The sequence below is a fragment of the Erithacus rubecula genome (assembly GCF_903797595.1).
Source record: "Erithacus rubecula genome assembly, chromosome: 20".
In the NCBI taxonomy this organism is placed as follows: domain Eukaryota; kingdom Metazoa; phylum Chordata; class Aves; order Passeriformes; family Muscicapidae; genus Erithacus; species Erithacus rubecula.
Genome location: NC_136672.1, coordinates 4,513,585 through 4,644,838, shown reverse-complemented (window position 1 = coordinate 4,644,838; position 131,254 = coordinate 4,513,585). Strand labels below are relative to the sequence as shown.

Genomic DNA, 131,254 nt, shown 5'->3' with positions numbered 1-131,254 from the left:
AAGAAAATACATTTGTCAATTAATGAAAAGGATTTATAATAAACAGCAGAAAAAGTCCCACCTATTTTGGGCTGGGAATGCCCCTGGCAGCAAAGTCCGCGGATGATCTCTTGGTGTTTAGTGAGAGAAGGGGATATTCAACAGGAATGTGGGTTTCTGGTGGTTGTTCCCCAAGGAGAGGGCTGGTCAGAGAGGGGCTGGCAGTGGCCCCCAGGCCAGCGGGGGGCAGAGGGGGCTCCTGCCCGGCGCCCCTGGGTTCAGGTGTCCGGAGCATCCCGGTGCCTTGGGCGCTGCATCCCCGGCGGTGCTGGGGGTGGCTGGGCTGGGCTGGGGGCTGCTGGCCATGCCCCCCACCCCACTGTGTCCCTGGAACCTTGGGGACAGCTCCTGTTCATGGGGAAAGAATGGTTTCACAATCTCCCCCTCCCTGGAATCCCAGCTTTTGCTCAGCCACCCTCCTGCTCCTCTCCCCATCCTCCCTCTGCCCCCGGCTTTGCTCTCCCTTAAGAGTGCCTGCGAGAAGAAAAACCCGGCTGTAAATTAACCGGGCGGATTTTTCAGTCTGAGATGTGCACTTCCCCTCTTTCTCCCCCCCGCAGCGCTGTTATTTCATCTCGGCTGCCAAACTCCCGGGAATTAATCCCGGCCGGCGCTGACAGCGTTTACATTCGGCGCTGCTCAGATAAACCATATCAGCCGCCGCAGCTGAAGAGGAGCCGGCCGAGGAAGGAAGGGCTGCCTCCTGCTCTGTGTCAGCCCCCCTGGGCTGCCAGGGGATTTTCCTGCCTTTTTTCTCCTCCCTGGGGGCTTTGCTCAGAGCAAGGTGCCACCAAAACCCCCACACTGGTGAGGGTGGCCGTGGTGGGGTTCATACAGTGGAGCCTGGAGCTCCTGGCTCTTATCCTGTGCAGATAACAGTGGAAGAAGGGACGTGTCCTTCCAGCTGGTGGGAATCCGCAAGCTCTGTCTCCCAAGGCTTCTCACCCTGTGCCACCCCACAGCCATGGGAGCATTTCTCCTTACTGCCAGCTTCCATGGGATGGGGTTTCACAGGAATTTCAGTAGCCATATTAAAAACTGCAGTGTAGTTATTGCATATTCTCTTTCTAGATCTCCTCCCTGCATTTCTGCCTGTCCCTCACAGTGATCTCCTGGCCCTTCCCTCAGCTGTCACCAGGTGCCAGCAGGATACAAACACATGTGCAGATGTGTCACCCCTGATCCCACACCAGCACGAGGGTGATAGAGCCACCATTCCCCCAGCTTGTGACTGGTTTGGGCAGGAGCACTGCACCCTGTGGCCAGTGGTGTGGATGGAGTGGTTTTCCTGGAGCTGGAGCATGGCAAGTGGACTAGGAGCACACCCTGTGCCATGCCTTAGATACCAAATTCCTCCTCCCCTCCATCTCCCAGCCCACAGAACATCACTGGGGCCATCAAGGTGCTTTCTCAGAGCTGGATCTCCATCAGCTCCCTTGGGTGAAGGGCGGCTCCTGGAGAGCAGCATGCCCAGGTTGGGACACTTGGGAACAAGGTGGGTTTAGCACTCCACAAGCACAGTGCAGTGAGGTGTGAGCCATTGTCCCAGCCCTGGGCCAAATTTCCAGTGTGGTGTGAACCTCAGCCTCCCACTGTGTCCCTTTCCACCAGCACTGGCGAGGCCACTGGGTCTGGGTCAGGGTGATCGTCACAGCCACCCTGACGTGACAGGATCTGGGGGTAAATATTAGTATGAAGTGAAGGGCTGTGTACATATTTTCTCCCTGCAAGGTAATGCTGAAATTCCCTGCTCCTTTTCAAGAAGCTGTTGGAAAAAAAAGCCCCATTTTAGCACCCTCTGGCCACTGCTGATCCTGGCTGCTCTCAGCTCAGTGTGCAGAGATCTGAGAGCTTTGGGTCCCCACTCAGCCTCCCCTCTGCAGAGCTGAATCCTTTAGCTCGTGGTTTCCCAGCTGATGTTTCCCATCTGGAGCAGAGCAGTGTGCAGGCTTTGCTGACTGTTCACTTCCGCCTGGAATCGTGTACAGGATGTGGCAGAGACTCCAAGGATGGCTTATTAATCACATTAACAACACCAAGTGGTTTTCTACCCCACAAGAAAAGACACTGCAGGACAAGACAGATTGAACCAGGCAGTTTTCCCCCTCCCCACATGAGCAGGCTCTGGATCCCTTCTCTGGGGTGGCCATGGCTTGTTGGGTTCAGTTCTGTGAAGCTGTAGGCAAAGAAAAAGGTTCCCCTTGCAAGGCCACCCTTGCAATTGTGGCTTGGGGATTTCAGAGTAGCTCAAGTGCCTGCCCATGCAAAACTGCACCACTCAATTGCTGGTTTTTTTCCAATGTGAAGGGCTGGAGAACAGCACTGTTGACCTCAGCCCAACAGGATAAGTTGGCACTGGGCTCCCCAAGACCCTGAGCAGCCTCCAAGGCACCAATCTTTGTCCTGTCCCTCTTGGAACTGTGTCCCCCCAGCCTCAGTCCAAAACTGGGATTGCTCCCCTTAAAATTGCTTGTGGGCAGTTGCTGGTATTTTCTACCTCCCTGGTGGGATGGGTTTTCCCATCCCTGAAAGACTGTTCTGCACTGGGGATAAAGAGAAGCACAATAAACAGGATGGCTTGAATTTGTTTTCCAAGTCTTGTATCCCACAGCAATGGAGTTTATGGGACCACAGCACGAGTCTGTCTGTTTGTCCATCCATCCTCTGCTAACAGCTTTGGAGAGGTTGGCCAGTGTCAACTGAACTTGAGAGGGCCTGTTCTGCAAATGAGGGAGCTGCAAAGACCCATGGGGGGAAACCACAGTGACCCAACCCTTCTGGGACCCATCCCCTGCAACGGGATCCAGCCTCAGCCAGAGGCACAGGAGGAGCCACCAGGGACTGAGACGTGGAAAACTGGGCTGCTGCTGCCCAGGGAGCTGTTTGTTATTTTTACAGGCTGGGAACAGTCTCACAGTCCTTGGTGGTTGTGGTTGCTGCATGCTGTGGCCATCAGTGAGCATTTTGGACTGGCTGGGCTGCCAAAGGCACGTGAATAACTCCTGATCCAGGTTCACACAACATACCTGCAAGCCAAGTGAAGAGCCTGGAGGATTGGCAAACCCTTCCCTCCCCACCTGGGTGAACTGCTAAGATGCCTCCAGCCACTTCTACCACCCTTGGTGGGCACATCCACTCCCTTTGTTGCTTTCCAGCCAAAAAGCTTCCTCAGAGTGAGCAGGAAACTCACACAACCATGAGGCAGCCCCCCAACAGCCTCTCACCTTCCAGCCACCCCCTCAGAAAGAGACCAAGCAGAGCTGGAGGGGGTTTGATCGATTTATCCACTGAAGATACAAGTTTCAGTTTAATAACACCATTTTGTCCGGTTACAAACATACTAAAAACCTACAAAAAGAAAAAACAAGTTACACCCAGAAACACGGAACGCAGGTATAAAACCAGCACGGAAGCGCCGAGGAACACGAGACATGAACAGGATCAGCAGCAGGAACAGAAAAGACACGGAGTTACAGCAGAGCCTGCACGGCTCTGGGGCACGCTGGGGCTGCTTCAGACATACTCACAATTAGACACAACTTCAGCTATGGAAAGTAATTAGTGCTGCAGCCTGGCAAAGAGGTCAGAGCCAGGCAGGTGGTTTTGTCCCTCCCTTTCCCTAAGCTGGTCCAAGCTCAGCACGTGGGTTTGTTTCCCTTTTTTCCCTCTGTCTGGCATGGATGGTGCTGCCCCCGAGCAGCCCTTGCTCCAACATCCCTGCACCAGGGCAGCAAGGGGCAGGCAAGGCTGAGTCCTGGAACCAGAGTGCAGCCAGGTGAAATCTGGTCCCCTCTGAAGTCACTGAGCATCTCCTCAGAGAGTGAGGACATCCTGGGACCTCTTTGCTGGGACAAAGTGGCAGAGATGTGAGAGGACTCCCTTGGGAGAGCTCAGTCTCGGCTGCCTTGGGGATTTGTCACCCCCCAAGAGAAGATGAGGTTGGTGGCACAAGGCTCACAAGGGGTCTGGTGGTGTTGGGGGGTTTCTCTAGCTGGGTGCCTGCAGAGCTGAACCTGCCATAGATGTTGGCCATAGGAGGGGGAGAGATGGTTGGGGTCTGTGCCCCCTCCCAGCCCAGTGCCTCCCCTTCCCTCCAGTGCTCAGCTCCCTCTGACCTTCAGGGGAGGTGACAAGGGTTTGTTGAAATGAGCAGGTGCTGCCAAAGAGCCAGGATGAGGTGCTCAAGGGGGACCCTGCCCCAGGGTCTGAATGCCCCCCTCACTCAGCATTTCTCTACCTCTGGCAGGGGACACAAAGGCTTTCCCACCTGGATCACAGCTCCAAGCCCAGCCCTGATAATAATGCCAAGGTGCTGGCTGAGCCAGGGGTTGGCTGGGCCTGGGGGCACAGGGATCCTCCACAGGGCAGGAGAGAGACTAGCCAGCCCCCAATGTGTACTGGCAATGATGCCCCAAGCCTCAGCTTCTCACCTGTGAGTTTTGGGGAAAAGACTTTGCAGGTTGGTCCTTACCTGCCACCACCAAGGAGAGTAAAGCTCAACCCAAAGTGCCCTTAGCTCAGCCTAAGTGTGCCAGGAAGTGAAAGATCAAGGCCCAGAGAGCAAGGCCTGAACAAAACAGGGATAAAGGGGCCCCCAGTGAGCTGTGGAGGGGGGAAGCAATGGGCTGGCAGTGACAGGGAATGGCTGTGCATGGCTGTGTGTGTGCAGAGCCACGCACAGAGCCAGGACATGGCCGCTCTTTCTGCTCTTCCACATGGCATTTATCAGCCCTGTCACTCTGGAATGGTACTTTTTCCTTACTGTGTTATCTTCATCTCTCCCCAGATGAGAATGTTCCTGGGCTGGAGCAGTGCCTCCCGTGCTGCAGGCACCAAAGGGGGGGCGTTCGTTTTATCTCCGTCCCCTCCCCAGCTCTGCCCCGGCCTCATGTCACTTCCTACGAAGCTGATAAAAATAAACATGTTTTTGTTTGCATCTATTGGAGTGGCCTGCAATTTGGCTGATGGGGGTGCTCCTCGAGGGACAGCAGCTGCACACATCTGGATCTGCTTTAGGAAAAAGTGCCTGGAAAAAACCCCAAGCCCGGCACACGCACACGTAGGCGCATGAGGCAGAGGTTCAGCTTTTCTAGGGATGTAAAAGAAGAAAGGAGAAACCAAAGCACTGGTTAATGAGGTGGGGGAACCTCCCTGCTGCTGCTCCCCAAAAGCCAAGGCACACGGGTAGGTTGGGTATGAACATGGAGAATTTCCAGACACTCCAAAGTGGCTTCTCTGTGGACTGGGAGCCCAGTTTTGGTTGTGGGAAGGGAGGGGAAGAGTTTGCTCTGCAAAAATAAAATTCCCACCTGGAGATTATTAACCTCAAAGGTTAATGTGCAAATTTTGTCTAAAGATGAAACATCCCTGTAGGGAAATATCCCTGGCCCAGCATCCACAGAGCACAGGGAGTACATGAACTCCCCAGAAATATGTGGTGCTGGCCTCAAGGCCCTGGCAGGAATCAGCAGAGCTGTGCTCGTGAGAGTCCCGTGATGTGCACACACACAAATATCATCTAACAGTCTTGATCCAAGAGATCCCTCTCCAGTCCTGCACTGGAGGGAAGTCAATGGCTGAACAGGTTTTACCCACCCATCCCTGCCCCAGGCAGCAGCAGCCTTTGGGAGATGCCTCCACTGACCCTTGAGGGATGAGCAGCTGCTGTGACACTCCAGACTGAGCTGGAGGGAGCAGATCCTGGCACCTTCACCAGTGCAGGCTGCTGGGCTGAGTTTTGGGGATGCTGACTCTGACAGCCCACCCCATGAGCAAAGCAGCATCATTGTCACCCTGTGCCTGTCCCTTCCTTTTACAAGCCCTGGATCCTGCACGCTGCCATGCCCAGGGCAGCTGTGCCCCAGCTGTTATTGCCACCCAGCTCTCTGTGGATGCCCAGGAGGTGCCACTGCTCCAGGCTCCACTGCTCCTCTCCATCACTGGTAATGTGGGATGTAGGAAAGGCATAACTGCAAGGCCAGAGTGGCTGTAGTGACATTAGTGGAGTCCTGGGGCTATTTTGAGACATAATAAACCTGTTCCTGGGGATGATTAAAAGCACAGGTGAGCAAAGCAGGAGTTCCTATCTATCTGTTTGCTCTGGAGGAGGGGGGCCAGCCTGGGGGAGTGACCATGTCCCCTCCAGCAGTGTCCCCACAGTGGAGGGATGTCCCCAAGGTGGCTGTAGGGATCCCAGTTGGAACTGTGGGCTTGTTGCCTGTCCAGCTGGCATCCAGGAGAGGAGCTGGTCTCTCTCAGGAAGCTGCCAGCTCTCCAGGACAGCGGTGGAGCCAGGCCAGAGGAAACCTCAGGAGGGAACCCTCCTCCCACTTCAACAGATAACATTGCCCTTAATGCTAGAGCTCTAAAAATAGCAGAGGCCTTTAGGGAAATATTGGGTGGCAAGGATTCCAAAGCTTCCCAGCACATCTGACATTTCATCCTCAATCCTTTGCCATTCAGTTCCCAGAAATCTTATAAATCCAGCCACATGTAGGCAGGAGGCAACAGGGCTGCTCCTCCTCCCTTTTTCATAACTGCAGGGGAAACTGAGGCACAAACCAGGCAGACTCACCCAGAGGTTCAGGAGGAGTTGGTGCTGGAGAGGGGATGAGTGCTCCAAGCCCTGCAGCCACGTTTTGGGGGGAGTGGGAGAAGCCTTTGTCAGGCACAGGCAGGAGCACTGCTGTCCCCAGGAGGGACACAGCTCCTGCATGGGCTGATTTCTTCCAGGCACTTTATTTGGAGGAACCCGGTTTTACCACGAGGGCAGGAATATGTTCTATACAAGGTATTTATTAATTTTAACAGAGAAGGGACCTTTCCTCACACCCAGAAATCCCTCCTGATATGTCTGTGCCATCTTTCCTCCTCCTGGCCACAGCCTGATCCCCGTTCTCATGGAGAGGGCACAGCTGGCAGATAGACCCACACACATCATGTGCCATCCAAGCCCATCCTCAGGGAGCTGAAGGGCAGTGGGTGGACTCACCAGCTCCCCACATACGGCACAGGGATCCCACCTACACACCATGCTCTGAGCCATGAGGGGAGGCAGCCCAAAGGCATCCTCCTCCTCCTCCCCACTCTGCTGTGGGAGCGCTTCTCTCCCACCCCAGGAGGGTTTGCAGCAGCCAGCCAAGGACAGGACTGTGGGTGACAGGAGAGCTGAGGGCTGCTGCCCACCTGGAGCCCAGGGTGGAGGGCACCCAGCGTGGCTCTGGCTGCCAGCCCTGCCAGGTGATATAGAAAGTGCAAAGCAAAGCATTCTTGGTGCCAGTCAGAGGCTCCACGTGTGCCCCCAAGAGCCAGGTCTACCCAGGGGCTTTGCATGGAGAATGAGGGTTGTGTTGTTCGTCAGTGAACAGGGCAGCAGCACTTGTACAAGGGACTTTGAGATGGTGCAAGTGAGGTGCAGGATTTGGGAGGTGGTGATGGACAGGCCAGGACAGGAAGATGGAACCAACAACCAAAGCTCTCCCCTCGCCCTCTGCATCCCCTTCCAGCGTCCCCTGCAACTGCTTCACCCCAACCCACCCACACCCTTCGTGCTTCTGTGATTTCTTTTGCTTATTTAGTTTGTTTTTAAACCCCATGGAGATCAAATTGTGACTTGGCAGCTGACAGAACTGGCCCTACCGGGCTCCCCAAACCTAGCAAAGATCTTGAGAAGAGACCAGAGTGAAGTCCTGGGGTGAGCGAAGCCCTCCCTGCCCCTCTGGTGGCCCCCTGGGCGCTCACAGGGTGGCAGTGGGGTACTGAGCCCAGCCCACCTCCTTGTAGGCTGCTGTCACATGGGTGTAGATGAGGGTCTTCATCTTGGTCCAGGCTCCGTGTGCCTCCGGGGTGAAGTCGTTGGGGTATTCCTCAGCAATGACCTCCAGCATGACACCAGTGAGTTTCTGAGGGGAGGCAGACAGCAAGCAAGGGGTTAATCACTCTGCAGGGAGCTGCTCACAGCAAATTCAGCTTTTCCCTACAGAAAGACTCGAATGCTGTTGCTGTCTGTAGGACACAGGTGTCCTGGAGGGAGCAGGACAGGTCTCCAGCCTGCCCAGGCAGCAGGACAGAGACCCAGGCATGAGGAGGGAGCTGCTTGCAGGCTGGAGCATCTCCCTAGTCTGGGCACCTGAAGGTATTTACAGGGTCACAGAATATTCCAAGCTGGAAGGAATCATCAAGCCCAACTCTTAAGTGAATGGCCATGTGGGGATCAAACCTGTAATTTCCAAGAGAAGGGGAACATGGGCACTGCCAGGTGGGTTTCCTGGGCAGGGGGAGGCACTGGCTGCTCTGGCACTGGCTGTGTGTGGGGATGGGGGTCTGCACAGGACAGTGCCACAGTGGGACACTGCAGCTGTGAGGGAGCAGCCCCACATCCTGCCAAGTTTCTCCAGCTGGGACAGGCAGCACCAGCTCACTACAGCTGCCTCTCCCCTGCCCTCTTCCAAAAACAGCCCACAGGTTATTTTGCTCCCATCCTTTACCTTAAAGTAGATGGGCTCCACTTTGTGCTTGAGGGCGTGGGCCTTGCCCACCAGGGCCAGGACAGAGGAGACCTTTTCAGAGTCGTTGAGGTTCTCCACCACAGTGTTGATGGCCCCCATGACCCTCCGGGCGTGCTTGCGCAGCTGCAGGCTCCTCTCCATCTCCAGAGGGTCCTCCATGTGCTTAAACTGGCTGAAGTACTGCTTGGCTGAGGGGAAGTTCACAAAAAACCTTCCAGAGAGAACAGACATGAAATGCCATCGGAGGGGGAGAGCAGGCAGAGGGGTTAAGCAAAGCACAGGGGATGGAGATGCAGGAACCCACACCCTGTGTCTCACACAGCCAGGGCTCATTTTCCTATCAAATTCTCCAGGAGCTGCAGCATTCAGCTGTCTGAAAACCAGCAGGTTGATGCCTTTTTCCCAAACCCCATCTGCTACAAGGTCATCACAGCTGGATATTAATTCTCAAAGCAGAAGCAAGACTGAGTTCTCGATGCCCAGAGATGCCACCCAGGCATGCCAGATGCTGGGTACGTGCCCACATATATCAAAACAACACATCCTGCCTCTGAGAGCTGGAGATGAGCCTGAAAACCTCTCTTTATCCCATCCAGCCTCTCCTTGCTCCTCTTCCTTGCAACCATGGGCTTTATTTCTGCAGTGCCACCCAGAATAGTCTCCCCTTCTGCAAGTTGCCCCACTTTTCATGGATCAACCCCACCAGAGTCTCCAGTGGAACCTAAAGCCTGAGCTGATGTCACTGCTCATTTGTGATATTTTCCCACCACAAGGGTATTCCAAAAACTCACCAGCCCCTCTGGAGGGGAGGCTAGGGATCCTCTTTTGTGCAGGATTAAATCAACCCCAATAAAATGCAGCTGAAAAAATGAAGTGTGGTCACAGTTTATATACTGAGCTCCCCAGGGAGGCTGAAGGCTGGAGAGGGCATGGAGTTTAAGGGCACAGGGTAACAGGGACCAGGACTGGAGCCACCAATGCCAACACCACCCATGCCAGGATTGCAGCTGGGGCTGACACTTGAGTCACATTAACCACCCCCTTCCACCTAATTTATGCAGGAGAGCACCACGCCAGTGTTTGTTCCCTGCTTTCACCCAGCTCCCTCCCTCCTCCGGGGCTCTCCCTGGCTCCTGGACTGCTGAAGGATGCTCAGGAGGTAGCAGAGTGCTCCCAGGCTGTCCCCCATGGTTCCTGGCTCCAGGCAGACTGCCTGCTCCCCTCCCTACCATGGGAACCTGAACCCATCCCACCTCTCTCTCCAACCATCACTACTCCTCTCCAGAACCAGGTGGGATCCTCTTCCCCACTCACCACTCCATGAATAATCACAATATTGAGTACCAGGCTCTTTTACCAATTTGTGATCTTCCTTTCCCCTCCCTTCCTTCCCCCTCTCCTTGGCTGGTGAGAGCTTGGGGGCATTGCCAAGGAAGCGGCGTGAAGCAGCGCCTGGAGTGCACCACCACTTCTGCTGCTTCCCCAAGGCATCTGGGATTCATCAGATAGCCCAAAATAGGGTTTGGAGGTGTGAAGAGTGTGCAGCAGGAGGGGTGGGGGAGGAGGGAAGGTGGAAGGGGGAGATAAGGTGTTGCTTTTAAAACCCAGAGGGGACCCATGACCAAACTCCTCTTGTTGTGGTGCAGCCTCCTCCCCCCAGCACAGCTCCTCCTGGCACATCTGGTCCCTGTCGGGAGAAATCTCTCCCAGGCCTGGCTGTCTCCAGCTCCTGCTGCCTCAGTCCTTCAGCCCAGAGCTGTCAGAGAGGTGCTGGGGTATGGAGCTGGGCTATATGGATAACATCACTCCCAGGGTTTAAGGCTTCTGCCCCGAGCATTTCCCCACAGAAGGGCAAATATTCCACTCTGGCTTAATGAAACCATTTTTTCCAGCTGGACTCAGCATCCCTCTGCCCCCATCCCATTTGTCCCCATCCCTGTATTCAAGCTGTTGCAGCTCCAGTCGCCCAGCAAATCCCTCCAGCTCCAACAAGGATCACCCTGCTGGGGTCAGAGTAAGGTTTTACCATTACTGCCAGTGGATTTTTCTCTTTTACAGGCTCCCCCCAGGCACTAGGAGCAGGGGATGTCACTGGGAGTGGGACCTGCTGCCCCAGCCAGGGGATGGCAGCTGCCAGCTGGTCCCTGCAAGCCTCAGCTTCTGAACCCCAAACCATGGGAAGCTCCCTGAAAAGCTGTATTTTATCTCAGCTGAAGGGCAGGATATTCTGAAGGCATAGGAAATGAGTTGAGAAAAATTCCTGGTCTGCACCAGGAAGGGAATAGCAAGGGGGGACTGACCTTTGCATCATGAGGATTTACAGAGTGTCCCCAACAAGAGAAGGGCCAAAAGGAGACCCTGGGACCATCACCTCCACCTCTCCCCACTTTTGGCCAGATATACCAGGAGCAAAGACTGGTTAAACCCTCAAAATACCCAACCTGTGTGAGCCCAGACCAATGAAGGATCCAAGTCCTCGATTTCCAGCCTTTCCCTGCTTTGCAGCCCCTCAGGCTGTTGCCCCCATGGGAGCTGAGCCCAGCAGCTTTCCCAGGGTTCTGCCATCAGGACAGCAGCAGTGCTGGGGCTGGAAAACCAGCAAACCCTCAGCTCATGTGCTCAATCCTGTGTCTGCTGGATTTCCTTAGTGGAGAACTGAGAGGAGCCCTAAAACATCTCCCCTTCAAGCAAAGCCATGGATGGCCAGAGACCTGCAGCCACCTCTCCTCAGAGAGCAGCAAGAGCTCCTGCCTGGGGCAAATATTTGAGCTGTCAAACCACAAAGAAGGGGGAAGGAGGTTCACTCAGTGCTAGTTGTTAATAAACAGAGAAGATTAATTTAACACAAAGGTTAAATATAACCAGAGGAAAGGAGGAAAAAAAAAAAAGAAATTAAATAACTCCAACAATAGTGAGTTAGAAGAGGTGTCAGTTGGGGTTTTTCCATCTACAGGAAATTTTGAGAGCTCAAACCTCTTGGGCTGTGGAAGTTTTTTGGATCATTATGCATGTGCATGTGTGGTTTGGGCTTTTTTTCTCCATCAGAGTCATTAAAAGATGATATTTACCATTGCATATCACACAAAATGATGATTGATAGGAACCAGATGCCTGCATACGATCTCATTAAATTTCTTTTTAAGCGATTCCATTCTCCACCCGCTAATTTGTACTCTGCCAGCTACATCTGGACCCAGTGGACAGGATGTCAGGATTGCTTTTCCTCTCTCTTTTGCCCTTATAACAACTTTAAGGACACAACCATTCCCAGTAGCAGAGCCAAAGGAAATAATTAAGGTGCAAACCCACTGCAGTGACTGGAAACCTGTTTTCTGTTAGGGAGGAGCAGCATCTCCTCCATCTCCCCACCTTCCTCCCTCTCCCCAGAGTATGCAGAACAAATCCTGCAAGGAGGAAGCCATGCCCAGCCACTCCTTGTCTCTCCAGCTGGAAAGAGGACACCTGGATGCTCTCTGGTCCCCCTAAGCACCTAAACTCTTGATACTTCACCTACAAACTGTGGAGTGAAAATGCTCATGAGCGCTCAGATCTGCTGGGAGGCTTCAGCTGAACCCCCAGCCCAACTTGGACACTGCTTTTTTTTAGATTTCCAAAGAATCATTTAGGTTGGAAGACACCTTTAAGATCACCAAGTCCAACTCTTAACCCAGCAGTGCCAAGCCCACCACTAAAACATGTCCCCAAGTGCCACATCGACACATCTCTTCAATCCCTCCAGGGTTGGTGACTCAACCTACCAATGCTTTCATGTTTTCTCTCGCCTCGTCCCTCTACGTGGGAGAAACTCTAAGGCAGCCTGGAGCCTCTCATGTCCCTTTTCCTCTCCTTCCAGCTCCTCTCTGGGGTGCCTACAAAGCAGCTGATAATGGGTAGGCAGGTGGTGTGTGATGCTGCTATTTATTATATCAAGGGCTGTCTCACTGCTTCCCCTGCACATTCCCCCTGCTCCTCCCTAACACCTGTAGCCCACCATCCCCTTTCCAGCCTGGGGAAAGGCTGCTGGTGCTGCCTGGGTGTTTACCCAGCCCAGAGTGAAAAAGGTCTCAGCTGTGTCAATGCCAGAGCTCAGCAAGACACAAAAAGGCAAATCTAATCACTGAGGAGAGGATGGTGCTCACCTGCGCCTGTGTGCTCTCCCTGAGAGCTGCTGGACAGGTGGAGGTCGTAGTGGGCAACATCTCCAGCTCTGTCATGGGAGTGCTGGAGGAAAAGCCCCCCATCCACACACTAATGCTAAATTCAGCTTCTACAGCTGAGAGGAATGTGTAGCTGGCCTTCCTCCAGGTGAAGCCCACATCCAGCTGCAAAGCCTTGGGAGCAGAATCCAGCACAGCACTGTACTGTGCTCGAGGCTGTGATACCCCAATGCCCAAGGCAGAGGAACCAGGACACCCCAGTGAGGCTGGGAGTGGGCTCAGCAGAAAAGATTCCTCCAAATACATTTGGACACGAGCTAGAAACGCCCAGGAGCAGTGCTGTGTGCACAACTCACACCTCCAAGTCCTCATTGCAGCTGTTTTCCTCTACCACATATGTGGATTCAGCCCAAAGCCTCTTGGCTGCACGGATGAGCCTTTAGGGTAGGAGTAAGGACAGCTTTCATGACAAAAGTGAATTAACATCACCAAAGTGGCTTTTCCATGTGTGTGGAGATCTACCTCCCCTGGAGACGGAAGAAGATCCCACATCCACAAGGACACAGCCCGTGTTGTGCTAACCCTGAACCTGCGTGCTGCTGGTGCCCACCACCCTCTCTCCCCCACTACGTTCCCGTGGCGATTTCCAGCAGCCCCGGCTCAGCCTTGCCCGTGCTCGGGCAGGATTGCCAGCCTTCCCCAGGCACCCTCAGCGCTGCCAGCCTGGCCAGGGCTGTCCTGACATTTCCGTGCCGCTAATGAGCCCTGAAGCTGCGCAGGCGAGCGCTCGCCCAGCCGCGCCCGGGCGCGCCCGCTCCGCAGAGCAGCAGCATCAACGGGGCCGGTGGCACAGCCGAGCCCTGGCCCTGCCTCTGCAGGAGGGATTGCCACGGCTGCTCCCCAGCCATCCTCAGCCACAGCCAGGGAAACTGTCCGGGCAAGCTGCTCGCCCTCTGTGCCTTTGCTTGCCTTGGTCACGGATATTCTGGCAGCTCTCGGGGTGTTGAGTGGGGCTTTTGTACCCCCACGTGGCTTGCAAGTGATGCAAGGGCAGCACAGGGACGGGGACAAGGGACAGGCTCTTCTCTGGACATCCCAAGAGCTGCTGGCAGCCCTGAGGTCGTGGCTGGGATGTGCCACGGGCATCCCCACACAGCTGCCTTGGCCATGGAGAAGCCAAGGGCTGGTCCCAGGAGCTGTGATTCAGAGACAGCACAGTGTAGGAGAAGGGGCTGTTTTGAGACTGAGCTTATTAAACCCTCACTCGCCCCCTCACTGCTCATGGAATGATTGTTAGGTTGGGAAATGTCCCTTGTGTGTGCCTGTGACAGCAAAGCAGAGCCCTGCTGCTCCCTGGCTCTCCTTGTCCCCACAAAAACATCTCCCCAGCTTGACCACAACCATTTGTGAGCATGGGACAGGGACACTGCTGCTGGTCTTTTCACTGAGCCCTTATCAAAGAGAGATATTGCATCTCTCTGAGCAACTTTGCCCTGAATCGTGTCCTTCATCAGCTGGAAACAGAGCCCTTCCCTATGGATGCCTCTGCAAAACATGTTGGCAGCTGCAAAATCACTTCTTTAAATGCCATTTTTGGGTAGATTCAACCCATACCTTTTTGATTCAGCTGGGGGAAAAAAAGTAGGTTTATTGCATTGCCAGACTCATTACTCAGATTTTTTGCTATTTTAACCGTGAACTCACAATAAAGTCTGGCATCCAAGGAGTGCTTTCATATTTTAAAGCTCTTTGCAAACTTCTTTGAATCCAGGTGTGTTTGCTCAGACTAAGCAGCCATCAAAATCCAGGGGACTGATCCTGCCTTGGCAAAGCTTTTGCTTCCCCATCTACACCTCCTGAGAGGGAAAGTGCACATCAGGAGTGATGGAGAAATTGGAAATTTGGAAAGCTGATGGCTGTGAAGTGCAGACAGGGAACAGTGAAGGAGAAGCCCTGCAGAGGAGGCACAGCCAGTGGTGGCTGAGCCAGGTTGCATTGCCTGCCCTTGGCATGGCATGAACATTTAGTCCAGATTCTCCTGGGATCTAACAGAAACCGTCCCTGGGTTTTATCCCCTGATGGAATCCATAAAGTTTTGTGGTCTCAGATCTGTGACCATGGTACGTGTGTGTGGGTGTGGGAGCGAGTGCATGTGCTGGCCAGGACAGGCTGTGGTTTTAGCCCTGGGGTGCTGGGCTTAGTTGGAGTCTGCAAAGGACAGAGGGTCCCAAACCCCCTCTGGTGTTCACCTCTGGGTGCTCTCAGACCCCGTGTGCTGTGGCTGAGCTACCCCTGGGTGTTTGCATCCCCCCAGCTCTGTCTCATAGTATGGCAATAAACTATTGGAAAGAAAAAAGGGGGGGCCTGGGGAGGGACAGGACATGCTAGAGGGCTCCTGCACTGCACAACGAGAGCTGATGCAGGTTCTGAAAGCTGCCCTGCTCTCCTGTAAGCTCTGTGGTGAGGGAGGGCTCAGAAAGGACTATTTCTTAAACAACAAATGGGAAACTGAGGCACAGCAATGAGCCTGGGGAATGGGGAGGGTATGGAAGAGCTTCAACCCAGGACTCCCAGATGAACCACCTGGGAACCACCCAGCCAGGAGGCACAAACCCAGATGAGCAGCTCCAGGCTCCAGCTCCAGGCTCCAGCTCCAGCCCCAACTCCTGCTCCAGCAAGGGTTAAAGCAGCTGTGAGATGGAGCCTGCAGAGGCCCCTGAGCTCCCGAGGAGGAAGATGAGCGTGGTGAGGAGATCTGCTTCCTCCAGGGCGAGGCTCCCCACCGAGGAAACTGTCAATTAGCGACATAGTTTTAACCACAGAGCGCAGATTCCCAGGATCCGGTGGCTGCTCAGCCGTAGTCCCCATTATTCTTGTTTGTGTCCCCTGGGGTGCCAGAACTCTGTGAGATCAGGGACCCATCATGCTAGGGCAGGACCCTGGGGGCTTGTTGTGGGTTCAAGCACCAGCAGCAGCCACGAGGGATGGGAACATGATGCCCAGCTCTGTGCCTCAATTTCCCCATCTGTAAAGCATGGAAAGGCTGGGGAGGAGGGGTGGGGTGCTGGTTAGAGACAGAGGGAGCTGTGCTGGGTTCCTGCAGGATGGCAGCACTGCAGATCACCACAATCACTGCCTTTTGGTGGGCATTGCTGCCCCCCTGCCTCCACCCGTGGGGCACAGGATCAGGCCCCACATTAATTTCAGTGATGCTACAACCCCCTAGCCCTTCCCACATGGAAAATGCAATTCCCTGCCCTCAGCAGCTCTGAGGAGATGGAGAGAGGATGGAGCAGGTGAGCAGGACCCTGTGCCACCAGACACCGCCAAGTCCCTGGTCACAGAAGTGCTGACAGATTTACCTGCTCTCACTACTCTGCCCATGGGGGTTGCACCAGAGGGGGGATCCACAGCCACACGTCCCCCTTCCTTCTCCCTGGCCAGACCTCTGCAAACCCCTTTCTGCCTCAGTTTCCCTGGCAAGGAGAGCAGGAACTCCAGGCTGGCACTGACCGGGGCAGCTCCCAGCCCCGGCACTCTGTGTGTGTGCCCACTCAAAATGTGCTGGGCGGGTCACCCCGCACCGACCCCCCGCAGCACCCAGTGCCCCCCGCCCAGCCCCACCTCTGGAGCTGCTGAATCATGTCTTGGGCAGAGGCTGCGGCCGGCCCGCGCTGCCGGCGGCTCCAGGCGTGACCCACTTCTGGCGGTCGCTGCCAGCTGTGAGCACAGCTGGAGCAGCGGCAGCGCCCGCGCTCCCGGCCCGGCCGGGGCTGCCCCGCTTATCCCGGCACGTGCTTCCCCCGGGAGCTCGGGTGCAGCTCCGAGCAGCAGCAGCACAAAGACATCTCTGGGGACAGCTTTGTGACCAGGCTGTGCAGGTGCAGGTGGCTGTGCTGGAGGCGATGGTGCCTCTCCCACATTGCATCGCTGTCCCCAGGGCCGTGCACAAGGCCAGACCTCACTTGAAAGGTCCCAGGGAAGCTCTGGCTGAGTGAGCAGGTGGTGGGTTTGGTTGGGATGTGCCAGGGCACGTGCCATGACTAAGGATGTAAAAGCTCCTGAAGAGTCAGAGTTCACCCTAAAAGGCAATTCTGTCCTGCCCTGTTGTCACAGCAGGAGAAAACCTTCATCACAGTGCACAACTCTTCCTGGATTAAAAAAAGAACCAAACTGGACCAAAAACTTCAGCTGGGAAAGTCTGAGCTTAGACCAGAGCTCGGCCACCCCATCCCCACTGCCACACCTTGATTCCCCTCAAACCCAGCCCTGCTCCAAGCACCATGGGGACTCCAAAAGCAACGAATTGTCCTGGCTGAATCCCCCATGGCATTGCCATGAGTCCCTTGGTGCCAGCTGTGGGCACACAGCCACCCTCCCTGTGTCTGTGGGCAGTGGGCACCTGGAAGTGCTGGCAGATGGGGCCATGGCATGACCCAGATGCTGGGCAAGGGGCTGGCCATGCCTAGCTGGTGGCCAAATCCCGAGCTGAACCTCATGGGATGAGGCTGAGGAGAATCTTGTAACCCCCAGATTTCTGCCATTTCTGCTTCAAACCCAGCCTAGGTAGGTTTGGTGTCCCCAGCCACGGAGCTGTCACACCTCCTGACTGCCCTGACTGCCTACATAGAGTGGGGGCCATGGGGGAATGGGCTCAATTATCATCAGGCTCTGAGAGAAGGAAATGTTAGTGAAGGAGGCAGAGAGGGGGCTCCAATGTAATTTTGGAATCTGCAGAGGGGTCTTGGTCAGAAAATCCCATTGCAGTGCTGGCAGCGAGCCTGGAGGGGAGCTGGCTCTGCTCATTGTGATGTCCAGGGAGGCTCTGCTCCCTGCAGAACCCGTGGGCTCAGGGCTTTAGCTCAGTCAACTGGAAAACTTTCAGATGCTTATTAGTAAACAGCACATCCATCCAAGGAGTTCCCTGCACACCCACACTCCCCTGCTGCAGGAGAAAACAGGAAGGACAACTCAGTCTCAGGTCTCATACCTGGGGTGCCTGGTGTTTTGTCCAGCTGGGAGTCTGACAGGGCCATCCCAGCATTCCTGACCCCAGGGGTGAGCACTGTGGCTCTCTGGACAGGATCTTTGTTGTTTGCCAAAAGGTCATTGCAGGCATCTCGCCTGCCCCTCTCCTTGCCCTGCCCGTCCTCCCATCCCTTCTCAAATAAGGGAAAGGGCCTGTGGGTGCCATACCCCACTGCTATCCCAAACTCCCAGTGCCAGTGGGACCCTGTGGGATTTCCACTCGGCTCTTTCCTGGTGTACCTAGATACAGGTTTTCTCCCAGAGAACACAAGAACCCCTCCTGCCTCTGTCGCCCACCTCCAGAGCATCTCCCCTGCTCTGGCTGCAGGTGCAGAGCTTTGAGCTGCTCTCTGTGCCCCACTGCCATCGGGAGATGCTCTGCGCCCCCTCCCAGCCCTGCTGTCCCCCCCTGCCCTCCTGTCCCTCCTGTGCCCCCCACAGCCCCCTTCCACCGCCAACTTCAGCGCTCTCCTTCCCGCCGACGCTGCCGCCGGAGGGACAGATGGTGCCCTCGGAGACACACCTGCTTGGGTTTTATCTTGGCTCCCAACTTGCATTATTTCACCCGCCAGCCTGCTCCGGGCCCGTGCCATCCGCACGCTGTTCCCTGGGGGGGCCAAAAACCCCAGAGCCCCAAGGCACCCGAGCGGGGCTGAGCTGCCCCGCTCCGCCGCCCCCAGCCCCCGGCAGGTTAAGGTGACCTTTGCACGGCAGCAGCTCCCCCCGAAGTCCCCGGGGAGGCTCCCCCGCTCCCCGCGCCGCTGCCACCCGGCTCAAAGGTGTGGGAATCCGAGGAGCGCTGCGAATCCCTCCCTGCTCCCAAGGCAGCAAATACACCCAGCCAGCTCCCCACTCGCTGTCATTCATCTCCACTCAGTTCTATATATTGTTCTGCCTCTTCCTCAGCTATATAGAGATTCACTTGGTTTTGCTGCTTCCTTTTTTTTTTTTGGTTTGTTTTTTAAATACCTGATGAGTATGGAGACCCCAACGTCCTCGCAGTTTGCATATACTCTGCTCCATATCTCTTGAATAACCTTTTTTTCTGCGTCTGAAATCTCTTCACTTCTTTCCCATCTCTCAATCTCCATTTCTCCCTGGACTTTCTCCATGAAAAACAGCCGGCAGGATCCTCCGGGAAGCCAGGAGGAGATAAAGAGAGATGTGTGTGAGCGGGTATATCCTGCGAGAGGAGACAAGGTGTTTGCTCGGCGACTCTGCGACGTGTGGATGTGTGTGTGTGTGTGTGCGAGTGAGTGTGAGTGCAGCTGCCTGTCAGCGTGTTTAGATATGGAATTTAAAAAATATCCCGGAGGAATGATGCATGCGATTAGATGTGAGATCTCCTAGTGCTGTCCATGGCTGTAGTTAGCTTCAGCTCGCCTCGGATGTGTGTGGCTGACTGATGAGGAGCTGCCTAAAAGTAAAATATTCAAAGGCATTGCAAGACCAGCCTCTTCACCAATGTGTGAACGTGAGCTCACTTTCTCCCTCTCTCCTCCTCTCTCCCACTCCTCCCTCCTTTCCTTTTTTTTTTTTTTTTCTTTTTTTTTTTTCCTCTCCCTGCAAGGGAGGGATGAGAGAGATGTTCTGGGCAACATCAGGACGGGCTAGAGGGGGGAGGTAGTGCTGGAAGTTTTTTCTCCAGCCCTTTGTAAACAGCTCAGAGGAAATTCAGAATCCAGAGTGATGAGTTAAAGTTAGCCCAGCCGCCGAGTTCTGCCCCGGCTTTGCTCTTTGCACTCCCTGATTTTGCAGGAGCTGCTGTTTGGAAGCACAGACCCCTCACCTCCAATTCTTGGGCTGAGAGAGAGTCGGGTCGAGAGGGGAACACGAGGCTTCCCCACTGCGAGAATCTCTCTGCCCCCCAAAAGACATCACGGTCTGTCCCATAGGGACTTTATAAATGTTGAGAATTTTATCTCTTCTTGTGGCAGGACCCAGCCGAAAGGGATCCAGAGTTAAGGCACTCGTGAGATGAAGGTATTGTTGACAATTGCAGGGCTCCTGGCAGCGCCTTGGCAGGAACACCTCCACTCCCGGCTCCCCGCCGCCTCCGTGGGTGTGTGTGCTTTTGGGGCTGCTTTCACCCAAATGCCGTTCCCGGCTCCCTGACAATCCGGCACGTCTAACCCGCAGCACGGAGAGCAGGAAAATCCTACGGAGACTTGTAATAACCTCGAGTTCCCCGGGGGGGATCAGAAACCAGAGAGCAGCGGCTGTGCCCTCCCGCCGCCTCCCGCACCCCTGTGCACCCTGACGGACACACGGACAGACAGACAGACGGGCTGCGAGTGCCCCTCTGACATGCTATGGGGTGGCTGAGCCCCTTGAGGGGCTGGAGCTTTGTCATTGCAGAGCTGTCGAGGCTTTTTGCTGTATTTCTCCTCCAATCCAGCCTTGGCCACCTCCCCATTAGCAGCCGCCAGACTGGTGGTGTCAGCAGATTTGCTCTTGCAGAGCTAATGAGAGCTGGTGGGGAACATGCTGCCCACAGATCCCCCACTGTGGGGCCCCCAGGGAACATGTGCTGGGACAGACTAGGAGCCTCATGCATCTGTGAACCCCTTGGCTCGAGAGCAAAGCTCAGCTCGAGCTGCTGAACCCACCAGGGTGACCACAGAGCAGTGTGGCCAGCCTGACCCGGCTGGAGGTCAGGAATCGATCAATAACACCAGCAGCAGCTGCTGAATCATCAGATTTTCACCAAGTTTGGATTTGCATTATGCCCATTAGACACTGGGATGAGCAGCCATGAGCCCCAGTTCAAACATTAACTACAGTGGTGGTCATCAGGCAGCAGAGAAACCCCTCTGGACCTGGTTTGGCACAGCCAAGCTTATCACCCTCCCTTGAGGTGCAGGGGAAGAGGTGCTTTAGGCTTAGCTTAAACCCAGAGAGACCCAGCTTAAACTCAGAGCAAAATTGCAATGCAGTGCAAGTGCTTTTGAAAAGGGGAAAAATCAAATACTGCCCAATGTGAGCACTGGGGGGATAATCTGGGTCAAGCATGGGTTATCACTTACTGTGAGTTTATAGGTATCTTCAAGTTTTTGTTCCTGGTGTTTTAGTCCACTCTGGCTCACAGCCTGGCACATGGCTCCTGGGTGCAGCAGGTGCTTTTCCTCACTCCCTGGCACCTGGAGTCAAAATGTCTGGGCTCAAAAGTCTCCATTTAGAAATATTAAAATATTAGAAAACATTAGAAAAGTAAGTGAAAAATCCCCCAGCCTTTTCCAGTTTTCTGCCTCCCTCTCTGAGCTCATCACGTCTGGCCCTGGCTGGAGCCCAGCCCTGTTCCCTTGTGCCATCCTGCTCCTCAAAAGGAGATGGGGAGTGAAGCAGTGGTGATTGTCTGCTGCCTCGAAATCCCAAATGATCCCACCAGCCCTGCCTTTGTGGGACATAAATCAAGGGCAGGAGAGCAGGCACACGCTGTCACGTGCTGCCACTCGTTTCCATGGTTTCCCATGACTGTTGCTCTCAAGGGCTTGGGGTTAGGAGGCGACTTGTTCCAGGAGGAGGAAGATGCTGTGGTGACACCATTGCTGCCTGCTGGCCCAGGGGGGAGCTCAGCACGGTGCCTGCTGCTCAGTCCAGGACTCTGGGGCTCAGGGAGGGCACAGAGAACTTGGTCCCCATGGCCAGTGCAGAGACTGGGATGGGGTCAGCCTGCATAATCTGTACTGAAGAAATCAATCCATGTCTCTCAGATCTTGATTCAACACCCTGATCCCTCCTCCCTCACCAGCTGATCATCACAGCCCTCCTGCTTTCCATCTTCTCCCTGTGGACCAGCCCTCATGATGAGGTGACACCATGGTGCCCTGTCCCAGCTGAGCCTGAGCCTGCTTTTTCCAGAGCTTCTGCACAGCAGGAAGAGATCAAGTGCTTGTTCAATCCATCCTTCATCCCAGCTGCAGAGGGTGAGGATGGGTTTCCAGGCCCTCCAAGCCTCTGCTTGTGGGATGCCATGTTCCTGAGGGGTCTGCACCCACCTGCCCATCGCTTCTCCCACTCCTCCCGTCCCCTCCCACATTGCTTCTCCTCCTCCCATGTGCTGGGTGCAATGAGAAATGTACTTGGCTCCTAATCCTTGAGTGGGAGGTGAAGGCAAAAAAACCCAAGACTTCAGTTCCACAGCGTGTGGGATGTGGATGATGGCAGATCCCCACCTTTGACTTCTCCACTGTCTCTGGGGTGAAGGCAGACACCCCAAATCCAGACCTTAGGGTCTGAGTCCCCCCTTCCTGGTGCATGGGGACAGCCTTGTTATTGGATTCCTGGAGAATAACAGGTCACTTGTGTCCCTTCCAATGTCAGCTCCCTGGGACCTTCTGACAGACACCATTCCTTGGGGTGGTCCCAGGAGGATCATGAGATCCATCAGGGAGTGCTTTGGGAAGGAGCTGCAGGAGCTGCCCCACGGCCTTGGTGCTGGTGGGATTCCAGGGGTGCAGTGAGGATCCCTTCTCCAGACCCTCAAGACACCAACCTGGCCAGAACAGGAGCAGTCCTGAGATTCTGAGTGGAATGGGGCTGAAGGCACAGTCTGGTGCATGCCAGGCTGGGTGTTCCTCCTTCATTCTCCTCCCAGAGCCATTCCAGTCTGCTGCAGTATCTGACCTGGAGATATTGGATTGTCACCCTGACCTTTGCTGAAGCAAAGCCTCTGGTTGCCAGCCCAGCTCACCCAGCAATGCCCTCAGCAGGCCAGACCTCCCTCTCCCTTTTCCTAATCCAGCCCTGCTGCCAACTGCAAAGCCTCAGCCTGAAAAGGAATAACAAGACTTTAGGAAATGGCTTTGCAGTGCTGCTACCCAGAGAGGGAAGGATTTAGCCTAAAGCCTGTACAAATGCTCTGTGCTTATTGCAGGTTTCCTTCCCCCAGCTTCTCTGATCCCAGGAGATCTGTGTGCAATCCTGATGCTCTGTGCTGGCAGTACCTGTGGCCTGAGCCATCTCTGCAGGATCAGACTGGAGAGCAAAAGGGGCTGCAGGCAGCAGGACTCCCTAGATCCAGCTGGGGTTGAGTTGCTGCCTGAATCTCCATCCCCAGGTAGAGTGATCCCAGTTTAATCACACAGTCATTGTCCACACTGCTGGAAGGCTTGGTCACCAATTTACTGGGAAAGACCTGAAGTACCAAGAAACTGGGATTTCCTCAAGTACATATCTTCAGCTTGACTGGGAAGAAATGTGCCAGGGAAGTGACAATGAGGGGAGCTGCTGTCCCCTCCCAACCCTGGGCAGCTCTGTGATACCTGAGCTGTGGTGAGAGGCAAAGCTGGGAGCAAACATTCCTCTGCTGATGGAATCCAGACTGCAAGCAGTGCTGCTGGAGCTGTGGGGAATGTGCTTAAAGAACCAGCCCCTTCTAACACAGGACCAGGGCTCCTCTGCTCTGGGCTCCAAATCCAGCAAACGTGGCTTTATGCAGATTGAGGTGCCACCAGAGCAAACCTGCCCCAAGCCCCCAGCTCCCAGAGGGGACCACAGACCCTGCAGGCACTCCAGTCTCAGCTCAGCACCCCCATGTGTGGGAGCAGGGAGGTGTGGGGTGCTGGGGACTGGGACAGCAGCAGCACTGAGGGGATGCCTGGGAAGGGAATATGGGATGAAGACCCTTGGCAGCAGCAGGCAGGGTGGAGGCACTGGGTGGGATGGGAAAAGCACAACCTCCTCATGACCTTAAACCTTATGATAGTTTTTCTGGTTTCCTCCCCTAAAAATCCCTACCAACCCACACAATCTAAAAACCCCCAAGGATTAGGAAATCCAGGGGAATAGGAAGAAAGGAGCCCTGGAAGAGGAGCTGGTGCTGGCCTGGGCTCTCTGTCAGGACAGGGCAGGGCAGGGCAGAGCAGGGCAGGGCAGGGTGAGACACTGCTAAGATAGCCCTGGAGAATACTTCCAACCCAGACCAACCTGTTCCTGGACTGAGAATGTTGCAAAGACTCCCAGTTCCACACTGAGATTTGAAGAAACTGAAATGTTGTGATGCAACTGGGAGAGATGGAGCAAGAGATTCTCAGGAAGCAGATCCAGCACCACAGAGCTCCATGAACAAGGCATTAGTCAGCTGGTAAACTCCCCCAGATCCTGACCAGCCTCTGATGTCACCACCTCCTTCACCCGCAATGTCCAGCTTGTCCCCCCCAGACCCTTCAGTGGCAAGCAAGAATGACAGAGTTATTGGGAAACAAGTCAACACTTCCAAACTGATTCTCTTTGCTGCTCTTGTCCTTCCTAAGCTGGTCTGAGCATGGGGTTGCTCAGGAAAGCCAGTAAGCTAATATATTCATATCATCTCACATTTGGTGCCAGGACATGAAGTAAACACCGTCAGGGACTTTGCTCTGGTTCAAAGACAAGCCCTGATTCTTATTCTGATCACATTATCCGTGCTCCTTGTACAGCTTCATTGATTCATATCTCAAAAAGAAAAGCCTTCAAAACCCATTGTCTGCCCTGTCATTCCAGCCCTGCTCCCAAGGGCCAGGGCAAGAAGCATTAACTAATCTGCTCACATTACCTTGCCTTTGAGCCAAGCACCTCTCAGCATCACTCAAGAGGGTTTGGAGGTGATACGCTCCCGCATACGGGGCGAGTTTTGGCTGCCAAGGTCACCCAATGACCTCAGTGCCAAAGTCAATCAATTCCAGAAGATGTGTTTTGCATTACAGAGGTCATCCAAGTGAGTGCAGAGGCCAGCACTCATTCAGGTGCTGACTGATGCTCAGGCATTGCTCCTTACACCAGCCTGCCCTTCACACTCAGAGGTCACCCAGGGCTCACAGGTGAATGTTTGATGGTGTTCTGTTTGGTTAGAGAGAGCTGTGTGGTTATAAACAAGTAGAAGGAAAAAACTCAGGGCCTCAGGCAGCATCTGGGGTGCAAGAATGGGGACTTTGGTGGTGTCAGCCTGGCTGGGTCTTGGCGAGGGGAGGTTGCAAGCAGCAATGTCCTCCCCGGGATTACGAAAGCCAGGCTGCTGATTGCCAGGGAAAAGAAGGTCCTTCAGCCTCCTGGGCTTCAGCTCAGCCAGAAGCCGCAGTTTGTTTGGCTCCAGTGACTTCCCAGCATACCGGCCCGTGCTCCTGGGGGCTCAGCCTGCTCCAGGGCTGCTGGCTGGGACAGGGGCTTGGCCACCCCAGTGCTCCCCAGTGCCTTGCATAAGGCAGCTCCGCACCCTCCGTCCCGCCTGACTTATGCTCAGGAAGGAATTATTCACTCTTGTCTCCATCTGGCCGCAGAACACACTTGGGATGTTTCTTCCACCACTCTCACAAAGGTTTCCCATCCTGCTGGTGCCAGTAACGAGGCCAGGTCCGTCCCCTTTGCTCCCAGCTGACCCCCAAGTTCAGCGGTGGGGACTGTTTACTGGACAGCCTTAGAGGAATTTGGTTTTACTGACGTTTCAAGTGCTGCTTGAGACTTGTTTTCAGGGCTTGGAGTACTTTGGGAGGACATGTCCACCAGGAGATAATTAATCACAGCTGCTCCAGGCCCTGCCATGGCTGGACTTAGGGGACATCTCTGGTCCTGGTTGGATGGAGATGGAAAGCCAGGCTTCCCGGAAAGCTCAGTTTTGCTTTCTTTCAGACCCAACCACTGAATGAACCCAGACCCATCTAGGTTGTTTGGATTCAGTTCTGGTTTCAAAACCCTTTTGCAGGAGGAAGCTGTTTCCTGTCTGAGTCACGGGAATGCTCAGATTGGGGGCTTTTCTCAGCTGCCCTGCTGAGGCCAATGTCCATCCCATGTCAGCCCCTTTCTCATGTCCAGGGGTCAAAATGGAGCTGGGCATGGGGAGAACCCTCAGGGCTGTGTAAACAGCTCCAAAGGGAGACACATCCCAACTTTGATGAGCACCAGTGTTAGACTCCATGGATCAGAGTCCACTGCCACGGTGTCCATGTGGGACAAGCAGTGCTGGGGGTGGGGGAAGAGTGCATTCACTGGAGGAGCCTCATTGCAAAAACATGGGAGCAAAACCCCACAGCTACTGTCTGCAGCTCCCTGCCTGCTCCAGAGCTCTTCTCCAGGTCAGCACCATCACCACCATCAAGTCCATCCACAGATCTGCATGGCACACAGAGCTGTCTTCCCCCTGTCCCTGCTGCAGAGGTGCTTCCCAACTGTTCTCTTTAATCTAAACCCACAAAGTCACTACAGAACATGTTCTGCTTGGTAAAGGGCTGAGCTGAGACAAGATGTGTGAAGGCTGTGAAGAAAGGTGTGTGTGCTGCTGAGCCATGGGAGAGTAGGGAGGAGGAGGCAAACACAGCTCTGGTGAGGGAAGGATGCAGACAAGGTCTTGGGATCAGCTGGCTGAGATGAGTCCATGGGGAATTACAGGCAAGTCTGAGCCTGTCAGATTAGTGGAGCCAGGAAGGGGGGGAGCGGGTTGAGGCAGGTCTGGCAGGAGGAGGGATGGAGGAGCTGGAGGAAAAGAGAAGAGCAGGAGAAGGTGGGCACAGAGGAGAGGGAGGCACATGGGAAAGGGGGAAGAACAGGGGAGTACCCGGGGGCAGTACTGGGGGTACTGGTGGAGGTAGGTACTGGTACTGGTACTGTGCCCAGCACTGGGGTTGTTGAAGGCAGGAACACACGGGGTGCAATGGGTGGATGGGGTGGGAACCAGCTCATGGCACGTCACTCCCAGCACCCAGCTGGCCAAGGTGCCGGACTGGGACCAGCCAGAGCAGGAGCACCACACTCCAAAACCAATTAAATGCTCAAGGGGTCACTGACCAGCTCTGGGGCTCCCTCCAATCCAGAGGTCAGAGTAGAGCGTCCTCATTTGCTGCCTCTTAAATAATACATCTGATCCTGCCTTAATTCCTCCTAAAACCTTCCCTGAGACCTTTCAGGTGGCTGCTGAGGAGACGTGCCCATGAGGTGACAGGCCAGCCAGGCACGGGTGACAGCCCTGGGCTGAGCAGAGGCTCCAGAGGGACGTGAAGGGCTGTGGGCACTGGTGGTGATGGAGGAAGCGCCATGTGCACCACCATCCTGATCCTGGGTCCACTGGTCCTCCTGCTGCGGCGCCGCTTCTGCAACAAAGTTGAACCGTACGTCCTCTCCTGTCCTCTCCTGTCCCCTCCTATCCCCCTCCTGTCCCCTCAGGGCTCTGGGGCTGGGGATGGAAGGGTGAGGGGGGCCCTGGGGTGGCGGATCTCACTCGTCAACCTATTCATGGAGATGCTTGGGTTCCTTCTGGTTTTGGTTCTCTGGATGACACCAGGAGACATTCGCTTGAGCTGGGTAGAGGGGCCTTCTGTGATGTGCTGTCACCTCCTCTCTGATGCACCAGTGCCAGAAAGGAGGAAAGCAGGACTGGTCCTCCCGTTTGTCTGGTACAAAGGGCCAGGGATGGATCACTGGGATGCTTTAACATGCACTGATCGAGGTGTTTCCCAAATAGAGCAGTCCTGCTGCCTGGCTGTCTTCATGCCTCGGCTTGGGAGGAGATTGAGCAGTGATTTCAGCTGTGGGGACATCATCAGGCTGACATTGCCACTCAACGGGAGTTAAACAGCCCTGGGGAGGTCCCGCTCCATCCTTGTGGCTCCGGGAGGTTGGATGAGTGTCTGGCTGTGTGGAATGCTTGAGAGCATCAGCTAAACGTTGGCTCCCAAAAGAGCCAGCAGCCACCACCCCGCAGCCTGTTGCGCTGCGCTCCGTGTTCGCACACACGCTGACACTCATCCCGGCTCCAGGGCGAAGGCAGCGAGCAGATGGGAAGGGACTTGCTGCAGTCCCACACCGAGGCAATGACAAAGCTGCGACAGGAGGGCAGGGTCACCTCCCGCTCGGTGCATCCCCGCTGCGCCACGGGCACGGTGCCGGCGGCTGCGGCTTCCACTACCTGCAGCTCCCCGTGTCTTTCGGGAGGGAGTCCCGCTGCTGCTCAGCGCTCGCTCGGCTCCAGCTCGGTGGCAGCCCGAGCATCGCCCTCCTCGCTGTGCAGCCGCCTGCTCCAACAGCGGGCTCGGCTCGGGAGGTTTCCGCTGGAGACGCACAAATCTATTTACCAGCGGAGACTGGAGACATCTGAAAGTGGGGAGATCAAATTGGCACTTAATGAGCTGATTAAGTCAGGGGAGGGAGAAACAATACTCAAAGCAGGGAAGGCATCTCCTGGCCTCTGTGCCTCTGGCTGTCCTGTGCTACCTGCAGCACCGGCTGAATTAAACACTCATTAAGTGTCTGAGCAAATGAGCTGCAGAGGTGGGAGCTGTCTCTGGACAGAGGTTACAGGGGTGACTGGTGAGGCTGGCAGACTGCAGGTCCATCCCTTGGGAAGCTGCAGGAGGAATGAGCAGGTACCTGGCTGGGGGACAAGTCACCTGCAATGATGGCACCATAGCTGGCAGTGTGCAGACAGCCCAGTGGCCCAGCTGCACAAGCCCTGCCCTGAGGAGCAGTGTGCAGGGTCAGCTTCTTAGGAGCAAGCAGTGAATAAAGCACAAATCTGTGCACAAGGAGATAGGAAGGAGCCTGGAGCTCTAAAAGCTGGGGCTGGGACAGGCATGGTGCTGCCCTGGCTACTTCCACTCAACACTCCTTCCACCACATTTAAACTGTGGGCCTGTAGCCTGGTCAGTCCTTTCACCCAACTGCCTTCATTATCACCAGCAGCAGCAGCAGCAGCAGCAGCAGCACAGAAGAGGGAGAGAATGTGGCAAAAGCTGGAACGAGCACAAGAGCTCTCATCATGGCATGGACTTGGGAGCATGAGTGAGACTCAGAGCTGGATGGCCAGGAAAAATTTCCTCCAAGCCCTGCTGCAGTCTTCAGGCAGGCACCTGGTCTGGATGCAGCCCATAGAAAAGCTGTACACTCCTAGATTAGTTTTTTTGCTAATCAAAAGGTTATTCTCACTATTAAAGACCAGAGGCTATTAACAGCTTTTCTACTTGATCTGTTTTGGACATTCATCTACTCACCTTGCTTGGTGCTGGCATAAATCAGAGCTGTTCCACTGACAGCTTTACACCAAGAGAGATTCTGTTTCCAGACTTTCATGTCCTGGAAGAGAAAAGAAGCAGAAACAAGAGAAAAATGTGCTGCTGAGGAGAAGTAGTGCAGGAGACCAAGGTACAGTGGACCTTGTGAAGGGCAGATAGCATCCTCAAGACCAGAAACAGACCCAGCACCAGAGCCCACTGCTGTGTTGATCCAACTGGATTTTGGCCAGCTAGACAACCAGGCTTAGGCTGCTCAGGCACCAGGACCCCAAACAGTAACAAAGACCAGGATTTTCCATAGTGCACTGCTCTGGATGACTGCTGGATTAAAGACATCCCTGAGAAACAGCACATGCAAAGAAAAAGTCAGGAGCCCACATGTTCCATGGGATAAACCTGGCTGGGTGAAGGATCAACGCTCTGCCTCTGACGTCCCTGTGTGCGAAGCAGGGCGTGCACCCTGAGCAAAGGACACAAATGAACAGCACAGGCAAGATCAGATTATGTGAAATCCCCTGCTCACTTGACCTCCTTCACGTCCCTGTCTTCTATTTATATACCTTGGGGCTGCCAGGAGTGGCACAGGTTGTCCTTGGCCCACCCTCACAGTGCTGGGGGCTCAGCCATGGGATTAGTGTTGGCCACTGGAGCAGGCTGTCACCCTCAAATGAAGGGATTCATGCCAGCTGTAGGGTCTGTTATCCCCACCCCTTGCTGGAGTTGAAAAGCAAACTAGAACACTATCCTAAACTAACCTGCTGTCAAGAGACAGGAAGGTCAAGAGGGACTCCTTGGGCTCCAGTGCTTGGATTTCCTCAACAAGCAGTGATTTATTCTTTGTTTTGTGTGATATTTAACGAGAAGGTCCTGGCTAGGGGCCAGGGCTGGCTATGGATGTCTGCTCTGTTTGCCTTTCTCATGCTCTTCCTCTCCAGTCTCTTCCTGGCAGGAGCTGCTCACTGCCTGCTCCTGGGTTTGAGGAGGTAGAGATGCTGATGGTGTGGAACACGGGGTTTGCTCTTGATGCCAGTCCAGCACAGGTGATGCAGGGGACTGAGCACCCAAGGGAGTACAGGAGCACCCAGGGGGCACAGATCACACAAAGGAGCCTGTCTGTGAGATGTCCTCCATGGAGAGCTCTTGGAGAGGTCTCAGGCTTTGGTGGGGCAATGCTGGACTATAACAAAGCAAAGGAGGTGCTTTGGGAAGTGAAAAGTGGGTTTGCTTTATTGCTGTTTTTTGAATCCCCTCCCAAAAAGCTGGACATGAATCCCCTGGGCCCCAGAGGGGTTGTTTTCCTGGGACTGGGAGCCAGGGCCATGGAGAGAGGGAGTGTTTAGTGCCTGTGCTGATCTCCCCCAGAACATTCTCATTGTACCCCACAATCTGCACAAGGCAAGAGCAGACCCCCTGCACTTCAGGCTGGAGAAAGCAGAGCTGGTAGCCTGGCATCATCTAGATTAACCTCCCAGCTTATTTCCCTCTGGGAAGCAGGATGTGACCTCCTCATTTCCACTGGCCAGGCACGGCTGGCAGCCAGCAGCGGTGGCACACGGCTCTGCTTCTCCAGGCTGGAACAATCAGTGAGCAGCAGGCAGGCACAGGCAAGTGTCAGCCGAATTTCTGTACACTTTAAATGCATTAGCAAGGCCACAAACACAGCCCCAAAGTGCTGCAGGTGCAGGCGAGCTGGTAAATAAACCCCAAACCCACCAGCAAGGGAATACCCCTCTTTGCACAGGAGATAGGGCTCAGCACTGCTTTCCCCCCCATATGTGCACAGCAGCTGAGCAGATCCACTCTCTCCCTGGCTGGTTTCAATCCAGTACCAGAAGGGTCAATTCTGTGCCACTTCTGCGGAGTCATTATCCTGTTGGTTATATAAATGTCTGGGCATGCACAAAAGGCAGTGCTGATACAGTGGCTCTGACACCAACTCTCTCCAACACCTGCTTTTCAGCTGGGGAGAGAGCTGAGCACAAGAACATCTCGAGAGCTGTCACACAGAAAGCTGCTGTCTTTCAGGCTGAATGGAGGTCTAAATAGCTCTCACTTCTGCTTTAGAATCTCATTTCTAAATGCAATTAATACTGGCACATGCATAATGAGAGACTGACGAGTGAATACAGACTCTGGCAATAAAGAAGCCAGCCCCAAGTGCTATGTAAATATTACAAATCCTCACAGGGAGCTGACCTGGGGAAGACAGCTCTCTGATGATTAAACCCCAGTGACAATACGACTGCATTCCTACATCTGTCACAATACTACCTGCTGATACATAATGAGCCACGCTAAAAGAACTTGCTCTTGCTGCTCTTCAGTGCAGATAAAATGTCTATTTGTAGAATGTAATTAATCTCTTCTTCAAAATCAGGAACCTTAGTGTCCTTGGTAACAACATGCCAGTGACTCAGAGAGTGTCTCTGGTTTTTCCTTCTGATTTTGGAGCAAGTTACTGAAAGTGACCCCAAATTTTAGCACAGCAAAGGAGCATAAGTGGAAAAGCCAATGATGTCTGGAGGTAGGGATAGGTTTTACCCACCTTTCTAGTCTCTGCAGGGCTGCTTTGGCAGCTTGAGGAGGTACCATTTCAGCCATGTTTCCTGTGATGAGACAAGCTCTGTCCCAAGATCTGGTCCCCAGGCTGTTGAGAACAGATTCCCTTTTACCATGGGGTATAAGAGGGCAGAGAATAAACTGTCAGAAGAGCAGGGGCACAATCACAGGATGAAGCTGCCCCATCTTTTGCCTGGTTTCCCCAGCAGTAAGTGCTGTGTGCTCTGTGTGTGTGTGTCCATGCCTGCTCCCCCAGATGGCTTTCGAGCCTGCTGCCTTATTTCAGCCAAGTTTGGCAGGGCATGGAAGTTCAAAGACATCCAGCCCTTACCAGGTAGCAAACATGCAAAGCAAGGAGCACCAATGTGGCAGAGGGATGCAGGGAAGTGCTGCTGGCAGATCCCCTGGTCCCTCTGAGGGTTGTGCTTGGGCACAGCCTGCTCCTCCAGCCCATCCCAGGCTGGCTGAGATTTGTGCTGAAAAGGCAAAGTTGCTCCAAAGCAGCCAGGGGCCATAACTGCTTTCTATGAATTTCAGTGGGAAGAAGCAGTGCTGGATGTCGCTCACTGACCCAGTTCCAAGCCCCAGGGGAAGCATGGGCTGTGATACGGGGACAGCTGCCTGGAGAGGGGGTGATGGAAGACTTGCATGATTTATTTATTTCCTGGGAAATAAAAAGGAAGAAGAAAAGAATTGTTGGATAAAATCAGCATATTCCAGGCTAAATTGTGCTGCAGCAATTCCTTGTAGGGCTGGAGCTGAGCTGCTTGGTCCCCTGTAAGGGAGATTCATCCTTGCTGCTGCACAATGCTCTGCAGAGCCGGGAGGGTGTGGGGAGAAGAAGGGTTTGCTGTTACTGAGGGCTCTGCTCTTCAGTGCAAAAATGCCCTTTTACTGGAGCAAGTTATCACTCCCCTTTAGACAGGGGCTGCAATCAGCACCACTGCCCACAGCTCACCCCATCTCCTCTGTCCCCAGGTACTCGGAAGGAGAGGAAGAGATCAGGAGAGAGGCTGGCTCTGACCCTCACACCACGTAACAGCACTTTGGACTAAAGGCCAGGTGGGATGCAGCAGTTATCTGGGATGATGCAGCTCTGAGGAAAGTGGGGGAAGGACGTGCAAAAAGCCTGGTCTTCATCTTCAAGTATTTCAATGGTGATTTTTTTGTGTTTCACCCAAGATTTTATTGTTTTTCCTGCCTATTGGTGAGGCTGTGAAGTCTCAAGAAAAGTGTCTTGCTCTGGAGAAAGGAAATTAAACCTGGAATGGCTGGATTGGAAGGGAAAATCCCATTTTTTCCATTATTTTCAATAGCATTTCTGTTTCCAGGAGAGAGCACACCCAGCTGTTTCTCTGTGGCCTCCCACCTGCTGCCTGGATGCCAGAAGCATCTTGTGGGGGCAGAAAAGGCAGCAGAGCCAGTGGTGGTCCAGCTGGGATGGGGGGCAAGGGGTGGGTGCAGGTTGCCCAGAGAGGATGTGGGTGCCACACCCATGCAAGTGTTGATGGATGGGTTGGGTGGTGCTTTGAGGAACCTGGTCTAGTAGAAGAGGATTGGTACAAGATGGTCTTTAAGGTCCCTTCCAAGCTCAGTCATACTGTAGTTCCATGTGGGATTTGGGACTGGTGTGGCTTTGTGTCCTGTTCAGTGACCCCAGGTATTGAGGGCTGACTCTGGGGTGTTCCTGTGCAGCTCCCAGCAAAAGTTGGGTCACTCACATCTCCAGCCTTGGCTCTGGGAGGGAATCTTTAGCTCCAAGGGTGAGGGGACACTGGGTTGGGCTATGGGGAGAAAACGAGGTCAGAGCTGTCTTTCCTAATCCCCCCCTGGGCACTGCTGAATGCAGTGGACTCACCATGCCCTGCCTTTTCTTTGGCACATCCTCCAAGGCTTCTAACCTTGTCTGTCCCATCTCTCAACAAACAATTAACCACAATTCATCCATTAACCACAACTCCTTCTCATCCTGCAGCTCCCCTGCGCTCTGCAGCCGGCACCGAGCACATCCCAGCCTTGGCACCTGCTGAAACCCTGGCAAAACAACCCATGACAGCAACAAATCCACATCACCCAGCTGCCCTCCCACAGCTCAGAGAGGACCAGGCTCTGGGCTAAACACTGGGGCAGGAAGGAAATTTGCCTGGGTGAGGCTGAGCCCTGGGTGGTGGCCAGCAGCCCCAGCTGCAGGCACGGAGGGATCGGGGGTCCTGCTCCCTGCCATGGGGCTCTCGCGTGCTCCACAGCTTTCCCAGGGATGTAAATCCATTAATAAAAGATCAGTTTGCAGACACAGCTCGCTGTAGATGACAGCACTAGAGGCACATCAGCTTCTCCTAAGCACCAGTCTCGTGCTGGGTTTATTTGGTCCATTTGTGGCAGGGGAAGAGTTGCTTTCGGCATTCAGAGATGACTTGTGTCTGGAAGAAGTAGCAGGGTGAGATATATTTTTGGCTCTATTTAGCCACAAAAATTTGGGTTTAGAATAAAGAGAAATATTCCTGTTTGCTGCCAAACTGAGGCAGACAATCTCTTGTGCAAGCCTTCGTTTGTTTGAGGACTCGGTGTCCTGTTGTAAAAATAAATGTTCTGATGGGAAAAGTCTATTGGGTTGTGCTGATCAGTCATTGGGAGTGGTGGGCTCACAAACATCAGCTTCAACCCAGCTGGAAAAGCAGCTCCCAAAGCTTTTGCAAGTAGACATTAGACAGAAGGAGACAAGACTTTGGTTTTTTGGTGAGTGAGGCAGACACAAGCTGAATATTTCCATGGGCACAGTTGTGCTGGCCTCACCATGGCTGGCATGAATTTTCAGTGCCAAAAATTCAGTTTGCACCCAAAGCAGGCTGTTTGGTCCTTCTGAGAGCCACAGGAAGGGGGGAAGGAGAGACGCTGGTGGTGGGGAAGAAAACTAGGATGTGTCTCCTGCCCAGGATGTTCCTGGCTGATGTCAGCACCCTCTCCCCATCCTGTGGCTGTAGGGTCACCTCCCTGCCTCAGAGGTAAGGCCAGACATACAGGTAAGAGCTTCCAGCAGCTTGGTTCTCCATAATGAGAATTTCACAAATGTCTACAGAGTTTTCCTAATTGATTTTTTACCCTGTAAGTTTTAAAATTAAGCTTCATCAACCTCAACTCATGTTCAACACTTTTCTTCTTTTTGGCAAAAGAAGTATTATGATTAGGAGGAATAAAACTGGTTTTACCTGGAGCTACCTTCATTTTATAGCAGATAAAAAACAAGATACAGAGTCAATAATGCCAGGAAGGGGGGTCAGGGGATGAATATAATGCTGTGCTGAAGGCAGCACAGAAAAGATTGGAATCTGAAAAGACAAAGGCTTACCAAGATTGAGCCTCAAAAGCAAAATCAGCTTCTCTGATGATATGAATCACCTGGATTCCCCTGACATGCTGGTATTGCTGTAGAATGGCTTTTATGTATTGATTTAAGGGAAAATAAAGGTCAAGGGCTTAGTTGAGAGGTGCTGTTCAGTCTGTGTGGGCAGAAATGAGCAACAAGGAGGATCTGCAAGGTCAGAAACAGGATGGAGAGAAGTCTTAGGAGCAATAGGTGCCTGCTGGAGTTATGAGACCCCCAAAGACTGGAGCAGAGCCTCACTGAGGGGAGCCCACTGGAGCCCTGATCTGCAGGGTTAGCCCAGACACAGTCATTCTGGGCTTAGTGAAAATCCAGATTTCAGTCTGGACCTTTCCATCAATAACTCTGACCTTTCTCCCCATCTGGATTAGCACTCAAAAACTCCCAGGAAGGACAACATGGGGAGGACAACAGATGGAAATGGTGCCTGCAAATGTCACAGTGCTGCTGGGACAGGGTCACTGCCCTGCAAACCCGGGTGTGCAAACAGCACTTGCTAAATCAGCTGCAGGGGACTGGTGTAGATATGGGGGATAAAGGTTTCCTGAGCCATGAAAAGGCCAACTCTCTGCCTGGGGACCTCTGAGAGGGTGGATTTCATGAGAAATGTTCTTTATTCACACAGCCAGCAGCTGAGCTCAGGGTGGGTGAGTGGCTGCAGCCAGTGGCTGCCAAGGCTTGCTGGCCATGGTGAGGTGTTTGCTGTTTGCACCAAGATTTGGGATGGTCCCTGGGTGGGTGGGAGTGAGAATTGTTCATTGTGTCCTCTCTGCTGCCCAAAACGTTCATTGTGTCCTCTCTGCTGCCCAAAACCACTTCATGAGAAGTATGAAGGGGTGGTGGCAGCCCTCACAGGTCAGGAATGGTGTCACCAGTGTTTTTCTGAGGGATGCTGGAGGACATGGACCCCCATTGTGGTCCCACTGTTGTGATCCCACTGAGGAGATGTTGTTTATTGGAGGAGGAAGGAAGGATTGTGACATCTCTGCTCTTCTTCTTTCCATCTCTGTCCCCACTAAAATACAGTTTGGGAAAAACTAAAAAGGGAAATGAAACGTTGAGTGGCTGCTCCAGCTGGGGGGTGGAGGTGGTGTGGGACCAACAGTCCCACACATTCTGGAGGAGGGGCTGAAGCTGTGGGGCCTGGCTGGACCCAGCTCCCCGGGGTTTATCAGGCTGTCTGTTTTCATCATTTCTCTCTGAGAAGGGAAATGGACCACACAGCAGCAGAAAGTCCTGGAAATCTGTGAGGGAGGCTGTTCCCAGCAGCCTTCCCTCTGCTGTCGCCCCTGTATACAGTTGGCCATGGAGGATGTATGGCTCTGCACTGCTCCAACTCAGTGACATAATGCCTCGGAATTCAATTCCTTCCCAATTAAATTCCTAATCACAGCCAGCATGTGCACTTTCCCAGCTCTGACCCTCTTGTCTCAGTTGCACACGTGGTCTCTGACAAACCAAGTGGACCAGGACTGGAGTCACCTCATCTCAACTGCCCTGTCTGCTCCATCCCCTCCACATCAGACTCTGCTGTCTCTCCTCTGCTCCCACTCCTGAGGCATCCTAAAGGCTGTGTGTGGCCTATAACTTTTCCTTTTCTCAGAAAAAAACCAAAAAAAACCCCAAAACCAACCAAACAAAAGAAAACCAACCAAAAAACTACAGTAGAAGCAAGCAGAGGAAATTGCTTCAAGTTTCTTAACTATCTCATGGAACAAAAATGCTTCATGAGGCTGTTCAGGGAAAGAGAGGGTCAAATGTCCCTCATTAACGCTGATTTACTTACTGAGTGGGCTGGGAAGTGGAAGGGGGAGAGAGTCCAGCTGCCTGTCTCAGTGCACAGGGATGCTGGTCTGGGATCCAGGCTGGGATGGGAGGGCTGGATCCCCAATAAGATTGGGGTGGTGGGTTTACCAGCAGCAGGTACAGTGGGGTTCAGGCTGCCATGCACCCACACCCAGGGAAGACATGGTCTGCACCAGCATGGCAGAGATGCAGCACACAGCTCCCTCTGCTCATGTAGCAGTTTGGAAATTTCATGGCTTCCAGAGGAAAAGAGCAGAAGTTGAGTCCATTCAACCCAATTAAAACTCCAGAGGAAGTGCAGAGAGGCAGGATGTAATTACCCGTGCTGGAATCCCAGTTTGGAACAGGAGGCAGAGCTCTCCGGATCAAATTAATCCCTGGTGTAACTCTGCCGAAGTTACACCAGGGCTATAATTGGCCTGAAACATTTTAACTATCTCATTTAATGTTATTCATGCTCTGCTGGAGATGAGAATGTTTATCCTAAATGAGGGACTCTAATGCTCTGAAGCAATAATAGAGTGTGAGGCTTATGTGGTTTCTCATTTACAAGGATACTGGGGAGGCCAGATTGCCACAGAAGATGCAGTAAATCTGGATTCCCCAAATCTTTAGCAATTTCCACAGCTCCTGTGGTGGCTGGCTGTGCCATTGTCCTTCCTGCAGTGTGTTCACCCTCCCCACACCCAGGCTACTTTTCCATCTCTTGGAGATATTGGAGGCTTGTACCCCATACCCAGCCGGGGGCAGGAATAGCAGATGTAAAGTGATATGAGAGGGAATGGAAAGCACTGAGAGAGGCTTCCAAGATTAAAGCTTCTATAAATGAGCAGTGAGATTTCCCAGGGACAGACTTTGATTCCTGTGATACTAAAAGAGGGGATTTCCATCGAGGAGGGCTGGTTCCCTGAGTCACTCCAGGGAAGCAGCCTCCAACTCCTGCAGAAGGAGCAGGGTCAGTGCTGCAGGTAGCTCTGCAAGCACACAGAGCTCCACAGGACAGTCCCTGCTGCCAGCTGGACACCCCACAGACAGTGGTTCCAGCTGCCAGTGCTGGGCTATCCACCAGGATGATCCCTTGAGCTCCCACACCAGAAGAGACCTGAGCATGTTCTCCCCATGAGAGACAGCAAAGCAGTGCCACCCTCCATGAGGAACATCCCCCAGGAATCACAGCCTGTGGTGGCAATGCCATCAGTCAGCCCAAGCACACATCCTGCAGGTTCCATTCCTCCTTCACCCAGCTGTACTCTGGCTGTTGCCCTTCTGCCAGGGATGCCATTGGGCCCCAAATCTCTGCTGTGTGTCCTGAGTCCCCCCTGACCCAGCCCTGCAGGTACCACTCACTGTGGGCTCTGCATCATCATTACCAGGCTTTTGGAAATTGCAATTATCTGTCTTTAAATCACACTTCTAACCCCCAAGCTGCTTTTAAGCCAGACCCCTGGTCTTCCCCTCTGCTCTAATGCCAGTGGAAACCGCAGGAAAGGCAGATCTGTTTGTTCTGAAGCAATTTTTTAATGCCCTGTAGCTTAGAAGCTCAAGCATTACAATTCATTCCAGCTCTTCTCTGCTCCTCGGAGGATATTAGATCCTTCTTTTGATACTTCCTCACTCTTTGTAGATGTTACCCTAGTTTTAATTTTCAGGGCTTCCAGACTGTTTTAAACAGTGCTGAGCTTTCAAGTTGTTTCCTTCAAACTTTCTCCAGCCATGCTTTCTCAGAGCCTAAATAGCTTTGATTATTCCCAGATGTTTTTGGTTTGTTAACCCCAGAATAGTATTGTGTAACAGCTTGGAAAGAAGACTGGCAGCAGGGGTCCTGGGCTCTCTTTCCTTGTTCACCAAATCACTTCCCAAGCAGAACATCTATGGGATTTCACCCACAGAAGGAATTTTATTAGCAGCAACAGGACTGAGGCTGGCTGAAATCCTCTTGCTGATAAAGATAACCCTCTGAAAAGGCATGGCTCATTTTCTTCACCCAGTTCCTCCTGGTCCCCTGTGCTGAGATTTCCAAGCAGGATGACATGCTGGGCAACAAATCTGCAGGAAAGCCTTTGAGCAGGCATTCCTGAGCCTGCCAGGCTGCACTTGAAGGAAAATTGCTCACTCCAGGCCAGGCTGGGCTCAGGCTGTGGCCATTCCTACTCGCCAGCCACACGGCTCTGCTCTGCTGGGGCCAAGTTTTCCTTGGCTTGGGAGGATGCATGTGTGTGTCCTGACAGGCCAGAGAGTGGGGAGTGAGGAGTTTTACACAACTGGCTGTGCTCCTAACAGACCTCTGCAGCCCTCCTGACTCCAGCAACCCTGCCGCTCCCATGTTTGAGCCATTGCATTGCTAAACACTCATAAAAAACATCCCCATTCCCACTAGAAAAGAGCCAGGGTGTATCTGATCTGGCAGGAGATTCTTCTCAACCATCCATAAATCTTCCCAAGGTCACCCCAAATTCACCATATCTCTTGGTGCCTCCACCCACTCTGCTGGATCCTTGCACTTCCCCTTCTCAGCCCTGTGGTCAGCTCAGTGAAGCCCAAGCTTCCTGGGATGGATGTGAATACATCCTGTGGCATCTGCCTCCCATATGCAGAGGACCACACCTAGGCAGGGCAAGGAGCAATGAAAGAAAAAGGAAAGCAAGGATGGAAAAAGAATAAAAGCATCAAGAGAGAATATTTTTTTAGCAGAGGAAAAAGCTGAGGGATAAACCAACCTACCCTGGTACATCCCCATGACAGTGGTGTGGTACCCAGCCTTGCCACCAATACCAGCTGCAGCTGGGAAAGCAGGTGAGAAACAAACCACTACCATTCAGCCCTTGGACAGCCAAACTGACCTGCTGTAGGAAGACACTGCCCCAAGAAAGACACCCATGCCTCTGCCTGAGAGATGAGTGTCTTGAAAACCCAGCCCCATCACAGCTGGCCACAGCTTGTGCTGAGCAGATGTGCCTCAGGCCAGCCCTGTGTGAGCTGGTGGGACCAGGGCTGTACCCAGATCTGCTCAGGAGAGCAGGGAGGAGGCACAGGGAGGAGGATCAGCAAGACAAGCTGTGAGTGAAGAGTGTCAGTGCTTGGAAAGCGCAACCAATTTGCTTTTAGTACAGTTCATGCCTCTCCAACAGTGCCTAGAATAACAAATTCCTTCCACTCTCCAAGCCTGAATGCTGGAGGAAGCTGCAGAGAAACTTAATTGATTAGCTGGATGCGTGCACAGAAAAAAATTGCTCAGCATCAAGGAAATCACTGTCTTGACAGTTAATGCAGATGCTGGTGGAAGATTAGAAAGACCAGCTGCAGCTTTTTATCACAAAACCCCTTCTTTGAGTCTGGGAACAAGGCAAGATCTGTTTTGATGGGACGACTCATTTTGCAGTGGCACTGAGGGGCTGGAGCACCAGGGCTGTGGTCCCACACTGCACCCACCCAGGGCCCACTGGCCCCATGACCAGTCCTGGCATCTTCAGCTGCTGGACAGCAAGGAGACAAGTTTTGGGCTCCTCTCACCCCCCACTGTCCAGCCCCAGAGGTTCCTATCAACCCTGGCAGCCTCTGAGCAGCAGGAAGAGATGCCCTGAGAGCAATTTCAGCATCCAGAGTGCAGAGGACAGAGCTGAGCATGCTGGAGGAGTTGAGTTTCCAGATGCCTCACAGCATCCTCTCCAGCCCTGCAGAACATCTCCCTGTCACAGTCCCTGTCCAGGCTTGCTGCTTTGGAGATGCTCTCAGCATCTCCAGCTCTGCCTTGCCTGCCACAAGGTCACCACCTGTGATTCTGTCACCACACAGGATTGCTTTCTCCGTTTGGCAAAAGAAAACAGGAAGCCAAAGGCCTGCAGGGGCTGTGAACTTGCCTGTCATGTTCTCTGACAGTACCAAAACCTTTTGCTGCTTGTGTTTTTCCCAAACTGTCGCTGCTTGTCACACCCCTTGTTTAAACTTCTGATCCTGAAAGCTTTCCTGAGCCCTCAGCAAAACAAATGGAGAGAGCATGGTCTGTTCTCCACAGGGATCAGACACCACCTCAAAAGCAATGAGACTGACAGTGTCAAAGCTTCCCAGAGCAGGAACAGGCAGAGCCAAGTGTGCATGCCTGTGCTCTGGGGCTGCCAGAGGTGGGAGAAAGCAGCCTGCTAACCCCCAGCTTCCTCCTCTCCCTCAAGCTACTCAGCTCCTGAGGTATTTGGCTCGGGGAAGGATGAAAGGGGAATGAAAGGGCTCAGCCCTCCTGTTTGCTCTCTGCTGAGCAGAACTGCTCTCCTGTCTCCTGTTTCCCCTATTGCTGCTATTTGACCTGAGCAGCCCAGAGGCATTTCAGTCACGGTGCATTCCTAGCACAGCATCGGTTTTCTGGAGCAAAACGGGAACAGCTGCCAAGAAACAAATCTTCCCCTGACGCCTGGTACTTTTCATGGGTGGAACAAAACTTCTTGAAACCCCAGGGGGAAAACCACCAGATCTCAGCAGCAGCAAACCCCATCCCACTCCAGCCCATCCCCTCCAGGGATTTTGCAGCATGAGGGGGCTCAGACAGAGACTAATGAACATTGTGATCACATTCATACGGCACCACTTTGAGAGCTTTGAGTCAAAGAGGAGGTGAAGAGAGATCTGATCCTTAGCTGGAAGCAGTGCTGTGGGGAACAGTGCACTCTGGCTGAACCCCCCAGCATTTAAGTCCAGCTGTGTCCACTGTCCTTCTACCTGCCCAAGCCTGTTGTCGCTATTGTCACTGGGCAGAGTAGAGGCAGGTAGGTGATGCTGATTTGGAGCATGTTAAGTTCACACATGGATTGCTGTGAAAGAGTGTTTGAAGCTTGTCAGGGTGAAGAGAAGTTTGTCCCCAAGTGCTGTGAGGAAATCTGGTGCTATCAGAGTCAGACTGGTGAGGAGGGAAGTACACAAGGGGTTGTGTGGGCTGAGCATGAATTGCATGTGGAGGTATCTGTGTCCATAGGATTTCTGTGTTCTTGAATAGCAGAGCTCCCAGATGAATATAACCCTTTCCCCATGAAGGTTCATATCTCTCCCAAATGTAGGATAAAGCCTGTAATAGTCTCCCTGCCATGCTCACCATTTTCTTCACAGATTGCTGCGGTTTGGCAAGGTTGGGAGCAGGGAGATAACCAGAGATATCCAGAAGAAAATCGAGGAAAGTGTTTCTGGAGGCCTGGAACCTACTGAGACACACAAGCAGCCTCAAAGCACATGGCTTCTTGCCCCTTTGAGCTGAAGGAACAACATTTGCTCTGTGTTCACTCAAATCTTGAATGTGATAGATAGAATAAGGACAGAAATATTGGCAATCCAGTTTCTTGGAGGGTTTGCCAGCTGACACCTGCTCCTTGCTGATAACAGGGTTCCACCCTCAGTCATGGTGCAGAAGGCAGCCTTCAGATGATATGAAGGCAATATGTTTTTCTTGTTCACCCTGATTGAGACTGAGGCTTATCTTGAAATCATCCACGGCAGTTAGTGCTCAGCAGTCTCAGTCTGACAGAAATGGGTCTGATGGAGGCTCAGCTTCACCTTCCCAGTGATCATTTTAGCAGGATGTGCAGGAACAGGCTCAGTCAGCAGCACCTCTAGTTCACTCATGTCAGGGCAGTTTCTCTGACCATGAGGATTTTTAGGCATGAAGCATGTAGAGTTCACAGCTAGGACAGGGTCAGTGCTTATCTGCTGAAGCCTAAGGCAGCAGCACCAGGTTAGCCCCACGTGAGATGCATTAAGGTTTCCTGTGAAGGTAACATGAAGTTCACATTGCAACACGCATCACCTCCCTGCTCACTGAGATTCCCGGGAGATTGCTGAGAGTGCTGCAGAGAGACTGGAGCTGCTGACTGCAGGCAAGCCACAACAGCACTTTAGCTTGCAAGCTGGAGATGATAGAGAGGCCTAGTCCTTGAAAAATTAAGAATTCCTTTGTGATCCAGGCTTTCAGGCCAGGTTTACACAGCAAGCCTGTTCCAGCAAGCCTTGACTGCAGCTTCTCCTTCTGTTTCTTGGCTAGCCCAGGCCTTCTGCTACAACAACACAAGCAAAGTCCACTGTCACAAACACCATCTGCTGAAGAGGAGGAAGGTTTCACACCGTGTCAGTCTCTTTTATCTCAGTGTAGGCTCTGCACAGGAGCTGGCTGAAGTTAGAAAAGCAAAGGAGACCCCAGTAACAGCTTTCCTTGTGCTGTCTGTGGGCAGTTACTGATTTGAGTAGAAAAGGACTCCAGGGAGGCAGGACAGCACACAAGCAGCTGGTCCATCACATCACTCTTCAGGCTTGGGTTGAAAATAGCAACAGTTTTCCCCCCTAAACTACATGAAATCCCAGGCAACAGGAACAGCCCTGCTCAAGAGCTAAGCCAACCCAGCTGAGCTCAGTCTTTCTGTTTTGGATCAGGTCACTCCAGAAACAGAAGCAGCAAGAACCAGGCTGGGACTGGCTGTATGAGGAACCACCATTTACATTCTTCTCCCATATCTACAGAGGAACAGCCACACATACCTCAGCAGCAGCAGGGCTTCTTTAACCACCAGGTACTTGAGCTTCTCTGGAAACACCATCTTCAGATCACATCCCAGCACCATTGTCAGACTGAACAGCTGAGGCAGGAATGCCATTCTAGGGGATGTAGAACAAATATAGGACATACACATTTCTGTAGCACTACAGGTTGCACACACTGGACAAAGCAACTCAGAGCAGAGAGCAGCCACCCAGGCCTGGGTGCAGAGGGGATCTACATATCACAGCTGGGCATGGGGTGAGCAGGATTGGGCCAGAAGGACACCAGGGCAACACAAGACTGAGCAGGAACACAAACTCCTTCTCTGGCTGGACAGGAGCAGGGCAGAAGCAAGCCCTGACTGGGGGCTGGGGACAAGCTGAGACCTCTGGCAAACTGGTGGGGAGTACAGTCCTCCTCTGCTCCCCAGGGACCTGTTTCTCATATGTCCTCCTCATGGATGAACACTCTTTTTCCCAGTCCAAAGTCTCCCTCGTGCTGAGCAGGATGCCCTCCTTTCTCTGAAAGCCCACACAGATGATGGTCCTGCTCCAGGGTTTGGGATCTGGGGCCCAGGGCATCAGATCTGCATGGAGGATGCAGAGTAGCCATGAATCTCCAGCAGCCTGCAATACCCAGTGCTTCAGATCAATTCCCTCTCAGCCTGGAGCCAAATCAGGATGCAGCTCCAGCTTTTCAATAGCAAAAAGCTGAATTTGTTGAAGTCATGGTGCCAGCTGTAACAGGAATTACATAGGTTTGTGCTGTGGTAATGCAGCAGGTGCTGGCAGGGCTGCTAAGACAGATGAGGAAGGAAGGGCAGTGGGCTGGAACTGGAGAGGGGCTCAGGGAACTGGGGGGCTCCTGATTGCTGCCCTGCTCACATGCAGGAAAGGTACCCCAGCAGTCAGCCAGCCCATAACACCTTGCTCACCTTGCTCCTTTGAACTCCTGGCTTCTGCTGAGCTTTGACCACAATAAGTCTTAGGTCTAAGAAAGCAAAACACCACTGGGAGTGAGCACTCACAGCCACTGGTTCTTAGCAGACATACCCTCCATCCTGCCCTTACTGGGGCCCTGACCAAACACAGATATCAAATGTAGTGCCCATGCCAAACTGCAGCCTCTTGGAAGAAGATGTTTGGGAAGTGATTATGAATTTGGAGCCTCCCAGAGCGGGCTAGCAGCTGGATCTTCTGGATGAATAAAACCCTGCCAAAAATTAAGATCTGTTTCTGCAAAGCTGAAACAGCAAACTTGTTTGTCTTTCCTCCTTCCCCTCACAACCACTTTGTTTTAAACATTTACAGAGACCTTTATACTGTTTAAATAATGATTGGGGTGGAGGGGGAATTGTTTCCAGTTTTTTTGCCAGCTGCTCCAAGTCAGCAGCACTTCACATGCAACTTCTGGAAAACCAGGTGCTGTAGTTTGTGACAGTACCACCCTCTCTGTCCTGGCCACCCCTGCCTCACCTCACCTGCCCCACAGCTGCTGGAGCAGAAGGGACCCCCGGGACCCCCCTAAGCCTCAGTCCTTCCCCCCAGAAGAAGGGGTGTGCTGGGTGCAGCCCTGGTTTGGGGGATAAAGGGGTGCACGTCCAGCTCCCCACACACACCCCAAACCCCAGCAGCAGTTCCCAGGCAGCCACGCTGGGGCTTCTCCGCTGACCTTGGGAGGAGAGGAGGAGGAGGAGGATGGCGGAGCAGCAGAGCGCTGCCATCGGCACTACGGAGGATCAGCCATCTCCCGCGGTGCGCGCTCCGCCGCCCACCTCCTCCAGCAGACAGGAGATGACAGCCGAGGGAAGGGAGCAGAGCACTCGACAAGTGCAGGGGGAGATGGCTGGAGTCAGACCGACCTTGCAGCACAGCACCGCAGCGGAGTGGTGGCGGCGCGGTCAGAAAGAAAGGCATGCGAGCCTCTCCCTTGTAGGCAGGTCTCCAGGAATCCGGGGCTTGTGTTGGGCTGGCTGAGTTTTATTTGCAACCTGTGGGGACAGAGAGTGAGGAAGGCTGTCCAGGAGAGCTGGAGGCTTTCTGCAGGATGTTTGGATTGAGTGAAAGGACAGAGAAGTGAATGTGAGACATGCTGTGGAAGCAGGATGTGGGATAGAGAAAATGTTTATACAGTCAAACTCAGGCTAATCCTTGGGAGGCTTTAGAGACCATAAAAGCCATCTGCAAGTGGAGAGATCACATTCTGGAGGAAAACAATGGTTTAAAACAACACTGCTCTCTTTGATCTATCCTGAAGAGATCACATTTGTGAGACTGAAGACAAGGTTAGGATAAGCAGATCCATGAGCTCTGCCCATCCAGTGAGGGTTGATAGAAAAGGCCATTTATGGTCTCTTCCTGTACAGGAACTTGGGGCCACTTAACAAAACCACCAGGAGCCAGACATGGAGCAAACAAAAGGGGAAGCTGGTCCCTCTCCTCCCCACAGGAGGGAATGGTTTACAGATTCACTGAGCAAGCTTGTAGAAAACCAAGTTACTGAAATCTCCGTTCCAGAGAACACTCATTAGCAGGGCCAATGAACTCCAGCTCTCAGAATCTGCACCCCTCTAATGGCTGGTGGCTGGAGAGATGCTGGGAGATGTATCTGAAGTAATTGCTGCTCCTGCATTCCCTAGGCATTCATTTTGGACATCTCTTGGAGAAATGACATGAGTCTGAGTGGCCCTTGGTCTGATGTCCTGCAGCAGGGCTCCTTCAAGATGTCACTGAGAAACTGTTCTCAAGAAACCTTTTCACAGGCAGCAGGAGGAATAACCACTGTCCTTTAACCAGCTGCCCCCTGTCATCTTGAAAAGCCTCAGTTTACCTTCAGACTTGGTCAAAATAGGCATTTGTCCTGCTTTCTCTGCACAAGGACAAGAAAAATTATCTAAAAGGTCCTGAAGTAGTATGACCTTTCATCATTTGAACATTTTTTTCCCCATTAAGCAGTGAAAGCAGCAGAGATGCTATTCTTGAAAGTACCTCAAAACAATTATTTCCTTCCTCTGGAATAAATGGTGGGAAGCAAGAGGTGAGCTGGAGATATGGCATTTGCAATTCTCCATTTTCCATCTGCAGTAGGAAGAAGTGTTGATTTGCATTGTGCTCTGACACAACTGCTTGACCTCGGTGCAGCTTATGCTAATCATTTGCAAGAAAATGCTTGTTGGCTCCCTGCATGCCCAGCATATTTCTGGTATCTGAGCCTGATAGATGAAATATTGCTTACAGCACAGTGCAGATGGGGATGGCTGGACCAATGGCTGGTTGGCCAAGTAATCCAAGCAAACAGAAACACTGTGATAAAAGAGAGCCTGAGAAGTTTCCCATTAATATCACCTGGGTATTTTTATACCAGCTCACTCCCTTTCTGCTTACTGTGCTGTAATCACTCAGGCTGACAGAAAATAGAGAGAGGATCCATCTCTTTGCCCAAAGCAAGGACAACTCTCCTTTCCTTGCTCCTCTAACTTGGCCTAAAAGGAAATCTCTCTCCTGTTCTCAGTAGCTTTACAATGTTAAAGTTTTCCTGCTATCTTTGGGTGCATCTCCCATCTCTGGGTATGCTCAGAGGGTGTATATTTCAATTAAACATACTCATCCATGGAGAGGATGGATTCCTGCTGCTCCTGTTCAACAAATGCATCTGTCTGGCCACAGGATGTATCTGTGCATGCACTGCCATTGGAACATTGTGTGTGTTCTCTGTTCTGGTCATTCCTCCAAGGAGCTGGGAACAGAATCTGGCTCACTATGACAAGATGATCACTTTGCTTGGCTGGGACATAGACCTGAAGGAGCAAAAGTGTTGATCAGATTGTCTCCATCACACTGACACCATCTCCTCCATACCCATTTTGTGTTGCACTCAGAAACCAGTACCTTGAGACTGACTTTATTGCACTGTGCCCAAAACTCAGTTGAGAAAAAGGGGGAAAAGCAGGAGGAAGAGCTGAGTGGCCAGAGCTGCAATTTCTTCTGCACCATCAGGAGAAAAGGGAACATTTTCTCTTCTCAACCTGCAGAATCCATCCCAGAAAAGCCATCCCTTCTTTGCACAGATATTCTGTAAGCATAAAGCTCTTGTTATTCAGTGCACAGGCCTCCAGTACAGCAGAGCATTCCTGAGCCTGCTGAAGTTCTACATAAGCACACGAGACATGCTGAGGAATGGGCTTAGGTTTAAACGTGTATTTAATATTAAATGAAGGCTTAAGAGCTTTGCTGGCAGGAGCAGGGAAGGATGTTTTGTTTGCAGTGTGCCTTGTCCTGTCTGGGAAGACATTGCTTGTCTGCTGCTGAGCTCCAAAAAGCCTTTCTGCCATTTCAGGGGGCTGATTTGAAGCAACTGACACCAGGATCTAGGACTTTATGGCAGGCTTTTTTTTTTTTTTTTTCCTTTTTAAATAGTACAGATCTTTCTCTGGTAAATCTGGCACCTCAAATACCAGCAATCTCCAGCCTTTCCTGAAGGGACTATTTTTTTGGGCAATTTCTGACAGAAACAAGCATCATTCCCAGCACCTCAGCATCTCCTCCTGCTCTGTACACTGAAGCCTGTCAGGGGGCTGGGGTCTGCCAGAGGGGGAACTGGGCTTTTAATGGGTTCAAACACCCTGGCTGCTTCCCCCTGGCCATATGTCAAAGATAACCACAGCAAAGCATCTCTGAACCCCCAGATGTTTTGTTTCTCCAGGCTTTGTGGAGCCCTGTCTGCAGAGTGGGACCAGGCCAGGCAGAGGGGAAATCAGGAGGAAATCAAATTAATGTCAATAAGCATGGAGAGTTTTTCCCTCGAGGGATTTACAGGCAGCTAAGAGAAGAAATGAGTGGAAAACCGAGAGATGACCTTGTCCTTCAATCTGAGTATGGGATCAAAGCCCAGCTGAAGATGGAGTGGTTCTGTCATTGATTTCCATTTGTTTTTCAATCCTTCCCTCCTCTGTCAGATACTGATCTCTCATATGATTTGTGGGAGGAAGCAATCCCCTCCAAATCCTCTGCAGGGAAATTGAGGACAGCTCCCTAAAATTCATGTGTAGAGTATCTACATGCCCTTTTCATAGCTTTTCTTACTTGCTCAACCTTTCAGAGCAAGAAAATACCATAACTGATGGAGATTGGCTATGGGAAATCTATCCAAATTATGTCCAAACTGCCCTTGGGAGCAGCAGTGCAGCTGCCTGAGGAAGGAGAGTATGTCCAAACACAACCTTCAGACCAGGCTGTAACCTCCTTCATATCTCAGAAGGTTCATGGCCCTCAGAAAAGCCACCACACCGTGCTGAGCTTGGGAGGCTCTGCCTTGTCCTGTGAAGGTTCCATCGGGAGATCTGTGGGACATGGTCGCCCTCTAAAGGGAAGAGCAGAGAAAATTTGATTAATTCCCACACAGGCAAAGTTGCAGAGAATGAGGGCAGCGTGGGCATGGGCGAGGCGATGGCTCTTCACCCAGAGTCTTTGTTCTGACTCCAAGATACCCTTGGAAACATTATCTGTGCACTGCAAACATGAGTTATTATTATTATGAGCACACTTAGCTCGTGCTGTTCTCCCAAGTTTTAATTGTTGAGTCCATTCATTACTTGGTACCTGGCAGAGCTTATCCTTTTATAGGCACACACACAGGCTCTGTGGGCTGACAGCTTCCACCCAAAAATCAAAACACTGGCAAATCCCTCAGCACATCCAAGTTACATCTCCTCTCCTTCCAGGATCTCAACTCTGCTTAAGGGGGATTTTAGTTGTTTTATTTCTTAAAACTTGCCTCCCTTGGGGCCTTGAAGGGCGAATACTATTAGCATCTGAATTCAATGGGTTATATTTGCTTATTTAGGAAGCTAAAAGCAGCCAGGCAGATCGCCAGCCAAATCTTCATGGAGCAAAGTCTCTTCAGTGAAGGCTGTGTTAATTACTGCTGTTCTGTGCCTTCCTGGCATGCCACAGGCTCCTGTGGGGCAGGGACACTCTTGTGTTCCATGGCAGAGCCCAGAGCTCTCTGCAGGCTGCTCTCCCCAGCCAGGACAGCATGGGGGGTTTCTGCATCTAGCAGGGGAACACCACAAACAGCTGCTCCTGTTGGAAGCAGCTCATTTATAACAGCGATTTGGCATCTCTCTACAGCCTTCTTGCACTTGTTATTTTTTGGTTTTTGTTTTGTTTTTTTTTTAAAGCCTCTTGCAGCCCATTGAGTTTCTAATAGAAAACTGAAGAAGCAGCATGGGCTGTTCTGGAGAGCAAAGGGAATGTGGGAAGTTGGCAACTTTCCATGAGCACACCTGTGATCCAAACACCTCAGGGCACTGTGAGTCCTGCAGCTCCCAGACACTGCAGGTGGCACTGGGGTTGGCATCTGTACTCTCTCAGATTCTGCTGTGTTGGCTTTCCATTCCCAGTCACTGGAGATTTTTATCCCAAGGGTGGGTAAGCCTTTGGGGCAAGAAAGTAGATATTAGCAGTACTTACATTTCTTCTCCAGGCAGACTTCATATACAAGCTAAATAGAATCATCCGTAGTTTCATGTATAAAGTATAATTTCATTTACAGTTTCATTAATAAGCTAAATAGGATCCTGTGGATTTCATGTCAGGTTTTAACAGCAAAGGACAATCACAGTACATCCTGGAAGCATTGCACATTCAAATCTCTGACTAATCCTTGATTTCTAGCTAATTAGTCCCTTCCTCCATGAGCTAATGCATGTTCGGCCTTTTGAAGCATTTGGCCTACTAAGAACAATTATGCATGCTTCCCTAATGAGCAGGGGACATGAATAATTAATAAATAATTAGTAAATACCATTAATGTGTGGGATGAGGGGGGCAGGAGCGCTCTTCACCCCTGAGGGAAGAGACTACATTTCCCGTCAGCCCCCGCGCTCCTCAGGGGCCGGACTACAGTTCCCATGCGCCCTCACGGAACAGGACTACAGTTCCCATGAGCCCCCGCGGCTCTCTCTCTCCCCTCGTTCCCTGGGACAGCATGGCGGCGGAGCAGTGTGTGGTGAGTGGGCCCGGCCGCCATCGGCCGCCATCCGCGGGCACGGCGGCCTCAAGGGGCGCGGGGGCGGCGGGACAGTGTGCGCGAACTCCCGTACGGCTGCGGCGAGGGCTCGAGGGCTGCGTGGAGAGGCGTGATAGGGGAGGAGAGAGCAAGGCCGGGGGCTCCGGCCCTGCCATGACGGGACAGGAGCCGCGGGCTGGCGCAGCGATGCTCAGCGTTTTACGGGCCGCTGCCGTCGGGGCCGTGTCCCTGCTGCCCCAGGCGGGGGTTCAGCGGCCCAGACCCCGCGCACGGCTGGGGCAGGGGAGCCGCGTGTGGCCGCAGGCGCCGGGGCTGAGCAGCGTGACAGCCGCGAGGGCGAGGGCAGAGCTGCCATTTGGGATGGTCCTCACTCTTCAGCTGCTCTGAAAGCTGAGCTGGTGATGATAAAAGTTATCCCTGTCTGAATTTGATCTTTCCTCTGTGGAATTGTAACTCTGAGGCTCAGTGTTAGAGACACAAAGGTAAAGGAATGGTTTGTTACCTGAACTAAGTGTCCTCTTTTCTCGGTTTCAGAGCGTGACACTGTGTCCAGAAGGGGGGAAGAGGCTCCCTTGGCTGGGGAGCTGATTTACCCCCAGTGCAGCTGCACAATGGTGAGGAACAGTAGCATCTGTCTTGGTATAGTCTCTTTGTTTTTCTTCTCTTGGGGGGGGTTATGGAAGAAAGACTCTGCTGTCTCAAATTATACCCTCCTGCATTCCTGGGAGGGCATGTAAAACCCCAATGGCTTGATGAATGTAATTAGTCCAATTAAGGCTGTAGCTTTGTCACAGCTGCCACCTGTGTGGCCCTTTGCTGCCACAGAGCACAAGCTGAAAAGCAGCATGGATTGAATGGGAATTTTACTGGTGTTGGTGCCCAGCAGAGCACCTGCTTGTCAGCATGGCCAGAGATGAGCCAGAGTAGAAGGATTAGAGGTAGGAGGGATTGGATGACAGCCCATTGTGGAGACACTTGACACAGCTCATCTCATAACTGCATCTGTCACAGAAATAGGCCTAGTGACAGAATAATTGCTCTGTTTGCCTACCTGGGGGTGCTCTGGGACAGTTTCAAACTTGCATCAGGTTGCTGGGGGTGGGGAGGTGCAGCTCACCTGTCCCAAAGGGTCATCGGGTGAAGGACACACCCTGAGGAATCCTTCACCTGAGGGGATGTGGCTGTCCTGGCTCTGGTGAATGCTTTCCTTAAGATAAACCCATAAACAAATTACACCATGGATGGATAGGTTATTCTTGTGTGCAGGGAATGAGTTGGATTTAAAGGTTTCTGGAAGATCAGGAGGAGATTGCCAGGTTGAAACAGCTTAAATGGGTCCAAATCACCCAGATTTGGAGAGCTGCTGGGTTTTTTTCCCCCTAAGCAAGGATTTAAATAGCATCTACCTCCCAAAGTTTCCTGTCTGTGAATGACACAGCCCCCTGGCAAACGTGCTCCTCTGTGTCTTGAGGGACAGGTTTCTGCTCTGCTGAGTTTGAGACAAAATTTGCCTGTTTGAATGGAGAATTTCTGTCTAATTCTTGCTCTGTGATCCAGTGCTGGAGTTTTTTCAGGAGGGGTGAGGAAAAGAGGACAAACTTTATTTGAAGTGCTTTTCTAACAGTGTTCATTGCAACTTGTATATAGGAGGAAATGGTCCTGCAGAATCCTGGGGCTGCTCTTGCCCAAAGACAGCTTTGACCAGAGGGCAGCTGCTGTGCTGGGCTTCAGGCTGGTAAGAAAATGGAATTTTTCAGTATTAAGTGCTTGTTTTTAATTCATTAATTATACTCCAGGCCTGTGGGCACATTGAGTCACCTGGTGAGCCTAATCTCTGAAGGTTTACCAGGAAGAATCCCAAAGGTATCTGTACTGTGTGAGGGGTTTGTGTAGCCACACTGAGCCTGTGATGTGCTGTTATCCCTGTCTGACACTCAGCTTGAGGAGGAAAATGTCCACTGAGGCTCAGGTACTTCCCTTAGTGGGTCCCCTGCCCCTTGCAAGGAGTCCACAGGTGTGAGTGGCACCAGTGTGACAGAATGCCCCCTGTGCTGTGTGACAGTCCCAGGTGCAGAGCTGCTGTTGTCATAGCACAGTTTAGAGCTGCAAAGAGCTTTCAAGTTCCTTGTGCAAACAGTGACAGGTTGAAGGGCAGATAAGAAATGCATTTTTTATCTTGCCTGATGTACAGTCACTGAGCACACAGGCTGGAACAGCACTTTGTCTTGGGCAGCTGACAGCTCCTTCTGCTAAATGATTTTATGCTTTATTGAAGAGAATTTGGCTTTGTTTGCAGAAGGTCAATTGCAGCTTCTGACAGGCCGGCAGAGCTGGTGACAGGGAGTGTCAGCAGGAGTCAAGCTTGGTTTGTGAAAGGGGAGGGAATGGCACCACAACCAGGCACACTGGGTCTGGGGCAGCACAGCTGTCTCCCAGGCAGGACCAGGCACTGGGACAAGCACCTGGGGCTTTGGGCTTCCAAGGTGTAACAGGGAATAGTAAGTGGAGAGGCAGCTTGATGAAAAATGGGAAAGTAAAAGTTAATCAGTGCTTTGAGACTAGAGGGGCAGGAATTGTTTCAGAATGGAATTTTTTAGGAAAATAGTTACAGCCTTGGTTTGTGGTTTCTTACAGATCTAGAAGGAAGATTGTTCTGGACTGAGTGTCACAAAGGACTGCTGATAAGTCATGTGAAATGGCTACAGGCTCCCCCTCACTGCTCAGTGGTTGCTGCAGCCACACCTTGGGTAAGGGACCACTAAAACCTAAAAGGATTTGGGTACTAGTGCCATTGGCCTGGGTGGGAACAATGTTTTGTCTCCTGAGATCTGTACTCCAGATTAAATAGTGCAAATCAGGAACTTTTCAGCTGCTGATACATATGTTTTTTGAATTTTTTTCAGCAGGACCTACAGTTGACTGGAGGAAAAAGTGGTTCCCTGCTTTCTTCTGTTTCAGAATAAAATGAGTTGTGGAAAATCTTGTGAATTGAAGTTGGGTTTTATTTGGTTATTTCTGTAAAGGTTGGAGTCCATGCTCAATAAAAGGTGTTTTCCAACTGTCATGATTCCGATTCTTTTTGGCCAGAAATGGTTTTGTGCGGGTAGGACAGATTTTGGATTAAAACCCTTTCTGAAGCAGTGATTGTGAGGTTACCCTTCATAGCAGACCCATAACACAAAGACTTCAGTGTCTGCAGATCCCGTCCCAGAAGTAATTCATGGTGACAAAAGTAACTTATGGCTAAGGCCTGGTGCCAAACGGTTCCTGTGGTGTGCTTGGGAGTAGAGCCATGAGTAAGTCCTTAAAATGGAGTTAACTCCAGCAAGGCTCCACCCTTGGCTGGGAACATCCCTTTCTCAGAGGGGAAAGGAAGGTGCTCATTGTGGTTCCCAGTGTTTAGTTCCTGATGTGATTCCAGGCAGGATTGCAGCACCATCCTGCTCATCTTGCCCTGAGTGTCACAGTGCTGGTGTCACCTGAGGCTTGGCCAGAGCTGGCTTGAGGAGGTTTCAGAGTGTCTTGGCCAGGGGATGTGAGGATCAGGTTCATTCGTGCCATGAAAGGTTTTGCTGAGTGTTTGGGAACACAGAACAGGCCTGACAGGCTGCTGTGGTACCAGTGTAAGGTGGCTCTGATGGGAACAAAGGTTAATTTGAGATGTGGGAACAAGATGGGCCCCAAGCTAGAGATTACATCTGGAACAGGCTTGGAGCCTAACCTGCCTGTGAACTGGCTGGGAGCTGCCTGCTGGAGCTTCAGGGGGTTTGGAGGTTCCCTGGCTCAGGGCCAGGGTATCTTTTTCCATCTCTGTACACCAACCTTGTACAGCAAATAGCATTCCAAATGTTAAAGGGCTGTGCTCAGAGCTAACAGGTCTCCCAGTCTGCATCTCCATTCTTTAAACCAGTTTCCATCCCCATCTGCCTCTGGAGCTGTTTGCCAGTTGAAGTCTCCCTGTTACTGTTCTGCTGTGGGAGGTAAAGGGGGGGTCTCACCTCCCCCAGTTCATCAAAACAACAGAAACAGGTGTTAAGGAAAACAATCATTCAACATTTATGTAATTACACAAAGTGGGAAAGTGTCTTGGATTACACTGCTCTGTCTCCAGCCCCCAGCTGGGGAAGCCTCCCCAGTGGGTCTCCCTCAGCAGTGCTGGTGTGTGAGGGACAGCTGAAGGGTTCAGGACCCTCCCTTCCCTTGGGGTTTGGGGAAGCAAATTAAAAGAGTAATCATCACTTTGACCCACCTGGGGTGGAGCTGCCTCTGAGGGCACCAGTCCCTGTGCAAGAAAAGGCCAACAAAAACCCAGTGCCACACACGTGGCTGAGGCCAGTGTCACTCTGGGCTGCTCAGAGCCTGGATCTGTTCCTGGTGTCCTGGCTGAGCTACCCTCCTTGTAGCTGATGGCTTTTGAGCCCCTTCCTTGTGAGAAAACAGCAGACCCCAATGAGGGGACAGTGACAGAGCCCACTGTGTCTGTCCTGCTGTCTGTGCCACTGACCAGGGAGGCAAACAGATCCTTTGGAACATGGCACACATCCACACACAGCTGGCTGGAGCTGGGACTTTCTGCAGTCTTTCTGGAGGGAGGTGTTCTCCAGACATGTCACCTCCTGTCACCTGGTCTCCAGTGCAAGGATTTACCATGGTGATGAGTATTTAAGGTAAAGGGCATTTTTCAGCATCCTCTTCCAGCATCACCCTGCCCTTCCTGTGCTCCACAGGGGCCACTGCTGCCCCACAGCCACATTCATAGGGCTGGCAGGGCACAGCCACGTGCTGGGTGCTTCTGGCTGCCCCAAAGGCCTTGTTCAATCACACTGATCCTGAGGAAACGCACCATTCCTCCACAGCTTCAGCTCCCCGTTATCCTCACATCACTGCTGGCTGTGTGCAGCAAGCCTGCTCCATGAGCTGTCTGGCCAGCTGGGAAGAGCCCTCAGCAGGGAGAAGGTGACCCTCAGGAAAAAGGAGAAGAGCCCCAAGAGTCCTTGGGCTGGCCCCCGCGGGGCCGTGCCTCAGCGCTGGTAGAGGCTGATGATCCCTGCGCGGTGCAGGCTCCTCCACAGCGCTGCCTCCAGCATCATGTCATGGTTGGCATAAAACACCAGAGGTTTCTTCTCCACCTCGTAGTAGTGGTCTGAGAACTGCTCGTAGTTGGCCGTGATGAACCCGTAGGCGCTGACCTGTGGGACAGGAGGGCAAATAAAGGACAGAGTCAAGGCTTCACCTCGGGTGGTCCATCACCACCATCACCACTCCCTTCAGGGACAGGGCACACGTAGGACAGTGCATCTGGTGTTGTTTGGGGTGAAAACAAGTAAGAGAGGAGGAAGGGCCTTTGTAGGGCTTTTATAGAGATGTTTATTTGTGTGTGCATCATCCATGGTTCAGGGAACAAAGGGCAGGTGCTTTGTGAGGGTCTAGGTTAAACACATGGGATGAGCAGGGTAGGGAGAGCATCAGAGACCAATTACCAGGGGACATGGAGGTGTCACAAAGGGTGGGGTTAGGGCAAAATGCCAACAGGGAATCAGGGTGGGAGTGACCAGAGACTGAGGGACAGGGAGAGGGGCTGACCCAGGTAACAGAACAGGAGTACCAAGAGAAGGCAGTGAGAGATGCCTCTCATTTTCCCTAACTGGGAATGCCTGTTGGTCTCCACATTGGACAGCCCACCAGGATCTGGAACCCCAGAGCAGCCAAGGGGGGATTCCCCTCTCCCTAAGGAACAGTGTTCCTCTGGGGCCTTACCTGGTCGCAGGTGTGGAGGGCGGTGAGGAGCATGAGGGCGCCGGTGCTGGGCATGTACAGGGAGCCATACTGGGTGTTCAGGATCTCTGAGCGCAGGAACCTGGCCAGGACACCGTGCTGGGGGGGCTCAGGGCTGCACAGCCCTGCAGCCCCCAGACCCACACCCACCCAGCCTCTCCAGTGCCCAGTAAGGCAGGAGCACTGAGTGAAACACAGGGCTCAGGTGGGTTCTCTGATGGCTGCTCTCATTGCCAACAGAGGTTGGTGAAAGACACCTCTCTGCTGTTTGGAGCCACCCCAAGCTGGGCACCTGCTTTTGTGAAAGGCAGCAAAGACCATCCTGTTGGGCCCTACCTTTGCTCCTGTTAGACTGGGACTAAATATAATTTGGGAAATGGGAGCAAGGTGAGCACAGGGAGGCATAGAAGGGGATGTGAGCTGTGATGCAGTGAGCAGGAGTGGCAGAGGAGAGACACCTCTGCTTTGTGTGCAAACAGCAGGGCAGGGGTGGTTCCAGTGTTTGAGGGAGCTGGGCAGCTACTGGTCTGTACTGGAACAATCAGAGGAAGGAGGGAAGTGGTCTGAGCCCAGCCCAGAGCAGAACCAGACAGCAGCCACAGTGCTCATTACCCTCACCTTGTTGTCAGGTACTGCAAGAAATCAGGATGCAGCATCTTGAACTTCTCTGCAGATGCCTCCGGTCCAAAATATTTCTGTGGCCTGCAGCAAGGCAAGAAGGACAGAACTTTGTCGTGGGAGTCCTGGAGCTCCTTGGGGCTTATCCCAGTAGGGACAGATGTGGGGTGAGGACAGACAAGTCATGCCTGTATCACCAGGGGTGCTGGGGATCCTGGGGTTCTACTCACTGGTCCCCCTTGTCCGAGCCCTCGGGCACTGGGCTGCCCTGGATGGCTGATTTCAGCATGACATAGTCACGGACATCCGAGGGGATGAAGATGTACTTCAGGTCCTGCAGCAGGGACACACACAGGGCACTTGGAGGAGGCTTTAAGGACACTGCCCACACTTGCAGGCGAGGACTGAGGGCTCCCCAGATGGGGATAAAGCCTCAGAAGCAAGCCCAGCCTAAAGGGACAATTTGATTCAACTCCCCAACAAGCCCTCAGGGTCTCACCTTGCCCTGGGGGATCTGGGTGAAGCCATACTCCTCATAGGAGATGAGGGAATTCTTCATGGTGTTCACCGTGAAGCCATAGAAAGAAACCTTGGTTCCCACATCCTCCTCAAAACCTTTGATCACGGCACCATTGAGCCTGCAGGAAAAGCAGAGAGCACAGGGCTGCCATCTCCCAGCACCCACGGCCCCATGCTGCCTGGAGTGGGGTTCCCCCTCACCTGAAGACCAGGTGGTGGCTGTCGATGGCCTTGCCCTGCCGCGAGCCGTTGAGGATGCCGCCGTTGCCCACCACGGCGCAGCGCACGCAGCCCCCGGGCAGGGCGGCCCTGTCCAGCAGCTGCCGGTTGGCAGAGGTGTTGAGGAGCTGCAGGGTGCTGCCCACCACTGGAACACAGCAGGATGTGAGCAGCCAGCAGGGAGAAAGGTGAGTGCCAAGCCACATGAGCACGGGCAACAGCACAGCCACGAGCAGCACGCAGCAGAACTCGCCCCACCACCGTGCAGGAGACAGGCCCTGCTCTCCCAGCTTGGTGTCACCTCCTCCCATCTCTTATCTCCCCATGCTCCTCACCTTGCTGCAAACAGAGGCCACCCAGTGCTGTTTTGGGGTCATTTTCAGTTTGATTTTTAGGGGAATTTTGCTTCTTAGTGCGAATTTTCAGGGATTTTTCTGGTTTTTTTAGGCTGAATTTTTCCTGATGCTTTTCCCAGCAATCCTTGGAATTTTGGCCAAGTTTAGATGTTTTAGTGTGGATTTCAGGAGTTTTTCGGCCATTTTTCATGTGATTTCCAGGCATTTTGGGCCGTTTTAAGCCGCATTTCTCTGGATATTTTGCCCACTCATTTTCCCAGTTTTTTCCTCCAAAATCCCTGGAATCTCAATGGATTCATGGGCCATTTTTCATCCTATCTCTTACCTCCCCATGCTCCTAACCCTGCTGCAAACAGAGGCCACCCAATGCTGTGCAAGGCACAGGGATGCATCCAGATATCTGCAGCCCCAGCCCTGCAGATGCTGCTGCCTGTGCTGACCACGTCCCTTCCTGACAATGTCTCTGCCACTGGTTCTCTCCTGCTGGCCATTCCCAGCACTTCCCAGCCCAGGGATTGAAGGGGGCAGCTGCCAGGGAGAACAGAGAGTGGGTTTGGGGTGGGAAGGGAAACAATCTCCTTGCACAACAATGGAGCTGGTTGTCCAAGCTCCTCTGCCCCCAGTTAATAATCACAGACACACTGGAGCTTTTATTCAGGGAAAATGTCACAAGATGCAGCAGGCAGCGTTTGCAAACCGCACCCTCTGCCCTGTGCCTGGGAGGTGGGGTGGGAAGAGACCAACATTCCTGGCTCCTCTGCAGGGTTCCTCTGCCTGTCCCACATCTCCAGTCCCTTCTGCTGGGCTCCCCAGTCCCCTCAAGCTGCCCCACATCCCAGCTGGGTCTGTACCTGCGAGGGACAAGCCCTTCCAGCCGTAGGGGACGTGTCGTGTCTTCAGCCTATTCCAGGTCTCCAGGGTGAAGTGCTGGTCCCACATCAGCACGGGAGTGTTGAAATGGAAGATCTCCCGAAACTTGGGGTCTGCCTTTGCTCTGGCCATCACCGAGTGGAGGCAGGGGCTGGGCTGGGGGGGAGGAAGGAGGATCCCTGCTCAATCCCCAGCCTGGCTCTGCCTTCCCTGTGACACCTCCACCCCTCAGCACACACCACAGTGAGAACAAACCCAGGGGCAGAAATGCTCCTGTCCATCACATGTTCTGCTGGGCCACCCAGGCAGGGCATTGCCTCATGCCTTGGTTTTGTGCGGCAAAATGCCTCTGGCACCCAGCTCAGTGGGGCTGGCAGAACCAGGGCTTACAGAGTCACCTGAGGGTGTGAAAGATTCATCACCTTCAGGTGTGGGCACTCTGTTAAAGATGTGGCCCCATTAGGGCTCTGCTCTGTGAGAACAGTAACAGCCCCTCAGGGCCTGGGTGCATCCCCTGAGTCTCCAGCCTGGACTGCTGGCCCAGGAGTCACAGGGTTGGAGGGGGTGGTAATGCTGGCTGCAGCCTCCACACTGGGGAATGGCAGCTGGGAAAACTGGGGAGAATCTCTGGTGTGGATGGACAAGGTTGCTCCTTTGTAAAGCCCTTCCAGAGGACGCTGCTCCTCCCCAGCCTCCCCACACAGCCCTTCACCCAACAGAACCCAGCACCACGTTCATTACTGTGCTCTGCTAATGATTGATTACCTGCTTTCTGCTGGGCTCCAGCTCCTCCAGCTCAGCAGAGGGCTTGAAGGAATTCCCACTGGGACAGGGGAAACATATGGCAGAGTTAAAAATCCATCACTTGGGCACTGGGGAAGCCCTCAGTGGGTAGGGAACTCCCAGGGTGGCTGAGCATCTTCCCTCCTTACCCCTCCGAGCTGCCTCCAGGAGCCCACCTGCGGCTGCCGGCTCCGTGCGGGGTCCCTGAGGGAGCCAGGACCAGCGGCTCTGCCTGCAGCAAGCTGGGAGAACACAAGTGATGGCTCAGCTGAGGAGGTGGCACTGAGCACCCTGACATCCCCCACCTGTGAGAGCCACAGGGCAGGACCATGACCCCTCCATTCATCTCCTCTCCACCACTGCCTGCACCCACCCACCCCCATCTGTGAGTGGAGAAATGAGGATTTGCAAAACACAGGGTTTGTGTAATCACCATCTGCTGGTGGGTCCCACCTCCAGGACTCCCATTTATCAAAAATCACACTCAGCCCAGCCTGCAGCCTTGGGGGAATCCTGCTGAGGCTCCCTGGCTTTTCCCACTATCTCACCATTTCTGGAATAAACTGGACAGGCCAGCAGGACACATTTTTATATACATTTATTTATACTGAAGAAGCAATCAGCAGCTCTCAGGGTGCATGGGACCCCCTCTGCCAGGGGAGCAGCTGGGGCATGCCCTGGTCCTTCTTTAGCAGCAGGGGCTGCCCCACCCTGAGCAACTTGGGGTGCCCTGAGCCCCATGGGGCCAGGCTGAGCTGACCCAGCCCCTGGGGGGGCACCGGGCTGGGGTGGGCAGGCAAGGGGAGGTGGGAGCCCACCGGAGGGAACAGGCTCCCATTCATCCCTGCACAGAAAGGCCCTTCAGAGCCCCCGGCCCCGCCGCCAGCCTGGCAGGCAGGTGCTGTGGCCAGAAGGGGGGGATTGTGGAGGAGACAAGGGCTCCTTGTTACAGGAGCTCTGCCTGGGAGCCTGGGACAGGTAGAGGCAGGTGGGGAGCGGAGCTTCACCCCCCCCAGCCCCTGCCTGGCACAGGGCACAGCAGGTGTTGGGTTTCTGTCCCTGTCACAGCCTCTGCCAACAGCAGCAGCAGCCACAGCCCTGCCCAGGGCAGATCCAAACCTGTCTGACACCCAAACCCTGCTCTGTGCCACTCTGGGGGCATGGCATGACAGGGGGGACAGTCCAGTGCCCTGCCTGGGGCTGGAGCTGGGCACTGGAGCATTTCCCCAGGTGTGGGTGGAAAGGCAGTGCCAAGCAAGTTTCAGGCCCTGCACCATCCCAGCACTGTCAGCTCTGGGCAGGGGATGCTGAGGGTGCAGTAGGCTGAGCCCCAGCTGCAGAGCAGGACAGCATTTAAATCAAGGCTGTGTGTCCTTCCCAAGGGAAGTCAGGTTCCCAGCAGGGGCAGAGCAAAGCCCCCACCACTCCAAACACAGCACTACAGCCCAGGGCTCAGCACAGCATGGGCCCCACCAGCTCACCCCTGAGGCTCATCCTGAGACCACCTGAGCAGGCAGAGACAGGAGGGAGGGCAAATCCCCAAGAAGGTCCACTAAGTTCAGGCTGAGCCATCCCAGAGAGATGCAGAGCTGCAGCTTTCTGCAGGGCCTTTCTGGTCTTATCCTGCCATCACCCAACTAATTCCAGCCTTGTCTATTCCCTTGCCTTGCAGGGGGCAGAGAAGAGGGTCTGTCACAGCAGGGCCATCAGAGCTGTACCAGACCTGGTTATACTGGCAGCTGCTCTTTCAGCCCAGGCACTGACAGCACACCCTGCAGAGCAAACCTCACCCACACAAATGTCCCACAGCCAGGAGCTCTGCACCCCGAGTGGGATCAGCCCTGGTGAGGGACTGAAGGCGCCCCAGGGAGCTGCCCAGCCCCACCTGCTGCCTCCATCTCCAGTGCAGGTGACCCCAGCCCATGTGCCCCAACAGCAGAGCTTATCAACACCTCCCAACTGATGGACCAGGGACTGGGGAAATCTCCAGAGCTGACTCCTGCAAAGCACTGAAATCCCTGCATGCAAAGCCCCTGGGTTGGCCACCCACCCATTTTCTGGACACATTTGCAGTCCCCACCAAACCCTGAGGCTGTTACCTTTGCCCACCATACCCAGGCTTGAGCTGCATCCCAGCAGCCTCTCCCAGCCCCATCACCTCCCCTGCCCCTCCCACCAGGTTCACAAGCCTCAGCTGCACATCTCTTCTCCCCCAGCCCCAACCCCAGCTCTCCAAGCTCTCCTGCTCCTGTTTCTTCCCTTTCCCTTCCCCAGCTCATCCCAGTGCCTGCAGCACAAGGCAAAGCTCTGGGCAGTGGCAGTGGGAGGGTGCTGCATCACTTTCTGAGCTGCCAGGGATCTGTGGGAGCCCCAGGGGGCTCAGCCTGGCTGTGCCCAGCATGGCACAGCCCCAGGTTGGCTCCTGCTGCCCTTCCATGGGAGCTGGGCCCCACCTCCACCCATGGCCGGACACAGTGGGTGGCACCTGCTCATCGTTTCTTCCAGGCTTTGTGCTGAACTGATAACTCTGTGCCAGCACCTCCCTGCACTTGCTTGCCAGCTGTGGGTGCTGGAGCCAGCTCTCCAGCACTGCTGCTGCCCAAGCCCTGCGGGGAAGGGCGTGGGCAGCCAGCCCCCCAGCAGCCAGCAGCTCGGCCAGGGAGCCCAGCGCTTTGACGTCAGCTGCCAGGATGTGGCGATGCACCCCGCGCTGCTCGGCTGAGTCAGGATGCCGAGCCTGCCCGGCACCGGCCCGGCACAATGGGGCTGCGGGCAGGCGTGGCCGTGCTGCCCGGCACCGGCGCTGGCAGCACAGCCAGCGAGCCTGGGCGCGCTCCCTCGCCGCCGTGACATTCACACATATGACGTTTCTGGTCCAAGGCCATCCCTCATTTCCGGAAGATAACGCTGTGTTGTGAGTGTTGTGAGCACATACTCCAGCCTTATCTTCAGCAAATACTCCCAGGGCCCCACAGATATTTTTGAGGGAGCCAAAACAGCAACAAGAACCCGCTCTTGCTCCATCTCACCACGAAGGGCTGAGCTCCGGAAGCATCTTTCCCATATGCAGGGCAGGAATGGCACAGCAAGGCTGGGCAGAGCTCCATGTTCATCCAATCTGCCCTAATAATAAAGCCGTGAGTGCAGCCAGCAGCTCACCAGTGGGTTTTGGGAGAGATGGATGGGCAGGGAGTGGAACAGGGCTGTGTCCAGCTAAGCCCCAGGGGATTTGGCTCCCTCCATCCCTGCTCTGCAGGGAACAGGGCATCTGCCCACTTCCATAGGGCAAAACTGGAGGGGGACTTGGCATTGCTGTGGGGATCTGGTCCTGGGGTCACCTGGTGCTGGCAGCAGCCATCAGAGGATCAGCTCCCCCTGTACCTCTGCATGGAGACACTGCTCACACAAACCTCCTGCAGAAACGGAGGCACCTGCACCCACAGGTGAGGACCCTGACTCTCCTGTCCCCACTGGCAGAGCAGGAAATGAGTGTTCTGTGGTGTCACCTCAGCCATGCGAAATGGCCAGCCCAGCTCCAGCTCTGGACTCAGCTGCACATCCAGCAGCAGGGCAGTGCCAGTTCCTCCAGGGACACAGCTCTGTTGGGACAGGCAGCACTCAAGGGGTGCCATGTTTGTCAACACAGGGAATCGAAGCCAACAGACTGCACTCTGGTTTGCCTTTAGCTTTAGGGGTTGAATTAAAGCCAAGAGGAGAGTCCAGGAGAGCTCTGGAGCACAGGTCAGCTCTGTGTTGCCTCACCCTGGGCCCCTCTCCAGGGCTGGACAAGCTGATCCTTGGTCCCATCAGTCAAGGGGCTGGAGCCTGGGCTGGCTTTGGGACTGCAGCAGGTCCAGGCAGGGTTTGCCTGACATGTGGTGGGGGAACCTGCTCCCTGCTTCCACCCCATGGGTTTCCTCCACACCCTGCTCTCGCTGGGTATAGACTTTGTGTCAGGCGTGGCTGGTTTGCACTCCCAGCTCCAGTGTGGTCCACGGGCCCGTTTCCCCCCTGGTGGACATCGTGCTCTTTGTGGGGAGCAGCTCCGCAGCCCAGCCGTGACTGCCCCGAGCAGCTCCGGTGTCGCTGCCCCCGGCACCGCTGCGCACCCGGCACGGCGAGAGTGGGACGAGCCAACAGCCAGCCCGGGCTGCTGCAGACACTCTGATCCACCAGCCCGGCAGGACAGGGAACCTCCGCCTTTGGCACGATGGGATCGGGCAAGGAGAGCTCCCAGCTGGGGAAGAGAGAGCTGAACCCCCGGACAGCTCAGCCGGCTGCATCCTCAGCAAATCCCGCTGCAAGGACCGGCTGCGGTCCCCACAGCATCCCCCATGGCCGGGCAGTGCCCAGGCTGACGGGCTCTGTCACACCCAAAAGCACCTAGCAGGAGGTGGGGGACACCCGGGGCGCTCTCCTGGCCCAGCACCTGATGCTCGCAGGGCACAGGGCAGCCCGAGCTGTGCGGGTTCCTTCCCCCGCCCGCTCGTCGGGGCTCGTCGGGGCTCCCCAGCATCCCCTCCCGCTGGGCACGGGGGCTCAGCAAGGGCTTCGGGAGGTTTGGAGGATGCAGGGAGTGCAGACGAAGGGGGAGTTGCAAATTGCTGGAGTTCGGAAAACGCTGCAGCCCCGAGTTCGTGAGCGGTGTGGGCAGCCCGGGGGATCCGAGATCGGGGAAGCCGTGCCCCACCTCTGCAAGGGGGGCCGGTGCAGCTCCATGGGGCCAAAGCTCCCCCAGGACAATCCCGCGGCATCCCGGCGGGAACACGCGGCGGCTCTGGCCGGCACACGGAGCGGGTTGGATCCTCACCCTCAGCCCTCCCCGCGCCCAGCAATGGTTTCTTTGCGATGCGATGCGCTGAACACACGCGGGGACCCCCGGAGATCCCCCACGGGCTCGGGGTCCCGCGCTGGCCGCGGGCAGCAGCCGGTGGCCAGGACTCCTCAGAGCGGGGACAGAGACCGATGCCAGCGGATTTTCCAAACCGGCCGGGAGCAGAGCTGGGATCACCTGCCCTAAGGCACCCCCATTCCCCATCCCAGCGCACAGCACCTCGTGCTGGATTCACGGATCCCTGCCTCTCCCCCCTCTCCCATCCCCGTCCCCCCTTACCTGGCTATGATCCTCTGGCTGGTGGGCGCCTCCACCGTAGCGTGGTAGTGGCTGTAGAGGAGCAGGGAGGATGTTAAACCTGCCAGCAGCAAAAGGCAGAGCCTTTTCCAGTGCGGGGACCCCATGGCGGGCAGTTCAGGCACCGGAGCCGCGCAGGAAGCGGCAGCGTGGCCGGCCCCGGGCACACAAAGTTTCCGCCCCTCTGCCCTCCCAGCCGGGGGGCGCGGACAGGGCTGCGGGCTGGCTCCGTGCTGCCCCGGGTGCCCAGCTGCACTTGGGAGCAGCCTGGGATATTCCTGCGGAGCAGTGGGAGGGAGGGTGTAAGCCGGAGGGAGGAGGCACCAGGCTGACTGGTTCAGACTTGCTGAGAAAAAAAGCACTTTTGAGCTGCTTTTTCTCCGAGCTGGGGATTAAACATTTACCCAGACCAGAAGGCAATTGAGATATTATTTTTTCTTTTTTTCTTTCCCCCCCCTCCCCCTCCTTTTCATGCCACCCACCGCTCATAAACAGGGTTCCCCTTTTTGCAACTTTCTTGTCCGATTCAAACACGTGCGTGTTTGGGCTGCATCCACAGGCGCTTGGTGGTTATTTTGTGCTGATCAGAAACTGAAACTCGGGACCTTGGAATTCCCCGATAGCAGCACCCTGTGACTCCCCCGCAGCCCCCGGTGAACCCGCCAGGAGGGTGCAGATGAGGGGGAAAGGGAAGAAGGGGGACAGTGTTGGGGTGCTGCCACTAAGGAGGAGGGGGAGCACGGTCGGGGTGCTGCCCCCGGGTCCCCGGCTACGCTCTGGCTGAATGGATCGTCTGCATTTGCAGCGAACAAAACCTTTCGGGGCTTTGTGCAAGCTCGACAAGGAGTTTCGGTTGGAGGAAAGGAGAAATGGGTTTGGGGAAAAATTTGCATGAATTATTTTGGTATTTTCGGAGAGGATGTGCTCCAGTTTCGTTTTTTGAAAGAATATCTCCGCGTTATTTTAGTTCATCTCCGAAAGAACCAGCCTGTGAACTGAAGGATATGCATACCAAAATGTTTGTTGCAGCGGGGGAAGGGACTCAGCAGGCAAACAAGCATTTTCAGTTCAACTATTGGGAATTTTTGGGGTCGGATTTTTAGGAAGTCACCAGACTCAGGGAGCAGCACGATGGTGAGCCCTGCTCCATCCAAAACCTGTGCCCGTGGTTCCTTGAGCACTCATGTGTTGTTCCAAGCTGTCACATACCTCTAGCCCCTCCACAAACATCCTCTTTCATTATTCAGCCTCAAAACCTGGGGCCAAACCCCAGCCCTGTTCCTGAGTCCCGCTGTGGCTGCATTTTCCCCAACACTCGTTTATCCCCTCAGATCCAACCACTCCCCGCTTCCTTTCCAGCCTGCCCAGACAGGTTCAAAGGAAGATAAAAGCAAAACACATTTTAACAGGAGTTTGCTTCAGTCTCCACGTGCTTCCATTATTACAGATCCCTCCATTGCCAGCCCTGGTCCTCTGGGAATTGTGGCTGTGTGGGGATGGCACCGCGTTGGCATCCATGAAGTGCCCAGGCTGTGTGAAAACGGGAGCAGCTCTGTGCCTGAGGCTGGCAGTGCTGTCACTGCTGGCCTTGTCCCACTGAGACAGTGGACACTGGACCTGGGACACCACAAAGGGATGGTGGCCAGGCTGATTTTAAAGCAAACTTCTCTGCTGCTGCACAGGGAGCTGTGGCAGGAAGGTTGGCTGGTTGTCTCAGGGAAGGAGAACAGGCAAGAAGATGGAAGGGCAGGACAGACCATGACCACATGGACACACAGGGATGAAATTGAGCTTAAAGCCCAGCTGGAGCAAAACCTGCAGAAGGATGGGCAGGAAGAGGGGTTCACATGTACCCCAGTAGCAAAGGCAGCTCACAGACACAGGGGTGCATCAATGGAGGGATTTGGTGTTTTCTGTCTCATCACTAAAAGCTGCTTCCAGCCCTCAGGGGTGCAGGCATTTTCTGGAAGACTCAGAGCCAGCAGAGCATGGTTAAGAGTCTGGGGTCCTGTCAGAGGTCCCCCAGCCTGGAGCTGTCCCCACCTGGTGTGACTCAGGGTCTGCCTTGCTCTGACCTGCTGGATTCACTCCCAGCTATCCGGTTCCTTGGCTCACATGCTCTTGATTCTGGCCCTTCGTTAACCACAGCTAATTATTACCAACTGCTCGAGTAAGTCACAAGGGACATAGCAAGGCTTGGCTCCAGATGGATGACCAGTGGTCCAGAGGAAGTGACCTGGGGAGAGTGAGGGATTTGCCATTTGGAAACATTTATGGCCCAATCATGCAAATGCTGGTGGAGTGGCAGTTTCAAGGGCAGGAGGAGCTGGTTTCTTCACGTCTCTGTTTCCATGATATATGGCTTTCTACTGTTGGTTTTATTTTCAGCAGGGTGAAAATGAGATGCACAGTTCTTCATCTGCTCTACTTGTTTTGTGCTACAATGCATTTTGGACTATGCCCCAAAATTAAGTGGTGCTTAATTTAGAAGTTAAATAAGTGTGAAAAACCTTTTAGGATGGCAGTTGCCAAATAAAGATTAGGAAAAGAACATAAAAGAAATTACAATGGGAACCAGCAAGTATCATTTTTAGCCTGGGCTTTTTATTCCAGTGATTACTTCTTGGAAACAGAACCCAATCCCTCCCCATGGCTAGAGAGCACAAGAGGAGAATAAACATATTTCGCACCAGATGGCTGCCAGCCACAGGTTGGTGGAGGAAAATCTCCTGGTCTTTGCCATGATGAACTGTGCAGGTGGGAGAATGAGATCTCCAAAATTCCCTTGGAGGATTTATATATCCAAATTCATTCAGCACGGGTCAGAGGTATATTTAAGACAGTGCCAAAAATCTGTGGATGGAGCAGGTCCCTGAAGTGCAGAGCTGGCGGCTGTAGTGGGTGGCAGTGTCACCCCCCAGAACGCGGGGCCATATGGCTGCCTGAGGGAAACACGGCCTGGCAGCATGAAAAATTCATCAGCAGATGTCCCGGGGGGCTGACACACCCTGCCTGGGGCGGGAGGGCAGCGAGCAGCTCAGCCACAGCTCCTGGCCAGCCTCCCTGCCTGGGGGAAACGGGGCAGGCAAAGCGCCTGCTGAGGGAGCTCCCTGCCGCTCTGAGCTCGGCTTTGGGCTGGGTTTGGAGGTGCTACTATAGCCCAAGTCAGGAGAAGTGACCGCATGGAGGTGATGGGGTGACAGCAGGGCGGTGGCTGCGGGAGCAGCGATGCTCAGGGCTGTGCTCTGCCTTTCTCTGCCCTGCCCAATCCCCCTGCTGCAGGTGGGGAAAGGGGCTTGGGGATGCAGCAAAACTGCTCAGAGAAGGGCAATGAAGCTGGTGAGGGGTATGGAGCACCGTTCCTGTGAGGAGAGGCTCAGCTGGAGTTGTTTAGCCTGGAGAAGAAGAGGTCACCACTCTCTACAACTCCAACAGTCGGGTGTAGCCAGCTGGGGATCAGGCTCTTTTCCCCAGCAACCAGTGACAGGATGAGAGGACACAGTCCTGTGCCAGGACAGGTCTAGGTTGGACATTAGGAGGGATTTCTTCGCAGAAAGGGTTGTCAGGCATTGGAAGGGGCTGCCCAGGGAGGGGTGGAGTCACTGTCCCTGAAGGTGGTTAAGGAAAGGCTGGATGTGACCCAGTGACACCATGTCTAGTTGACAAGGTGTTCAGAGGTTGGAATCATTGACCCCAGAGGCCTTTTCCCACCAAATGGATTTTGTGACTGTGGTCTTTGTGCCAGCTTGGCAGGGTGTGGCCCATCAGGACACACCCTATTGTCCCCTGCTGCTCTTCCCCAAAGCAGGAAGGTCGTTGGGACAGGCCATAGGCTGAGGTGAGGTCGGGACCTCAGGAGCAGTGGCAGGATGTGGCTTAGGCTGGCTTGTGTTGGCTCGCTGCCCGTGGCCCTGCTGGCCCAGCCCGGCTCTTATCACAGGTGCCTGCACATGGCAGAGCCCTTGGCAGCCCTGGGCCACTGACCCGGGCCCAGATAAGCCAAACACACAGTTCAAAGGCCATCCCCTCTCCAGTGGCATGGGGCAACCAGGCTCTGAGCTATGCCTGGAGGGGTGCAGAGCTGGGAAACACCTCTGACAAGTCAGGGTGACGATGCATAGCACTGCCTTCCCCAGCTCTGGACCAGAGAGGGATGTGGGCTGATCCTGCCCTGCTCTTGGCAGAACAACCAGTCCCTGAGGACTGCTCAAAGCCACACCTGCCCGGGGTCAGGCCAGGCTCTGTCCCCAAAGCTGGGCAGAAGAGACACCATGTCTGAGTGTGGGTGGGTGACCAAGCCCCTTGTCCACCCACCTGTGTGGTGCTGTTGGACACTGTGTGGCTGCCATGGGAGGGATGGAGGGAGCCTTGGGGTGTCCCCAGGACTCAGAAAGTATCTTTCCAGAATTTACCACTCCAAGGGCTGGCCAGGCCAAGCTGGGAAAGCCCTGCAGCACCCAAGGTCCTATTACTCAGCCTGGCAGAGGAGCCCTGCTGCACCCCCTGGAGCTGTTTACCTGCAGGGCCCTGCTCCAGCACCTGGAAATGAGGGCTCCTGGCAGCTCAGCTGGTGCTTTTTGCACAACAAAGCCATGGGCTGCTCCTTTATCTTGTTCTCCCTCCCCTATTATCAATAGTTTTTCTGGTCCAACTGGATTTACCTGCTACCACATCCCCAAGAAAGGGAGAAGGTCCACACAGAGGAGGCAAGGAGGGGAAACCTCCCACCTCTGCCCCCAAGGCTGCCCCAAGCCTCTCAGCAACTGAGGAACATTAACAGTACCTGCTAACTTCCCAACACAGAGGTTTTAGTGCTGATCTGGAGCAGGCACATAGCTCTGTCACACTCCCACTGCATCCAGTCAGCCACAGAAGCTTGAGAGTAACACATCCAGAGAGAGTAACTCCAGGCTGGGAGGCTGGGTGCTGTTATTCATCTCTGGCTGCTCTGTGCCTCAGTTCCTTGCCTGGGAAGGAAAGAGACAGGAGTGACAATATGGAAGTGCCATGACAGCACTGGAGCTGTGTGTGGCACACACAGGGGCTCCCTCCAGCACTTGGTGGGGTTTGGGGTTGGCTGCCACCTTCAGAAGGTACCTCAAACCCCAGGACATGCTGCAGAGCCCACCTTGTCCCTGCTCCTGGTGAGGCCAAACCCAGACAGGACCCAGAGTGCAGGGCTGCACTGACGAGGAGCAGGGACAAGGTGGGCTCTGCACCACTCACTTGTCCCCAGGATCCATCCCTGTCCCCCAGCAAGCCCATGTCTGCTTCCCCCTGCTGTATCCACAGTCAAGGAGCTGTGTGAACACACAGCAGGACAGGTGGGCTCTGCTGCTGCTATACAGGTGAGCAGCCACACTAAAAGAGGGAAGAGGGGGAAATGAAACAAAAAAATTGAAGCCCTGCCAAGAAGGTGACAACATGAGAATTTCTGGGTGGTTTTGGTTTCTGCAATCCGGTGGGGAATGTTTAAAGGCTGTTAACTCTTGAGGAACCCCAGGAGGAGTCTGGCACAGCTGAAATAACAGTCCATGGTACTCTCCAAGAGCTTTTGAAAAAAGCAGGACTGACAAAACAGCAACTTCTGGACATGCTGAGGCACAGTGGTGTATTTATCCCCCAAATCAAACATCTTTGTTTAAATCCTGTAGCCCCCAGAGCTCCTGGCTAGCAGTGGGGAATCCACTGGTCACTGGCACTGGGTGTTGTGTCTGTGCAGCAGGAGCAGCTGCTGTATCTGAACATTTGAGGGATGTCAGACCTGATCCCACCATCAGTCCCTCTGCTTGTGTGGCCATCAGCTCCATGCCATGCTGCAGGAACCAAGGTCACACCTTTGCACACACCTTGTGACTGCAAGGTACCAAACCTCTGCTCTGTGTGTCCCTGCACACCCCAGGGAGCCCCCAGCCCATAATAAATGGCAGGGAGCTGCAGGGCTGTGCCCAGCACCAGGACACTGTGGCACACCAGGGTGTGCCAGAGCCAGCACAAAGACAGATCCCTGAACAGGAGCTGCCACCTGGAGGCACAGGGACAGCCTTGATGTTGTGCTAACCACAGAGACCTGGATTTGGGGATGGCCCTGCACCATGGCACTGAGCAGGCTGGGGCTACTACAGCACAGCCCAGCAGTGCTGCTTTCACCCTGGGACACCCACCCTGCTGGGAGGTGCCAGTCCTGAATGCTGGCTCTTGCCCAGGGTGCTCCAGCTGTAGCTGCTCTCTGCAGGCTTTGTTCCATTAGTGCCAGGCTGGAAGTTGACTGGGAAATGCCTCCTCCAACCCTGCTCAGCTTCCTGTGGCCACTCTGGATCCAATGCCACAAGATCAGGTGGCTCTGGTGAGACACAGCTGCACTTGTGCTCCAGGAAATGTGTCCCAGTGTGTGCCACAACTCAGCCAGCCACAGTGGGATGGGGGCCTTGGTGCAGGGGGACAGGAGCAAAGTGAGGAGGTGAGGGGGACCATCAGGTCAGAGATGGTCCTGGGATCAGGAAGGATGTGGCTTTGAGCTCACTGGGAAACTCCAGACCACAGCAAAGGCCCTTTTCTAGCCAAGATTATCCCTGATAACATCAGACTTAGCTGTGCTGAGAGGAAAGGAGGGAACAGGCTCTGGGGAAAGCCTCCTGGGAAGTTTCCTTCCCTTGACTGTGGGAAGCCTCAGCACTGGAGAAAAGCGTGGGCTGGGGGCTGCCAGCCCATCCCCAGAGCCCCCTCACCCACCGGGGAATCCTTGCCCAGGGGACTCAGCCCCTTCCTGCTTCCCAAAGGACAGAGGAACAAAAGAGGAGGGGGGGGAAGGGAAAGGTCTAAGAGAAACTTCTTCCAACTTCTCAGGAAGAGAAAAGCCCTATTCAGGCAGGAAGAATACCCGGTGGAGCCTGTCACTAAGCAACACACAGCAATGTGCCCGAGGGACAGGCAGGGAACAAATCTGCCTCACTGCCCACCCACAGCCCGTGGGGAGAGCCTCAGGCCTGGGGACAGGGGACACCACCAGGGCCACCTAGGGAAGGGCTGCACAGCCACCACCCTCCAGAGAAGCTGAGCTCTGCATTTAGATTCTCAGTATGGGAGGTTGGTTGTCCTTCACAAACAAGCTCAGTGAGACGTGAGAAACTGCCTGGCCTCTCTGCAGCACAAGGAAAAAGGGGGAAAGGAAATCAAGCCTGACAAACCCTGATACAGTCCCAGCTGAAATGCCTTCTTTGGACCCCAGGGAGTCCCTGGAGATGCTGCTGCCCCAACAGAAATGCTGCAGGAATGGAAAAACACTCACAACCAAAGCACTCACAGGTACAGTGGGTGTGCAGCTGCTTAACCCAGGGACATGCACTGGGCCTGCTGGGACACTGGAGGTGGCTTTTGCCTGCCTAGTGTCACAGGGGAAACATCCAGCCCTTCATGCATTTGCCTTGAGCATCTGATATACTTGGAGAGCAGTTGCTGGGACAAGGACAAACTCCCAGTGTTCATCCACTTCCTCAGGGAGGTGTTTGGCTGGTGCTGATCCCTGTCCTGCAAGGTGAACAGGTGGGGAATGCCCAGGTATGTCCACACAAGCTGCAGAGCTTCTCCAGCTGGAGGTAATCTCATTACCCCTCAGTCCTGCCCTTTCCTGGCTTTGCCAACTGCTGTATCTCAGCCTTTAAAGCATCAGTTCTGGGTGCACTAAATAACCACAACTCACAGGGCTGCATGAAAGATCAGCTTGGCTGAAGTAATGCCATTTATTTCACTTATAAAACCCCTTCCAGGAGGCCAGCACACTCCAGGTTTGCTGGCTGCAGCTGGGCCCCTCTCAGCACCATAGGGAACAGACAGCATCTATCCCTGGACTTGGAGAGCTCCCACTTCTTCTGGCAACAGGACAAACACAGCACTCTGGGCACAGCTGGGAGCCAAGCATGATGAAGTCCAGCTAGGCAAGGACTTGGCACATCAGGTCCATGCCACAAAATTCACATTTTGCACAGGCAAGGGAGCCCTGGGGCAAGAGGCACCAGGTAGAGAAGGTCTATTGCACCATGGAGAGCAGCTACCTTGAGTTGGCAGTGCTCCCCTAAGAGTGTCATAGTAAGCCACAATGGGGAGCAAAGGTGAAACTCATTCTCTCTCAAATTAGTCACCTGGAAGTGTCCAGTCCATCCTTTTTATCTGCAGGGAGCAGAGTGAGTGCAGCCCCCACCCAGAAATTAAGTCAACCTGAAACAGGATCTGTATTTCCATCTGCATGCATTCCAGCTCCTCAGCTGAATATCCAGCTCCAAAATGGGCATTGCTAATGGACAGATCCACCCAGAAGGGAAGTAGCCCCAGCCTAAGGAGCACCTCATTGCAAAGAGAAAAAACCTGGATTACACAAAGGACACAGGACCATATCCATCCTGGATTCTGCTCTCTTAATACCCATGCCTACAACAACCAGCAGGAGTCCTGCAGCACAGCCAGATGGGACTTTGCTGGCATGCTGCATTTTCTCACTGGTCTCTGGGTCTGCAGCATTCACACATTTGTTGAAATGTTGTGAAGTAACAGAGGTGCTGAAGGAGGGAAATGTCTTTGTGAGGAAGAAATGTGCTTGGCAGTCCAGAGCTAGCCTTGGCTCTGGTGGTCTTCTCTTCACAGTGAGGTGTTGTTGAGATTTCACAGGCAATGGCCCTTGCCACAGTCAGGTTCTCTGGTAAAGTTTCATGATATTCTCATCATGAAGCCTTTTCCACACCTGCTTCTCCAGGTTGAAGTCATGGTTAATGTAGAAAATCAGACGCTTCCAGTCCTTGTCATAGTAGTGATCTGAGTACTTCTCATGCCCCTCTGTGATGTAGCCATAGGCACTGACCTGGAAAAGATGCAGGGCTCACTGGGCAGGGGTACCAGGGATGGAGGGAGCAGGTGAAATACAGGACACAGCTCCCAGACAGGGAGTGAGCACAGGACAGAGATGCCAGCTGGGCTTCTCTGGTGACCCTGTGTGGGGTTCCAGAGGGACCAGACTACTCTCAAGGCAGCCACCCCTGCCCTCCTCTGTCCCCTGCTCCCACTTCCAGACAGTTCTGGATGCAAGAATCACTGTACCCTTACCCGGTCACAGAGGTGAAGGGCAGTCAGCAGCAGGAAAGCCCCTGTTGTGGGTCTGTACAGCCTCCAGTAGTGCTTTTCCAAATTTTTAGACTTTAAAAACCTGCAGCAGGAGAGAGGAAAGCACAGAGGAGTTGCTGGCTGTGGTGTTTCAAGCAGGGCACACCTTGTCCCCCTGTAGCATCTTCCCCCCTTGCAGCAGCCTGGGGCCATATGAGGCATTTCAGAGAAGTCAAGAGTGTGCCCAGAACTCTCCACCACCTGCACTGCAACCTAAGCCCAGCTCTGCCCCAGCTGTGTGGAAGTGGTCTTGAGGCAATGGGGGCAAAGAGGGGATGGGTTAAAGGATCTCATAGGTTAAAGCCCACTACTCTGAAATCTGTCCTTTGCTTTGCAGTGCAGAGGTGGCCTTGAAGCTCCCCATCCACATCTAGGAGTGAAACAAGACACAGAGAAGGTGCAGAGGAGTGTCACAAAACCTGCCAGGAGCTGTTATGCCAGGAGTTGTTAGGAAAGCAGGAGTAAACACTGGAAAAAAATAGCATGGAGTCCTCTTGGCCTTGGAAAGGACCCAAGTCAGAGAGGGGACAGCAGAGCAGGCAGGCAGTGCTGGCCATCTGGCTCCAGGGAAGGCAGCAGCTCTCAAGGAGACTCAAGGGTAAAGGCAGCCAAAGCAGGACCCAACAGGAGCTCCTGTTCCTCCATCTCTGTCATGTGTGGCCCATGATGGGCAGATCTCATGGTGACAGAGGCCAGCAGGGCTGTGGAGAGGGCTGGAGAGGCACAGAAGAGCAGCACCCAGGCCAGGCATAGGGGAAAGCACAACCAACCTCCTGAGTCTGGAAAGAATCTCTGGAGAGGTCTGTTATAGAGCCTTCCCCCAAGGTGCTAAGCAATGGGGAACATGAAAAGCTGGTCCTGAATAGAGATCAACAATTCTGGCACTTCAGCAATATTCTTCCTACACCTAAAGTTGCAATTGGTCCTGGATCTTTTTTTGGATGCAGAAAACCAAGCTGTCTGATGGTTGTTGCTTCTCCAGCTCACAAATTCTGGATGTTTACCCACCACTAACATCCCATTGCACCACCACAGAGAGTTTCAGCTGAGCTCACACTGCTGATGTTCATCCCAGGCTGCTGGTGTGGCTGACCTGTGCTTACAGGGGAGGGAGCTGAGAGGAGAGGCCAGAGACAAAGAGATGGTGCTGGCCAGGAAAAGCAAGCCTGTTAGAGCACACAACCCACAGCTCACCTGTTTTTCATGTATCTGAGGAAATCAGGATGAACCACCAGGTATTTGTCCATTGTGAAATCTTTATCGAATTTCTCCCGGGGCTTCTGCCTAAGGACAGGAATTGGGAGACTCAAGACAAGCTAGAAAGGATCAGCCCTGATGCACTTGATGCACTTGGTGGTAAGAGAAGAACCACAAACACTGTGAAGATATTCTGCAACATTTCCCACATTATGACAAAGCCTCCATAACCTATGTGCATTGGAGAGGAAGAGATCAGGGAGGAGAGGCAACAAAAGGAGACAGGAATATCAAAAGCATGTGTTTGTATAGGCAAAAATTGGAGAAACCAGGCATTCATCCATGAGCTGGCCACACCAGACCAGCCAGTGTTCATCCCCAAAAGCCACAAAGCTTTCTCTAAGCTCTGGCCACACATCCTTGAAATCAGCTACCTCTGGGAAGGAGGTGTACTGACTACAGCAGTGCTCAGAGCTGTGGAGGAAATGAGAGATTTCTCCCTGCAAGTCTGCCAGGGGAGGGAGGCTTTGCTCTGGCTTTACCCTGGCCTGGTCCTCCATAGGGTTGAGCACTGAGAGAGGAAAAGAGCACAACAGAGAGCTTGGCACTGGAGGGGTAGAGGAGGCTATAGTTTGTTTTACCCAAGGTTCAAGAATCCTTTCCTGATGTTCTTATCAAACAGAAGAGCCTCCAGCCACTCATAGTCTCTTGCTCCCTCCATGAAGTGAATGTATCTGACATGCTAAGAAAACAAGTGAGCATTAGTGAACAGCACTTGGAAAAAAAATGCAAGCAGACATCTTGCCTGACTGAGTGTCTTGGATACACATCTTCAGTCTGCAGCTTGCAGCAGCAGAATGGAGAATGGAGATCCCATCTGCTGTGCAGCTCCTTCTACATGCCACAAGGCTGCAGTGCCATTGACACAACTTGCCACTGCAAACACTCACTGAGCTCAAGGTGCCCTCACTGAGGGTTATGCTAAAGGGCTGTCTCAGCCCCTTTGCTCCTCAAGGCAAGAGCAGAACTGAACCACACAGACAAACAGCATCCTGTCAAAGCTGTGCATGCACACAGCAGGAACCTCACTTACATTATCCCATGGGATTTTGCTGAACCCTCTGTGTCCCAAGATCTGAAGAGAGGAAACCAGGGAGTAGGCTGTGAATCCATAAAAGGAGGTTTTTGTTCCCACATCCTTTTCATAGCCCTTGATTACAGCTCCGCTCACCCTGGCCAAGGGAATCAAACAGAAGAGCAGAGTTAGAAGACCACTGAAACCCCTCACATGCACATTGCTAATAGGAAAAGATGGTGTTAGCCTGGAGAAAAGGAAGACTAGTGCCATTCATTGGCACCCTGATCTGAAGGAGAGCCCCTGCTGTGGAGGTGGCTCTTCATGAGTCATTTGTGACCAGTCTTTGGATATTTAGTAACTGTCCAATTACTTTTGGACTTTTTATCTCCTGCCATCCATCATTTTGGCACTTGGGAATGAGTGGAATACTAGAAGAAATGAAGTGATCCAGCCACATTAGGGCCTAGCCACAATAAGCTAGCTGTGCACCTTCTGAGAAGAGAAGCTGCCTTACCTAAAGACATAGTCATGGGAGTCAATCTCCTGGCCCATCCCAGAGTTATTCAGTATTCCTCCATTCCCCACGACAGCACAGCTGATGCATGTGGGCACACTGCTGTCATGGTTGGCCAGGAGCAGCTGCTGGTGAGGCTTTGGGGGCAGCAGGGATATGACCTTCTTTACCTCTGTGAAGCAAACACAGTGGTGAGTTATTAAGAGCCTTTGGGATGGACACAGTGAAACCACCAGAGTTTCCACCATGAGATCCTGCTAGACTGATGCCTTTGATGGGAAGATGCTGCAAACCTCCAGTTACTCAGCACAAGTTTCCTGTTAGGAGTCTGGAAGTCCCATCCTGCCAAGCCCTGAGGGACTCACGTGAATAATTCAGGTCCATGAAGCCATAGGGGGGGATAAAATGCTCCAGGCGGTTCCATTCACTGTCATTGAAGTATCTCTTGTCTATGAAGAGTGTGATGTTGGGCAGGAAAAGATCCCTCAGCCAGTCAGACTTGGCAGCCCTGGCCCTCACTGATTCAGAGCAGGTCTTGAAAAATAAAAAGGAAACAATACTGACTGATGAGCAGAGGTGGTAAACATGACTGAGTGCCAGTGCTTGTGTGCCTGTCTGTGGCAGGACCAAAGAGAAACACAAAAGCTCCAGTGGTACCTCATCCATTTCCCTCATGATCCCATCACCAGGAACATGAAGTACAATTTTATCACTACATCCATAACCAGCTGGTGAAAAGTCACCTACAAGGGAGCCAGGATGACTCCAAGTCTCTGAGATTTTCCTCTTCAGAACAACAGGCCTGTATGCTTAAATATTTTACTGGCTTTGGGCCTCATTAGCTGATGCAAATTAACATCTGTAATAGGTCTAACCTAAATGCATCAAATAAGGCTGTAAGCCTTAAGAATATGCTACAATAATATGTACATGCTATAATGAGCAGTCCTTGTTGGCAACAACCTCACAAGGTCCAAAGAGTGCACCCAAGGAAACTCTGACAATTGTCAGATAACCACTGCCACTCCCTTTAAGGGTAAGAAAAAATGTGCAACAACTTGTCAATGTCATAAATAAATCAGTGAAATGTGCAGCTGAGTAGGGAATCCAAGCCAGCTTATCCTACAAGGGGGGGGGTCTCACTGCAGCTGGCAAGAGTGAGGCTGTTTGTGAAGATGGAAAGCAAACAGCTCCACTGCACTGAGTTTTCTGCTGAGTCAATTTGGGCTTTGCTTTCCTAGATACCTACTGAAAGACAAAATAGAGACCAAATGGACCCTCATACCCAGCTCAAATCCACAGAAATGGCTGCATTGTCAAAGCGTAACTGAGTGCTCCATGGCTGAGCTGGGCTCTCTGCAGTGGATGAGGGTGACAACCCTGTCACAGCCTGAGCAGACAGCCCTCATTCTGCCTGTCACCACAGGAGTGCACTGAGGACAACATTGTCAGGGGTTTCATGGTGGCATCATTTCACTTGCAGCATATTTCATGTCCAGAAACAGGGACATTCCCTTCCTGCTCAAGCAGGTACTGTCCAAGGCTTGGTACTTCTCGTGCCTCCAGAGCTAGACTGGATCAGTACCAGAGGAACAAGGGAAAATTCTGATCATTTAGGAAATTAAGGAGGGGGGATTGTTTCTAGTGACTCCCTCTCTCTGCAGAATTACAGACCAGATTTGGGAGTGAGACACATGTGAGAAGGTGACTCACCTGTTCCAAGCCTTCCAGAAACAGCAGTGCCAGGGAAAACTGCTCTGGGTAAGTTTTACAAAGAGTTACCAGCACAGGATGGGGGACAGAGACAGTATGAGACACCACAAGCTGTCCCATCTGCTTGCTGAGAACTATGCTGTAGTTTACTACTTTCCTAAAAGCCCTATTCCTGGACATTAGTAATTATGAGATGCTCAAATTTAATTAACTGAATCTTCATGCGAATGCAGATGTTGTATCTAGAGATCTTCCTGCCTGCATATACCAATGAGTGACCTACCAGCTCTGAAATCATCCCCACTGCAAAGGTCACACGTGCCCAGCAGACAAGGAGGTCAATGGGGAGGCCCATTCTTGGTGGCCATCTGCTCCACCCCACCTACCGAGGGTGGGGATGAGTTATCCAGCAGGTACACATCCTCGAAATCCCAGTGTGGCTCAGATGGGAAGTCAGCAGCACTCAGTTTCCTCTTCTGTGTCACTGCAGCAGCCTGAGGAGAAGGTCTTACAGTTTTCATTGATGCAGGAGGTGCTTTGGGTTTTGCTTGGTCTTTGGATGTGTTGTTCTCATGTGCTCCCTTCACCCCAGAGGATGGTTTTACTGTTGTCTTCTCCTTGTCTCCCTTTTCCCTGGGGAGTGGTCTCACTGTTGTCTTCTCCTTGTCTCCCTTTTCCCTGGGGAGTGGTTTCACTGTTGTCTTCTCCTTGGCTTCTTCCACCCATGGAGCTGGCCTCACTGTTGTTTTCCCCTTGTTTCCCTGCACCATAAAGGTTGTTTGCACTGTTGTCTTCTTGATTCCCTCCAACTGGGATGGTGGTTTCACAGCTGTGTTCTCTTTGTCTTCCTTAACCATCATAACTGGTTTCATTGTTTCCTTCTGCTCCTCCTTTCCTTTCCATTGTAGTGTCTTCTCCACCATATCTTTGAGTCTCATGATGTGTCCTCCCAAAGCCACTTTTAAAATGCTCCTGGAGTTCCCATTATCAGAATAGTTTAAACTCTGTTGTTCTTGTGTCTCTGGGCCATGTTGGAAAACGTTCCATTTCCTGAATGCCATCAAAGAAAAGCAGATACATCACACACACTTAACACTGAACATCCTTCAGAGAATTCCTAGTGCTCTTGACTCTGAGCCTCTCTCTGTGCTTTAGAGCAATTTAATTTTAAACTTAGCCAAAATGTTATTCAACTTCCTACACCATTCTAGCCTGAATATTTCTTATCTCCCCACCAGGCAAATCCCAGAGGCACACATTCTCTCCTCAGCACTTGGCACATGGAACATTCACACTGGCAGTAACAGTAGAGCCCGCTTTGTCACTGGGCAGGCTCCCTGGCAATGTCCCCAGAGCACTGCAGGGTTGGTTTGGAGATCCTGGGCTCAGGACATGGCACACACCATGGAGGCAGCCATCTGCCTCTCCCCTCTGCCAGCAGAGCCCTGTGCTTCAGCAACACACCATGAAGATCTTCCAGAATTCAGGAAGGGAAGTCTAAGAAGAAATGAAACTCACTTCTTTACCCTACATCACCTCTTGAGCTTTTGGGGCCACAGGGCACTTCTTTCTCTCCTCCCCCACCTTGGTCAGGTGATGCAAGGGCAGCACAGCACTCACCAGGCACGTGTCTGAAGGCAGGCACTGAGAAGCTATTAAAATGCAACATCTCTACATTTTTAGCACTTGCCTCTAATATTGCAGCTGCTCTGTTGCCTGATTAAGAGGCAGGTACAAGGTTATGTCAGGAGGACACATCTGCAACAGCAGAAAAGCCACCTGCAACAAGACTGCGCTGAAACACAGGGAAAAATATCAAGGCAAAAGTGGTAGGTTTTGTCTAAATATTCTCTCTTCTCTGCACATGGCTGGAGGGTAGAACAGGAAAAAGGAAGGTGAACAATATCTGCAGCTGAGCTTTTATGTACAGCAAAGCTTTTCAGGATAAACCAGCATGGTTGTGGCAGTCTGATTCCACACTCATGTTCAGCCTTTACATGACACACTTGTTTCAGAACTCTGTGGATTGCTTCCCAAGTGATAAAAGGGAGAAAAAAGCACTTATGCAGATAACAGGCTGCAGATATCAGTTCACTTGCTGCTGAAATTTGATGGATGTCATACCACTCTGAAAGTGTTCAGGAAATTATCAACTAAGGAGGCTTTTAAAAATAATTTCATATCAGATAAATCCGTGAACCTTTTGAAGGCTAAGAAAGAGAGGTTGTAGGAAATGGCCTATCAGCTCTGCCTCTCTCATAATCATTAGCCAGTTTCAACCAAGTTTGCAGCATGTGCTTTCTATCATAGTGCTTCATGTATAAACTTACTGTTTACTGTTTACAATAGGAGGAAAGATTTTATATGAACACTCTGAATAAATAGAAATTTGGAAAGGTAATTCAGGCAGATTTAAAATCCCTCGGTGAATTTCTGTTGCATTTTTAAGATGATGTTTAAAACTTTCAGTGTAGAAAACAAATGAAACAGGCATTGAGAAACCATACCCTACTCAAGGCTTTCCCTATATGCTGTCTTGCAGGGCAGATTCCACCTCAGTCTATTACACTTTAACTTCAAATGCTGTGCCAGAGACCAAAGGGTAAAAGTGAGGGCTCTTCACACCCCAAACCTTCCTCCCTGCACTCAGGCCCACATGGCCAGGCACTCCTGCCTTTCTGACAGGACTCTGCTTTTCTGACCAGCATTTTAAATCCAGACAAATTGTCAAAGCAGCTCGGTGAATTTCAGGCTCTAAAGTCCAGCTGGCAAACAACTGCAGAAGCTCAATGACATTTACTGTCATTTTCTTCCCCTTTTACAAAGCCCAAGGACAAATAGAGGATAAAGCCATGAAAATGCTGCTTTGTGTATTCTACATGACATACAAGGTACAGAAATAGAACAGCCACACAACCACACTCCGATCATACCTTGTGTTTTACTTAAGCTGTATAAATACAGGAACTTCCATTCTCTGAAACTACAGTAGAAGGAAATGGCTTCAAGCAGCTGAACATAGAGAGCCACTTCTTGTTCCAGCTCTGCCACTGATGTGCTTTGGGATCAAGGATAACTCACTTCACTTCTCTACACCTCCTCCTTCTTTCCTTTCCCTCCCACCTCCCTTGTGCAGATTCCAACCTCTCCAAATTGACAGCTGTCCTCAAAGCATGGTCTCAAGCTTCTAGAGCTGAGTTGAACTCATCACCTCCAGAAGAGCTGCAGATGTTCCCAGCCTCACTCCTCCTGCCTGCCCCCACAGCACCAGCCCAGACATTCAGCTGAGAACCAACCCAACCAGCCAAGCCAGATGAGCTCACTGGGAGAGCTGGGACCAGGTGAGGGTGGTGGGAAGTCCGGGGAGTGGAGCTTCCTATATACAGCACCAACACATCCATGAGCCATACCTGTACTGGGAAAGGCTCAGGTATCTGCAAGGGCTCATGCAAGGAGCAGTGCTCCCTGCCAGTGATGCTAGAGACATTCATTGAAAATTCCCTCCACACTCATTCTTGTAGGATTTACTTGACCATTTATATAAAATAGATAATAAGATATCATGTCTGGATGACATTGGTGTCCCAGTATGCAGCATATTTTGTGTTAGGAATCAGCTGTTGAACTTGCCATAAATTCAAAGCCATCCCACCAAATTCACTGTCCAGCAATGCAATCTGGATTAGGGCTGAATAATGTTCTTCTGGGAGCCAACAGGAAAAGCAAATACTATGTACTGCCAAAGCATGAAAACAGGTAGGATTAGTGAAGCAAAAGCTGCTTTAGACAGCTACAAAAGGAAGCCCTGGAAAATAATGAGCCAAGAGAAGCAGGTTTTTGACTGTGGATCTTCCAACATCATGCTCTGCTAAAGTAAAGTGGTCACCTAACTCAGATCAAAAGTGCAAGTTTCAGGGTAAAAAAGACAGAGAGGCAGAGGGAGAAAGCAACACGAGCACCCACACCAGACAGTGCATGCCACGAAGGAACAGGTCCCTTACCTGAAAATCTTTGTCTTCGCCAAGTCAAACAAGGAGCTGGAATTCACAATGAAGAGGCAGAGCTGTGTTACAACAACGAGGCAAATCAGGGCTTTGGCAATTTTCAGGAGCCTTATCCTGGAGCAGCACATGGTGAGATCCCCGTGAGTGCTGCTGCCCAGAGGTGTTCCCCAGGCACTGCCTCAGCAAGGTGTGTGCAAGGGCTGGACTGTTCTTCCCTCTGGAGTTTCCCAGAACAATGTGCACACCCTGTCTCCCAGCATTCCCAGACATTCTGCACACAGCTCCAATTTCTCAGGCAAGATATCAGTTTTGTACTGTTCCCGTCTATCACCAGAAACTTATTGAACAAAGAGCAGGGAAAGGAACTTGCTTTTTACTGCAAACAGTGGAAGTTTCCCATATTGTTCTTAATGACATTGGTGTGCCCTAAAACGGAAACCCTTTATCTCTAACCTGGAAGAAGCATCACTGGGAGTGCATGTGCACTACGTAAGTGTACGTAAGTAGTTACAATCAGGAAGCTTTCATACCACCACCTGCCCAGGGTTTTAGATATAACCATAAATATATATTCTTCATGCAGTAATTGCTTGCAGCAATCCCCCCAAATGTTGATGGCTAGATATACATCCATTTTACCTTATGGTTGGTTTGAAACAAATCCAAGTAAGGCTTGGTGCAAATCCACCACAGAAAAGAGGAGTTTGTGTTATGAAAATCTCTAGTCAGTGTGAAATCAATCTTTGGCAGTTCAGAGTACATCATCTCATCAGCAGAGGGAAAGATTTGCAAAGATGGACACTACAGCCAGAGAAATGTTTACTTCTATCAGGGATGTAGCTTTACAGCAAAGGGCTAATTGAACTTTATAAGTTGTTAAACATGAGCCCTGAAAGTTCAAGGGGAGATGGCCATATTGCTTCTTATGCATGGGCTATTTTTGCACAGCTCTTACCAAAAAAATGAAGCTCAGATATAAAAAAGCTTTTGTTGACAGTATCTCAAATCTCAGAAGCACTCACACTGTTACTGAATACCCAGAGAACTGAAGGTGCCTGTTTTGTGTCACAGCAAAGCCAGTCAACAGGTTTCACAACTACAAGACTTTTTTTGTTAACAGGGTTCCCAAAGGGAAATTCTGGAGGCAGGAAAACTTTTCCTTCATTCTTCTCCATGTAACATTGCTGCAAAACCGAAAGCCACAAGAGACAGAAAAATTCCTACCAAAAATATGGATTTCTTTGCTTTTAAGGATCTGGTGAATGTGGAGAACTTGTCTGTATCACTCTCTGTTCAGGAGGGATGGTGCTTGGGGGAATATCCAAATCTCTGGCAAGCACATTAGCCAAAAGCAGGCTTGCCATATGCAAATCAGGGCTTTTCACCTTCTTGGTGTAAGAAAAGAAAACCTAACCTCCCTGTCAGAGTATGGATTTTCACTTCCTTGGAGCATCATTTCCTCACCACCCACCCCCACTGCTGAGATCAGCCTGTCAGAACTGAGGCACCAGGCTGGTTTGCTCAAATATGTGGTCAGATTGGGAAATGGGGATGTATTGGAACTCTCCAGGGATGACCTGGTGAAAACTGAGACCAAGAACAGAGCTGGTCTCTTAAACAGCTGTGTAAGGAGTAAGATTTTTGGGATACACAGGGCTCCCAGCCCACAGGCAGGGAGATACAAAGCACAGACTGCACAATGCACATTCCAAATGCATGTTTCTCTGCAGTCCTACCTGTAATCCCACCTGCAAGCTCAGGAGAAGCTGCTTCATTTATGGTGTAGAAAGTCCAAGCTCAGAACTGCTGGTGTGTCCAGTCTCAGCATCAACACCCAGAGCAGAAGTTCTATTCTTCAGTACTGTAAAAACAAGGAGACTTTTTTATTTAAGCAAACTGTACCTGGGATCATCAAGAGAAAATGGTTTTCTTTTTGATCTCCAACAGTCCATTTAATTCTGCTTTATTACATCCTTAATTACATCCTGGACATATGAAAGGCAGATTTGGCTGGTTTTTTTCATTCATAAATACACATGATTGTTGTTAGATCTTACACTGTGTGCATTGAGGGTGTCAGCTGGCACTCGAACCGTGCCATAAACTTATCTGGGAGCACGTTCTTCACAGGGCTGTGTATCAAATCTTGTTTGCTTGCTTGTGCTCTGTGTGCTTTCCACTCTCCCATGTCTCTGGTCTACAGAACAGAATATCACAAGATGTGCTCTAAGAACAGAACAGTTCTACAGATCGATCTGTCTTTCCTGCAGGATAAACTTGTCTTTCAGTGATGCCTACAACCCACCAAAGGCAGTGTTTGACTGGAAGCCAGTGAAAAATAAAGCTGCTAAAGAAGATGGGGATGTTTGGATGTGTTCACAGTATTATTTGATGATATAAGAACAGAATTATAAGTGGGGGAGAAAAAGAGTGACATTGTCTGCAGCTTGCAACTGCTCAGTGGTCATGCCTTGGGGCTAGCAGAGGCTTGGCTTGGCAACCTTAGGTTCTTGGTTTTCCCTCCCTGTTCAGCAGTCATCTTCAGAAGCAAATGCTTTCAGGCTGGGAATCTGGAGGGGAAGAAATTACAAGAGCAAATTCTGCACAGCTGTTTGTCTTTCACCAAATGAAACTGATAGCCTAGAAACTCCCAAGCTTGCCATTATTACGCACTCACTGGCCATTTTCCAGCTACCTCTTTCCCTTCTCTCAAAAACTAAACAAGCACCCAGATACAACAGCATTTGTTGAAGCAAAGCCCCCACATCCTATACATGGCACTTTCAAGAATACCCAGAGTTCTGTCAAAGAGCAAAGCCCCAGTAAATTGTGGCAGGAAGTGAGGGAACAGCTTAGTGAGCCAGCTGGTCTGTGTTCTCCATGGGCTGAAATGCTCCAGGAAGGAAAGACACAGTGGTTTGGATGGTGGAATGAGCAAGTGGCTGCTTAGTGTCCACAGAGCAGAGCTGCAGAGATTGCAAACCCTGTCAGGTTGTCATTAACACTGATTTGTGTGCTTGGTGTCCAGCCCCAGCCAGCTCATACCTCCATAAAGAAACTGCCTTGGATCTGTGTACGGACAGCAGATGACATGGGTCCAACCCAGAATATTTCCCCCCTCTCCCACTTGGTAATGGGACCATGGGCAGGTTCCTCAGCCAGTGCCCACACACCATGGAATGTCCTTGCCTGGAGCAATCACTGGGAGATGGGGGCTGTGTGCTCTGAATCTGGCCCTATTACAGCTCTGGTTGCTGGAACTTGTTTTAGATCTTCCTGTAAGCATAGTGGGAGCTCAGCTTTTGAGCTGTTCCCTATGGCCACAGCTCTGGGTAATAATTAACCTCCCTGAACAGACAGGAGCAGACCAAGTCTGCCATCACACAGCTCCTCACATTCACCCCATCCCACTGAAATGCTCTGCTCCTTTCTCAGACACACAATGCTGAGAAGACTGATGAGCCTCTTCATTTGTGAGAATTTTAAAAAACCACAGAAAAATGCACTCCCAGCAACAATGGCTGGAAACATCATCTGGAGTAACATGGGCTGGAAAGAACCAGGAATCCTTTATTCAAATGCCTCCCTCAGCAGCCTTTTGTTTGTGCCATCCCAGCAGGAAGCCTAGCACATCACCCCAGAGCTGACAGACACAGAGACAAACTGACACCACTTCAGGGCCAAGATGTGTTGTGGAGTTTTTTCCCCTCTTTTAAAATCTGTTTGTTGGAAAGGAAGAGAAAATTCTGTTCCTTGACTGGGAATCTCTCAGAGAGCTGGTCCTCTGTGAGAAATGACACTCACTTTTTTTTTTTTATTTCAAAAGTTTATCAAACCTTAGCAAACCCCCCCCCCCCCCCAAAAAAAAAAAAACCAAAAAAACCCAAAACATGACAAAAGACCAAATATAGAGGGGGGAAAAAATCAGGGCTGGGAGCACAGCACTAAACTGCCATGTGCTCACATACAGAATGGGTGCTCTGCCTTTTATACCCTCCCAAAATCTTGTTGGTTAACCCCTTCTTTGCTGTCCATTGGTGGAGACTACTTCCTTACATCTTGATTGGAGGTCAGGTGTACTATCAAGCCAGCTCTCCCTAAATGCCCTAAGCAATCTCGTGGCAAGAATACAAGGGGGAGGAGAAAGAGGATTTTGGGAGGATATATTACCATAACAAAACTATATATCCACAAAACTTATCTTAGCATACACACAATATTCATCCTATAATTGTGAGAACCAGCCATCACATTACTCATCTGTAACATCCTCCACAGGGCAGGGCAGCACTGCATACAGGTGAAGAGGTAATTTAGTAAACTCATGGCTAGTTGGCCTCCCATCAGAAAAGCAGCTTCTCCAGCTCCTGTCCCTGACAGCTGCCAGGAATAGGAGCAGTCAAGGACTCTCCACTGCTCCACAGAAAGAAAGACAAGAATCACAAAGGCCAAATTCCTCTCCATACCTCTGGCAAAAAAAAAAAAAAAAAAAAAAAAAGGCAGGCATATTATCTCAGCACATCACATCTGGCAGCAAAACTCAAGCTCTGCACAGATATGCATTACAGAATCACATCTCTGCAGGGATCCACTAATTTTAGAGCCAGAAGTGAAATATTTCTTGGTAAAGGTCTTTCCCATACTCTTCCCACTGCCTTAACATCAGAAACCATCACTCTTGACATCTCTGGCAGGACAAATGTGCCATTTGGCATCCTTGGGGGTGAAAAGTGCTGCAGGGAATGCAAGACATAAGCCTGCTTCTTGAGTGGCATAAATCATCCTGCTCCTGTCTTACACTTGAGAAAATCTGTTTAGATTTCCTCTCTGTTCCTGACTGACAGGAGCATCAGAGAAAGCAGTCACATTTTTAGCTGCAAGAGTGGGACAGCCACAGGGTCCTGTGAGGAGCTGCTGAAAATCAGATGTTTCTCTTCCCTTCTCTCCCTTTTGTGTATTGTCCTCTCTGCAACAGTTATTCTCCTGCTTTATTAAATACCTGGTGCTACTGTTAACTTGACAGAACCTTTTGTCAGCCATGGAGAAAAGGGAAACCTTTGCCACAGCACATACACACCACCTATCAACCTCATGCTTGGAAATCCCCAGGGAAAGTAATTGCTGGGCAGGAGAGCAGCACTATGCTATTGCAGTGGAAATGTGAGATCCTGGTGCTCAGGAAGGGCCACACATTCTCTCCTGATTCCCTGGGAGCTCTTTAGTATCTGTTTAATCTGGGTTTGTCTCAAAGATCCCAGGAAGGACACCTCTGTTGCAGTCTCAGGCAGGGCCAAGAGGATGAGCCAGCCTGTTTCTACTAATGATGTGCAATGACATTCATCATCTCCTCCATGAGCTGTCCTTCCAAAACGTGCCAGGAGAAGTCAGGCAGGACATACACTGAGTGTGGTTCTTCCCAGCTCTGCAGCTTGCACCTCAAGCCTTGGGTCCCCATTTGCAGTTATCAACTGAGAATGATCAGGCCTACAACAGGAACAGTGTTGTTTACACACCATGCCAAATGTAGGTGCTGTTGTTAGCAGCCCTTGTGTTAATCTTTGTTACCCTGCCATTACCAACCCCTTGATTCCAAGCAGATGACAGGTGACTCCCGTCTATCTTTCAGCTGCCTCTCCCTTAAGCAATCTCCACCACTGCATCACACTCTGCTGATCCCCTGTGCTCCACCCCACATGGCAGCCTGCTACTATCTAAGTTCATGTTTACCTCCTGATAAGGTAAACATAAGTAAACACAAGTTCTGTGAACTAAAACTACAACTTAAATGCATAAAACAATGAAGAGCAATGAAGAGAATAATTGTGTATTAAAATGTGAACTATGAAAAGTTATTCTGCTGCTTGCTTAACTGTGTGTACTATTGGTGAAAACACATGGTTAAAGTGCTTTGAGAATCTCCAAGAAATACCAAGTCCTTGGGTTGACAAACTTTGTGTAATTCACCTTAAAGCCCTTGCAAATTACTTTCTTGTGGGTCCTTGAGTGGATGTTGAAAGGCAGTCCTGGCAGAAGGATGAGGAGCCACCCTACAGCACCACACACTTTTCCAGACAGACCTCTGAAATAAACAGAAAGGAGACAGAGCAGTAAAGGCAGTTAATCACATCAGAATTTAACCAAGGATGGTGCCAACAGTTCTGCCTTTGCCCAAAACTACATGAGTGTCTTTTTACTCTCAGCTTTATCTGTCAGCTTTTATCTTTCATGGCTCCACCACAACATCCTTGGAGCTCTGATGGCCGAAGCCACCAGGCTCCAGAAGCCCACAAGTCAAAGGTGGGTTATTTATTCTGTCAAAATGTTTCACCCTTGTTCAGAAGACCAAACTCTTAAAAACACATTGATATGTCAAGTACCCTACAAACACATAGAAATAACTGCACTGTTTGATGGATGGAAGTTCTTACGTTATTTGATTTGAGAATTAGCTTTATCTCACATCTACAAAATGTACATTTGTCTCTTTGAAGATAAATAGGTGGCATCTTATTTCTGGAATTTCACATAGTTTGCTATCTAATCTAATTGGGAATAAAAACTTCCTGTCTTGTCATGTGGTTAGTCTTTGGGTATTGTGTTATACTGTGAAACAATTTCTTGTCTAGGGATTGCAGATGAATTGAAGGCTAGTTTTCCTAGAAGGCCACTTCTTTGAGTTGTTTACTGTTCCCTGTACAATACTGTATTCAAGCCAGCCTTGTGCTTTTATTATTATGAGCATTTGACAAGTCTGTCCATACAACTTCAAGTAAACCAGAAGCCTGCAGCTCCATTTATCAGTGCATGCTCCATTAAAAAGGACTTGGTGGCCACCAGCACTGTCAGGGCTTCCTGCAGGCCAAACTGACACACATTCTTGCCTGCAGACACTTGGTCACCAGTTTTATTAACCTGGTTTGACTCAGAGCAGAGCCAAGGTGATCAAATTTTGTATCAACACTGCAGCTGGCAAGTGGAATTCATACCTGGAGAAGAGATAAGCAGATCACCCTTACACCATCCCTTCCTACATGCACCTAAACATGACTGTAAATAACCATGGTAACTACCTGTGGACACTCGTACTCCAGCCAACTTTTTCTCCAAAATTAGGTACATATAGATAACTTTGTCCTATTTTGCACTCACAAAGAAAGGAAATGATCTCCTGTCCTCTGGTAGGTTTGTTTAAAGAAAGAAGGTTTGTCTTGGATAATGCTAAATGCTGATGGCCCAAGGCTGCTGGGACAGAACCCTGCCATAACCATCACAGCATGGGGCTGAGTCCTCCCAGATCCAGCCCCAAGGCTGGCATGTCTGTGCTCCCAAAGACATTCAACAATCACTTTTCCTCAGCTGAGTCAGCTGCTGTCAATGCAGAGAGCAGGATCATGCTCACACCATTTTGAGGCTCTCTGCCTCATTTCTTGTTGCAGAAAGGTGAGCAGGGACATCAGCCCCACCATGATGGGCTTTTCAGTACAAATATCACCAAACTGTCATGCAGGATGGAGATCACTCCTGGGTGCAGTATATCCATGTACAAACAAGGATAATCCACCCTTTAGGAAGAAACCATTTGCTGCAAAAGGCCATAGAAGGAGCTGACAAAGACAGAGTTATGTTATAAAGCAGCCTGAGAATGGAGGGGCCTTCCAAGACAGCACTGCTGATTGACACCTACATAAAGAATACAGACATTGGATGCAGGTCAAACATCTCTGCCTGGGCACTCAAACATTTTATGAACAGGCTCCTCTAGTGTGGATCCCCACAAGGTCACATGCTCCAGCATGGGCTCCTCTCACCACAGGTCCCTGCCAGGACCCTGCTCCAGCTCAGGCTTCCCAGGATTTCAAAGCCTTCTCTCAGGCATCCCCCTGCTCCAGTGTGGGCTCCTGCAGGAGCTGCAGGTGGATCTCTGCACCCACATGAACCTCCATGGGCTGCAGGGCACAGCTGCCTCACCATGCTCTGCACCACAGGCTGCAGGGGAAGCTCACCCCCGTGCCTGGAGCATGTCCTCCCCTCCTTCTCCACTGACCTTGCTGTCTTCTTTCACACATTCTGATCCCTCTCTTTCCTGAGTGCAAGTACTTCTGTGTAATAACTTTTTATTCCTTCTTAAATATGTTACCACAGAGGTGTTACTGCCATCACTGACTGGTTGGCACTGCACAGTGGCAGCTGGTATTTGCTCTGCTGGACATTGAAGCTTCTGGCAGCTTTCCACAGAAGCCACCTCTGTAGCCACCCTGCTACCAAAACCTGGCCATGCAAACCCAACACAACCCACAAGGATCATCAAGTGCAACTCCAAAACTGAAATCATTGTCCAAACACTGCTTGAACTCTGGGCAGCCTTGGGATGCCCCTGAGGAGCCATTTCCCACTTCAGTTGTGCTGCCAGCAGTTTTTAAAAAGCAAAAGAGATGTGTAGGACAGAGTGCAATTTCCTCAGGAAATTCAGGGAACCATCCCATCAACCCACTCACAGCACTGCCAGTTTAACAGTGCCACATTGAAACTGGCATGGTTTACATACTCTTGGCTGTTCATAGGCAGCTTGAAAATAGGTAGAATATAACCTTCCCCCTAAAAACAAGTTTTCAGAATGCCTCTCCTCCTATCTTAAGGTCACTGGGTTCAGACATGGTGACACTCCCCTTCTTCACTAAGGTCATCCAGCTCTTCCCTGCCACAAGGACAGAAGATGAGGCACAGGAATTCTTTACTGCAGGACAAAAACACAGCCCACAGATGAGAACGAGTTGGCAAACCCAACCTAAAATTTTCATGTGGTGCTGCCTGAAATAGAAGTTTTCTTGCTCATGCCAAAAGTCAAGCTTCACCACTGCAAAGTTGATTTAAGTGTGTGGGTGTGAAAATTTCAACGTAGTCTGTACAGAGGAAAGCTGGGGTTTCTATTTTCTCCATTTGGTTTCTGCTGGTGTTTCTACTGCTGCCATGCAGACAACACCCTGTGTAACTCATCCACAGGCTTCACATCACAGTGGAAAAACAAAGAACAAAGAGCATGGGAGAGGAGCTGACAATATCTGGTCAGACCCTTCAAAACTGAACTATGTAAGCACACAAAGAGGAGAGCTTCTGACAAAAAGCCAAAGCAAACAGAAAGTTCAGAAATCAGCAGGTGTAAGTCTCCCTCCCAGCCATTCTGACCACATCTTGTAAGTATCCAGAAACTATAACTCTTCCAATTTAGCTCTAACAGATTCTGGGACAGGCCTGAGCAGTCAGTCATTGCATCTCCTTGCAAATGTTTCTCCAGGCAGTCTGGTTTATCCCTCCAGTCCCATCTTCACTCAGTACCTCTTCCCACCAAAGGTCACAGTCATCTCCATTAGCTGCTGGGCTGTTTCTCCTCCAAAGTTAAACAGCTGGATTTTTCAGTGGTCCCTGCTGGCATGAAAGGACATGCTCCACATAAACAGAGTGGCAGCTAAAGGGAATTCAGGGTGACAGGAGGGATTAAAAAGATCCTGTGCTTTGCTCTGCTACCACAGTTTGGGGTAGCTGCAAAGAAAGAAGCTGACAGCCAGGTCTCTGATGCTGAAAGGCACTAGGAAATCAAAGCACCACCTTTCAGGAGTTACTGAGCCAGTGAGATCTTCTTTACTACAAACTAAACACTTCCACTTCTACCTTACCACCCCCCCATTTCCATAAAAAAAGTATTTTGAGTTGATTTCTACCTCCATCAATTGTCAAGAGTAGAACTGAATCACAGGCAGTCACAAAACAATACCTTATACCACACAGGCTGCTGGTTTTCTCTCTGATAAAAGGGTTATAACAGTGCTGACAAGGAAGACAAATGACAGAGGCAATGATCCACAACGTCCTCTCCTCATAAGGATTGTGGTTATATCTTTATGACAGAGTTATAAAACAAAACAATAAAGTTCCAAGACCATTAGAGAAAGGTCACACACATTACAGTAGGAAATACCTATTTTAGATCTTATCTGGAGCTACAAAGACAAACAACATTCAAATACCAAAGGCCTGGCCTTTGGAACATCAGCTTCCTCAGAGGCATGTGCCTTCTCTTCCTCTACAGTGAAGTCTAATCAAGACTAAAAACGAGCTTTTTTCCCCCTGTGACTCCAGTCAGCTCAGTGCACTCTCTCAAGCCAACAAATACTCATCCCACAGGTGAAACAGAGCTTCACTCTTGGTGGCTGGGAGATGGAGCAAAGTGTTAAATAAGATGCTAAAAAAACCCTCCAGGAATTGCTCAGAAAATATGAGTTTTTCCTCATCAGTAGATGAGAGACTTAGCTGAGTTTAGCCAGTCTCAGGAATACTGGAGAACAGGTGGATCACAACATTTTGTGAATAGAAAAGGATTGAGCACATCCTTAACCCTCCCGGAGCGAACTGCACCTGAAATGTTCAGTGGGAGCTCTGCGGGCCCTCTCTGCTGTCTGTACAACACAACAGCACCATCCAGAGGATAAACACTGCCGGCTCTGCCTCTCCCCACCTCTGCAGGACATGAGCGCTATTCCAACTGGGAGCACTGCAGGGTTCAAGTTACCCTCGGCTAAGCAAACGTGACTATTGCAGGAGGGCAATAATAAAGATCTCCAGAAAGAACCCCCACTTCCCACTGCCAGGCAGCACCATCTCTGTCCAAGTGCTCCTTCCTGCAGGGCTGCAGTCTCTTCAGCAGTGGAGAGGAGGAAAATCTGAGTGCACTGTAAGGATTCGTGATCCCTCAGCTCGATTTATCACGGGCAGTGGCGGTGCGGTGAGTGCCAGGGCGCAGGGAGGAGGCTCGCAGCCCGCTTGGCCCATTCCCAGTGCCGATTTTGGAGATGTGCTCAGGCTGTTTGTGCTTCCCCAGGGTGATGGCAGCCGGCTGGCTCCTCTCTCCCTGCAGCAGCATCCCTAACGAGTGGCTTCAATGCCTGAAAAGTCACAATCCCCACAGCAGGTTTGGCACCAGCTTCTGGTGGAAAACAAAATCAATTATCCCCTTCCTTTGAGACAAATTAAGATGAAACAAACTATGAAATACTTCCACTTCGTGTTTATTGTTCCCAGTGCAATTTAGCAGTTGATAAACGGGAGCATTCCCAACAGCTGAGCACACCGTGACTCACGGCAGCACAAACCTCGATGGCTGCATTCCTGACCTACTTTGGGAATTAAGAAAGTATTTCAGACAGGAGAATTTCCCCTTTAGGTTAAAAAAAAATTATCAAAACCAAAAAAACTGTCTTACAGCTACTCCAGAAGCGTTGGCTGGGATCCACTGACTGGATGAGCTGAATAAGATCTACTCAGAGTTAAAAAAAACCAAACAGAAATAACAGAACAAACCACAAGGTTTTTGTTTTGCTCTGTCCCTGTCCCTAGTCAGATTCAAATCCATCCCTGTCTCCTGAGCCTATCTTGAATATCCTGAATTCTTATCTTTAGGAATTCTTATCATCTACTGCTGCCTCCAGAACTTGCAACCTCTGCTGCTTTATTTGATATTTAGAGGACTCAAAAGAAAGATGATTTCTAGGACATGTCAAAATCCCCTATGAACACTCACTTTTGTGAGAAAAATTTTTGTCATAATATGGAGAAAGAATTCAAAAACCAAAATACTACTCAGTTGCCACAACCAGAAGGTAGAAGACACCACTGTACATTTTTCACCATTTCTGAGGTTATGTTGGTCAGAAAACTTCCAGAGAAATGCAGCAGAAAAGGCTTCAGGGGGTTACTTTTTATACAGTTCTTTTATCAAAATGTGATTTCACCAACAAAAGTAAAAGCAATAAAGGTGAAGCTGCTTTCTTAAAATAGGAGCTGCTTGTGCCTCACACTCAATGCTTGATTACTGCCCAAATTCCCCATAGGCACCAGGTACAAAAACTTCACCTTCCAGGGAAAATGGTATCATCTAAAATGGATTGTTACCCACATGATTTTTGAACTTTCTTCCTTTGTTCTTATGGGGATAAATCCCAACTATTTTAAATTAATTCCCTGCCTGGCAACAGTGATTAAGAGACATGAGGGACTGGAAGGGAGAGGCAGGAAGGAAGTAGTGGGGTGGTTTTTAGTGTTCTAACTCCAAATCATGACAGACTTTTTTTTTTAAACCTGGATCTCTGATGGATATGGATGAAATTAAAATTTCTTTATCAAATGATGACAGAATTTATTTTTTTTTTAAAACCTGGATCTCTGATGGATATGGATGATGTCTTCAAGCTAAATTATCTGTCCTCAGGATGAATTTTCTCACCTTTTGTAAACACAACCGATGTTATCAGGTAAATTCTGGTAACTTCCACAACAGAAGATGTTCAAGGAAAGGCAAACTTTTGCTTCTCATCCTCTAAGATTTATTTAAAGAAAGCAAGAATTGAGTAAAATTACATCACCCTAATAAATATGCATAATAAATATGAGTTAGATAGGTGGGTTCATGTGAATTTTACTGTACAGAAATAGGTAATTTTTGCCCCTTGGTGTGGTTTGTGAAGATCCTCACTGCACACCCTTGAGATCTTCAAATTGGATTATCTGTCCCCGGGCTGAATTTTCTCATTTTTATAAATCTGATGTCAGCAGGCAACTTCTACAATAAAAGCTGCTTAATGAACAAAAGAACTTTCGTGCTCCACGATCAACCACCCAAATAAGTATGTATTAGATAGGTGAATTCATGCGAGTTTTACTACATAGAGGTGACTTTTCACTCGTTGGGCGGTTTGATTTGTGGGAAGTTCTGCGCACAATAAACAATATGTCCCTTCTCGGCCACACTCTGTATCCGTGATTAGAGCGCTCCGAAGATCGGAGCCCCCAGAGCCCTCCCGGCTCCCTCAGCGCCGCCATCGCTGTGAGGGCGGGACCGGCCTCCCCTCAGGCGGCGCCTGCGTGACGTCACCCGTACTCAGTGACGTCAAGCGTTGCGCACACGCGCTGCCGCTAACCGTCACCCAGGCACGTCTCCAGCCCCGCGGGATACGGAGGCCCCACAGGGCCAATCCAAGGCCGTTCCGCGTTGCCGTACGGGGACCCAATGGGGACACGTTAGTCCAATGGCGATCGTCACTTGTTGCCATGGAAGCGGGGCCCGCGGCCGTGTGGAGCCCCCAGTACCGCTGTCCCCTCACGGGGACCCCTCAGTGCCTGCATCCTGTCAAGGGAACCCCCCAGTACTGTTGAAAACATACCAATTTACTTTAGTCAAGGGGTTTGTTCTACTTCAGACTCTGCCTCTGCAGAGGGGGACATCTCTGGAAAAGACTGGTAAGAGAATCAAAGAGTGAAGATCTAATTAACATCAGAAACTATGAAATCCAGATCCAATAGGGGACCAAATACTGAGAACAATGAACATTGACCCAATTCGTTTTTATGAGTTTTGACTGTATAAAAGATCTGAAAAATCTAGTGAAAGCCATGTGTCATGGAAGGCTTCTCTCTGCACAGCCGGGCGTGTGGATGAGATGATTTCTGTGGTAAAGCCTGGCCAGAACAACATCCTGGCCAGATAACAAAGTAATGCCTTGGCTCTCCAACATTTAAATGCTGTTGGAGGGTTTTTGTTTTTCCTCAGGACCCCGAGTGAAGCCACTTCATCATGAGGACCCCCAGTGTCACTGTCCCCTCACAGGGTCCCCTCATTGCCATTATCCTGTCTTGGGGACCCCCCAGTGTCACTGTTCCCTCATGAGGGCCCCTCATTGCCATTACCATGTCTTGGGGACCCCCAGTGTCACTGTCACCTTGTGACAGCCCCTCATTGCCATTATCCTGTCTTGGGGACCCCCCAGTATGGCCATCCCCTCACAGGGTCCCCTCATCGCTATTATCCAGTTTTGGGGACCCCCAGTGTCACTGTCCCCTCATGAGGGCCCCTCATTGCCATTATCCTGTCTTGGGGACCCCCCAGTATGGCCACCCCCTCACAGGGTCCCCTCATTGCCATTATCCAGTTTTGGGGACCCCCAGTGTCACTGTCCCCTCATGAGGGCCCCTCATTGCCATTACCATGTCTTGGGGACCCCCAGTGTCACTGTCACCTTGTGACGGCCCCTCATTGCCATTATCCTGTCTTGGGGACCCCCCAGTATGGCCATCCCCTCACAGGGTCCCCTCATTGCCATTATCCAGTTTTGGGGACCCCCAGTGTCACTGTCCCCTCATGAGGGCCCCTCATTGCCATTATCCTGTCTTGGGGACCCCCCAGTACAGCCATCCCCTCATGAGGGCCCCCCAGTGCTGCCATCCTCTCCTGGGGACCCCTGTACCTTTCCCCCCACGAGGGTCCCCCAGTGCCAGCAGCCCTCTTTGGGGTGGGGGTGCAGTTAGATCACCTCTAAGGTCCCTTCAACACAAATGAGTCTGTGATGGATTCGGTGCTTCTGCAATTATTCACAGGGCAATACCCAGAAGGGGAGAAGCTGCAGCAGCAGCTGGTGAAATTTCCTGTATAAAGGGACATTATAAAGGGACATCCCACCATAGCATCTGGTGACATTTCCTGTATAAATATTTATGAGTCCAGTGGGAGAAGCGCCTCAGAAGCTGCCCAGCCAAACCAGGACATGCCCCATGGCTGCAGGTCCCTCCCCAGCACCTCCAGGGACCCACATGGATGTGTCCATGTGTCCATGTGTCCATGTGTCCATGTCTCCAGAGGGATGCTCTTCATTACAGCCTTGCCAATGCACATGATGAATGCAACACTCAAAATCTGTGGGTTTGCCATCTTGACATCCCTTCGTTTCATGTCTTGGGCAGAGGATTTTTTATTTATTTTTATTTCTCTCTTAAATTTGAGCCTAGTAAATAACAGGTTTTTCACCATTGTCCTGTTATCAGCAGCATCTGAACATTTTGGTGAGGATGCTCAGAGCTGGTGTGGACAGGACAGGTTTAATTCCAGCTGCTGTCCCTGGTACAGTGTTATCATTGCTGGCATAATCTGAAGCTGAAAGTTTTGAGGATTTTTTTTTTCTGCCCCAGAAATGTTCCTATTCAGAGAAGACCCAACCATAACATCAGAAATATAAAAATATTTTGGAAATAAGCCATGGAGTCAGCAAGATGAAGATTGAAAATCAACTACATTTCATCTCTTCTTTGCTTGCTTTCATGAAGAGTTTTGGAAAAGATCCTGATTTCGGTTTTGAGTTAGGGACAAGCCCCATATACAAATTTTCTATATTCCTCCCTTTGCACAGCTTGACAAAGGAAACAGTCCTAGGGACACAGCAAGCTAGCATGATATTTCACATAATGGGACTACTTTTCCCACTTAATTAATTCTTGTTGAATAAGAAGAGGTAATTTTCATCTTAAAATTTAAATTTTAATAATAATTCATAAATTTTAAATTTAAATGAAGTCATGATTGGTAGTAAAATCAGCTTGATCTCATTATAAATATGCCTTGACCTAAGTGAAAACTATTAGAAGATAAAATTATTCTTAAAAATCTAAGTGTCTGATATTACAGAACACACTGTACTGGGAGACAGCTACCAGATAATGAGATATTAGGTTTCTTGGACTGAAGAAGATTACACAAAATAAAGCAAAATTAATTTTTAAAGTGATCATTCCCTAAAACTGGGTCAGAAAATGTTGCCTCCCTTTGTGAGCAGCCACTAAAACCAAGAAAATCCTTCCTGATAAGGAAGTATTTAATAGGATTTCATAGGAGAGATAAGCACACCAGAAGACATTTAGTTATAATTAGGAATGCTCATTGATTTACTCTATTCAAACCACCTAGGGCTGGTCAAGACTGCTCAAAACACTTGATAAAATCACAAAGATTTCCTAAGTATGTCATTTCCTCACATAATTTTCTATGAGAAGAGCAGGATGTGAAGTGAACCATCCTTGTGATAAATCCAGCAGCCTTTCTGTGGTTCTGTCACCACTGTCAGGAGATGTTTGTGTTTCCAGGCTGGAGTTTGCTGCTGCTTCCTCAGGCGTGAGGATGATCTCAATGAGGTCAGCTGGAACCAGCTTGGATTGCTTTCAAAAGCCAGCATGAAGGAGGATGAAGTGCTCTTTGCAGGGAGATGAGGGGCAACACACCCCTGATCAGAACACTGATGCCTTGCTTTTGGCTGTTTGTTTCCTAGTTCTAGGGTTGGAAGCCTCCCTGCCAAGAGAGAGAATGTGCAATCTTTGGAGTTTTCAAGACCCAACAGGATGAAGCCCTGAGTAACCCACCTTGGTCCCATAACTGATGCTGCTTTTAGCAGAAGGTTGGACTACAGCACCCTTCGACCTGAGTTATTCTATTATTTTCATCCATTTTACACCTATCATCTTTGGTTTTTTTCAGATATCAAACTGAGAAAGAGTAGGCTTGAAAGTTAATTTGCATAAAGCATGGCTAGAAAAGAAGGAAAAAAAAAAAAGGAGTTTAACTGCTTTGTAGGACTGAGACATGTGACCCAGCCAGAAAGAGGTAAAAAATCGCTGTATGAGATGATAGCTCTGCAAAGAAAAATTATTAAAAGGCTGAGGAATTACAAGTCTTTTGAAATACATATCACAGGCCTATATGTGTTTGCAAAACAAACTGGAACTACAAAATAACTACTGAGACACTTTTCAAGCACTACAACCTCCAGTGTCCTGCAGAACAAGGGCCAAGATGGCTTTTGGGCACAGCCTGCCCTGGCTGCAGGGTTATATATCATACAGTCTGAGCTGCTCCTTCATGTCTCCTTCAGACATCTCTCCAAATGTGTCACTTTTTTCCTTCATCAGTCTGAAGATGGCAGCCAGCTGCTCCCTCTGAACCCTGTCAAGAAGAAAAGGAGAAGTAGGAATGGCCAATCCAGGAGCAAGAACACCAATGTCAAATGAAGCACAGAGCCAAAGCAGGTCACTGTACAAACTTAGTGGCTGCAGGAAATGTGTCCCTGTGAGATAAGGCAGAGATAGCCTCTGGTTCTCCTTCCTCCCCCTTCCCATCTATCCCATCATCCTGCACGTCTCTCTGCAGCTCCTAAAGGTGGAGATAAACCAGCCTGTTTTAACACTGCCTTTGGAGCTCCTTAGGGCTTATCTATGCTCAAACTTTCAAGATAACATGTGGAATTTTGTAAGACCAGCATGTCCCAATTAATGAACCTGGATTAAGATTCAACAGCCCAGTGTGCTTTCCTTCTGTAATTCTGTGAGGATGTAGGTACAGAATAATTCAGGAGTAGCTATTAAATTTTAAATGCATATTCTAACTTAAAACTAGAGAGCAGGCTACCTCCCAGTGTGGACATGGCTTTAATCAGCCACTGGAGGATAAGGTCACAGATAGAAATTTGCTTTGATTTGAGTTTGTCTGCCAGTGTCCCATGGTGAGATGGACTCAGGTAGCCAGTCCAGCAGAGAGGTGGTCCCTGTGTAGGCAGAGGCTGACCACTGGATCACCTAGCTCAGATTTTTAATCCCCAGGCAGTTCCATAGTAGATGATTAACATCTTTCTCCCCCTAACAGAAGATATCTTGATTTTTCCCTACCCTGAAGCAGTTAACCATTTTACATCCCATGAAGATTGGTATCTGTGACAGGGCTTTATTTATAGGAGGACTTATGCTGCTCATCACTGAGGGATACAGGAGGGTGGGCAGCACAGGAGTGCCATTTGTTTGCAGGTAGCTCATGAACTGTTGTAACTCTACAAATTCCCTTCTGGGACAAGATGAATGTGCATGTGGCTCCAGGCAGGGCTGGCTGAGGGATGGAATGTTCCAGCTGCCAGAATCCTACCTGATTGGGATCAGGCTGCTCTAATGCCTAGCACAGCTCATTCCTGACTGTGGGGCATGGAAAGAACTAATGGATCTGTGTGTTTTATGGCTGTAACAAGGCAGATGTTGTTCCTGTTACTTCAAGGCTCATTTTGTCCCTGCATGAGTGTGAGGCCAGAACTCAGTGACAGCTCAGAGCTCAGACCTGCCACAATCCCAGCTCCTCTTGCTTGTTCAGCATCCTTAGACCTCCTGTGGGCTAAAACCACAGAATCTGCCTTTTACTCCCACGTGGTCATCCTGTCAAGAGTCCTCTTTCCTGCCACAACCAGCTTCCCACACAGGACTTTAAACCATTTAATTAATCCATTTAAATGCACCCCACTGGGGTAGCCTTCCTGCAAGGCCTGTGTGGATGAGCTATCAGCTGTTCCAGTAACAGGAGGGGCAGTAATAACTATTGACAGGCAAAAACTGGGCACAATCTTTGCTTGAAAGAAAGGACAGCATCAACCCACCAGCAGCCACCAAACCATGAACAAGGTCAGAGGAACACAGCAATGAGCAGAGGAACCTTCTTCCTGTGTTCCTGACTCCTGCTCTGCATTTTACCCCCTCCTGAGCTAAGCCCCAGCAGAGGTAGGAACAGCAGCCTGTCCTCTCAGCCCTGCTGAAGCAAACAGAGCAGGAAAAAAAGCAGATCCTGGCTAAAGCAAGCTCATTTGCCAATTCTTTTCTATTGCAATTAAAATGCAATGGTCTTACAGCGAGACATATCCTGATAATGATGTGGTGAATTTTGCTTATGGAAGCCTGGATTTGTCTGTCTCTTGTGCAATGTTTTGTGCTCACAGGAAGAGCATCCAGCTGCCCTTTCCAGATGAGAGGATGGGAAGCAGGGTCATGAGTGATCAATATTTTATTTGGGATCACCACTGGGCACAACAGGGTATGTTGCCAGTCTGGTGTGGGGAAATTCAATACACAGCTTGGCCTCCTGGGTCTGCAGTGCATCCCAGCTGGGAGTGCTCACACAGGGCTGCATCCCTCACTCCTTATTTCACAGACATCAGTGCTGCTGAAACCTCTCCAAAGGCACATTTCCTCAACTCCAAAATCAGGATCACAGACAACATTCACTCCCTTTTTTTGAAGCACAACATCAATGCATTTTGGATCCCCCCTCAACTTTAAATATTATGACTGTGCATTTGAAAATAGAAAAAAGAGCTGTTACTTTTCTGCACTACATAATCTACTACAAAGAGACAGAAAAACAAAGATAAAGAGAGAAAAGAGCCTGGGAAGGAAGAGTAAGGCACCACAAACATGAAACTGTCTTTGAAGAGAAGCTTCTCCTATCAGAGGTGACCTTGCAAAACAACCTCATAGTGCTCCAGCTTGGTTTGGTTTGGGGTATTTTTTTGCATGAGTTCAGATCAAACATTCCCCATTCACAAATAAAATCATTCTCTCTTCTCATAAATGCTGTCCTCAAAACTACTTGGATTCAGGAAGTCAAACAGGAATTTACTTATTGCTAACAAAATAGATTAATTAAGTATTCTCAAAACAGCCTAATTCTTCTTCATAGGCAATTACATTTGCATACTTAGCTCCCTTAGGCTCTTTTCAGACATTTTAGGCCAAGACTTTTACAGTTAGCTAGAGGTTTGGGGCAGTGAGCCATAGGTATGTTAGAGATCTGGAGTTTAGGAACTGCTAAGCACCTGTGTCCACAGCAGCTGAAATCCTGGGCAGGGCTTTGCACTGAAGATTTTGTTAATTGCTCTGCAACCAAACCAGGATCCTGTTGCAACTCTGTGTTGCTTCAGCAGAAAAAGGGGAATATCCCTGACTTTCCCTCTGATCATTTAGGGGAATATAATAATTTATAGGATAAAAGTCACAGAAGGGCACAATGTACCTCTAACCTAAAATCCAGATTTTAGGCACAAATCTCTTGAGGAAGAAGTTACAAGCTGCTGGAGGTAGGGAGAACGAGCACAAACCAAATAAACTATTCAAAGGTTTATTGGACCAAACAAAGGCAATTTTTACAGATTCAAGCCACTAGAATTACAGTCCTTTGTATAAGAGCCACCATCAGATACAAAACAAACAAAAACAAACAAAAGTAAAAAATACCCAGACAGCCATTTGAGTTGAAGAAAGAGTTTGACTTGCTGCCACTAGCAAAAATCAGGACTTAACTACCAACTTTGCTGGATGTACATATTGCCATGTAACTGAAACACAACGGATATAAGGCATTCTTTGCATAGTTGGGTGCTTGGGACACAGTCAGCCAGCCAGCACCGAGGGGAGACAGCGGCTGCACCAGCGGCATGTTGAAGCAGAGGGTCCAGATGTGCCTCAATTCATATGCAAACCACTGAACACGCTTGCAGTTGTCAGCTGGGAAAGGGCAGCCCAGCCTCTTCTAAAGCTGAAGCCTCCTGCTGTTCTTTAAATGAGCCTGTTTATGAAGAATTTGCCAACCCCAGGCGCTGGAGAGGACAACTGTGTACAAGGTTTCAAGTATTGTCTGCATAGGAATTAAAAGGGGAGGGGGAAAAGCAGCCTGTTGGGTTCTGATATGTTTGCAGCATTAGCCAAGAGGCAGTGACAGAGAAGCTTTGGAGGACACATTCCCACCCAGCCTGGTGTTTCTAGAACACCACTAAAGGACTTGGAACCTCTTCTCTCTTTCAAAAACCAGCTGGGTTTGATTTAAAACCAAGTATGTGCCCAGCCAAATGAATCTGCTCTGTGTGACAGAGCTGAGGGGCAATGCTGAGCTCTGGTTCCCATGGACCAGCAAGAGCAGAGGACACTGGAACAGCAAGCAGGCAGAGGAATGGGGAGTGTGCCCTTCCCAGGTCCTCCAGGATCTCATCCTGAGCCAGAGGCAACCCCTGATGCCATAGCTGCCTCCTTGGGTCTCTCCCCTTGGGAGCTGGAGTAGGCAAAAGTGAGGATGCAGATAATAACAGCAGCCAAAATGTGGTCTCTCCACTGCAAGCAGAACAGCTAAACGATCAAACTTCATCACTTCTTGAGTCTCCTGTCTACCTACAGAAGCAGCTCTCTGCTAAAATGACTACAGAAGCAAGATTTGAGTCAGCCCAGCCATCGTCTGCCATCCCTCTCATGGACCCCACTTTGTCCCTCCACCCCTTGGAGTAAAGCAACTTTGTACAGCACTGGAAATCACAGGCAGTTACCAGCCCCCAGCAATAAAGAGGTGTTTGGCCCCAGGACAAAACAACTTGAGATTCTGGTACAAGGTCCCAGCTGGTCTAAGAGCAGAGCTATGGTTTGCCCACCCCAGGAAAGGAACAATGTGGATTTAATGGCCTAATATATGTAACAAACACAACTATAGACTCATTGCATATTTAGTGTTCACTTTGGGTTTTGTCTGGGGGAGAAGGAGGAAAGTTCATCCCAGTCCCCCAAACATAACTCAGGTCACTGCTTGGGCCCAGCCCCAGTCCATGGAGCTACACAACAGGATATCCTCAAACTTGACAGGAGTTTTTGAAGAACTCAACTTCAGACCAAGAGGGGATCCCAAGTTCTGAGGGTTTATGGATTTCTCTTATGGGTGTGTTTGGTTGGTTTTGGTATTTCTCTCAAGCCTTTAATGATGCCAAGGGATGCCTTTAGGAGGAGGCTAGGGACAACTTCATATAGTCTTCAGGTCTGCAAAGAGAAACAGGGAGAGAAATCATTTCAGTCATTTCACCCCTCAGCTTGGTTCATTATTATTCACAAAAACGAGCAGGAGAGCCCTCAGTGTGTGTGTTGGGGGGAAGGCAAGGCAGCTTCCCCCTCAGGGCAGGACAAGCTGCTGTCTGCAAACCTCATGCCTCTAAGAAGGACTTTGCTTCATCTATTGCAGCAGGATAGTTGCAACCCAGTCAGAAGTGCAAATCCTCTTGTCTGGCACCAAGCTAAGTTACAACCCTTCTGAGCTACTAATAAAAACTGGAGAAGTCAAACTGATGAACTGCAGGGGTTGCTGCCTCACTGTCCTGTGCAGAGCCCCAGGGCTGCTGGCACCCTCGAATCTGGCAGCCCAGATTCCTTTTCCCACCTGTAGCCAGATGAGCCAGAAGCAAGTGCTGATTTCACAGGCAGTGTGCCTGAACTGCTTGACCCTTCTCAATCTTTCTACAGATGAGGCTGTTCAAGGGGAGGAGATAAAATCCCTGCAGGCCACTTCTTTTTGAACAAACTCTCCCAGTATCCCAGGGAAGGAGATGTGTTTAATGTCTGGGGACATCCAGGCACTCCTTCCACATCTTGTTAGAAGAGCCAGGGTCTAAAAAATGTGGTCCCTTGTTCTTCCAGACACTCTGCCCTTACTGCCCCAGCATCTCTCATGGGTGGACCATCCACATCAGGAAACATCCAACAGAAGGCTGGACAGCTGCCCATGGACTGGAGCAGAGGGAAGCTACAACACACATCACCTGCCCTACAAACACACAGACACCCCCAGGCTCATTCCTCCTGGATTCAATAGGCTTCATGGTCCATAACACCTGAGCCACATTTGGAAGTCCCCTACTCCTGCCAGCCACAGCGTGAGGATGAGGAACAACCTCATTTCATCCTTGCTCTTCTGCAAAATCCTTCTGAGCACAGCCAGTGACCCAGATCCCAGGTGGGAGATGCTGGGGAGGCATCACAAGGGGCTGGGGTTACTGGGGAGGCATCACGAGGGGCTGGGGTTACTGGAGCGATGTTCTGCTGTCCGGCTGGGACAAAGGAAGGAAATTTTCCGGCGTGGATAATCAGTGTGCGGGATTGGCGGCGCTGAGGAGCGGCTCATCCCGCTCAAGTCACGCAAGCATAATCAGATTTCACGTGTCAGGACATAAGCTCGTTGCCACGGGGGCCCAGGAGGGAAGGGCCCCTCCAGCGAGACACAGTTGGAGTGGGCAGGGATGGGGATAGAGAGAGGATGGATGAGTCCCTCACAGGGATACTCATCTCCACAGGGCCAGGCTGACAGCTGGCAGGAGATCTCAAAACCAGCAGGACCCTAATGGAGGATGTACATCAGAGCCAGAAATTCCCATCTGCACTAGAGGGATAGCCCTTTCTGGTCCTGGAGCAAGCTGTGAGAGGAATTGGACTAAAGAGCATGAAGCAGTCTCTCTCTGGGACACTGGGGCCTACCCCCAGGCTGAGAAGCTCTGGCATTTCAGACTTGAAAGTCTTAATTAACTTGGGATGGAAGCCCAGAGATTTGAGCCACAGCTTTTCCTTGGCTCTTCCCTCTTTTACTCTCCTTGGAAGCATGCTTGCCCCCAGCAGTTCATCAATCAAACCAGGTTAGGGCCATCTTTTGCCAGAAGCTGTATCCTTTCTTCAGATAAAGATTATCCAGGTATCTCTGTTCCTGCCCAAGCCAATGGCCAAGATGCTGAATCACATGATTTGTCAGCTGGACATTGTTCTGTGCAAGGAAAAACTGGAGAACAAGGAGCCCAGACAAAAGCAGGTCCTGAAATATGAAGGCAGTTCAGGGACTGAAGGTCTCAAAGAAGCATGGAAACTGCATGTCCTTCTGGTGGCCTCAGGAGCAATCCCTTCAGTCACAGCACTGACACAGGGCTTCTTGCTCTTGAGAGAAGACAGCACCTCAGCTCTGAAAAGCAGGGGTCACTGGTGGCATTCCCATGTGCATCTCTCTCTCATGTGTGCAAAAATCTACAGCAGGTCAGGAAATCTGTAGCCCATTCATAGGCTTCAGCTTTCCAAAGAAGTCCTGACTCACTCTGAGAGCCCAGAGCATCCTACTGCAGACATGTTTGATAACTGCTTGTGCCCTTTTCAGGAATAGTTTCTCTCAACAAATGATTTTCAGAAGCACAGATCATTCCCAGCTCCTTTCCCTGGCTCAGGACTTTGTCAGGACCATCAGTCCCTTGCACTGAAATCCTGGCAAGGAAGGTGGACAGTAACCTTGCTCCAGACTCTGCTCACTTCAAACTAGGATTAACCCTTGAGGATGAAGAGCAGGGAATAAAAGCTCTTAGTGCTGGGCAGACCTGGCAATGGGTGGTTGAGATCTCCCCAAGAAGTTCCTTCCTCTCACTGCTGGGGATGGTCCCATCACCCTGTCCCTGTTTCTTTACCATGGGGGCAGCTACCATCTCATTTCTGGTGGTGGCTTGAGGTCTTGAGATATTGCAGGAAGAATATGAGGAAAGGCACACGAATTCTAAACTTTCCTGGTGGTCCCAAAAGTGTGAGGCAGTTGTTTCAGCCAATTGGCAACACATAGAGGGCTTAAATGCAGAAGAGGGAGACAGTGCTTAGAAAAAAGGGCTTGAGTGACAGTGCCAAAAGCAGCTTCATCAGCACAAATCTGAAATTCCTCCACTGAGACAGAGAAGTTGAAAGGTGCACTGGGCTTTGGGAAATACCTACTGTGCCTCGAGGCTGCCAGAACCAGTAACCAGGGAGCACAAGGCTCATTGGCTGGTGTGGAGTCAGTGGGACTGGGGGCTGTATCACCCCCAGCAGACCTTGCCCACAACTGTTTTGAGGCAGAAGCTTCCCACATTTCCCAGCCAGAGCAGCAACAGCTGACAAGGCCAGAGCACAGCAGGAAGGTGGCTTGGGCTCCTGACCAGCTCATCCATCAGTCGTGTGCCTATTCTCTGGCAACAGTCCTGAGCACCCCAGCCAACACCACAGCAGTGGGAAAAGCCACAGACAGGCTGGGCTGTGCTTTCCTCCAGCCCTCAGTGTTTGTCCTGAACACCACTCTGCTCCCAGCCCGGTGAGATGTCCCAATTCCCTGCATCCCTGGGTGTCACCCAGCTGCAGGGGAGCCCAGGGCAGGCAGAGCAGGGCTGCCAGGGAGTTAGCAGGCAGAGAACAGCCAGCTGCCCATGCTGCACAAGGTTAAGCAGAAGCAGATGAAGACAAGTCATGAGTGCTGGGTGAGGGAGACACAGAGAAGCAGCCACAAGCCAGGACAATTTAGGATCTGAGCAGAAAAAGACAAAACCCAGGAGCTCAAGCAGAGTTGCTGTCTGGACTAAAATCTCATGCCAAGGCAGAGTCAGAGACTCACACCCTGCAAAGGCTATGGGGGAGTTTGCAAGGGTTTCCTCTCTGGGAGGGAAAAGGAGGAGATGGGAAGGGGCTTCCTGGCCTCCCTTTCCCTTGCTTTCTGTGGGAGGCATCCTGAGTTACTCTGGTTTTAAAGCTTTTGGGGATTCATGACTCAATCAAGACTATAAATAGGGCTCCAGTCCACTGACATCTCATAGGTCAGAGGACTTTTCCCTGGGGATATGGAGGGAGGGAACTGCACCAGGCCACCAGCAAACTCCCTCCTCATCCAAATGGAGTTGGGCACCTACAGAGTGAGCTCAGCAGGGATCCCCAAACATACAGGGCTCTTTACTACAAGAGACAGGTGGGAAGCAAACACACATCAAGCCCTGGGTGTTTGACAGCTGAAAGCCACCTTGCCCATGGCTGGTGCCACCCCTATGGCTGGTGGCTGCAGTACAGCAGTGGCCACCCTGCCCTGGGCTCTGCCCCCCTCCTGCTACTCCCCCTCCCTCAGCCCAGGACGACTACCGTGCTGCAGCAGATGAGAAGCAAACAAACAAAAACACCCCTCCCACCCCCCCAAAAAAAGCCCAAACTTACCAGCTTCCCTCATCCAAAAGAAGCACCATGCTGAACAGACAGGACTAGACAGGACAGGACAGGACAGCAAAGCCACTGGGTGGGGGGAAGGTCAGTAAAAGAGAGGGAGGAGAAAGAGGCTCCATGCTGTAGGGAGAGGGGAGCGAGCAGGCAAGCCAGGGTTATGTGATGGCAATGCAGGGGGTGGACAGGGACAGATGCCAATGGACAGCTCTCCCAAAATGCAACATCCCCCAGCTCTGTCCACCCACCTATTTTTGGGGAGCTACTAGTGGAGATGTTTGAAATAGGTCAAGGTCTGTCAACACAGTCATTAAACCTCTGCAGCTGCTTCCTGCCCTTGTGTGCTCCAGAATTGTCATCAGCAGCACTGTCTCATTCACAATTCAAACTGCAGCACAGTTGTCCCTCAAGCCACAGCTGCATGCCACTTTCATTCAGGATGCCTTGCAGAGCAGGGAAAGTTCTCTCCTCTCTGACATTCCCTAGAACCAGGGTCTACCCTGCCTTGCTGAAACTCCAGGGTCCAAGCCCAGATTTTTTAGTGCCCTATAACCGAGAGGCACTCTGAACCCAGCTGGGGAGGAGGCAAGTTTCCATTGCTAAATTACCACTAAGAAAAGGGCTGAGTTTGATATTTACAGCCATCCAATCCCCCTTGCATGAATTCCAATTTGCAGTTGAGCCTTAGGCTTAAATGCAGTCTGTATTCAAACAGTGTCACCTCAACCCATCTGTGGCTGGCCAGCAGTGAGAGGAGAGGATTGAGAGGCAGGAGGAGAGTTTGCTCCTTGAAAGGGTCACCTGGCTGTGGGAATTGTGCCCATTAGCCAGGGAAACTGGGCAGCTATTCCAATGTTCCCTGCTCTCTTCCAGAGGCTGACAGTGGTCTGGGGGGTCTCCTGCTCCATCCAGGAGTGCCCCTGCCAACAGCACTTTGGTGCCATTCATCAGACCAATGTTCAATGGGTCTGCCATGGGGCAGCTTCTGGCTCTTCACCACCACCTCTTTCTCAATCCCAGACAGAGGACAGAGAGGAGAGACCTTTCTAGAGCTGTCAGATGGGATCTGCTCTCCTTTCTCCCACCAACACACCTAGCCAAGAATGACAAGGAGAGAACACAGAGAACTCAAACCCATGACAGCACTGAGGCCAGCCAAGGCTTGGCTGGGACCTGCTTTGCCTCATGGAAAGAGAGAACTGAAAGCAGAGACCCAAGGGGGGCACTTCTCCTATTGTTTTTTCTTTTATTAGGAGTGGATCCTTTCTGCAGCTGTCAACACTCAGCAGAGTCCCAACCATACTAATTTCTAACAGGAAAAAATCCCCACTAACCTCCTTCAGCCTTAAGGGAGATTTGAAGAGCATCTGGCAGAGACCAGTCCAAGCCATCCATGAGTGCAGGCACTCTGGGGAACTCCTCCTCCCTCCTCCACAGGAACAACCCAGCCAGGACAGCAGCACCTCTCACACCCACACACCTCAGCCCAGTCTGAGCAGGGGCAGCTGCACCACCACAACTCACATTTCCTGAGCTCCAGCTTTGCACGTGGCAGCTACAGCTGGCAACAGATGGCCAAAAGCCTCAGGTCAGAAGACCAGGATGGAATAAGCTGTGCTGGCTGGACCAAGGGCTGCATCCTTCCCCTGCACTCTTCCCCTTCCTGCCCAGGCTGTTTTTCTGCCCCAGGGGGGCAAAGGCTACGTGCTCATGTTCCAGAATGACTGGTGACCCACCAGGTGTGATCAAGCACAGCCACCAGCCCAGCAGATGTATTTGTCAACAGGATTTACTGTCCTCTTCCCTCAGTGAGTGCTCTAATTTTTAAGGTTGAAGTCACCAGAAGCAGGAAGTTGCATCACTCAGTGAAGGTCACATTCCTTCCCCTTTTAGTTCAGATTTAGCACCAGTTGGAAGCCACAAGATTCAAGTGAATTGTAGGCAGGACAACCACAGCTTCTGCAGGGATGCAGGTTAGAACAGAAGTGGTGTTTTTGCTTAAATAACCAAATCTATTGCATGCCTGTACTCTCCTGTCTGAAGTTCTACAGCTCCTCCTGCAACAGGCAAGGAATATTTTCAATGGCACCTCCAAAATCAAGGAGTCCCAATATTCAAACTTGTGAACTACTCAACAAGCACCCTCTGAGGACCCACTTGCATTTTTGGGATGTTTCTTACCAGCTGCTTCACATGGGAACCTGTTGGTCCATGGGAAAGCAGGAGTGACAGGGCTAAAAGCAAACACTAAACCTGTCTCAGTTTTGATAACACACCTTAGGACTAAGCACCCACTCTGCAGCAGCCCCAATTTCCCAAATCAGTACAAAGAAGTGGCTGTGGGATGTCCAGCTTCAGGCATCCGAGGTGGAAGAGGTGAGCATCCAAACAGGAGGCCCTCATTTGCCCTGGAGTGCTCATGGAAAATGAAATGGAGGCAGAGAGGAATGGACTCATTAATCTGTTATGAGGAGGGAAGGGAAGGGAGATGGGGAGGGAGGTGGGACAGGCAACAACTGCAGCTCCAAACAACCCCTCCCCTGGAAAATAACCCAGAAGCAAAACAACCCAAGACACGAGCAGGTGTTATCAGTGGTACCACTACCTCTAAGCAGCAGCATGTCCTTACCAAAAAGATTTGCAAGAATGTTTGTGGCCGAGGACCTAAGGTACTTGCTACAGAGATGTGAGATCAGAGGTCAGCTCAATCCTGCAACATAAAGGTGGCAAACCCGGGTCACAGCAGGTCAGCAGCACTGTCAGGGTGTGTGGAAAGGGGGAGAAGGGTGGAAGGGCAAGGAGAAGGATGCAGGACAAGGCAGAGCCCAGCTCACCCAGCTTACCTGGCAGCAGCCCTGCCCCCTTGCACCACCTGCGAGGCCTGCAATGAAAAGCTGCTGATGCCGCAGTGAAGATTTGAGGGGGGGAAAAGTAAGCCAGCAACAAAGCAAGACAAAAAAAAAAAAATTCACAAAGCTGCCTTAAAGAAATGAACAACACAAATATGGAAGAGAAGAAAATAAAGGAGCAGTAGGAAAAAACACTTCTGCCTGTGGCTGTCAGTGGGGAAGCTGCTGGGAGCCTCCAAGGGACACGAAGTCTGTCAGTTCTGGTGCACTGTCCTGCTCTGGACAGACAAGAGCAGCAGGTCCATCACCCCTGGAGCCTGTTCTACAGTCCTGAGTACAAAACCCCCATGCCATTGCTGTCCTCAGGCAGTGTTCCCTCAGTGTCCCCAGATGACAAGGGCATTTTTTGCCACACAGGACTCCTGGCCTTGAAAAGCCAAGCAGTGATTGCTCAGCTGGTTTGGATGGAGCTGCTGGTGCAAAGGGTTTGAATTTGCCAGCTGCAGGTAGGTGTTTGCATTGGTGTTTACAGGATCCTGAAAAGCAAATCCCATCTAGCCCCATGAGTGTCCCTGACATTCACTCAGTTCATCCCCCAGCACCCTCCCCAAGTGAACAATACAGTGACACACACCCTGCTCAGCAGTTTACAGGGTGGGGACTTCAGGCACAACAAAGATACATGGAAAAGAAGAAAGCAAACATTTGTTCCTAATGCCACCAGTGCAGAATCAAGCCTGTGCCAGAGGAAACCAGAGCTCATTTTTGTTGCTGACCCCAGAGCAGGGCAGGTCTCTGGATTTACTCTCCTCCCTACCACAGTGCCCTGCTCACTTCACACAGATAAACCTCAGCCAGCCCAGCTGGTGGCATCACAAAGATGCTGCCCAAGAGCCTCAAGGTGTGAGGTGTGATTCCCCCCCAGCCCTGCCTTCCTTGCCGAGCTCAAGTTTCTGCTTGGCTCTTTACACCAGGCCAGCTGTGATGGTAGTCAGACCAGGATTTGACAGGCAAGGGGTGACAAAGGTCCCTAAATCATTCTCTGCAGACCTCTGGGTGGAGAATTGGGTCCCACAGCCCTTGGGACAGCAGTGGAGACAACACCATCTCCCAGGCTTGTTGAGACCACTGGGAAATCAGTTCCTTGGAGCTCACCTTCAGGGAAGGGGTGAGAGCTGCAGACACCTGGAAGGGAGCAGAGCCCTCAGCTGTGGGATTATTCCTTGTACAGGCTGGGGGATCTCGAGCCACAAAGCTTATTTTAAGTGACAGGACAGGTTCCACCTTTCTTCATGCAGGGCTCAGGGGGATACTTCAGCAAAAAGTGCAAGATGGACAATTCTCCATCTCTACCAGGCCCACTTGGTGAATCCCCACCATGTCCAGCTGAGGAGGCAGCCCTGGGGATGGACACTGCAGTGTCAGCCCCATCTCACTGAGCTCTAGAACCTCACACTCCCTCACCTGCCCAGTGTTTGTGAGCTGTGCCCATGTCCTTGGTTGGGACACCATCCACAGGGCCAAGGGAGGGGAAGTAACCAAAGATCAGGTCCTCAACAGAGAGGTATCAGCACAGAACTAATGGGATCAGGGCAAATACACAGCTGCATCAGCCAGAAAATTTGGTCTAAGCATCCAGAGGAGCTCCAAAGGTATTTAGGGCCACAGTGCCTCCATCTCCTAAATCAGTGTGACTTTATTTGTTCTCATAATCTTCCTGGGTGGGAGAGCTCTGGAGCAGTGAGATGCTGAGGGCAGTGTGGGGACAGAGGTCTGAGCACACCCAGCCTGCTCCCAGGGCATGTCAGCCAGCTGGGCTTGGGCAAGAAGAAAAAGGAAGCTCCACTTACCTTTGTTCTTCCTCTAGTTCTTCTTTGGACATCATTGACTTGTACTGGTTTCCCCTTAGCTTTCCAGGACTGTATTTAAAAGAAAATGTCTCATCTGCAGCTGCAGAGGGGAGACAAAAAAAGAGCAAAAGATCTGTGAACCAGAGACCTCCTGAGAGCCACAACCAACAGCAGTGGGGCTGTTCCCTTGGGGTGCTCTCTGACCTCTGCTCCTGCACCCCAAATGCCCTGGCCACCCCAGCACATTTCCTGAGTCAGCTCCAACCTCCAGAAAGCCTGGGCACTGTCAGGGAGGCAGTGTGGATCCCAGGAGAGCCAAGGATGGCAGGGCATGGCAGGAGCCCAGCCACAGCCAGCACTGGGAACAGCCAGGACACTGTGAGGGAGCAGCCTGCTGGGAGCAGATCTGAGTAAATCCCTCAGCACAGGAACCATATGCCATTGTTCTCCCTGGATTCAAAGCCTTGCAGGCCCATCTTGGCTTATCAAGACATGCTAATCCTGCCCTGATTAACTGGCAGCATTTTCCGCTCTCCTCTCCAGACTTGCATTCCTTCTCCCCTCCCTGCTCCCGACCTCTCCTCGTCCAGGGGCCCTTTCCCAGGCTGGGGGCTCATGGATGGTGCCACGAGCAGAGCTGTCCCAGGCCATGCAGCCCTTGACAAAGCTTGTGAAAAGAAGATGCCACATGGCAAATCCCAGGGCTGCATGGCAATTCCCAGGAGCAGCAACACAGTCCAAGTCCCTCTGTCACCAGCCCAAGGTCTCCTCCTCCTGGGAGCTCTCCCAGCAGCTCACCAGCCTCAGCCCTGTGCTAATTACAGCACCAAAGCTCAGACTCTGAGCCAAAGCTGATCCTTTTCCAATCGGATTTTGTTCGAGCACTATTTGCTTTTAAAAACCTCTCCCATGCTTTATCTTCCTGCAGATGGGAGAAAACAACAGGAGGAGAGGTCAACCCTAAAGGTGGCCCAGGAGGAGCTGCTGCTCTGGGCAGTTGTCTTTGTGGTTATCTGTGGGCTGCTTATCTGAGAGCCTTTATCTCCCAAGGACTGCAGGACTTGGCTGCTTCATGTCCTGCCATCCAGCACTCCAGTTTCCACATTCCCAGAGAAATCTGCTGCTTCCAACCCTCAGAGCCCTGGGGATGCTTCCAAGGGGTGCACAAATGGAAGATGTTACTTCATTATCTGCATGGCCCTGAAAAAGTGCACATTATCCACACACCAGTATCCAGGATGACACCAACCAGCCCCAGCAGGACCCCTAAAGGGGTGAAACTCCCCTGGCAGGAGAGAAAGCCCCAACTTGTACCTAACACATGGATGTTATGGAACAGGAACACAGGAGACCCCTTCCCATATTCTCCACTGCTATTGTGGCCATATTCATGAGTGTCTCTCCTCCACCAGCCCAAAGAAAAGCCCCTCACAGCCCCTCCCTTCCTCACACTCAGGATTCAGCAGCAGCTTCCCTCTATTTTCCAATCAATACTGCCACTAAGGATTTTTCTCCTTGTGTCCAACACATTGATTTTGGAATTTCTCCAACCCCAAGCTCGTGCCCACATTCAGCTGCTGCCAGACCTTGGGGACCCCCCTTGCAAAAGGTAAGTCAGAGCCTGATTTTGTAGGTGGAGAAACCAGAGAGCTCAGAAACAAGCAGTGCAAGGCTTCACTGGAGTGACTGTGCCTGGAGCAATGGGAGTGGGATGGGAATTTCACAGAGACCTGCCCCCTGCTAATGCCCACATTTCCTCACTCCTTAACATCTCCAGGTTCCTGATCTTGGGGAGCTTCCCTGGGAAGTCCTGTTGGGTTACTGCTCATTTACTGATCTGGGGTCTTTCTCTAATCCCTAAATGCCCCTGGGGCTCCCAGGGGATGCAAACCCTTTATCCAGCTTTGTCACAAATGTCTGAACACAAGCAGCCCAGAGCTCTGGTCTGCAGCCCCAAACATTCAGCTTGGCCATATTCCACTTCCCTCGGTGGGAAACCCTCCCTGTGGGCAAACAAACAAACCAACCTGGCCAGCTGGAAACAAGCAGTCATGCTGCAGCTTATCAGCACTTTGGGTGACCATAAAAGTACATGGAAAGAAAATTCAGCTGGCTGCTGCTTTGGGAAATATTAGGAGAAAGAAAAAGAAATTAAAAAGAGGGTGTAACATCCTGTTCCTTATGCTGGTGCAGAGCAGGAGCTGTTCATTACCTTTGTAAGGCTCGAGTGATTTCAAGGACAATTAAGATTGTTTCCCTCACGTGGTTTTCTGCCAAATCAAGTGAGATTTGGGATTTAGACTGGCCCATAAAGAGCAGTTTAGTTGCCATCTCACCAGAAAATAATGGAGGAGGGAGGCAAGAAAGGTGCCAATCTCCTTGCCCACATGATGTGATTAAAAAAAGGAGCCACTGTGTGGCTTTGGAAACCTCTGGCTGTTTTTGAGCTCAGGAACTCTCTTTGCAGATTGAAAACAAACTTCAGGAAACACACAGAAAAGGGGAGGCTGGGTTTTCATGTAGACAGGGAAAACACTAAAGGAATAGGAGGTGACCTACTTACTGAGAGCCTCCATGAGTTCATATTAAAGAAAACATTCGTCTTTCATCTCTCTGCCCTGGCATTGCCAGTGCTGTGACCCTGAGCTGGCAGGGTGAGAGCAGCCCCAAGAGAGCACCTCTGCCCTGAACATGCTTGCTCTGGCATGATCCACATGTTATCCCTGCCCAAAGTGGAGGGAAGGCTGCTCTGGTGCCTTTGATCACAGGGCAGCATCCCAGGCTGGTGACAGATGCCTGCAGGATCCTCACATGCCCTGGGGGAATCTCTGCTTGTGGGCTGGGGCCAGGACACTCAGGAGACACTGAAGGAAGGAGCAGGGCTGATCCCAGGGCACTGCTGGTATTCCCAGCTGCCTCCCACTGCTCCTCATCAGCCTGGGCCATGGCTTTGCACAGCCCTGTTATAAAATACTTCAGAAACTGGGAATAATTCAGGAGAGGAGCCAGGGGCTGCCTGCAGGAGGGGCTTAGGGAGGACACAGAGCCAGGGGCCATCACCTTCTCCCAGTTCCAGGTCACAGGCACTTTGGAACAATGCCCTGCAGTGAAACAGAGCTGAACCCACAGAGGCAGACACTGGCAGAGTTACTGAGCACCCAGCTGGCAGGATACACCCATCAATGCTCAACCAGACCTCCCACAGCCCCCCATGGTGACATCCCCAACACCAGTGCTGTGAGGAAGCCTGACAGGGTGCAGTGAGTGCATTTTGGGAACCCTGTCTCCAAAGATGCTTCCCCTGCCTTGCAGGAATGGCCCCAGGATTAAAATTTGATTCTCTGTGGCATTAGGCATAATCCTCCCGAGCCAGGGGATTGCCACACAGCACCTTCAAACAGCCAGGCAGAAAGTGGGGCAGGGAAGGGAGAACACCCCAAGGGCTCCTGCTGCCCCAGCTGTCCCCAGACACCCCAAGCCAGGACTCCTGGGGACATCCCAGTGTCTCCAGGGCTGCTCAGGAGAGCAGAGTCCCCTTCAGACACTCATTTCAGCTCAGCACCATCTGTTTCATTTTCTTAGGAGTGCAGCAGTTGTCACCCCTATTAGTCAATTAATCATTTTCCAATCAACTAATTGGCTAATCAGTTAAACGTGGCTCTGACTAAAGCCCCTGGAGATTGTCCTGGATGGAGCAGCTGCATCACAAAGCTCCATGGCAAATAGCCCAAGGGCATCTGGGGAAGGGGCAGCAATTTCCTGGAGGAAGGAGACCATCCCCAAGCACTCAGCACTCCAGACTGTCCATAATGTCTCTGCAGAGTTCTGCCTTGCTTGGCACTCACCATCCTCATCCTCTGGCTCTCTCACCACCAGCTTCTCGTTTTCTGAATCCACCTCTTCCTCCTGGAGGAGTTAAAAACAGAACAGCCATGAGGAGATGGTGCAGTGCTGAATAACTCACATTTGGTTGGGATCCCAGGGCTGTGGTGCAGAGCCTGGAGCTCCAGTGGGAGGGCTGGGCACCCCTTCCCTGCTTCCTCCAAGCACAGGGCAAGAGGATGCTCACTAATGACTGATGTTTATTAGTCTGCTTTCCTCTCACTAGTCAGTCACAGTGATCTGGCCCACCTGGGGGGGGCAGAAATGCAAGTGCCTCCGCATAATCAGAGATATTAAGGTTTTTAAGAAGAGCCTTGTGCCTGAGCACCTTCCTCCCAGCTGCACTCCTGCCACCTCTCCTGCCCAGGGACAGGCAGGGACTGAGCCAAGAGCCACAGGGGCTTCTGTGTGCCCCCAGGCCAGGCTTGGACAGACTGTCCTGGCAGCAGGAACAGGGGGATCCCCAGCCAAAGCCACCTTGCAGCTGCTCTGAAGCTCAGGAGCATTCACCAGTGGGGCCCAGGGGTGGAAGCAGCACTGGGGGTTGTGCTGGGACCCCTCCAGGAGCCATCCACAGCTGGTGTCTGGAGCACAGGCAGGAGCAGCAACAGCACATTTTGGAGTATTTTTGAAGGCAAATGAATTTTGGAAGTTTTGGGGTTCCCTTCTATAAGATACAACAAATTTCATAAAGCTCAGATTCTTTGTCCTGTGCAGAAACTCCAAGCAGGGAGAGAGGGGAGCACTCCAGCTCTGGAGATAAGACAAAGACACATGGCAGAGCCCCTGCATGAGTGATTTCCTCCTGCACTGCCCTGTGCTCCAGCTGCAAACCTTGGCCCTGGGCATCCCATGGGCTGGCAAAAGGGCAAAGCACCTGCAGAAAGGGGAGGAGCATGGAGGGAGCCTGCCAAGCCCCTCACTGTCAGGGGACACATGGCAAAAGCTGGGCTGAAGCAGACCCAAGGAGAAGGATGCTGACCCAAGAAGGACCATGCAGAGAGCCAAGAGCTGGCTGTGCAGTGCTGAGCTTTGGAGGAGCTGCTGGAGCACAGCCCCGGCCCAAAACTGGGTTAGTTTGTCATCAGGGAGGAATGTGCATTATTCACAGGCACTTGGCTTCCTCTGGCCACTCTGTTCCCCAGAAGGAGATGCCACTGGGACCCCCACCCACTGCAGCCAGGACTATTTTGGGCCACACTTCCAAACATGGGCACTTCCTGCTGGACACACGGACTTCCCCTGAGGATGGCTGGGGAGGCACCAAAGGAGTGGCCTCAAGGAGGGCACAGCTCCCCATCACATCCATCACTCCCTGTGAGCTGGGACATCCCCTGGGAGACCCAACCCTCCAGGAGCAGACACAAGAAGGGAGATTTTAGCCTCTTCCTTGCCTGGGCATTAGGAACTGAGCATTTAACAATGAGAGCAAGCAGGAAATTTGGGTGGCAAACCTCCAAGGAAGGAAAATAGATCTGCTCCAGCACAGAGGAACAGACACTTGATGGGAGCAGAGAGAGCAGGCAGGGATGCCAGGCTGGCAGGGACAGCAGCGTACCAGGTCATCTGGGAACCCTTGCTCGTGGCAGCCAGGAGCTGCCTACAGCACAACTCTTCTGCTTGGATGGCTTGGAGGCAGATGCCAGCACCTCCCTTTCCCCCAGGCTGTGCCCCAGACTCCACATCCCCATCCCTCTGCCTTCCTGGGGCTGCTCCCTCCCACAGCCATTGTGGTCCAGCTGCCTCACTGACCCCCATCCCTGGGACATCACTCCTTCCACCTCCAAGGAGCAAACCTGCACCTGGAGCACCATTTCTTTCTGTTTTAAATGGGCTGAGTCATTAGGAGGCCACCCAACCCCACCAGGGGAGAACAGCAGGCAACTTTGTCCCCCTTCCCAAGGCCACTGCCACCCTGGGACAATGTCCCCCCACCGTGCTGTGCCACCCTGCCCCACACACACCTCTGCATGGCTGGAAAGTGCTGCATGGCCACTGGTGTCCTCTGCTTGTCCCGTGTGCCCGAGGCTGGATCCAGGCCAGGCACCCAATGGTGGTATCTGCAAAAGGGCAAAGCTTTGAGCACAAACACCCTGAGCCCTCCCTGTGCTCAACCAACCAGCCCTGGCAGCTTCAGCACACCTGGGCAAACCCTGAACGTGGCCAATAGCCCACCTTGCCCCGTGTGCTGCCTCTGATCCATGTGCCAAGCCCTGCCAAGGCTGCTGGAGTGCCCAGCCCTGCAGCCAGGGTTTGGAGCTCAGGAGCTGCTCTCTGTGGCAGCCCCAGCCCGTGGGATGGGAGCAGTGCAAGGAGCCTCAGCCAGGGGACTGGCTCTGCCAGCAGTCCGTGTGTCCTGGCAGCTTCCTGGGATGCTGATGCTGCAGCTCAGGGAAAGGACATACTCGGTTTGCTAATGCTCTGCCAGCTGCTCTCCCCATCACAGGAACCCCCTGGAAGCCTCCCCATCCCATCCTGCACTCCTGGGACTTCCCAGCCCTCTCAGCCCCCCTGCAGCTGTGGATGGCCCTGTGCACAGCCAGCTTTCCCTGTCCAAAACCTTCACAGATGAAGGTTTCCCTGCTGTGCCTGGAGGGCTGTGGAGGAGGATCTGCGTGGGCAGGGAGCAGGGACACCGTGTCCCTTGGCCTTGCAGTGAAATACCAGCGTGGGGCTGGAAATGCCAGCAGGGACAAAGCCCCACCTCGAGCCTGGCTGTGCCTACAGCCCCTGCGAGCCAGAGAGGAGGGGAGAGCCCTCCCTGCCTGGAGCAGCCCCGAATTTCAGAGCTCTCAGCCCTGCCAGTGGATGCTGCTGTCCCAGCATCCTGAAGCAAAGCAGGGAGGGGGAAGGTGCTGGGACAACACTGGGAGACTTGGGCACCTCAGAGGAGAGGACACCATGGCACCCCAGGAGATGCACAGCCCAGGGACAATGCAGGGAGAGTTTTGAGCAGCTAGGAGTGGAAAATAAAGGATCTGAGTGCTCAGTCCAACACCCACAAATCAACATCCCTCTGGTACACAGTGGCCACAAAAACCTCCCTATAGGAAAAAAAAAAAAAAAAAAAAAAAAAAAAAAAAAGCGAGAAGCAGCGCTGCAGGGAGCCCTGCACGTCATTATCCGGGAGCATCTGGAGGAGACTTGCCACGGGCCGCCCCGAGCAGCTGCCGCTGCAAACAAAGATGTCATTGCGGAGCCGCGGGCCGCGCGGGGCGGCAGCTGCCCGGCCCGGGGCACCGGCGCTGGCAGCGCTCCCTGCCCGCCGCTCTGCGGGGACCGAGCCAGCCCAGCCCGCACACCGAGTCACACCCGGCGCTCCGGACAGCCCAGGGTTAAAATCCAGCAAGTCGTGCACCTCCGATCAGAAGGCAGCGATCCATCCGCCTCGGCGGCTGGCAGCTCCCGGCTGCGGAGCCGGAGCGTTGTTGGATCATCACAAACGTGTTGTTGCCCTTTAGCTCCACGGCCACGAGCGTGAAGCTGGCTCTGGAAGCGAGGTTTGGACCAAAGCGGAGCAAGGACAAGGCTCCAGGGACATTTTGGACACAGCCAGCACTGCCCATGGACAGTCCTGAGTCTCACATAGAGAGCTTGGCATCGTGACCCCAAAATGCCCCCTCAAGGCTGTGCCACCACTGAACCCTCTCCCAGCCTATGGGAGATGGAAGCCAGGCTTCCCACTACAGCATCATCTGGTTTTCAGCTCATTTCTGGCCATTTCCTCCCCACTTCCTCCATCCCCAGTGCAAACCCCTCTGAGCAATGGGCTTCTTTCTCAGAAAGGACAAGAGGAGACATTGGGGGGTGGTGTGTCCCTCACTCTTTCTTCAGGGACAGCCCTGGAACTTATGAGCAGGTTGAGGACAAATAAGTGCCCTCCTCCAGATTCAGGAAAAGGGAAGATCCCAGGCTGCTAAGCAAGAGGAGAAAATTATCTTGGATTAAACTCCTGGGCCCTGTGTGTTGCCATTTATGGCTGCACTTTCTGCTCCAAGCCTGATGCAAGACTTTGCAAGAGGGAAAGAAAGCAGACAGGAGAGAGCCAGCCAGAAAGAGAAGAGCCAGGAGAAAAGTGGAAGGAAGAAACCCTAAAAAAAAAAAAAAAAAAAAAAAAAATTTAAATAATAGTATTGTTGGGCAGAGTTTGGCAGTGCAAAGCAGCTGCTCTGTCAGCAGCTCCCCCTCACCCACCACTGGGGCTCTCCATCCTCCCGCTGGCCAGAGAAGCAGCTGCAGATCAAGAGCAGTTTTCCAGCCCTGGTGATGGTCCTGCCAGCTCTGGGGTGCCTGGAGAGGATGTCCCTCATGTGGAAATGGCATTTTGAGGTCTGAGCCCCCCAGAGTGTCAGAACATCTGCTCCTGCCACTTCCCCTGTCACTGCTACGGGCAAGGACAGGCAACAGAGTGGGCAGAGCATTTCTGAAGCTCCAGGGCCATCTAGACCTTAATGAGGATCAGGTAGTGCCAGGGCTGGTGAGGAAAACACTGGTGAGTCCCACAGCAGGGTGAGGAGCCCAGCTCAGCAGCCCCCATCCCTGCAGGCACCATCACATCCCAGCGTGGCTCCCCTAGGATCACATCCAGCTGCCTCATTCCCTTTTTGCTGCAGCCTCTGGAAAGCAAACACCACACTCCAGGATGTCCCTTGCTGGCCAGCTGAGCTGGATTGGTGATGGTGAGATCCTTGGGAGCAGTGGCAGGCAAAGCTGGCAGCCCTTCACACAAATGGGCACTTCAGGAGGCAAAGAGTCCTTGTGGCCTCTGCTCCAGCAGTGCCCTGGCTCTGGCACAGCTCCCAGGGCAGCAGCCCAACCTCCTGGACCCGTGTAGGGACAAAAGACAGACCCCAATGCCACTGTGCCCCACACCACATGCCAGCACTGGGATTCAGGGCAGGCACAACACGTGCTCAGGCTCTCTGGGGAGTGACACATGCCCTGTCTCACTTCCCCTCTCCAGCCACTGCAAGAGATGATGCATTTGTCCCTGGCACAGGCTGCTCTGGGCGAGAGCTGGGCACATCTGAACAGGCAGGGATCTGGGTGGGGAGCCCTGCATTCCCTGGCAGTGCTGCTGCCAAGGCTGTGACAGGGTAGAACATCACCACATCCCTCTGCAGGGCACTGGGGGACACTGGAGCTCCTGCCCCAGCCCGCAGGCAGTGCAGACACAGCCTGAACAGCTGCCAATTACAGCCAGACTTAATTAGGCACCCTCTCCCCTCCAGCACAGGGAGGGGGGGCAGGTGGTATTAGAGGGGGAAATGATGACTTTTTAAATGTAAAGAGGGCTCCTGGTTGGTTTGTGCTGCCTGGTGTGTCCAGAGGCACTGAGAGCTCCCAGGGAGGCACAGAATGAGGTGGGGGGCACAGGGAAAATGCACCAGGAGCTTGGCAGAAGAGACAGATGAAGCCTTTGTGCCTCTGCTGTCCAGGTGACAGCCCCACAGGCTGCCCTGCTCAGGCAGGGTTTTTGTGTCCCCTCTCCCCACTGTCACCCACTTGCCCCTGCTCTGTATGAAGCCCTCAGCTGCAATTAACCCTTGGCAAACCAGCCAGGCACTGTGCACTCACCCTCCCCATCTTGAGAACGTTTTGGCCAGGTTGGCATCCCGGCAATGCTCTGGTCCAACACTGAAAACCCTGCTCGGTCCCTGCCACCTGCCACTTCCAGGACAGACTGGCTCATTAGAGAATTGAAGTTTCTGACCGTTTCTCACAAGAACCACGCTCCACAGCCCCAGCGTCGCTGCTGTTCCCACCCAGCAGCTTTTCATTAGGGGATTGCTTTGACAGCACTGCCTCATCCATTAACGAGCTGGGGATGGGGATGAGAACAGACAACGACAGACTAATTAAGTTTTGGATTTTTTTTCCAGTGATGGGAGCCAGCAGAGACAAGGGGAACCGCTACCAGCAGTTAAGGGAAACAAGGACTCTTGGGTCCTTTCCCTGCTCTGCACTGGTTCATTTTGTAGCCCTGAGCACGATGCTGCAATGAACTGGTCACGGCAGAGAGGGGCAGGGAGGTTTCAATTTTAGCGATTTTCCCAACCTTGTGGGAAATGGAAGCAGGAGGGAGGCTGAGACACGCAGCTGCCCCTGCAGTGTGCACAGGCAGGGGGCAGGGAAGGAGGAGGCAGTGGGCTCTAGCCCGTCATTAACACACCGAGGCTGCTCTCCCTGCGCGGGTTCCTCCATCAGCATTTTGGTCGAGTGGTTGGTTAATGGCTGCGGGCAATCCGAGCCAGCCTGGCACAGTGCATGCTAAGCACACAGAAGGGGAAGAAAACAAGGAGAGAAAAATAAATAAGGAAAGAAAATAAACAAGGGTAGAAAGCTCTCTGAGTGCCGAGCACAGCCCTGAGCCTGCAGGAGCCTGCAGGAGCCAGCAGCCGGACAGGGTCTGGGAGCCTCGTCTGCTGAGTCACATCAGGGGACTGCAGCCCTCGGCCGAGCCAAGACAGGCTGGAAAGGGAACAATTCCATCAGCAGCCGCCTGCAAAGCACTCACTGCTCAGCCCAGGGCCTGTCCCATCCCTCCTGCAATATCTGCTGGGCTTGGGTCTGGGTGCTGCTGGAGGAGGAGAATGCAATGGATGAAGCAACTTTGAGGATGTGGGGAGCAAAACCAGGGATATTCTGCAGAGCTGTGGATGTCTCTCCCACCCTGCCCACAGGACCAACCCTTGGAGCAGCAGGCTGGGCACTGCCACACGTGTGTGGTGCCTGCTGGAAGTGCACGTAGTCCCTCCAGTCCCTCGGCCGTGCCACCCAGCCCCGGGGCCAGGCGCTGGCAGCCGCGGGATCATGCGCGGGCCGCGCCTCCCAAACACTTACTCAGCACTGAAAAGCATTGTTCCCCCTCCACTGCCCCCCACCAGCACCCAGAGCACACGTGCCTGGTCCCTGTCCTTCCCAAAGGGATGCTGCTCAGCCCCAGGGTGACTTGTTCTGCCTGCTCACACAGTGAGGGAATGATTTCCCAGGAGGAAAAGCTGGCCAGGACCCTATGCAGCCTGTTCTCCCTTTGCTGTAAGAAGGGCTGAGGGCACTGAGGAGCCCCAGTTCTACAGAGCCCAGCCAGGCTTCTGGAGGACACAGAACTCCCCGTTTCTTGAGTAAGAACTCATTCCAGGCACACAAACCCCTGTTACTGCACCAGTGCCCAGTGGGGATAAAAGAGCTGAGCCCTTCTCTGAAGGCAACAAGCATTGCAGCAGTGTCTACTTAAAGAAATCAGAGCTGAAGAGCAGCCAGAGGGAAGGAAAACATTCCCAAGATGTGAGCTAGCAGCAGAGGAACCTGTGGGCTCTGGCAGCCCTGGATCCAGCCATCTGTCCTGATGGGTGCTGCACCTGACCAGAGAGCAGCTCCAGCCAAGTGTCCAACTTTGGTGCTGAGCTGGCCCAGCCAGGACCCAGCTGGCTAACAGAGGCCCAGGAGCTCTCCAGAGATCCTGGTACTCACAGGCACTGATAAATCACACGGCAGAGAGACAGATGTGGTTCCCAGGACACTGGGACAAGGGATGGGACTGCTCTGGAGCTGTATCCAAGGGAGGTCTGAGGAGCACAGGGAGGCAGAGCCACATCCCAGCCAGGAGAGCAGCTCACCCCTGGGTGTTGCAGAGCATCCCAGCGCAGAGCAGGGTGTGCAAGCCCCCGGGACCTGCCCAAGGCTATCCAGTGAGTCACTGGAGATGCTTTCCAAGGCGAGGGCTGTCTACGCACTGCCCGCAGCCTGGAGACAGTTGCCGAGGATTACAAATACTGCTAATAATAGCCAGGAGGTGACTGGGCCCCAGCCCTGCCCGACCCGGCCCAAACACGCTGCCGGCACACGGTGACGTTCCCCATGGGAGAAAGCCACCAAGACAGGGAGTTCAGCTGCCTCAGGTTGTCACCGAGTCCCACCCAGGCTGGGCAAGAGCAGAACAAGATCTTCCCATGGACACGGGGTCACCCTTTTATTTTTAAACAAGATCCGCTGGTGGAGGAGGATTTATGGGGCATTTATAGGCATCACTGCTGCCCCCAGCCCCCCAGTTCAGCCAGGGGTCAGAGCTTGGGGCCAGCATCCTGCTGAGGCTGGGAATGAGTGGGGCGGCCCCTTCCCTGGGGCAGGCAGGGACAGCGCAAGGAACCCGCGCTGGCACGGGGACAGTTTCTGTAAGCCACAGAAAAGGGATGCGGACGGGAAGAATAAACACATGCACATACCCAGCACCTGGATAAGCTCTTGGGGAAAGCAAAATACTCCCAGGGGTTAGATGTGCACACAGGAGAGGCTCTCACACCGACACACGCTTCTTTTTAGGATCATTCCTTGGGGGACGGCGCAGGGAAGGAGCCAGAAACACCCTCCCAAACCGCTGCCTTCCCCGGGGACAACGGGCTTGTTCCCACCTGAAGACAAAACACGGTCCGTGTTTTGCCGGGACCTCTCTTATTTTAGGGGAAAATCCCGAGCGCGGCTCCCTCCCCATCACCCATGGGGACGAAAGGATGGAGAAGGGACACCGCGGGGAGGAGGGGGTGGATCCCGGGTGAGGCTCCTCGGGGAGCCGGCCTTACCTTGCTCTCCGCATCCTCCCGGCTCCCGGACTGCCGGGGCTCCTGGGGAGGCTGCCGGGGCTCCTCGGGCGGCTGCCGGGGCTCCTGGGGCGGCTGCCGGGGCTCCTGGGGCGGCTGCCGGGGCTCCTGGGGCGGCTGCCGGGGCTCCTGGGGCGGCTGCCGGGGCTCCTGGGGCGGCTGCCGGGGCTCCTGGGGCGGCTGCCGGGGCTCCTGGGGAGGCTGTGGGGGCTCCTGGGGCGGCTGCCGGGGCTCCTCGGGCGGCTGCCGGGGGATGCTCTCGGCCGCCGGGGGGCCGGGCTCGGCCGCGGGGCCCGGCTCCGCCGCCGCGTCCCGCTGCTCGGCGACCGCCTCCTTCCCCTCGTCACCCACCCCGACCTCCTCCACCGGCACCCGGCTCCCCTCGTCCTCCGGCCCCGCCGCCGCCGCCTCGCCCTCGGGGCCGCCCTCCCGAGCCGGCTCCGCCGCGGGCTCCCGGGGCCGCTCGCCGCCGCCTCCCCGCAGCCTCAGGAAGACGGAGGCGAGGACGAGGGCCAGGACGGTGAAGAGCAGCGGGACGGCCAGGTACAAGTCCACGGGCAGGTCCATGCTGCCCTGCCGCCGGAGCCCGCCCGAGCCGAGTGCGCGGCCGCGGGGGTGCGCGGGCAGCGCTCGGCCGGCGGGGCTGGGCCGGCTCTCGGCTGGCTTTACCCGGCGTCATCCGCCGGCCCTGCCCACCGCCACTGCCCCCCCGGCCCGGCACCCACCGCACCCTCCGAGCCCGCAGCCGGAGCCAGGCCCCGCTCCCCGCCCGCGTCCACCCGCACCCGGGATGGGATTTGGGAAGGGGCGAGCGGGAGAGGAAAGTTTGGGCTGCGAGCAACCCGGCTCTGCCTGATGCCAGAGTCCAGCTTGGGACAAGGGGATCTTTCATTAGACACTGCCTTATAACCACAAAGTTATTCCCAAAGTGCTCGACAGCGGCTTGCATCGTCAAATCCTAGAATCATTTACATTGGGAAAGAAAGACTTCTAAGATCATAACCCCTTTCAGTGAAGAAATTGTTCCTAATACCCAATCTAATCCTTCCCCGGCGCAACTTCAGGACATTTCCTCTTGTCCTGTCCCTCGTTAACGGGTCCCATTCGAACAATGGGAAGGTGTCAGTCTCCCGGGTGATGCCTGCGCAGGTACCCAGGGCTTGGTGAGCTCCGACACACTGGGGTGTCGGCTGGACTCCGGGCAGTGTTTAATGAGCATTTGCACCTTTTTGGCCCTTGGCAGGGCCAGGAAGGCTGTCCTGACTCCCCTGGGTGAGCAGCATCCAGCAGCACATCCATGCCAAGCTCCTGAGCATCACTCCACCTTCCCCAGGAGTTGCAGGGGATATCACTGCCATAAACTGCAGTTATAGCCACCAGGGAAAGTTGGTGCTGAGAGCAGCTGGGCTGCCACAGCCTCCCCACGAGCATTTTGCTGCTGGGAGGCCTGAAAAACAGGAGACTCAAAAACCAGGATGTGTCCAAAAGCCGTCATAAACTGGCAAGCAGGGTGCCAAGGAGTTGTTAGGTCCCTCCAGACTCTGCCACTGAAGATTTCCTGTCTCTCGAGACTGCTGGGAAGACTAGCCAACCTTTTACAAAGCATACTGAAATAAGAAAGCCCAAATTATTCCTGCCAGGGTGAAATCAGCATGGAGCAGGATGCATGTGAGGGGAGCAGACATGGGAATTCACCCCGGAAAGTTTCTTTCAGGGAGAAGGCTCCGGAGATACCACCAGGAGCAGTTTTTTTATTGACTGACCGAAGAAAAAACTCAAACAAAGATGGGATTAAATCCCCGGGTGGAAGGAAGGAAGTGAAGCCATGATCCTCACTGCGTTTGTCTTTATTGGTAATCCTATCAGGCAGGCAATCGTTAGCCTATGGATAATTGTATTCTTAGCAACAACCAAGCATGGTACTTATCTCCCCTTCTCCCGCAGAGCTTTGCATTTCCTGGGTCCCATTTCAGAGCTGCTCTAGAGCTCAGCCAAATCACCCGGAGATTGGCAGCGTCACAGGGCTCTTGGGTTCAGCAGCTTTTTCAATGTGTGTTTGGTCCCTTCTTCCCCCTAGTTGCCCTAATTCCAGCAGCCAAGAAGGCATCATCCCGAGCCCAATGCATCACTGGCTTTTGGAGGCTTCCTCTGAGTCCTGGAAATTGCTCGTGGACAGAGACAGAACCAGGATGGGGAAGATCCAGGGTCTGGGTCCTTGCTCCTGTGCTCACTGGACTGTCAGTTCTGGGCACAAAGAGGAATTCTGGGTGAGACTGAGAGAAACTCTCAGCTGCTAATAGGGTGACATGGGGTGTTTTGGTGTTGCACACACTTCCAGCTGTCACAGTGCCTTTGATTACTGCCAACACACAGAACACCTCCTGCTCTTTCTCCTTAGCAGTATAAATTTTCCATGGCTCTTGGTTGGAAGTGTGTTGGAGGGTGTTTGCCCGCTCAGGAATGCAGCAGCATGTGGCTTGCATTAACCCAGCAAGGAGACAGAGCATTTCAGCCAGCACCCTCCTGAGCAGGATTTATCACTGCCTCAAAATAAGAGAAGCTGGTCCTGACAGCTTCTCCTGAGGTTGGAATTCCTGGCAAGGCAATCAACAGGAGCTTCAGAAGCAGCAGTTCCTGACCCTGGACCTGCAGCAATTCCCTCTTAGGTTGCTGGAACCTGTGGCACTCACAGGAGTTTTGAGAGCTGCAGGGTTTGGATGTCTGTGAAAAACAACACTCCTAGCCTTGAGAGCAACAGAGCAGCAAGGACACATCTGCCAGAAGAGCCACTCAACCTGAGCCAGATTCATGCAGCAACAAGGTGACAGGACCAGCAAAAGAGATCAGCTCCTCATTGGGGTGAGAGCTCCTGCAGAATGTAATCTGGTGGGGATGATATCCCAAGCAGAATTTGGGCCCAGCAGGTCCCGTATGATGCTGACTTGTCCCCTCCATGGCTCTCCAGAGGGAGCTGATGGAGTAAACTCGGCCTGGTCCCCAGCCAGAGCTCTCAGTGGGAGGCACGAGGTATCTCTGGGGTTCCTTTATCAATTTACAAGGCACAATTGATGCCTCCGGCTCCATCACACACGCTGCAGGACGGGAGGGGATGGATTCACTCACCAGCCCAGCCAGGCAGGCTCCCAGGCAGGGATCCCCGCCCTGGGGCTGCTCGCCAGCCCCGGGACAGACGAGCTCGGAGTCTGCTGGGGAGGGGGGCTCGGGAGGGGCTCACCTGGGCACGGCACCCCCGCCCCAGCCCCAGCCCAGGCTCGGGATGGGCCCGGAGCGGGGCAGCAGCAGCAGCTGGAGCGCGCTGCCCTCTCTCGGGAGGAGAACAGCCCTGCAGAGAGGGAGAGCAGGGGATGGACGGGGACAGCCCCCAGAGCCCCGGCAGAGCAGGGGATGGATGGGGACAGCCCCCAGAGCCCCGGCACAGCAGGGGATGGATGGGGACAGCCCCCAGAGCCCCGGCACAGCAGGGGATGGACGGGGACAGCCCCCAGAGCCCCGGCAGAGCAGGGGATGGACGGGGACAATCCCCAGAGCCCCGGCACAGCAGGGGATGGATGGGGACAATGCCCAGAGCCCCGGCACAGCAGGGGATGGACGGGGACAGCCCCCAGAGCCCCGGCACAGCAGGGGATGGATGGGGACAATGCCCAGAGCCCCGGCACAGCAGGGGATGGATGGGGACAGCCCCCAGAGCCCCGGCAGAGCAGGGGATGGATGGGGACAATCCCCAGAGCCCCGGCACAGCAGGGGATGGATGGGGACAGCCCCCAGAGCCCCGGCAGAGCAGGGGATGGATGGGGACAATGCCCAGAGCCCCGGCACAGCAGGGGATGGACGGGGACAATCCCCAGAGCCCCGGCAGAGCAGGGGATGGATGGGGACAATGCCCAGAGCCCCGGCAGAGCAGGGGATGGACTGGGACAGCCCCCAGAGCCCCGGCACAGCAGGGGATGGATGGGGACAGCCCCCAGAGCCCCGGCACAGCAGGGGATGGATGGGTACGGTTCGTACGGTTCCCAGAGCCCCGGCCCCGCACAGAAGCCGCTTTCACACGGCTGCCGGCTCCGGGCCGCAGCCAAGGGCGGCAGCAGCTGAAGAGCTTTGCCAACAAAGGGGGATTCAGGAGAGCCGCGGTGACAACTGCTCCGGGAACAGCGCCGGCACGGAAAACGCTGCGCTGCAAATCTGCGTGCGGGAGGGAGCGAGCCGGGCTGGCTCCTGTGCCCGGGCCGCTGCGGGCGGCAGCGCTCCCAGTGCAGGAACGGGGTGGGACCGTCCGGAGAGCCTCCTAAGGCACAAAAAAGATCTGATCGAACACACCACACGTTCTCAGTGTCGGGCAGCCTGTGAGCTGTACAGGCAGGTGCTGTTCCGAGGCTCTCTGCTTCCCTCCCACACAAAGCAGGGAGGTCACTGAGCTCTAACACCCGCCTCTGCATCCCAGCCACAACCCAAGTGAGGCTCCACAAGCCCCTGTGCAGTGAGGTGTGCAGGTAATTGCTAGTTTCCAAGGGGAAAAGACAGGATTATTTGTTCCTAGATCCTCCCAGAACCCATTTTCCCTCACAGAAAGTTTGAGCACAGACCAGTCTTATAACTGCTCCAAACTCGGATTATTTCTGCAAGCCCCAGTCACGCTCGGAGTCTTGGATACACTTTTCCCTTGCCAAGAACACAGCCCTCTCTATCTTGATGTCAGTACGAGAAGCTATCCCAAGAAACTCCCCTGTTTCTTCAGGCTTGGAGGTCACTCCCCTACCTGGCTGGCTTCTCATTTGCCTTTTGCCATCTGGCTGTGTACTGGCTCAAGGATATTTGGGTTCAATCCACAAATGGCAGAGCTCTGCCCAGGGGTGGGGATGGCTGTACCTTGCTTCCACTGGAAGAAATGATCCAACCCAAGAGCTCTCCTCGAAGTATTTGTTTCTAGACCTTTTCCCCAAGCTCCTGTCACTACCCTCTCTGCTTGTGAGGCCTCTGCTCTCACTCTTCAAACAACTTAATTCATTTTACAACCTAATCCCTGACCCAGGGCAGGCTCTGAGTTGCTGTTGAGGGTTTCAAAGTCTTAAACCAGTACAGTTCACCTTTCAGTGTCAGCACACTGACACAAGCTGATATCCCAACAGCTCCTGGACACTGGCAGCCATTCCAGCCCCAGCTGCAGTGGAGCAGCTGAGCAGTGACACAGCCTTGGGTCTCAACAAGGCAGAAAAGCCCAGGCCACCTCTCCCTGTCAGCACAGCTGGGACAGGCAGGGCTCACTGCTGCTCCTGCCCCTCCTGCTCTGGGCAGGCTGCAGGGATTTGTTCCCTTGGTCCCAGTTCCAGACCCCTCTGCTGAAGGGCAGGATGGACACAGCCACAGGCATCACACAGGTGAGAGCCACAAGGTCTCAGACCAGAAGGGACATGGGATGATTATTTCCCTCTGAACACATTCCTGACCAGCTCTACCTGCCTCAATCCACACTTCTCCAGAACCAGAGGAATGAAACCCCACAGGGGAGTCTTTATGTGCCTTGAAGGAAGAAAAAATGTGCTGCAAGCCTGTTAATTCAACTCCAGACCAGTTTTAAACTGCTCAGTGCCATGCCTGGCACTGCAGGAGGGACTGGAGACAGGAGATATGGAGCCCTGCTCCATCACTTGCTTTCCAACTGCCACAAAAGAAAAGCAGGAGTTGTTTCTGCATCAGACTACAGGAAAGAAGCAGGAACATTGGCAAAAATACAGCACAGGCTCCCCAGCAGTAATTAAAGCATCAATGTGTCATCCTCCTTGTTGAAATGAAATTGCAACTGCCACAAAAAGGAAGATGTGGAGATAAATCAAGAGGAATAAAAATAAATCAACTCCTGATTGCAAGGCCACAGAGGGACTGCAGGAGGTACCAGCAATACCTGCAAATGAGGAAGAATGGTGAGGCTGTCTTGAAGCACCTAAATTGCCTCTCCAGACTGAAAAGCAAGAGAAATCAGTTATAAAAGCCTTTCTACAGTGGATGGACACAGTTTTCAGCCACCATTAACTCACAGCATTTTCTGGAATTGGGGCTTGTTAAATGCCAGGCATGGACACACCCGGATGATCCACAAGGAGAGGAGGGGCTCATTTGTTAATTGTGCATCTAGCAGGGGATTTGAGCTGGGCATGGGGAGAGCTGCTGGAAAGGAGAAAAAACAAGTTACTTTATAGGCGACAGTAAAGAAGAAGAATATTTCCAGCAGTGTCTGGGAAGGGGAGGACAGAGGTTTATATGGAAATGAGTGAATTGCCTGTCTGTTGCCACAAAGCCATTTACTCTTCAAGTTGTTTCACTTTATAATATATTGCTATAAATATTTCAAAAGGGCTGCTGTCCTACACTCTGTTCCAGCTTATTTACCTATAGTTACTGGTTTCAGCAATGCTCACTGACAAAATATACAAGTTTTTCCACCTTGCCAGTCCTCATTCCACCTCACAGCCAGGCTCCTTGAGGCAGATCTGCCCCAAACCTCTCTGCTCTGAGTGCAGCCCTTCCACAGAACCTCTCTGCACTGTGGGGCTTATTTAGAATCATGGAATCACAAAATGGGTTGGGTTGGAAGGGAGGGACCTTAAAGCTCATCTTGTTCCATGATCCCAGGCTGCTCCAAACCCCATCCACCCTGACCTGGGACATTTCCAGGAATGAGGCAGCCTCTGCT

The 131,254-nt window shown here is 52.3% G+C and overlaps 4 protein-coding genes and 3 long non-coding RNA genes across 15 annotated transcripts; 1 reads left to right on the top strand and 6 right to left on the bottom strand.

Annotated features, from left to right (window-relative positions):
• Positions 1 to 3,300: 3,300 nt before the first annotated feature.
• CYGB (cytoglobin) lies at positions 3,301 to 19,229 on the bottom strand. The gene is made up of 3 exons (XM_079323358.1): positions 18,701 to 19,229; positions 8,526 to 8,757; positions 3,301 to 7,940 (listed from the first exon to the last, which is right to left on the bottom strand). The coding sequence occupies exons 1-3, from the start codon at positions 18,841 to 18,843 to the stop codon at positions 7,776 to 7,778; spliced, it is 540 nt and encodes a 179-aa protein (XP_079179484.1). The 5' UTR covers positions 18,844 to 19,229; the 3' UTR covers positions 3,301 to 7,775.
• A 7,622-nt stretch (positions 19,230 to 26,851) lies between these two features.
• LOC306810649 lies at positions 26,852 to 43,397 on the bottom strand. 2 transcript variants are annotated; one of them, XR_013776504.1, is made up of 4 exons: positions 42,962 to 43,397; positions 31,253 to 31,354; positions 28,687 to 28,768; positions 26,852 to 27,790 (listed from the first exon to the last, which is right to left on the bottom strand). It is a non-coding gene; the product is annotated as an uncharacterized lncRNA (long non-coding RNA). The 2 variants fall into 2 exon arrangements; XR_013776505.1 differs by lacking the exon at positions 42,962 to 43,397 and adding an exon at positions 34,613 to 35,331.
• A 6,503-nt stretch (positions 43,398 to 49,900) lies between these two features.
• On the top strand, positions 49,901 to 53,399 carry LOC306810602. Of its 2 annotated transcripts, none has more exons than XR_013776488.1 (4): positions 49,901 to 49,970; positions 50,526 to 50,630; positions 51,616 to 51,726; positions 52,288 to 53,399. It is a non-coding gene; the product is annotated as an uncharacterized lncRNA (long non-coding RNA). The 2 variants fall into 2 exon arrangements; XR_013776489.1 differs by having other exon boundaries at positions 49,911 to 49,970; positions 50,526 to 50,605.
• Positions 53,400 to 54,023: 624 nt separating this feature from the next.
• ST6GALNAC2 (ST6 N-acetylgalactosaminide alpha-2,6-sialyltransferase 2) lies at positions 54,024 to 64,674 on the bottom strand. 2 transcript variants are annotated; one of them, XM_079323356.1, is made up of 10 exons: positions 64,245 to 64,674; positions 59,281 to 59,373; positions 59,114 to 59,171; positions 58,330 to 58,504; positions 57,105 to 57,270; positions 56,884 to 57,022; positions 56,615 to 56,718; positions 56,385 to 56,468; positions 55,749 to 55,848; positions 54,024 to 55,180 (listed from the first exon to the last, which is right to left on the bottom strand). In XM_079323356.1, exons 1-10 carry the CDS (start codon positions 64,367 to 64,369, stop codon positions 55,013 to 55,015), a joined length of 1,212 nt encoding a protein of 403 aa, XP_079179482.1. In that variant the 5' UTR covers positions 64,370 to 64,674; the 3' UTR covers positions 54,024 to 55,012. The 2 variants fall into 2 exon arrangements, with proteins under 2 accessions (XP_079179482.1, XP_079179483.1); XM_079323357.1 differs by having other exon boundaries at positions 59,308 to 59,373; positions 64,245 to 64,656.
• A 7,866-nt stretch (positions 64,675 to 72,540) lies between these two features.
• ST6GALNAC1 (ST6 N-acetylgalactosaminide alpha-2,6-sialyltransferase 1) lies at positions 72,541 to 82,432 on the bottom strand. The gene is made up of 9 exons (XM_079323280.1): positions 81,916 to 82,432; positions 78,301 to 78,964; positions 76,567 to 76,735; positions 76,202 to 76,373; positions 75,703 to 75,841; positions 75,251 to 75,351; positions 74,607 to 74,696; positions 73,356 to 73,455; positions 72,541 to 73,113 (listed from the first exon to the last, which is right to left on the bottom strand). The coding sequence occupies exons 1-9, from the start codon at positions 82,044 to 82,046 to the stop codon at positions 72,943 to 72,945; spliced, it is 1,737 nt and encodes a 578-aa protein (XP_079179406.1). The 5' UTR covers positions 82,047 to 82,432; the 3' UTR covers positions 72,541 to 72,942.
• A 3,576-nt stretch (positions 82,433 to 86,008) lies between these two features.
• On the bottom strand, positions 86,009 to 88,204 carry LOC306810564. The gene is made up of 3 exons (XR_013776480.1): positions 87,883 to 88,204; positions 86,918 to 87,402; positions 86,009 to 86,386 (listed from the first exon to the last, which is right to left on the bottom strand). It is a non-coding gene; the product is annotated as an uncharacterized lncRNA (long non-coding RNA).
• Positions 88,205 to 97,251: 9,047 nt separating this feature from the next.
• On the bottom strand, positions 97,252 to 125,299 carry MXRA7 (matrix remodeling associated 7). Of its 6 annotated transcripts, none has more exons than XR_013776526.1 (7): positions 124,531 to 125,298; positions 117,916 to 118,011; positions 115,915 to 115,975; positions 112,070 to 112,169; positions 110,214 to 110,251; positions 110,000 to 110,080; positions 101,695 to 103,386 (listed from the first exon to the last, which is right to left on the bottom strand). XR_013776526.1 is itself a non-coding variant. In XM_079323596.1 (7 exons), the coding sequence occupies exons 1-6, from the start codon at positions 125,113 to 125,115 to the stop codon at positions 110,047 to 110,049; spliced, it is 930 nt and encodes a 309-aa protein (XP_079179722.1). In that variant the 5' UTR covers positions 125,116 to 125,299; the 3' UTR covers positions 101,695 to 103,386; positions 110,000 to 110,046. The 6 variants fall into 6 exon arrangements, 5 of the variants coding, with proteins under 5 accessions (XP_079179721.1, XP_079179722.1, XP_079179723.1 ...); XM_079323596.1 differs by having other exon boundaries at positions 110,214 to 110,267; positions 124,531 to 125,299; XM_079323597.1 differs by having other exon boundaries at positions 110,214 to 110,264.
• Positions 125,300 to 131,254: the final 5,955 nt, after the last annotated feature.

Excerpts from the sequence above, each read along its gene's own strand:
- ST6GALNAC2 (XM_079323356.1), bottom strand. The coding sequence starts at position 64,369 with ATGGGGTCCCCGCACTGGAAAAGGCTCTGCCTTTTGCTGCTGGCAGGT. Across the intron at positions 59,172-59,280 it reads CCTGGAGGCAGCTCGGAGGG|TGGGAATTCCTTCAAGCCCT; the intron begins GTAAGGAGGGAA and ends CCCCTGTCCCAG. Across the intron at positions 55,849-56,384 it reads TTGCAGTACCTGACAACAAG|GTTCCTGCGCTCAGAGATCC; the intron begins GTGAGGGTAATG and ends TGTCCTGGCCAG.
- MXRA7 (XM_079323595.1), bottom strand. The coding sequence starts at position 125,115 with ATGGACCTGCCCGTGGACTTGTACCTGGCCGTCCCGCTGCTCTTCACC. Across the intron at positions 115,976-117,915 it reads CACTTTCCAGCCATGCAGAG|GAGGAAGAGGTGGATTCAGA; the intron begins GTGTGTGTGGGG and ends TAACTCCTCCAG. Across the intron at positions 112,170-115,914 it reads AGAGCCAGAGGATGAGGATG|CTGCAGATGAGACATTTTCT; the intron begins GTGAGTGCCAAG and ends TCCCCTCTGCAG.
- ST6GALNAC1 (XM_079323280.1), bottom strand. The coding sequence starts at position 82,046 with ATGTGCTGCTCCAGGATAAGGCTCCTGAAAATTGCCAAAGCCCTGATT. Across the intron at positions 76,736-78,300 it reads ATAACTCATCCCCACCCTCG|ACCTGCTCTGAATCAGTGAG; the intron begins GTAGGTGGGGTG and ends TTATTTTTCAAG. Across the intron at positions 75,352-75,702 it reads GCAAAATCCCATGGGATAAT|CATGTCAGATACATTCACTT; the intron begins GTAAGTGAGGTT and ends TTGTTTTCTTAG.
- CYGB (XM_079323358.1), bottom strand. The coding sequence starts at position 18,843 with ATGGAGAAAGTCCAGGGAGAAATGGAGATTGAGAGATGGGAAAGAAGT. Across the intron at positions 8,758-18,700 it reads GGGGTCTCCATACTCATCAG|GTTTTTTGTGAACTTCCCCT; the intron begins GTATTTAAAAAA and ends TCTCTCTGGAAG. Across the intron at positions 7,941-8,525 it reads TGGAGCCCATCTACTTTAAG|AAACTCACTGGTGTCATGCT; the intron begins GTAAAGGATGGG and ends GCCTCCCCTCAG.